The sequence below is a fragment of the Struthio camelus genome, chromosome 1 (assembly GCF_040807025.1).
Source record: "Struthio camelus isolate bStrCam1 chromosome 1, bStrCam1.hap1, whole genome shotgun sequence".
In the NCBI taxonomy this organism is placed as follows: Eukaryota; Metazoa; Chordata; class Aves; order Struthioniformes; family Struthionidae; genus Struthio; species Struthio camelus.
In genome coordinates this window covers 4545915-4687462 of record NC_090942.1, presented here as the reverse complement: position 1 = coordinate 4687462, position 141548 = coordinate 4545915, and the positions used below count along the sequence as shown (strand labels likewise).

At 47.6% G+C, this 141548-nt stretch overlaps 3 protein-coding genes and 2 long non-coding RNA genes across 33 annotated transcripts; 2 read left to right on the top strand and 3 right to left on the bottom strand.

The window, feature by feature from the left end:
- Positions 1 to 21767: 21767 nt before the first annotated feature.
- Positions 21768 to 67101, bottom strand: PFKFB3 (6-phosphofructo-2-kinase/fructose-2,6-biphosphatase 3). 6 transcript variants are annotated; one of them, XM_068956594.1, is made up of 17 exons: positions 66899 to 67101; positions 44084 to 44202; positions 38345 to 38470; positions 37818 to 37914; positions 37411 to 37477; positions 36739 to 36813; positions 36385 to 36441; positions 34652 to 34776; positions 34178 to 34385; positions 32724 to 32870; positions 32252 to 32356; positions 31056 to 31185; positions 30781 to 30843; positions 30547 to 30611; positions 28711 to 28881; positions 27422 to 27444; positions 24502 to 25399 (listed from the first exon to the last, which is right to left on the bottom strand). In XM_068956594.1, exons 2-17 carry the CDS (start codon positions 44160 to 44162, stop codon positions 25345 to 25347), a joined length of 1593 nt encoding a protein of 530 aa, XP_068812695.1. In that variant the 5' UTR covers positions 44163 to 44202; positions 66899 to 67101; the 3' UTR covers positions 24502 to 25344. The 6 variants fall into 6 exon arrangements, with proteins under 6 accessions (XP_068812849.1, XP_068812766.1, XP_068812990.1 ...); XM_068956748.1 differs by lacking the exons at positions 24502 to 25399; positions 66899 to 67101 and adding an exon at positions 21768 to 24485 and having other exon boundaries at positions 44084 to 44737; XM_068956820.1 differs by lacking the exon at positions 44084 to 44202 and having other exon boundaries at positions 66899 to 67100.
- Positions 46364 to 49065, top strand: LOC138068730 (uncharacterized). 2 transcript variants are annotated; one of them, XR_011143472.1, is made up of 4 exons: positions 46364 to 46980; positions 47383 to 47576; positions 48370 to 48743; positions 48918 to 49065. It is a non-coding gene; the product is annotated as an uncharacterized lncRNA (long non-coding RNA). The 2 variants fall into 2 exon arrangements; XR_011143467.1 differs by having other exon boundaries at positions 46369 to 46980; positions 48370 to 49065.
- Positions 67102 to 70877: 3776 nt separating the features above from the next.
- LOC138065721 (uncharacterized) lies at positions 70878 to 77500 on the bottom strand. Its single transcript, XR_011138819.1, has 3 exons — positions 77243 to 77500; positions 71968 to 72115; positions 70878 to 71309 (listed from the first exon to the last, which is right to left on the bottom strand). It is a non-coding gene; the product is annotated as an uncharacterized lncRNA (long non-coding RNA).
- Positions 77501 to 81442: 3942 nt separating this feature from the next.
- On the bottom strand, positions 81443 to 97070 carry RBM17 (RNA binding motif protein 17). 18 transcript variants are annotated; one of them, XM_068956336.1, is made up of 13 exons: positions 95614 to 95731; positions 94717 to 94813; positions 93814 to 93954; positions 92161 to 92277; positions 91091 to 91257; positions 89761 to 89855; positions 88859 to 88915; positions 86760 to 86901; positions 85060 to 85211; positions 84235 to 84308; positions 83718 to 83816; positions 83160 to 83232; positions 81443 to 83016 (listed from the first exon to the last, which is right to left on the bottom strand). In XM_068956336.1, exons 3-13 carry the CDS (start codon positions 93934 to 93936, stop codon positions 82913 to 82915), a joined length of 1203 nt encoding a protein of 400 aa, XP_068812437.1. In that variant the 5' UTR covers positions 93937 to 93954; positions 94717 to 94813; positions 95614 to 95731; the 3' UTR covers positions 81443 to 82912. The 18 variants fall into 18 exon arrangements, with proteins under 18 accessions (XP_068812437.1, XP_068812087.1, XP_068812511.1 ...); XM_068955986.1 differs by having other exon boundaries at positions 84235 to 84311; positions 94643 to 94738; positions 95614 to 95727; XM_068956410.1 differs by having other exon boundaries at positions 94643 to 94738; positions 95614 to 95727.
- A 17774-nt stretch (positions 97071 to 114844) lies between these two features.
- On the top strand, positions 114845 to 139162 carry LOC104147618 (interleukin-2 receptor subunit alpha). 6 transcript variants are annotated; one of them, XM_068957370.1, is made up of 10 exons: positions 114848 to 115080; positions 115446 to 116628; positions 117614 to 118970; positions 130834 to 131019; positions 131235 to 131357; positions 131689 to 131925; positions 133614 to 133655; positions 134576 to 134623; positions 135584 to 135647; positions 136698 to 139162. In XM_068957370.1, the coding sequence occupies exons 3-9, from the start codon at positions 118910 to 118912 to the stop codon at positions 135625 to 135627; spliced, it is 741 nt and encodes a 246-aa protein (XP_068813471.1). In that variant the 5' UTR covers positions 114848 to 115080; positions 115446 to 116628; positions 117614 to 118909; the 3' UTR covers positions 135628 to 135647; positions 136698 to 139162. The 6 variants fall into 6 exon arrangements, with proteins under 6 accessions (XP_068813408.1, XP_068813471.1, XP_009678675.2 ...); XM_068957307.1 differs by lacking the exon at positions 115446 to 116628 and having other exon boundaries at positions 114845 to 115080; XM_009680380.2 differs by lacking the exon at positions 115446 to 116628 and having other exon boundaries at positions 114859 to 115080; positions 118319 to 118970.
- The last annotated feature ends 2386 nt before the right edge of the window (positions 139163 to 141548 follow it).

The following is a 141548-nucleotide window of genomic DNA, read 5'->3' as shown; positions in this document are numbered from 1 at the left end:
GCTGGGACACACCAAAAGGTGCTTAAAGGTCATGTGCATTCTCCATTAAGAAAAGCTTTTCTCCCACGTGCCCTGTAACACCTCCACACTTTATGGCCTAATTCAGCGTATCAGTGGATGAAACATACTAGCATTCGCAGGTTCAACCAGGAACTTTTCCTCTATCATTAGTCATGCAAGGGCATTTCATTCTTCTATTTTTCTTAGCAGCCGCATCAAGATGATCAGGACAATGATATGCACAGAGATTCGTATAGATTTAACCAGATAAGACAGGTATATGCATTTTAATTAAACGATTTTATTGATGTATTCTCTGACAGAGACATTTAGTGCTGTGTGCTAACTTAACTCATCTCCACTCTCATACAAAAATATACTAATATTAAGAACAACTACATACCAGCATGTAACTATAACTAGACAAACTGAGAAATATACATTGATATACCTATAGAGAGGCAAATTTATATACGCGTGCTGCAAAGCTCAGAATGGCATCATGTGCAACGTTTTCACTTCTGCAAATATCAGACGTGTATCATTTATACCAAGGCATCCAGATTTTCATATCCAGCACTGTGCATTCATATGTAGGTGACTGTAGGTGGATAGGTGTAGATGTATGTAGGACTGCATATATACACACACTTGCATATACAGTTTCTGTGAGTGCATGAGGATAAACGAATGGATAAATATTTGGTTCAGAAAAACATTTAGGTGGAAGTTCAGATACCCAAATAGAAATATTCTTGTGCATCTAGACAACAAATAGCTAGATATTTTAGTATACTTATGCAAATCTTATAATAGGCTCTCTTTCCCTGCCTCTGCCGTACCAGACAGAAGCGTGCCCAGGTTCATTGCTAACAAAAGTGTCTGACATGCTGCATGAACGTGTGTGTCCATGAGACAAAGAGAAATAAATATTTGGATGCTGAGTGGAGATGAATAAATACTTGCCTGTGTTTATTCCACACCTCAGGGTGGGGCTGGCACTCAGACTGATCAAGTGAGCCTCTTTTTTTGTTTGTTTAGGCAGTCTCTGTGGTTTTTCCAGGCCTTTCCCAGTCCACCGGTGGGGCTTGGCTTGGAAGGTAGGTCCTGCTGGACACAGCCACCCTGTAAAACAATAAAGGCTGCAGAGGCGGGCTGGGTCCTGGCTAATCAGAGAGGATTAATGAGCAGTGTGGGGAGAGGGAAGGTATCTCTCTAAATATAGAATGAGTCAAACACACCTCTGGGGAAAGGAGAAGAAAACCTGAAGCAAAAAGGAAGCGTTGACAAGGTACCGTATGTGCTCTCAGTCACATCCTCTTGCTGTTTACTCAAGCTGCAGGGCTATGAGCACAAGCAAAACCTGATTTAGGTCACATAAGCTTTTCTCTCTGCTCAGTGCCAGAGTCAAAACATCCCTTGGGCAAGAGAAGGAGGAGACAAGAAGCTGGTGCATCGTCTGGGAGATCAGATCAGACTTGAGGCAGAGTCGTGGACGAGCGACAATGCCATTTCTCCCTGTTCGAGTGCTCCAGGCAGAGAGTGGTTTTTACATCTTTCTAAACACAGCCTCTTTGTGGACTTCACGACATACTATTTTGGATTATCTGAGATATTATTTTCATAATCATGCAGCCTTGCAGAGCTAATGAGTTCTGCTCTCAGCACGTTTTGCAAAGCAGGCACTAGCTGGCAAGGAGCTCCCTAGATTTATGCACCTCAAAGATGGGCATGGTGCAGTTCCTCACCACCTCCCCTTCAGCCCACACTACCTTCTCACTGCATAGTCTCTAGGATCGGCATAAAACCCTTTGGATTGTTAATCCAACACAGCGAAGACCCGTCTACATCTCCACTTTTGTACAAGGCCCAGCACAATAATGGTTCCACCCTGGTCAGCCTCTAGGCATTGCCCTCAAAGCTTAAATAGCCTCACCTTTAATTTACTGACTTAAGGACTTGAGTTTCCAATGGCAGCAGAGTCCTTGGAGGTGTCAGCAAAATCAAGGTGTTCAAAATGTCTGAAACCTGCCTGCCGAGAGGAGCTGGAAGCTAGCAGCTAGGATCCCACCACAGACAGCCCCAAGCACCTGAGCCATCTCCTGCCACTTAGGTGTGCAGAGCTGGTGGGGCAGAATCCAGGTCCAGGAACACAGAGGCACCTGTCCTCAAACATCTGGGGCCAAGCTACCTGCTCAGATTGACAGCTGAAGTGAATTAACTAGAACAAAAAAAAAAACTTTCCACCAGGATATTAAATTTAGAGATAGGTCATATAAGCAGTGTTGCTATTTGCCTGCACTGGGGCAAACAAAAAAAAGAAAAAAGAAAAAGAAAAGGAAAAGGAGACTTCCAGGCCCACGACCAAGCATTGGGAGACCTGTCCAAGTTTTACTTGGCCATAAATTAAATACGGACTTTGCCTTAAATTGATGCCTTTGCATGCATCAATTACCGGCAATGACTACCTGTGACATATAGTTACATCCTTCCCCTGGCCGATGCACTCACTGCTTCCCCTTCCTCCCCCGTGCTCAGAGCCGCAGATCTGCTGTTTCTGTTTGAGTCGCCGTGCTGCTTCTGGCCTCTTAGCCAGCGCCAGCGCAAAATGCAAATCTCAGTCACTTCTTCCACTCACCACATGTGAGAAAAGGACTCCATTTAGTGAAGGCAGCTACCCTCAGCTTTAAATACTGCTGCATTCAAAACCTATGTCTGCCTCCAGAGTTTCTTATTCAGGGGAGGAGTCAAGCCTTTTTGCAGACTGCTTTCTGCAGACTTTGTTGGAGAAGGATAGACAGAACCCACATAAAGTCAGTCAGCCTTATTGCTTAGGCTGACTGCTGAAAACGTTTTCCAGCCCAGCTGAGAAGTGAGCAATGCAACAATTAAACCCTGGTCACCTGCTTAAGGAGAAGCTGCAGGCTTTGGCCAGCTGCAGCACCTGCCAGACAAACCGCAGCTCATAAATCAAAGCATCAGCACTAATAAATGCAACATGGGAAATTTAAAGGTGGGGTAAATGCCCAGTTCAGGCCTCAGTTACAGGTTTCCCTATGCTTTGTGACTCCACCTGTCCATCCTCCGCCGTACTAGAGGATATGACTTCTGCTGCAATCCTCCATCCCCAGTAAATCTGATATTACGAGGTAGTGACTGGAGTGAGCAAGTGTGCTTCTGGATGGTGCACAAAGCTGATGAACCTCGTGGGAACTTTGTTTGCTCAGACCGATGAGTGCCAGGCCTGGAGATTGCAGAAAATTATCAATTCATAATTGGGATGCAGGGAGGAAGAGGGACCTGGGCTCCAGATGGCAGGGAGGTTGAGTTGCCATCCTGGCTCTCTTCTGAGACATGTCCTGGGGATATTTGAAAGCAGGATGGACTTCACATTTAAAGATTGCTTTTTGATGTCTTCCCAATACCAGTTCATCCACTGCTCAAACTACTGGACTTCCAGGCAGGCATGTGACGGTTGCTAAATACTATGACGGGACATTTTGTACAAAGGAAGTGAGATTCCCTCCAGGGATCAGTGAAGTATACACGGGGATCCCAGAAGAAGTGAAGTGAGACAATTAACCACCTCTCTTCCTGTGCCTTTGCTGGAAAAAAATAAGCCAAATTTAGACTTTGGACTCCAGCAGAATCATACTGAATCCACTATGTGACCTCGATCCGCTTCTGACTTCTTGGCTCCCAAGATGCTCTGAAGAGCATATCACAGAATCACAGAATCACAGAATCGTTTAGGTTGGAAGGGACCTCCGGAGATCATCTAGTCCAACCTCCCTGCTCAAGCAGGGTCCTCTAGAGCATATTGCCCAGGATCACGTCCAGACGGGTTTTGAATATCTCCAGGGAAGGAGACTCCACCACCTCTCTGGGCAACCTCTTCCTCTGTCACCCTCACAGGAGAGAAGTTTTTTCTCAGGTTCAGACGGAACTTCCTGTGTTGCAGTTTCTGCCCATTGCCTCTTGTCCTGTTGCTGGGCACCACGGAGAAGAGGCTGGCCTCATCCTCTTGACCCTCCCCTTTCAGATACTTGTACACATTCATGAGATCGCCTCTCAGTCTTCTCTTCTGCAGGCTGAACAGGCCAAGCTCTCGCAGCCTTTCTTCAGAGGAGAGGTGCTCCAGCCCTCTAATCATCTTGGTAGCCCTCCGCTGGACTCTCTCCAGTAGTGCCATGTCTCTCTTAATATGTCACTCCCAAACACAGTAATAATAATAATAAAAAAATAAGAATAGTAAAAATAAGAATGATTCAACTTTTCCATCAGCCAAGGCACCGACCTGTCCTGAGGACAGCGAAGGAGCTTTCTGAAACTCCCCCTGGCTCCAGCACACAGCTGCATGCCAGCTAGCCTCCGAAACGGTCATTCTCCACTCTGGTTCTTTGCAGGTACCAGAGGAGCAGGATGGGTGTCTGCACCCCACTGTTGCGTTTTCAAGTCTCCTGGTGCTTTGGGGGACAAGGCAGGCAGGATGCGACCATCTGTCTCTGACTTTGTTCAGGAGAGCAATGTCCTTAAGATAGGGGAGCTCCTTCACGGAGCTGTGCGAAATGCCAGCTGGAGAATGGGACGCTTCACCTGCCTTCCCAGCTCATCGGGGCCAGCATGCAGTCAGGCGCAAAACAGGTTTCCATCCGTGCCTTAAAATGCTGTGAAACAGGCAGTTACCCACAACCCTAGCTGTCCTCAGAGGCGGCTGTTGGGACTGTTTCACTCTGAGTGTCAGGACTTTCCCGGGGCCCCAGCTGCCCGGGTCCCAGTACTGACATATCCCAGAATCCTCCCGCAAACAGTTTAAATTTTTGATGAACTCACACTTTCAGCTGCAAAAAAATTTTGTCCCTAACTCACTTTGCCTGCTTCATTTAAAGGAGCAGATGTCTATCGGCAGCAGAAAGGGACCCACAGCCCTCGATACGCTCCGTTCCCGTTCAGATTAGCTACTCCGATTTCAAACAGCGTGGCTATAAATAATCATAGATAGCACAAGAAACCAGCTCCCTGACAGTTTTATTTTCTGCAGGCATGACCAATCCACAATAATTTAATTTGATCTTTGTGCATATTTGCTTTGACCTCTTGATTAATTACTTAAAATAAGATGCTACTGGCTTTCCGCTCTGCAATATATCTGCTTTGCATTGAATGTTTCACTGCCATGCTGTGTCTTGCCAGCCACAAGCAGAGGTGATGACAACCAAGAGCAGCTCGGTTGCAAGGACTGCAGCTAATGGCATCTCTCTAGAAGTAGAACAGACTTGATTCAGCAGAGGGGACAAGTGCTGGTTCTGCAATAGCTGTTAGGCCCAACCGCATCCTTCAGTGGACTTTTTCCTATTGGTACAGCCTTGTAGCAAATGTTGCTGATAGCGAGTCGATAGCAGATTCCTAATGGCAAAGCCATTACTCAGGCAGAGGGAGAAAAATTATCAGTGAACAAACAAAACAAACAATTTCTAGGTTAAAATCCGTGTAAGGGAGAACAACCTATTTCGACCCCAGCATTTGTGCACTCAGGTCTTTAATTAGATTTACCTGTAGTTAACATGGATCTCACAAGCAGCCCAAGTTTTGAAAACCTGCCTACAAAACCGGACTCAGACCACCCACGCAGCAGAGTCCCACAAATATTTAACTATAATCACCCATTCAAAGCAATAGATGGATGTACCAGTTGCTGAATATTTCACCTGATGTTTGCAGAGGGGCATATTCAGCTCTTTTTGAAATAGATATTCAATTATGCTCTTGCACATGAGCATTTTGAATACTGACTTCCTGGACAGTAGGTGTTTGCTTAGCTATTGCTTACATTTATTTTTGCACTAGCTTCAAGCCATAACCTGCAAGAGATACACAGACATGAGAGCTCCTGTTATCCCCCAGCCAGTGAATGGTCTGGACATTGTGAACGTGGGGGTCTCCTGCCTGGCTCCTCGCAGACACCGTGCTTTGCATCAACCCCAGCTGTGCTGCCAAAGACAAGCCATGAAGCCTGAGCCTCCCTCTCAGATTGGCACATCAACCCACCGACCCAACAAGAGGAAGAAATGTTGCGCAACACATTGCTTGCGCTGGCGTTGTGAAATACCAGAGGGCTTCAGACTCCCAAGTTGTGCGTGCAGAAGAAAAGCCTCCCAAAGAAGTCAGAAAACTCACATTGCAGGCTCAGACACACGACTGAGCTATTGCAACGGCACTCTGTCAGCCAAATCCCGGCTGCCCAACACGTGCGTGGTCTCATCCCGTGGCAAGCATGCACCAGCTCAGCTTAGCTTAACCCTCACATCACTGCTGAGTCAGCCTCTCTGCAAACAGATCAGCTTCACAGTCATGGTAAAGAGCCTTCCCCTAATGCCAAGCAGGCCGACATCCTCACAGCCCTTATGCATCCAGCTGTCGGCACCGATCTTGTCCTTGCTGGACCACAGAGCAGCCAGCACTTGCAGACAGCAGGAGCAGCTGCAATCAGACAGCTTCAGGAGAAAGCAACCAGCTGCAAACACGCTCAGATCAGCTTAGCAGATAGGATGGTAATTAATATCTGCATTAAAACTGCCAGGCGCAGGCAGGTGAGCTTTTTGTTTGAGCCTACCCTTCCCAACCCTTCGGCCTATCTGGGGCACGTCTGGACATCCATCTCAAGTAGTTTCAAGAGGTGATAGTAAGAGAGACACCAAAGCCACTGCGCTGAATCAGAGCAGCAATCCTGAACCCATATCTCCATCCTGCTGGGTCTCCCGGGAAGTGCCTCAGCATGACCTGTTGTGTGTGTAAGGCAGGGTTTGGGCCCGTGTGAGATAAAGGGACCAAACCCTCGTATCCTGCTTCATGAATGACAAAGGATAGGCCCCAATTCTCTGATAAGCTTTTGCTGCCTTATCCCCCAGCATTGCGGCAAATTAATCCGGCATGGTGTTTCTCCAGCAAAGGACTGTTTTACTGAAAAAAGGCCAACAGTCTGTTGAAACATCTTCAGGTCAGTGGCGTGAGGACTAAAAAAGAGAAGTCCTCATCACATTGCTGCAGGGCGAGGGATGCTTGAAGCTGCTCCAGGGCAGACGTGGTTGGCCAGCAATGTGTCCTTGTGGCCAAGAAGGCCAACGGTACACATCTGGAGTAGTGTCCAGTTCTGGGCTCCCCAGTACAAGAGAGACATGGCATGAGTGGAGAGAGTCTGGCAGAGGACTACAAAGATGATGAGGGGACTGGAGCATCTGTCCTATGAAGGAAGGCTGCGAGAGCTGGGCCTGTTCAGCCTGCAGAAGAGAAGACTGAGAAGTGACCTGATCAATAAGTACAAATATCTAAAGGCAGGATGTCAAGAGGATGGAGCCAGTTTTGAGTGGTGCCCAGCGACAGGACAAGAGGCAACGGGCAGAAACTGAACCACAGGAAGTTCCGTCTGAACCTGAGAAAAAACTTCTCTCCTGTGAGGGTGACAGAGCACTGGAAGAGGTTGCCCAGAGAGGCGGTGGAGTCTCCTTCCCTGGAGGTATTCAAAACCCGTCTGGACGCGATCCTGGGCAATGTGCTCTAGAGGTCCCTGCTGGAGCAGGGAGGTTGGACTAGATGACTTGCAGAGGTCTATTCCACCCTCAGCCATTCTGTGACTCTGTGATTCTGTGAAAATGGTGTCAGTTCACTGAGCTGCTCAAGGGTCCAGAGGAACTTTAACTTGCTAGAAATTTTGGAGAAAAAACTGTTTTCCACCCCATTTGGATAGGAACATATTTTTTTATTTAAATGTAGAAGAGAAAATCTCTGGTGAACCAAAAGCCTTGGTTTGCAGCCAGCTCTAACCATGAGTCTTGAAAACCCTTCATTACAAATCTTAAAATTTCATTCAATTTCTTCACAACCCTTATGTGTCTCCAGGGTTTGTCGACTCTTACGAACACTTTTATGTAATGGACGCAGATGGACTTTTCTCACCTCTGTGTAACAGATCCAGTCATGGGTGAAAATATGCCAGAGGAAGAGACTTGAAATTAGTCTCTGTGTAGTGTCCATCCTCAGAAATATTCACTATAAGCCTACGTGTTGGTTTAGCAAGTCTGGAAAGACATCTCTGTCATTATTACAAATTGATTATGGTGAATATCAGTGTGTTGTTATTTTATTATGCTTTATTTAGACAGCAGCCAGTCACTGCTAGGTGATGTATAGCCAAACAAGAAAATAACTTCTCTGTCTCAAGCAGCTTCTAAAAGGAGGGCTAGATTCTGATCGACTGATTCACACTGATGGGGTCTGGGTGTTAGCGTCGAGATGTTAGTCATGGGCAGAAACATAACTAAGAATGCATTCAAATAGATGGTATTCTCTTAGGAAAAACTTGGAAAGAACATTAAAAAGTTGAAGCAAAGTGCTACCTGGAAATGTTTTGGGATTTTTTGTGGAAATGATCCTGACACTGCAAACGGGTATATCTCAGCTAGTGGAATCCTCCTCCACCAGGAACCTGCCCCAGGGACAACTCCCAGATTCCTTTCTCTCGTAGGTTAATGCCACCAGTGCAGGCCTGAAAAAGCTGACATCTAACCCTTGTAGCCATATGCGAGAAGCTGGGCAAGGGGAGCTGATGGTGGTGATTGAGTAATTATGCAGTAGGCTAACAAGCAAGGTATCTGTAGCCTGTCAAAGGATAAAAGGATACTTGATGAACTGCACAAGGAGGATAGGCTTGGGAGCCAAAGTATGTCATGGTCCCTGGAGCACCGCCTGTGGGAAAGACTGCAAGGAAGTAAGCCATTAACACTTGTACCACACCATCACTCAGAAATCTAGGTCGATGGTGTAAATCACCTCTAGAGTCACCACTGAGGACAACACAAAGCAGATGGGATGATCGGATGGCCATATCAAAGCTGCGACTTCTTTCCCCTTCTTTCTTCCTCTGAAAAATCAGTGTCTTGGCATAATAAGTGGAGAAAGAGATGAACCAGGAACCAGAGATATGCATGGTGACATTTGCCTGTGCATATGGCCATACCCTAGGCTCCCTGCTCCCCGGGGAGGAGAAAAGTATTTTTAGGTACCCTTCACTGCCCCAGAACCAACACACCCCCTACCAGCCGGAAAGCATTCTCCACTCTTCATCTGAAAAAGGCAGCTCTGCCCACAGGTTGGCATCCAGCTTTGCTGGAGGCATCCAGCGCAGGCTAACACTCTCCAATCTGGTTTGGATGACATTTATCAAAATGCTGGGTTTTCTTTTTGTTGATGCTGACTCAGTTGTTTTGGTGGACAAAGGCAGTGAAAGGCAAGACCCAGCTCTAGAAATACCTTCTCATAATGACCAAAATCACAGTTTAATTGTGGGTTTTGAGCTGCAGCTACAGACATCTGGATTTGGGGCTGTGCTTATTCTCAAGCTTCCCTCCGACATGGTAATTATTCGTTAGGTCTTAATTACTGCTTCTCTTCATGGCTCAAATTCAGCCAAGCTTTTTGGTCATAACCTTTTTTGCCATTCCCTTCCAAATTTCTAACTTCTGGACCGGGTAACCAGATGGTATGAAGTTCTTCCAACATGTATTTCAGTATGAAGAGTACTCAGACACCTGTTGTGGTAAAAAAGACCATGTAACGTTTGCTATTGTCTGACTGTAGGAGCGAACCATTACAAGTTTCCCCAGCAAGAATCTGTACCTTATCCTGGAGGGAGATGCAAGTCACAAAGCCTGTATGACCTTGAACCTTCTCTCATCATGATCACTTCAGATCAGGCTAGCTCTGCAGCTGAGAAATGTGCATTGAGTCTTCTTAGACAGACAAGAAACGATCTTCTTACCCTGCCCACAGGTTGGATGGCCAAATGCATCAGTCGGGTTTTGTCTTGCTTCCCATGAAGTGTGCTGGAATCAGCAACCCCATATGTCATGCTCTTAGGCTGCAAATTAGTTTGCCCAGAGGATCATGGCAGATAACAGTAGAGAAGATCTGCCAAGGCATTTAGCCCATTATCAGTTGGTTTGGAGGTGCTGGGTCCTTGAGGCATAGTGGCAGCTCATGAGGGGAGAAACCAACAGGAGATCTGAGGCCTGGAAACACTCAGTATGCTAGTAACTGACTCCTAGGTATTCTGTTGCTCTGTGGACTCACAGAATCACAGAATCACAGAATCGTTTAGGTTGGAAGGGACCTCTGGAGATCATCTAGTCCAACCTCCCTGCTCAAGCAGGGTCACCTAGAGCATATTGCCCAGGATCACATCCAGACGGGTTTTGAATATCTCCAGCGAAGGAGACTCCACCACCCCTCTGGGCAACCTGTTCCAATGCTCTGTCACCCTCACAGTGAAGAAGTTTTTTCTCAGGTTCAGATGGAACTTCCTGTGGTTCAGTTTCTGCCCATTGCCTCTTGTCCTGTTGCTGGGCACCACGGAGAAGAGGCTGGCCTCATCCTCTTGACACTCCCCCTTCAGATACTTGTACACGTTGATGAGATCCCCTCTCAATCTTCTCTTCTCCAGGCTGAACAGGCCCAGCTCTTGCAGTCTTTCTTCATAGGAGAGATGCTCCAGCCCTCTAATCATCTTGGTAGCCCTCCGCTGGACTCTCTCCAGGAGTGCCATGTCTCTCTTGTACTGGGGAGCCCAGAACTGGACACAGTACTCCAGGTGAGGCCTCACCAGGGCTGAATAGAGGGGCAGGATCACCTCCCTCGACCTGCTGGCAACACTCTGCCTCATGCACCCCAGGAGACCATTGGCCTTCTTGGCCACAAGGGCACACTGCTGGCTCATGTTTAACTTGTTGTCCACCAGCACTCCCAGGTCCTTCTCGGCAGAGCTACTTTCCAACAGGTCAGTCCCCAGCCTGTACTGGTGCATGGGATTATTCCTGCCTAGGTGCAGGACCTTGCACTTGCCTTTGTTGAACTTCATGAGGTTCCTCTCCGCCCACCTCTCCAGCCTGTCCAGGTCCCTCTGAATGGCAGCACAGTCTTCTGGTGTGTCAGCCACTCCCCCTAGTTTAGTATCATCAACAAACTTGCTGAGGGTGCACTCTGTCCCTTCCTCCAGGTCATTGATGAATATATTGAACAAGACTGGGCCCAGGACTGACCCCTGGGGGACACCACTAGCCACAGGCCTCCAACTTGACTCTGCGCCATTCACCACAACCCTCTGAGCTCGGCCATCCAGCCAGTTCTCAAGCCACCTCACCGTCCACTCATCTAGCCCACACTTCCTGAGCTTACCTAGGAGGATGTGATGGGAGACAGTGTCAAAAGCCTTGCTGAAGTCCAGAAAGACAACATCCACTGCTCTGCCCTCATCTACCCAGCCAGTCATTCTGTCATAGAAGGCTATCAGATTGGTCAAGCATGATTTCCCTTTGGTGAATCCATGCTGACTACTCCTGATCACCTTCTTGTCCTCCAGATGCTTAGTGATGACCTCCAGGATGAGCTGTTCCATCACCTTTGCAGGGATGGAGGTGAGGCTGACAGGCCTGTAGTTTCCTGGCTCCTCCTTCTTGCCCTTTTGGAAGACTGGCGTGACATTGGCTTTCTTCCAGTCCTCAGGCACCTCTCCTGATCTCCAGGACCTTTCAAAGATGATGGAGAGAGGCCTAGCGATAACATCCGCCAGCTCCCTCAGCACTCGTGGGTGCATCCCATCGGGGCCCATGGATTTGTGGATGTCAAGTTTGGACAAAAGATCTCTAACCCGATCCTCCTCAACCAAGGGAGAGTCTTCCTTTCTCCAGCCTTCCTCTCTTGTCTCCAAGGTCTGGAATTCCTCAGGACTGGCCTTAGCAGTGAAGACAGAAGCAAAGAAGGCATTCAATAACTCTGCCTTCTCTGTATCCTTTGTCACCAGGGCACCCGCCCCTTTCAGCAGCGGGCCCACGTTTTCCCTAGTCTTCCTTTTGCTATTGATGTATTTGAAGAAGGCCTTCTTGTTGTCCTTGACATCCCTTGCCAGATTTAATTCCAACTGGGCCTTAGCCTTCCTTGTCGCATCCCTGCACGCTCTGACAACGTCCCTGTATTCCTCCCAAGTGGCCTGTCCCCTTTTCCACATTCTGTACACTTCCTTCTTCTGCTGGAGTTTGGCCAGGAGTTCCTTGCTCATCCATGCAGGTCTCCTGCCCGCTTTGCTGAACTTCTTCCTCAGAGGGATGCACTGATCCTGAGCCTGGAGGAAGTGACGCTTGAATATTAACCAGCTTTCTTGGACCCCTCTTCCTTCTAGGGCCCTACCCCAGGAGATTCCCCTAAGTAGGTCCCCGAAGAGGCCAAAGTCAGCTCTCCTGAAGTCCAGCGTTGCAATCCTACTCATTGCCCTGCTCCCTCCTCGCAGGATCCTGAACTCCACCATCTCATGGTCACTGCAGCCAAGGCTGCCCCCAACCTTCACATCTCCAACTAGACCTTCTTTGTTCGTTAGTACAAGGTCTAGCATTGCACCTCTCCTCGTTGGCGTCTCCACCACCTGGGTCAAGAAATTATCATCAATGCTCTGCAGGAACCTCTTTGACTGTTTGTGCCTAGCTGTGCTGTCTTCCCAACAGATGTCAGGGTGGTTGAAGTCTCCCATGAGAACCAGGGCCTGTGATCGTGAGGCTTCTTCCAGCTGTCTGTAGAAGGCCTCATCGACGACTTCCTCCTGATCAGGTGGCCTGTAGTAAACCCCCACAACAGTGTCACCCATGTTACCTTGCCCTTTAATCCTTACCCATAGGCTCTCAACTTGCTCTTCATCCACCCCGAGGCAGAGCTCCATACATTCTAGTTGCTCCCTCACATAAAGAGCAACTCCACCCCCTCGCCTTCCTGGCCTGTCTTTCCTAAAAAGCACATAGCCATCCATGATAGCATCCCAGTCATGTGAACTATCCCACCATGTCTCTGTCACTGCAATGAGATCATGGCCCTGCGACCGCACACAGATCTCTAACTCTTCCTGCTTATTCCCCATGCTGCGTGCATTGGTATACAGGCATTTGAGAGAGCCAGTCAAGCACACAGGCTTCCCAGAAGAGGTGCAAGAGGATCCTCCATAGCCATGTTGCATGCTGTCTCCCCTGGTTGTATGCACCCGCTGGAGGCATCCTGACTTGAACGGTGTTTTACTGACTCCCCTGCCACTATACCACTCCCCTTCCCCCATCTTGCCTAGTTTAAAGCCCTCCTTACCAGGCTGGCCAATCTGTTGGCAAAGACGCGCGTGCCCCGCTTGGTAAGGTGGATCCCGTCTCTCCCCATCAGCTGTTGATCTTCAAACAGGGTCCCATGGTCATAGAAACCAAAGCCCTGTTGCCAACACCAGCGGCGCAGCCAGCTGTTAACTTGGAAAATTCGTCTACTCCTCCTCCTGTCCTTTCCCCTCACAGGCAAGATTGAGGAGAAAACGACCTGGGCTCCCAGACCCTTCACCACCATTCCCAGAGCTCTGAAGTCCCGTTTGATGGTTTCCAGTTTGCCTTTCATGTCATTAGCACCCACATGGAAGATCAGCAGAGGGTAGTAGTCTGATGCATGGACAAGCCTTGGCAGTCTTTCCATGACATCTCTTATTCGAGCCCCTGGCAGGCAGCAAACCTCTCTGGACAAGAGATCAGGTCGGCAGATAGGTGCCTCTGTCCCCTGCAGCAGGGAGTCACCCACAACAATCACTCGCCGCTTCTTCCGGGGGTTCCTGCACGGCACAGGGTCTGCCAGGCCAGTTGCCTCCCTTGGAGCCATGCCCAGCTCCTCCTCGGCTTGGAGGGCGCTAAACTTGTTCTTCAAGGGTAAGTCTTGAGGAGGAGCAAGAGCCTTTCTCCTTCTGCGAGAGGTCACCAGCTTCCAGCCCTCTTCAACAGCGTTATGATGCACCTTTACACACGGTGCTGAGCCCTCTGACACCTCCGCTGCAGTCGGGGCAGGGGACTCCCGGAGCTGAACAATCTCCGAGAACACCCTGTCAATCTCCCGCTCATCCTCTCGGATGCTACGCAGCCTACTAACCTCCTCCTGTAACTCCTTTATCTGGTGACGCAATTGGTCAACCACAGCACACCTCACACAGGAGAGCTGACTGTCAGCCCAGGCCTCGCGGAGAGGCCCAAGGCACTCCCCGCAGCCTGACACCTGCAGAGCTGCATCTGCTGTCTGAGGGTCTGTCTGGGTTGAGGCCTCAGACACAGCCAATGCAGCACCTCCCGCAGCCACTGGGGAACGTGCTCTGCGGCGTGTCATGACCATGCCTGGGGAAGGACACACCACTGTGTAAAATGGAGAGATGCCTTCTTTGCCTTCTGGCGCCCTTCTGCGCGAACTGCTGCGCAAACTGCTGCGTCTGTTCGCTGCCTCTGTTGGCTGCGCTCTCTGTGCAGGAGCAGCTTCCCTGTGCGCTGCGTAGGATTGCCTAGTAGAGAGATCCCCAGAGGATCATCAACCTGATGAACTGAGACAGCAAGTTGATGTCAGTAAATGTTTTAGTTGTAGAGAAATGTTTTAGTTGTAGAGAGGAATTCAATCCTCTTCTGAAGTTAGACAGTGAAATTCAAATCTAGCCAGAAACAGAGGTCTACTTTTATCTATCAGCTGGATATTTGAAGGTTCCATCTCTGTTACTAATATCAGCGTCTCCGAGGAGCCACCCCTGGCCTCCAAAGTGGCTTGCCTCTGCACTGCCCTCGGCCAGCGCATTCCTCTAGGGCACTGCTGTGGCCCTGAGACAATGCACACCATTCAAAATATTATTTGTTTTCTGGTAAGGGAGTTTTTGATTCCTGTTTCTCAGAAAACACCCCGAGAGCTAGGGCTTACTGCAGCGCAGGGACTTTTCATAGCAGGATGCTAAGCCTGTGCTGCAACTCTTAGGTCTGCCATGAAGGTAGATGGAGTTTTTGAGGGCATAAGGCTGCTGTGGGAGAGTTTTGAAGAACACTGAAGGTGGAGGACATCAAACCCAGTGTAGTCTTAGTCGTACTGTCTGTAGGAAGCAGTCCCAAAATCCCCTTGGAAAGGCACAGAGGTGCCATCCTGAAGAGTGCAGATGTGAACAACTCCAACCACAGAGCTAAAGTGTAAGCTGTGACCCTTCCAGTGCAGTCTTCTTGGGTTAAAAACATCACAGACAGGCCTGGGAGAGACGCCAGAAGTCATCTAGATCATCTGCCTGCCCCTGCATGATGCCAACTCAATCTGGGTCATTCCCAAGCATCATTTGTGTTCCTGTGGGGATGTAAACTGCTCAGCCTCTGTAGGAAAACTATTCAAACAATTTTCCCGGGAAAGTGGAATGAAATTCTGTTTCAGTTTGTTCAAAGGGGACGTTCATCTGTAAGCAATTGCTTAGGGATGCTGTTCTGCAAAGGGAGGTGATCTAAGTCTAACAGAGGGTAGGCGGGGCCTCCAAAATACTTTGGATCCCCTCCATCATAAGAGGCTGTTCAGGGCATGAAGTGCTCTATAATTACTCTTGCAGAAAAGAGAAGGAACATTTTCCTACTAATGGTGTCTAAAGAAAGGCTATAAAGTGGTTTTCAGGGCAGGTAAAGAAGTAGAAAAGAAAAAGATTTGGTACCAAGCTGAACTTGGGGCTTATTGAGAAAAAAGCAGCCCCGTATGCTTCGAAGAGGGGTTTATGCATAGCACTGATGGTAATGGGGTCTCCAGAGGCTGAAGGGCTGCTAAGGAGGTGAGCTGTGGCCATCTGGCTGTAGACTGCTTGATGCGCTCTCCAAAACTCTGCCAGGCAGGGCAAAGGAGTGGGTCTGCACCCTGCCTGCACCCAGACCCTCCTCCCTGCACCCCACCAAGCATCTGTGCAGCAGCCCATGGCCTGATCTCTTCCTCGACCCAATTAGAGGCAGGTCGAGGCTGCCACCACCTCCCTGCAGCTGGAAGGACCTTTCTGCCCTTTCTTTCTGGGCATTTTTTCCCTCCCTTGTCACCAAGGTAACCCTTCAAACAGACAGACCCAGCCTGGTCCAGCCGTGGTGGCTGTAACCCTTTCCGTGCCATACAGCCGGGGCATGGAGCAGCTCTGGGTTTTTCCAGAGAAAGTCCCCATTCCTGGAGTATGAGAGGGTGGGGAAAAACTGGGACTGTCACCCCGCCTCTGCCAGACTACTCGCTTTTAACAAGTGTGTGTTTTACCAGTCCTGCAGGTCCCTGGGTTTCTTTGTGCAAGTGCATCGTATTGATTTCTCCACGTACTTGCACATCACCGTGTCTTCACAAAATCCCATTGGCGCGTGAGGCACAGACTCCTGCTTCACGCTCTGCAAAAAGTTCAAGGCCCCAGAAAGCCCTAACGATATTAAGGTTTTGCCTAAATTGAAGGTAAATCTGAGTTTACCCCCACCCAAAAGCTAGTATTCCCTGCAAGCTTCCTGAGAGCGCAGCAGGAGAAGGGAAGGGTTAAATCTAGACGGCGCTTGAGAAATCCCAGGGGAGGAGGGGAAACAAAGCAGCTTCCTTCCAGCTCGGTTGTTAGAAGGTGGCTGGGTCCAATTCATCCCTCTGCTGCTGGAGGTGCCCAGCCCCCAGCGCAAACCGCTGGGAGCAGACTCCCCTTTCCCTCTGGTGCGCCTCTGCTTCGGATAAAGCAGTCCCAGGACTCAGCCTTGCAGACAAGGCCCTGACATTGGCCTTTTTCTTTTTCTTTTCTTTTCTCTTTCCTTTTTTGCTAGACTGCTTTCCAAGTGGAGCTTTTGCAGCTTGCTGGTGGGGCAGCACCACCAGACAGCTGAGCCCAGCCAAGGGGAGCCCGCAGGTAGGGACACGTGGCCAAGGGCAGGTAGGGAGCGCAAAAGCCATTTTTCGAAGAAATACCCCAAAACCATATGCTGGCAGGACTGTGGGAGGAAGCCTCATCGCTGCTAGCCTTGGCTTTGCAAAACAAAGACGAAGCTCCAGGTGTCCTTTCTCCTGGCTGAAAGCTCTGAGTAACCACCTCAAGAGATGTCCACATGCTCTCAGTGACCATGTGCCTCAGGTGGAGTAGAAATGCTTCCAGGAAAAAAAAAAAAAAAACAACTGTTCAACGTGTTCAGCATCAGCCTGGTGGGCAGGCATCATCCTGCAGGCAGGACTTTGCAGAGTGACAAGCAGCTTCAGTTCAGGGAACACAAGGTGTCCCCATGGCTCGCGGTCACTACAGCCCAGCAGGGACAGCAGCAGCCCACTCTTTCTAGGAAAGCTGAGCAAGAAAGCTTTGTGCACCTCCAGTGGGAATGGATCTACACCAGGGACCTTAGGCAGGGAAACGCACTCAGAGAGCCAAGACCTGCTGCTGCAGGAGGCAGGGACAGTTTTGCAGAGCCGGGCACGTCTGGCGAATGTAGAAAGGCTCAGCCCACATTAGGGCAGATGCAGCACGCGGGCACAACGCCCTTCGGTCGTGCATCTCCTGTCGATGGTGGCCAGCAGAGAGCCTACAATGGAAACAAGCTGCTACAAGCCCACCTGGAGTCCCTCTCTGCTGTTATATCTTAAAGCATAAGCAGCTCTTGCTTTTATGGGGGCTTTATTTCCCCAAAGTGTGGATGTGCTCCTTTAGATTAATTTCCTGCTAATCCTGCTATCTCTTGGGTTTAGCCCTGTCTTGTAGAAATCTCCCGTGCAGGTGACTTGATGCAGAAAGGATATGGCAAGGCATTTTGTGTGCTAAGGCTGGAGGAGGACAAGGGATGTGATTCAGTACAGACCTGGTGTCCTAGCTCCCTGCAGGCTCCCTAGCCAGAAACCGAAGCTGCTATGCCTCGGTTTCTCCTGCTCCTCTACATGTGCAGTGCTGGTGCATGTTGGCCATGAGGAGAGCAAGGAGTGCACATTGCCATGAGGGTGTCGGGGAACAGATCCGGTGGCAGCAGGGACCGATCCCCTCACTGGGATCTCCCCCGGCTGGCACAGGGCATCCAGCATTGCTGATTGCTTAGGTTGCTTTTCCTACCTATTTTCCTCCCAGAAATGATCTCAGAAGGCTTAACCCAACCTTTAAGGTCCTGCCTGAGTCATCTTGTGCCTGCAGAGAACAACAGGTCTGGAAAGAGGGGGCAGATCCTCCACGGCGAACGGGTCACACCTCAAGAGGACGGAGATTTGAAAGGAAAAGTGCGTGACTGGGGGAATGAGACAGTCTGATTTCTCAAGCGACCTGTGATGTGGGGGGGGGGGGGGGGGAAGGAAAAAGTCATGCATATATTCAGGCAGCTGCAAGGGGCTGTCACAAAGTATCTGTCACTGGACAGCTATTTCCAAGCAACAGCTCGAAGGCAGGCGCATTCGTAGGCAGTGCAGACGATCTGCCCCTCTTCGCTATGCACGGTGGGGAGGAGCGGGGCTGCCGAGCCGGAAGGATGCTCTGCAACGGTCACGAGGACAATGCGGGTGCTGCAGAGAGACATCGCTCCAGCAGTGTTAACGTACAAGGCTTGGGAAGATTTGAGCAGGTCTGAATGCAAGCCAGATGCTGGAGTTGGGGCACAGCTACTGCCTGTCCCCTTTTTTTTTCCTTCCAGATGTGCCCTCTTTTATTTGACCATTAAATCTCTTCCGGAGGTTTTTCAAAATACATTTCATATCTTTGGGGTCTGGGGAAATAGAAGAACTGTGATGTGGTAGGGTGTCCCAACTACTCCGAATAAGACATCGCGTGGTGGGCAGTCAAGGTGCACGTCGCCAGGACAAGCACTGGTGAGCCTCCCGCTGCAGCACAGCTTAGTGTGAGCTGCAGGCTCTGCTCTAACACCTTCACCTGCCCTTCTGCTGCTCCAGCTACCACTGGTCACCTCCTGCCCCAGCCCAGATCAAAACATATTTTCTATATTTCGGTAGAAATATATGCACAGCCAGGATCTGTTTGGTGTTGAGAGAGTGCAGGAATGGATTTAGACACTGAGGACTGTTGCAAACCTAAATAATTCCCATTAAGTCCCTCAGGCATCAGTTTCCTCCTGCTATGCAGTCCCACAATACCCATTTCTTTTTATTTGTTTCTCTTTCGGGGCCAGGGCAGGGGGGTGGCACCTCAAGTCCCATGACGTGATGCCGGTCGCTCCCCAGCCGGAGGCAGGTGAGCCTGGTGCCGGCTGCGCTCCATACAACATGCTGCATTGTAAAGGTTTGCCCGCAGTTTATTTAATCCCTCGCACGTATCAGACACATTCCTGAGCCATCAATCAGAGCTGAGTCAGCCAGCGTGACTACTCTGCCTTTTTTTTTTTTTTTTTAAGCAATCACAAGTTCCCCAGCCTCGTTTGTTGGCGGTAGGGTTGGATTTATTTATTTATTTATTTATTTTAAATTAAAACAGGGCCTGATAAAACGACAAGGACTCATCCGTGAGCAGAGAAATGCTTGTGCTGTCAAGGGTAACCTTTAAAGCTGCCCTGCCTCAAGGAACGCCTCCTCTCCGCAATGGCACAAAATGTATCATGGAAAGAAAAAAAAAAAAAAAAAAAAAAGGAAAAAAATAAAAAGGATGGAAACTCGGCGGATAGGAGCTTGAATTCGCGGGGAGCAGGCGGGAGCGGATCTCCTGGATACTGGGTGAGCCTGCTCTTAGGGAGCAGAAAAAGATCCAACGCTCAAATCTGTGCCAGCCCTACCTGGGGGCTGAGGCTTCAGGAAAATCTGACCTACCAAAGGTGGTTCCCATGGGATGCAGCAGCCACTGTCCTCTAGCTCATGGAAGGAGGTTGCCCAGGATGGCGTTTTTCGGTGAGCGAGCTCCCAGCTAGGCAGCCGGACGTTGTCTATAAGCAGAAAATTGTATTTTGCATCGCATCCCCGTTCCGGCAGCGGGCCGCCCGGGCCTCCTGGCGCTAACGGAGACGGCAACCACGTGCCGCCCTTCCAGCCTCGCGGCGGGCAGCCTTCACCTCCAGCCTCGCGGTGGGCAGCAGCGAGCCGCTGCAGCTCCGGCCGCGCTCACCCTCCAGCCCTGGTGCCGAGCGATCTCCCACGCACGGCCCATCACGAGCCCCATCCCACCGTCCAGAAATAGCAGCAGAGGCTCTTCAGAGACGATGTTTTCCTCCGGAGCGGCCTTGAAAGCTCCCTGCCTGCCTCGCCGCCCCAGGAGGCCAAGGCTCTTCCCGGGCTCCCTCCCCGCAAGGTCGACGTTATCGAGATTTCCCGAACGGCCTCTGCTTGCAGCGGGAGCGGCGCGTGCCCGTGTTGTGGCTAGGGAGAAAGTCGGCCCTTCGGGAGAGCCGCCTGCTGTATCCAGCCGCGGAGCTGAGCGCCCGCCGCAGCAGCCCCACCGGGTGCAAAAGGCCCCAGCGTCCTTGCCCAAAGGTCTCTCATTCCCCGGATGAAGAAGGGGTTTCTCCATCTCTGGGCCCATTGTGGCTTGCATTGAGGAGCTGGTAGGGTCACGGCTGGTGCAAGAGAGGCAAAAAAAAGCTCTAGAGTTCATGGTTTGTGGCTTCTCCTGGAGAGCGCAGGTCCCCTTGCCCCCTGGGACCCTTGCCAGGATGCCCAACCGCGAGCATCTGAGGGTGCACCCAGAAAAAAGCGTAATTATTGCAAGTGTCTCCACTAGACAGAAAAGCAGGGAGAGGGGTCCTGTCGGACAGGGGAAATGGGATAAGGGGAGAATGGAGACGCCAGCTGACCCCTGCATATCCCAGCAGTATCGCAGAGAGCCTCGCGCCCAAGAAAGGTTCAACCTGCTCCGAAACCCAAGGGGAGCTCAAAGCGGGTCTGGGTAGGGGTTGCATTTTATCATCTGTCAGCAGCCAGCTTGAGCTGAGCCTGAATAGGCAGTGCTCCAGACTTAGAGGTATTTTTTTTTCCCCCCCCTTCCCTTTTTAGTCCTAACGAGCTTTCAGAGGCTCAGTTGCCTGAAGAGGATGTTTCTCCAGCCACATGGGGAACATCAATCCAAGAGAGCCAGCCCATGGCTCAAACCAGTGTGCCATGTTCAAGTGACATCTTCCCCCCTCCTCCTCTCACGCTATTTTCTCTAGAGCCCCAAAACAAAAAAAACCCTTCGCAGCAAATTTGACAACTTCCCTTCCGAGATGCGTCTGCCGTTTTCCTGCCTTCGGGACAAAGGCAACCATGATCTCAGGAGACAGCTCTGGTCCAGCCCTTCAGCTTTGTTTAACACTGAACTATTTTAAGCAAGTATTTGACTGCAAGAACTGTACCAGGTTTTAAGAAACGGTGAGTCCTGGCCAACTCACAGCCTTGATGAAGGTCTAGACAGGACATACATATCCCAGACCATCACCTTGGGCTTCCTTTGTACTCAGTGACCTGGTTCGTAGAGCTTGGGGCGTATTCAGTTTGCCCTAAGTAGATGTCTACATTAGGGGTGTGATTCATCAGACCAAAACTCTGCTAATGAGCACTTCATTGACCATAACTGAAGCTAATTATTTAGGCTTAGGTATATCCCTACACCACAGGCATCTGAGGTTAGGTGGCTGGACACTGCCGCCGTGGTAGGTGGCCCACCTCGGCGCAGAGCCTCGCTCAAGAAGTTTCCAGTGCTTGAGCCCCAAATACCCAATACCCAAACAGTAGATCCGCTAAATCCACAACACATGTTGCTAAAAAAACCCATAGTAACGCCCATTCTCTCTTTTTTAGGGCTGCCTACAACCTCTCGTCGCCACCGTTCAAGAAGGAAACGGCCTCTTGCTCTCCTTGAATGAATCCACTAGTTCTGCATCGTAGCAAGCCATGCTCCTACCTTAACATTGCTGCAACTCGGTAGGAAAAAGGGATCACCCCACTGGATTCAGAGAGCACGATTCCCAACGGTAAGGGAAGACCCAGGTCACATCTGTATTTCAACAAGATATTTTATTGGTCCAGCAACTGCAAAATATACAAATCTCTGAAAGGCATACCCTGTTTTTAAGCTGGCACAGCTTTATATCAGGCAATTATTCCAGATATATATACAGGACAGTTAATGTACCACAAGTCCAAAAAACCAAAAAAAAAAAAACCCAAACAACAAAAAAAAACCCCACCCAAGTAACTACTCTTCTCTCCAAGCTTTGCAGTGTACATTAAATAAATAAACAGCGCTTTGCTATCAAAAAAAAAAAAAAGAAAACATAAAAAAAAATAAATTCAAGTATCACAAAGGAAAACAAAACAAGAAAAGAAAAAGGAGAGAGGAAAACCAAAAAAAAAGTCATTGGTGTGGCTTGGCAAGTCCCCTCTCCCCACCCACCCGGGCTGCGGCATTGCTGCCCGCTCCTTGGCTCCATTTATCCAAAATCTGACGGGCAGCGAGTTTCCCGGACAGCGGGACGGCAGCCCGGTCCCGCTCAGCGTCCCCCACTTCCCCGCAGCACCGGAGGGCCGATTCACCGCTCGGAGCCCCATTTCCCTCTCGCCTGAGAAACCACTAGCTTCCAATTTCGCTTTTTTTTTTTTTTTTTTTTTTTTTTGGTAGGACCTACTGAGACTTAGATAATTCCCAGAGAAATAAATGACGTTTCGGGTCATTAGGGTTTGTTGTTGTTGGTTGATTTATATATATATATATCTTTATATATATATATGTATATATACACACACACAAATACACGTGAAAAAAAAAAACCGTCCGCAGAATTACATGTTTACAGGATCGACCACGGGGCAGCCAGATGTCATGTGCTTGCGGTCGCCGTCTTATCTCTTCGCGGCAGGAGGAGAAAGATAAGATTCCCCCGGGGAAACGGGCTGGAGAGACAAGCGACTTGCCCTCCCAAAACACGAGCCCGTCTCCAACACGCCAGGGAAACCAAAAGGGCCGGTGCCAACGGCACGCAGCGCGCCCAGAGGAGCCTGCCTTCAGGGCGGCTCTTAGAAAAGAAGGGGAAGAGGGGGGAAGAAAAAAAAAAAGAAGAAAGAAAAAAATTCTTTGCTTCATCTGTACAGGAAAATACACATACGAGCAGGCAAGGCGCCACCGAGACCACCTCGAACGGTCAGACCCGGCCCGAGAGCGCCCGCCGTGGATGGCCAGCGTGAGGCACTGCGGTTCCCCTTTTCCAAAAAAAAAAAAAAAAAAAAAAAAAGGGCTCCCCCACCAAAAAAAAAAATCCTAAAAAAAAACAAAAAACAAAAAAAAATCAGCGTCCACAGACTTTTGCACAAAACAGTAGTGGTTAATTGGCATTTTTAACCCCCTTAGCGTCTTGCAGCCTGGGATAAGCTGAGCGGGACTTTCCAGCTCAAAAGAAAGGTGGTGGCCAGGTTTCCCCTGTTCAAAGGGCAAGACTTGGGGAGAAAAAAATAAAATAAAATAGTTATGCTCCTGCCACACATAAAGTGCAAAAATCAAGCGCTTTCTAGGTGTACACATATACGCGCATATGTGTGTGCCTGTATATATATAATAAAAACAAAAAACACGGACAAGTGTCTCTTATTGTGGATTTTTCTACTCGCACGTGAACTTCTGCACCCTAGCAAGACCTCTGGTTCCCCCCCGCAAGAGACCTGCGCAGCTGCAAAACGCATCCGGCTTCGCCCGTCCTGCAAAGACGCCGGGGTCCGAACGCCCCCAAACCTCCACCCAAGAGGAAGGTGGAGGAGATGAAGCTCCAGCACAGAGCAGGTCTCACACATCACCTAAACCGGTGCTTGATCACCCCCAAAAACCAACCGCCCCTGAACTCGGAGCGCCCGCAGGGGCTCCCCGAAACGAGCCCTGGTGCCCCTCTGGGCACGCCGGTGCCTAAGGAGCAGCAGCGTCGCTCCCCTCCGCGCTACAGACAGCTCAAAGTGGGTTTCAAAAGTGGATTTTTATGTTCTCTGCAGATCCCTTAACGTGTATCAATAGGGGGTTTTTTTGGTTAAAACCAGCAGTTTTTGCTTTGAAGGACTTCATACAACGGCCTGGTGCCCTCTCGGCATGCAGCTCGCGCGCGTCGGCGAGACCAGACGCATGTATGTGTGTGCGCGCAACAGGCTGCAGGGTAAAGGACCGCAGCACAACGCACTGGGGCCTTCTTGGAAAATAATAGTAACAATAACAATAATAAAAATAATTAAAAGTCCCTTCGTCCCCCCAGCCCCATCTTTCTCTGCTAATCCCGCACCATTCGCATATATACACTCCACCAGGAGATGGATCAGTACCAGTCATCTATACAAAAGGAGATAAAAAATAATAATAATAATAATAATAGCCTACATGTGAAAATTAAATCTGGAAACCTCCCGTGCACGAGAAGCCACTTTACAGCTTGCTACAATAGACCAGCGCGCCGGAGAGGAGAGCAGCGTGAAGCAACGGCCTCAGGGTTCGGTGGTGAAACCGCCTTCTCCCCGGGAGCTCTTCCTTCTCCTCCCGTCGCTCCGTGGCCCCGCTCGACGGAGCGGCTCGCAGGTGAACGGGGTTCAGGGGTGGAAGCAGCCGAGGGCCGACCTCGCCGCGGGCGGAGGAGAGCGGGCTACAAGCAAGCTGCAGAAATGACGATGGGATGGGAGCCGGCGTCGCTGGTGGGCTCAGGACCGCGCCGACCGAGTCACGACGGCTTCTGTGAGTTGCTCATGTTCTGCAAGGAGACGAGAAGGGCCGGGTTGGGTGTCGCGCAGAAGGGATGCGGACGCCAGCCCAGCCGGGCACGCGGTCGCATCCTTCCTCATGCAAATAAAGAGGGAGAGGGTGACAGAAAGCCACAACACAGGGCACTACAAAAGCATCCACCACGGAGGGAGAGCACACCGTCCACCAAAGGCGAAAGACAGGGCAGTTTGGCCAACACGCTGGGCGCCGCCTCTGCTGGCTCCCTATGTACCGCCTAGGTTTAACTGCAGGACAGGGATCTGACGTGTCCCAAACTCCTAAAAAAAAATGAGCTAACAACAAAGTCCCCAGCTGTGCCAGGGAAGAGGTCACCATCTGCCCACTCTAGAGCATGCCCCCGGTGCCCTGCATCTACAGCGGCACAGGAAACCACCTGCTGTGGAGACCCCTGCACCCCTCCGCTACAGATTTCCGCAGCGTCAGGGCACCCAGACGGGACGTTCGCTAATGCACATCAAAGCTGCAAGCCTCAAAGACCACAAAAACGGAGACAACTAACTAAAAAGCAAGCGGGCACCACTGCAGAGAGCGGTGATCAGAAGGGGAGCGTCTACTAGAGGAGAAGTCCAAGGAGTCATCGTAACGGGGATATTTTCCAATTCACAAAGCTACAGGAAAAGGGGTGGAAAAAGGGCTAGGAAATGGTTAGGAAGGTTTCTCACTTTTTTTTTTTTTTTTTTTTTTAAATAAACTACCTAAATTGCCTCTTACAAGCAACAGGAATCGCAGCTGGACCCACAACACAGGCTACAAGGCAGAGGGCTGAGCTGCTCTCTCCGCATTGTCTACGGAGACAGTGTCAGGGAAGCCACATGCACCACAGCCATTTACCTTGGAAATATTAGTAAAGAGAAAACTTTGAGCAAGTGACAAACGGGTCGTCTTTAAGCATGAAAAGTGAAGGGGAGAAACTGTAAATTGGATCGTTGTCAAAAAAGCGCGCTCTGGATCGCAGACTAAGCACAAGGAAAAGAAACCGTCACGCCGCTTAGTCCCACGGCTCAGCCACCAGCCGCCCAGGGGCATGAGCCCCCACAGCCAGGAGGGCTTTCAGGTGCCCCCAGGCTCTGCAGGGGTTTCGCTACCCCTCCAGCAGCCTGCAGCTGGCTTACGCCGCACCGGCTGTGCCCGTCCTGCATCAAGACCCTTGCCGCCGGCAAAGCCGACGCAGCAAAACTGCAGCCTCCGATGCAGCTTTTGCAGTGCCGGAGATGCAACTGGGAAGGGAGGTAACTTGCACCTCCCTAGACCCCCTTTGGTTTGAGGATCTTCTTGGCTCCCTCAAAAGCAGCCTCTAAATCCAGTGGATAGGTAGGTTGAGCAGGCTCCCAGCAGCTGCAGATTTTAACTTGCTCCTCCAGGCCTGTACCTGGGATATGCAACCATCATTGCCTGGTCCTGCAGAGCAGTTCGTCTACCAAAACGTGACTGCAAGTACCTCCCAAAGACTGCAGACTCAACATTAGAGAGCGCTTTTGGTGCCCCAGCCAGCGCTGAGACATGCGGTGCTTTTTCTCACAGCATGAATGGGAAAAAAGGTAGGGATGGATAAAGGCACAAAAATACCTTCAAGGCAACCCGAGAAGACCAAGCACTTCATCATGGGTTTTGGTGCCTATGAGCAGCACAGGGAGGACAGTGGGCACGCATGCCGTGCTGAGCAACTCAACCTCTGCATTCGCCCCGCAGCAGTAGATTGCTCTTCCCCAACGTATCTGTGAGCAAAGCCCAGTCTGATATTTCTAACCTCCCTTTTCCCCCAAAACGTTTACTCTAAAAGAGGAAGAAATGTGAGGTTCATCAGCTGTTACGTGCAAGCAGGGTCAAATTCTCACCCACCTGGTCAACAGCAAATCTCCCCATTTTCAGCCCAAAACATTAACCAGGAAAGGAATGCACGTAGGCTGATGCAAACCGGACTATGGAGGGCAAACTGATCCCAAGGCACTGCCCCATCCTCAGCTCAACCCCAGCAGACTACTGACAAGCATCCTATTAACGTCCTTTGTAGTCTGTGACCAAACCAGGAGGAAAAAAACAAAACAAAACAACACAACAACAACGATCTCCCTGGCCTTTGGGCCCCTTTGAGCACAGCTTCCGAGGACTTCTGGTCTCTCCACTCAACGACATATCATGAATAAAGTCAGAAGGCTCCAAATTTATCCAGCTGTCCTGTCTCCATTTCCCAAGGATTTAACAGCACTGATCCAAACTGCTGAAGCCTTGGCTGTTCCTAACTTGCGCATTAAATGCTCAAGGCTTCTTGCCTCCTGGCTAGAGCTACAGGAGGATGACGTCCTTGTGTCCAGTCTGCCCAAGCCACCTCGAAAGACTATTTCCCAAACTCAGCTTTAGGGAACCACAGATGCAAGGAGCCAGAGTTAGCCCAACTCCAAAAATGCACTTCTGCTCCCACACAGGCAATAAAACCCTGCGAGGCGCTAAAGTAAGAGTATTTTCAGGAAATCTCTCTGGTGCAATCACTCATATACACAACCAGGAGCCCACAGGCAGGACAGACCATCTGGGTCCATCATCTACACTACAAAGTGCTGTGCAGAAGGGATAACTCAATGAAAAATCCACTAGCATCTCCCATGCATTAGCTGCCAAGAGAGGAGACAGGGAATTTAGACAGCATCGGTAGAGGGCACGTGATAATTTGCTTGATTTCCCAACGCAACTGGGACATTTTATCAAGCGAGGATACGGAGGTTGGACAGAGTCATAGGGTCATCTTTACCTTTCCTAATGCATATCCAAATTCCACACTCACACGCAGATATATTAATTCAAAGTCCATGCCCCAGCCCAGTTTCACAGCAACAACAAAATAACCAGTGGGAGGCAAGAGATAGGGAAAGCAGGTGGGAGGGGGATAAGACGCAAGAAGATACTTACAGGCATGCCTTCCCTAGTAAAGGCTGTAAAGAGACAGAGAGAATGGAAAGAGAGGTGTCAGTAACGCAGCGCGGGAAAGGGCAAAGGGCATTTGATGTCCGCGCGGGGCACCCGAGCAAAGAACAAAACCTAAGCTGGTGGAGGGTTAGTTAGAAGACTCCACCAGCCCAAGCAGAGCCCCCCAAAGCCGAGAGACAAATGAGCTGCCCCGTTTAGTGCTAGCCGGGATGGAAACGTTAAGGAGACTGCTACCGAGCAGAACGGGCGATGCTCATCGCAGGCTGGAGGAGCTCTAATGAACACGGCACCCTTCCTAACCTGCCCGGGGGCCTGGCCGAGGAGGGGGCAAGACGACACCAAACACCACAGACAACAGGGCACGCGAAGCGGGGACAGGCAAGACAGCAAGATCCAACAAGCAGCTAGTGGGAAGGGCAGCACAGCGATGGGTTTCCTATACCTAGGGCTGCTTGGAAGGCCTTTAGAGGTATCATCCCAGCTCCTCTACTAGGAGAGGGAAGGGTGTTTTGTTCCTGGAGAAATGGGCACCAAGCAAGGTTTATGGAAAGGCCGCATTCCTCCAAAAGTGGCCAGAAGAGGAAAGGACACTCAAGTGGACCCTGCAAGGAGCAGCTGGCTCCCACCAGGTTGGGTGGCAAACCCAGTGCTAGTCAAATCCATTTGGCGTAAACGGCAGCTACCCACGGAGGCTGCAGCTGGGGCCGCAGGAGGTGATAGGGCTCCCCGTGCCCAGCACTAGCAAAGACAGCTGCTGTTCACTTTTGGTTCATTTTGCCTAGCACTCCAGGAAGGAGGAGAGACCTCCAGGCAAAGATGGATCCTGGTGGCTCCTTCTCGAGGGAAGCGCAAGAACGTTTGTATTATTGGGATACCTAGGACTACACTGGGGTTGGAGCAGAGCCGGGGCAAATCCTTTGGTCTTGCCTGCTCCAGAGGAGCAATTCCCCAGGGACTGACACCTCAGAGGTCAGATGGGGATGCAGAAGGGCACGTTCAAATTGACGCAGCTGATGTGGCCCAGAGCTTCGGGGCTTTGCAACACTCTCCAAATCCAAGAGAGGATTAACAGCGCCAATTCACTAGGTGCTCCTGAACCCAGCCCAGCAGGGGGAACAGCAGCCATGGGAGAAACTGTGATCGATGCATCTCAGAAACAGCAGCACAGATGGAGACAAAGTGAAAGCTGTTCCCCAGATTCAGGAGCGACAGGAGGAAGACGACAAACAATAAACGACAAGAACAACAACGAAAAAAAGAGTTCAACTAACTTGTCCCGGCAGCTGCGTGGGCACTTCCTGAGGAACACAGCCTGGCAGGGCGGAAGAAACAGCCACATGCTCCTCAAAGCTGTTGATGCGAGGTTTTTTGGTGGGCTCTGGGCTTGCTAGAGGGGTAACGCTATTACGTCTCATGAGCGGGTTAGGTCCCTTCTTTGCTTCCTAAATTAGAGTGAGACAAAGAAAAAATAAATAAATAAAAAATAAAATAAAGAAAAGGGAAGAAGGCGACAGTTATAAAGGAAAAAAAAAGCAGCAGGTGGTTTTTTTTTTTTGGTTGTTTTCTCTTTAAAGCGGCCTCTACTTTCCCCCCACAATCACTGTCGACGTACAAAGGGCAACTTGGATGCACTGAAAGGCTCTGGACACGGTAAAAAAAAAAAAAATTGATGAAAAAGTTCAAGAATGCAGTGTGATTTCCCAATAAGGGGAGGGGAAAAAAAGGCCCTGCACTCACAATGACATGGATTTTCTCCTCTCCTGAGCCTCTGCTCACAAAAAAAAACAAAAAACCACATTACTAAAAAAATGTAGTAATAGTAAAAGGCCATGACTTAGCATGACAAGAGAGACTAGAGCAAGATGTGCCCATCGGTCTCCTCCTCCAAGCTGTTCCCTCCGACCCAGGGAGCGGTGTGAAAGCAAGAAGAGGAAAGATGAGCCAGCCTGGGCCAGCAAGGACTCGGGAAATCAGAAAGAGCAGCCAGTGAGGGTCGGTACCGCGAGAAGCTCAAACTCAAGCAATGGAGGATGGAGGAGCAGTGCCTTCAAAGCCAAGCAAGGAGCCAAAGCGCTTTGCATATGTCTAGCTCCATCCTAACCGCGCTGTGTGGGTCTCTTGCCTCCCTGAGCTCCAGCAGGGAAAGAAAGAGTCGATGGCCCAAATGACATGAGGGAGGACCAGCTTCCTCCACATGGAGGGAGAGGCGGCTGAGACGCTACCGTCCGCTGAGGTCGGCAAGCAAAGAAAAGAAGCTGCCCCAAAAGGGGACAGGTCTGACCATCCACCACCCAGCTGGGCGTGTCACCACCATGCACAAGCCAGAGAGGGCACCGCACCTCATCCCTGCTGCATCTTAGCCCGAGGGACACCAGCCCCACCAGCGCGGCCCCCAGAGCCACGTGCCTTCCCTCAGTTGCCGGCACCCTTCCTGCAGCAGAGCCGTGTCCTTGGTGGCCTCCTAGCCCAACCACCAAACAGGAGCCCCTCTGCTCCGGCTTCAGAGCTCACAGCAGTCACGCACAGTGCACGGACCCTACGTTACTGGGGGTTTAGTCCCCCTCCTCAGTGCTGTGGAAGCACGAGGGGTCTCCTTCCACCAGCATCCCTCAGCCCAGCATGTCTACCCCCACTCCAGAACGGCACTGAGGTCACCACGCAAAATCATGGGTGCGAGAGAGAAAAATGAGAAGACAGAAGTAGTTCAGCAGGCCGCTGGCCCCAGACTCTGCTAGTCTTGCTGGGAGACCTCAGAGAAGTCACTCTCTCCATCCATGGCTCCAGTCCCACTCAGAAGAGTGCATGACTGTACAGGCAAAAGTCAAAGACCAGGAAGGAACCTTCCACGGGATCTGGGCCAGCTTTAATCTGGGCAAACACACCCGGAAGCAGACACGGGCAACAGTCCTTTCCCCCTGTAAAACCCCTGATCAGCCACATCTTTGAAGGGCAAGAACTCATCTGATGCTCCAGTTCTCCAGTGGCACTTCTGAGCCTCTACCTAAGCAGTTCCCCCCACAGCCACCCCCAAGGAGTCCTCGCTGCTGTGTGACCATAGGGGAAAGAAGGAAGACCAAGGTATGGCTCTGAGGAAAAGCAACACTCACCTCTGACCGTTCCCTGTGGGTGTTCACAGCTTCAACATTCAGGGAGATGGACTCCACCCGGCAGCCTGCAGAAGGGAGCATACAGAGACAGAGAGGCTGTCAGCTACTCAACAGTCACCAGATGCTATGAGATGCTCAAACCCAGACCCCTGCCTATCTCCCAGAGGCAGCCTGGATTTGAGGACGAGGTGCAAGTCAAGTACCTCAACATGTCAAGGACAAAAGCCCACTTACCATAGGCTACCGGGGTCAGCTTCAACACTGTGTGAAGGGGACATTTCAGGTAGGGCATTTCATCTGCAGAGAAAGCAGAGCAGGTGGGTTATCCCCTCCCCTCTCCAACAGCAGTTTTAGACACCTCCTTCCTCAGCACCTGTGGCCACCCCGTACCAAAGAGAAAGGCATGCTCCAAGCCCTGCATGGACATGCACACATCTCATGTCCTCACAACTCTGTCTGTCACCTACCCACTAGTGGATCATCCTCCTGTCTGGGTAAAGGGAGCTCACCTGCACTCTTGTCCAGGAAGTAAGCCAGGAGACAGCGCATGACAGCCTGGTGACAGATCACAAGGACGTTTTCTTGTCTCTCCAGCTCCATGATGACCGGCTCTAGACGCTGCACTAGATCTTGGTAGGACTGAGAGAGAAGGGTAGGGAGATAGACATAAAAATCAGGAAAAGAAGAACCTTACAAGAAACAACAGCCATTATCCTGCTCCATCTACCAATTTCATGCTTCTGACTAAACCAACTAAACTAAACCAATGCAACTACTGCTAAAAATGAACAAAATTCAACAAAGTCTCAACTCTGGGACACCCTACTAGGAAGTAGCTACTTCCTCTAGTCAGGGGAAATAGAAGCTATTCATGTCTGAACCACAGTCCCAAAGTGTCTCTCAAGGTAGATAACAACTGCATCAAGGCTTCAAACATACTGTTTCTCTATAGTCTTGAAATTTGACTTCCTATAGAATTTATAAGCTCTGAAAAGTCTGGAACATTCTGGAGATCTCCGGTGTTTTGAAGGGCTAAATTCATGAGGAACCAAAACAGGCATCCAAAAGGAATCAGACGCCCAGAGTCAGTGTCAGACATCATCAGACTTTCTCCTGTTAGACACACGTCACTAGGATGTCTCCAAACATTCATTTTTCCCAAATGTCTAAGTACATGGCTTTTAATCTGAGGATAAAAAGTCCAATACACAGCCTAAGGTATCATCCAAAACTGACCCCAAACAACACCTCACTGATTCACACCCCAAAACCAGATTATGTTGCGCATGCCAGAAACAAAAGGAGATATCTCACAGAACGGCCACATCTCCATCAACCCTCAGTAGACGATACAGAGAGCAGGGCTAGAAATCACTCCTTTGGAATGAAAGAAAACAGAATCTGGGGCAACACAGCACTTTGAGCGGACTGGAAACCTCCACAGGCCCCTTTCAACTAGTCTTCTATGAAATCCATGGGATAGTTTCTGAAGTGATGCATTTCTTAGTGGGAGGTTCCCCTACCATGATCTCACACGAGCTGAAAGTGGAAGGCAAACGAGAGCCCTGACCCTTCTTGACTGTACCTTCTCAAAGCACCCGTTTTTCCTGTACTCCCCTAGTCTGGATGTAGAGGACAGTGTGAAGACAAGAAGGCCATGTTTTAAGTCAAAGTCACATCTCTGAGGGTCTCCTCGCAGACCTACCTCCCCAGAAGGATAGCGGTAATAGTATTTATCCTGATCACGTAAAGCAAATTCCTCCGGATGCTGCTCCTTGATCTCTTCATACGTCAATTCTTCGCACACACCCTGCCGGGAGAGGACATCTGTGAGATTACCGGCCACATTCAGATCAACTGATGCCAACCTACCCAGCATGCAACCCTTCTCTGAGGCAAACTGCCTTTAACCCTCGCAGTGCTCAGCAATAGAGCAGTGCCAAGCAGAAGTCATTATAATCTGTTCATTACAGCCAGCATTTTGGAGCATCTGCATAAGGTAGAGCTAAGACCAGAAGCCAATTGCAGGAACTAGAGCAGAAAAGGTTTCCTTCCCCTTTCCCTACACCCTTCCCAGGGGGTGAGATTTAGGGAAAAACGAGAAGACCAAAACTATCACCCTCTCTGCCAACCCCCAACCAGGATGATCTAGCCATTCCTACTGCAAAGGTGCTTACAGCATCTATTTCATTGAGTGCCTTCCACTGCTCGTAGGGCAGCTGGAGAGCTTCTGCCGTTTGTATTGTCCTCTTTAGTTGGCTGGTCCAGACTTTGAGGTCCTTCAGGTTCTGCTCCTCAACAAACTTGTTCAGTGCCAATGCAAACTGTGGGAGGCAAAGAAAAGGTTGATCCTTGATCCACAGCTTCCCACTGGGCCTTCCTCCCTCCTTCCTAGCAAATGTTTCCTTCTCCAGGTCCTTCTCGAGGACCTCTTACACTTTCCAAAGGCAGCTGTACTGGCCTCATGCTGCAAGGCGCATAGCAGCCTCACACACACCAGTCCCCAAGAGCCACACACCTTCTCGCTATCAACTGTCATTTGGGCTTAAACTGTTTGCACTATGCTAGGATCATCTGAGTTCAGGACAAATTCAGGTCGATTGGGTCAGAGATAGAGATTCCTCGTTTTTTGCAGCATGTCCTACTTCCGCACTTCCCAGAAGCGGCAGGAGGCACAGTTGTTCCAGCTGTACTGGTGCAATACCCAGCCAAACAAGTTGGTAAGCAAGAGACTGATGAGAAGTTGACCTTTCAACAAAGAACATGCTGCTTGCTTGAGCCTAATATACTGATAAAGTAGACTGAGGTAGTTTTGAAGATCACGGCAAGCAGAGGGATGCAAAGTGAGGGCTGAGTGTCCATGAAAGTTGTGATGAGGCCCTGGTCAGCCAGAAAAAGTAGATCTGCATAGCAGCTAAGAGCTTATAAGGAGCAACCACCAGGGTAGGAGATTAGAGAGAATGGAAGAAGAGATGGCATGAGGTGATGACGTTCAAGAACTGCATCAGGAACAAGAAGTAGCATCACAGCTCGGACTCTCTTATACTGATATGGAAGATCCCAGACCTCCTTCAACCACAGCTTTGCTTATTTCTCAGAGCAAATCTGATGTATCCTGCAGTACTTAATCGTTGTCACTCTATTTGGGCTTCAAAACAGTATGGGAAGCCAAAATAACTATTCACCTTTACCTGGAACAGCTCCCTTACCCATCTCCTTGAAGAACTGATTTGTGAGCAATCTGAAAGCATCATTTGAGCTAGCTAGCCCTACTGAAAAGTAGCGGCAGTCCTCAGGGGCATGCAACAGGGCTGCAATGCATCCCACCCAGCCTATGCTAGATCTGAACCACCGTCTGTGTCTAAACCCAAGCAGCAAAGATACTCCCACCTTTCTCTCCTAGAGAGGTCCGCAACCCAACCTTTGTCAACCCCAGTTACATGCAGGCATACAATCAATGGCTGGAGAGTCTCAGTCTGAGGCTAGGCTCAAGCCCAAATTTAGCCAGCCCCGTAGACAAACCCTCTGAGCACCTCAGATGGCATCAAAGATGCACTTTGCCCAACGCATGGCTTCTTCGGCAGCTAAATTCTTTCTAGGAGTCATAGGGAAATAGTCCCTTCCCCCTTACCTTCTTGCCCCTGTTAGAAAGCCCTGAGTCGCCTCCAATCTTCCCCTTGAGGTTGAAATCACTCTCGCCATGACGACAGAGATAAATTGTGCGGGGCTGGACGTGGATGTTCATTAGGTAGTAAACGATCCTGCTCTGGATGTGATCCTGAACCCTGTTGACCAGGAACCGCCGGCCAACATCGATGACTTTGATGAGAGAAAGCTCTCTAGAGAAAGCACAGCAAGGGTTAGGGAGATGTGAAAAGGGAAAGCAGAAAGAAGGAAATACCTTCTTCAAAAAAATAGCCTTGTGAGATATCTCAGCCAGGAGAAAGAAGCTGGAATTTACAGTGAGATTTGGCTCACACGTTATTCTAGCACAGTCATGTAATTGAATAGGAAGTGAAATATAGCTCCGTACTTCATTACTCCTTTCTCGGGAGACAAAAGGCCTTCAAAGCCAGCCTCTTTGGAAGTCAGCAAAGTTTCTTACCGATCATAGTCATCCGGGTCAAGTGGCTGGTAGCTGGCCTGGTAACAATTGATTCTCTTCATAAAGTCCTCCATGGCGTCGGTCGAATTACAGTCCCGGTAATCAGGGCTGGACAACTTCACTTCCTGTGGCAGGGGAGAAAGCACACCAAAAGGAGACATTAGGAAGATTTCCAAAATGGGCAGGGAAGGCTGCCGCCCCGTCTGCGGCTCATAACAATCCTACTGTGTGAATATCAGGTTTCATAGTCGCGCCAGGTCTCAGCTACTGGCTAAGTCGCTCTACATCATTTTTGGTGAGACGGAGAAGAAGCAAACTAGACCCAAGGCTAAGGACGAGATGAGCAAACCTGGTAAAAGTCATTGCATTTTTAGTATAGAGAATGGCGAGTGCATGCTTTTAGACACTTGTCCTCTGCCTCGTGAGGCAGTAGTTGCAGGACAACCTGGCAGGGCCTCAGTTTCCCATCCGAGGTAATGGGACAACAGCACTCAACCTCTTTCCGCAGATGATTTGCTTCAAGATAACTGGGGTGAAAGACACTAGAAATGAGCAGTGCAAACATTCAGAATCCTCCTAGACTAAGCTCTGCCTGAACTACTTTAACAGGTTGTTTTTGCTGAAGATTTGGGTTTGAGCAGCAACAACGCTACACATTAGTAACTTCATAAGCAGTCCCAAAGCCAATGGGATAACACAGCCAAGTGATGTGTGCAGCACTGCCCCAGGCCTACAGTGTATTTTCTGCAATGATCCCAGCACTAAAAACACCATTTGCAGTGCCCTTTGAAGCAGAAGCCTACACACAGCTAGTAATTCATTCTCTCCCCCTCAAGCGCTAGTTTCCGTCAGAGAAAGAGATTAAATCCTGCAAAAATCCAGCTTCAGGGTGTTTCAAATAAAGAAAAATAAAGATATCAAAACTGAGCTTTTTATTAGCATCACGAAGAGGATTTTGTGAATAAACCTCCAGCAAGCTGGTAGTTTGCCACAGGGCATCGGCTACCAGCAGAAACAAATGCCATGCCTTAACCCCCCACCCTGTTGCCCATGGAGGCTGTCCTGCAGCAGGAACAAACGCCAGCAAAACCCCTCTCGCAGGCTCTGGGGATCTTGCAATGCATTCCCAGACGCTGTAAAACAACTCCCAACGTTCAGATGTACAACTGGAGAAAAGGCTGGAACACAGCCCAACAGAGGAAAGGACTTTCATTAAGGTTTATCACTCCTAGGTAGACCAATTAGTTTCCATCTGCCCTAGTCAAGTCCACCAGGCAAAGGGGCATTGCTGATGGTGGGAGATCAAAGATCCAGCACCTCCCAACGGAGTCTGCAAAGCAATGTTTTACGTTGCTTTCCCAGACAAGTTTTCAGCTAGTGGCAAGAAACCTCTAAGCTTGGCTGCTATTCTTCTCCAAGCAGACACCAAATACATTTTGAAACACTAAGTCTGGTTGTTCTCCGACAGGATTTAAACCCCCTAACCACACTCATCATTTCCAAAAAATGGGACTTTGCGGTCACTGAAGCCTACTGAATGCATTTCTCTCCTTCATGTTAAGTTACACGTCCACATGTAACTTAACAGAGAGCATGGGAGGGCGCTGGGGAAAGGCTGAGACAACTTTCGGATTCATTACATCCGGGTGGCCCTGGGTCTAGGGAGATAAGAGCTCTTTTCTCATCCGAGCACACACAAAAAAAAAACAAACCAAAAACATTTCCACGCTTACCATAACGTTGGTAGCTACAACAGTGGGATCGTTGCAGACGGACTCAATGAAGAACACCTACAAAGCAAAGCAAAAACCACCTAAAGCCCAGAAATAAGGTTTATAGCAATTAGCCAGCAACTCACTCAACCCAGCCTCCTCCCTACTCGACCCGCAGAGCACTCCCTCGGCCCCACTCCCTTCCCTTTTCTTCTTCGGGGCTTCAGGCTGGGCAGGAGGGATTGATCACAGATGTAAAATGCTTCCAACAGGGAGACAGCACTCCCTCTTACACATCATGAGGACATCGTGTTACTGAGAAAGTATATACCAATGGGGGCTATGCAATATTGGTAGCAGCCTGATGGTACTAACCTTGAATCCATTTTCTTTGGCAAAGTTTAAGATCATCCCTCGCCTCTCTCTTGTTGTATTGGTGGCATCAAAAACCTTTAAAAATCACATATATTTGGATTAGCACCAAGAATGCCTGGTTTCCCACCAAGCCCTTCCTCAACCTAAATCCTGCCTATTTTCAGGAAACTCACAGGAACCACATCTCCTGGGGAACCCCACCTCTCTGTCTGGTGTGGCTAAAAAAGGCCAGCAGGCTCAGAAGCTATGGAGGAGACCAGTAGGCAGATGTGATGGCCTGAGCGCTCCTTCCTTTGAAACCCAGCCCAAAAACACAGAGGGAGAAGCAACAGAGACATTAAAATAGCCCCTGAGGAACGGACAGGAGGCACCAGAGCATTTGCTGATGAAGGCTGGGCTTCAGAAAAAAAGAGAATATTTTGTAGGATATATGGAGCAGGAAAAATGAAAAAACAGCTCATGCAAGATTCAACAGCTTCGCCTTCAGGCTTTAAAGCAAAATGCATGATGTCCATAGTGTGAGAGGAGGGTGCAGAAGGCCCAGGCCAGTCCGATGAAGCCCAGGTAACCCCTTTTTTCCAGGCAGCACAAATTGCTGGGGGTAGCACAAATTGTGTGGGAACCAGAAATACCTTTAACGCCAAATGCAGTGAAGCATTTATCCGAACTCACCGCAATCTGGCCAGCCTCCTCCGTCAGGTACAGCTTGACGTCCCGCAAGGCGGCTAGGGCGCATTGCCTGCAAAAGAGGCGACAGCCGCGTGTTCCCAATATCCTCCGAGATGCTCACGCCCGCTGGCATGCGGATCTTTCCCGCGCCTCCTCCCCTCCTTTCGGTCCCCCTTCTTAGACAAGTACAAGGACGATGTCTTCAGCCTGCCTAAAAACTGCAAGCCTTGCATGCCAAATTCAGAGGACCTGAGCGGGTGAGAGCTCAGTGGCGATTAGGCCCTTGCTGGGCAGGAAAGGAGATTTCGGGCCCGGTCTTTCCATCTGGCACGTCCATGGGGGAAACCCACTGCCGGCCCTGGGCTTTGCCACCCATTTGGACATGGGGCTGCTGCAGCACCTGCATTTACCTCCTGACTTTCATGGCCTCCTCGTTGTCGGGGCGGAAGAAGTCGTAGGAGCTGTAATGCTTCACTGCCTCGCGGCGATACTCTCCCACGTTGAAAACTGCAGGGGAAAAAAAAAACCCATCAAAACCAAGAAGAGGCGTCAGCCCAGTTCAGTCAGCTTCCCGCCAGGGGAAGAGGGCAGCTGGGAATCACCACCTCCCCTCAGTCAGCATGGCGGGCACCAACCCTGCAAACCTCACTAGTGCCCTGCCCACAGCCCAGAGCAATGTCCTGGAGAGGCCTTCAGACCCCAGGCATGGAAGAATGCGACACAGCTCAATTTTCAGCTGTGATGACTCCCACAGATGAAACTTTCCAGCAGCAGACTGAACAGACATCCGTGGAGCAAAAGGCCATCCCTTGGTCTCCAAATGAAGGAGAAACATCTGCTGCAGCAGATGGGGAATGATGACATGCACACCTGGCCACTGTGATCTTCGCAAGATCCCCCACGGCCACACAACCCCAAAGAACTCCAAAAGGCTCACCTTTTGTGGGGACACCGATCCAGTTGAGGTAGCGAGTCAGCTTCTTGGAGATGTAGGTCTTCCCACGGGCCGGGAGGCCAACCATCACTATCACAGTGGGTGAATTGGCAAGCTGTGGCCCGCAGGCTACGAGAGGAGGAGAAAACAACACAAATAGCCATTAATCCACAAATTCATCTTGCATCAATCCTGCGAAGCACTTGCTGTTGATCCAACCTCCCCCTAGTCCCTTGGCACCTGGAGGAAAACCAAGCGCTCCTGGTACACAACCTTCTCGCTGGTGCCTCTCCTGCCTCACCTTCCCGTGAGCCCAGATAACCGAGCTGGTGAACCCACCGATTCATTTTTGCGACGGGAGCTGATGAATGAACACGTCGGAGCAGGGACAGATGGCAACTGGCTCCGCAGCCGCCTATCAGTGAGGCACAACGGCACCAGCTAAGCCACGCTGACTCAAATTCACCCTGGTGCCACCCAGACCAGGGGTGGAAGTCGTTAACAGCTAAGGCAAGAGGATGACACCCTGATGGCTAAAACATAGGCAAGGAAGCAAGTGCCCTCCAATGACCTTTGTGCCTCAGTTTCCCCATTTGCAAAATAGAGGCGAACACAACCTCCCATTCCCGTAGTTTGGCCACTTCTACAAAAACCGAGAGGACGGCCAAGGATTTTGATACAGTTCTCAGCTTCTGCTGGAAGGACAGATCTAAACAGAGAAACACTCGCAGCCACAACCCCGAGGAAGGTTTGCCCAAGGATGCCCTGGCGGCACGGCACGCGGGAATGGCAGGCACCTAAGCGGAGCCAGCGCCTGGCAAGCGCTCACGGTGAATCGGCAGCTGGGGGAGACCAGGCTAAACAGCACTCAAGATAAAAACGCAGGGTCTGTTCACGTTTTCTGTATCTCCATCCTGCCCTGCAGAGCCTCCCTGCTCGTCGCAGGCCAGTTTGATGGAGAGAATTACAAACAAACAAAAAAAAATTCAAAGGCAGATTTCAGACGTGGCCACTGTGCTCAAAAAAAATCTTGCACTGCCCTGCAAGATTGAGATCTTAACCTCTGGAGAACAATTTCCAAAAACCTTTGCTAACTTTCGAGCTAATGCACAAGCAAACGCAACTAAACTCTTTTTCTGAAGGCACGCAGAGCCGTAACGCTATTAGTCAGCTGCAGAATCAAGAACATTGAAAAGTAAATATATATTGAGCCACTTATCCTTTTTTTCATAAATCTGTTTTAAGCTTCCCCCCTCATCCCTTCCTCTTCCCTGGTTTAAACAGGAGCCTTTGTCAAACTACTGGAAAAAAAAAAATCCAGAGCCATCAGTGCAATGATGACATGGCAAGTTGAGAAGAAGCTCCTCTCCTATTCGACCCAATTGCACGGCCAAAAAGCAGACAGATTAGCTTCCAGGTTGCCCAGGTGAATCGTTGCTACCCTCACCAATCCTTTAGGAAATGAATTCTCTGCTTCCATTCAAAGGAAATTGCTGAACGGAGCAATTTGGGAATTTTCTTACCCGCTCCCTTCCCCTGCCCGGTCCCAGCAGCACGTGTGCCATCTGGACCGGTCTAGGTAGCGTGTGGCCCGCGGCTTCGCGGGGGTGGTTTAACGGGGCAGCATCCCTCCCTCTTCCCTGCCCGCCGCGCTCCCATCCCTCTCCAGGATGTCGCCGGCAGCAGGGCCGGGATGTTCACATGGCGCTACATATGCGAAGGGCCGAGGGATGGGCACGGAGCCAAGCGCTTTAGATGCGGCGGCGGAAGATCTTAATAACGCCTAATGGCATTTGGATCAGAGAGCCGCCTTTCATGCTGCCCAGCATCACGCGCGAGGAATCCTTCCAGCCCTCCTGACAATGGGAGAAGAAGGGGGAAGAAAAAAAAAAAAAAAAGAGGAAAGAAAGGAAAAAAAGTGTTTAATATAGGAGCCCCTCCGGGGCATTTTGTGTCTGCCCTTCAAGCTGGCGCTTCTGCCGAGCAAGCCCCGAGACCTCACCGGACAGGAATGCAGGGAGCGAGCGGCTGCGGGTAAAGCCACAAAAACGCAGCTTAACGACAGGCTCAGCGGAGGAGAGCTTTACGCCCCGGGCGCGCGCCGGCCCCCGGTCCTCTCCCCGCTGCAGGTCCGGTGGGATGGGGCAACCTTCGGCGCCGCCGGCGAGACTGGGCGACGTAGGAGGAGGCCGGGTAGTGGGTCAGGGCGGACTTTTCTCAGCCGAGCTCTGGGAAGAGCAAACAAACTCGGAGGTGCGCAGGGAGCTTTCAAAGCACGGGCGTTTGGGGCAAAAGTTTTGCTTTTTTTTTTTTTTTTGCATTGAAAAGGGAGGAAAAAGTCCAGCAACAACTAAAGAAACCAAACTCGGGCTGCAAGAAGGAGTTACGGCACTGGTGTCCAGGAGAGCAGAGAAAAACCGCTCGTCATCTGCTCGGTTGCCGTGCCAAAGCCGTCTCAGCAGATGAGAGATGAGAAAACTATCCGAAAGGGGATTTTTTTTTTTTTTTAAAATACTCCGCATTCCTCAGGGTGCAGCTGCCCTCACGCTTGCTCCCTTTGTGCAACCTGTCTCGGCAGCGCCTCGCATCGAAAGCCCAGGGCAGCTCCCACCGATTTTGGGGACAAGCATCCGTTCTGCGCATCGGGCAACCACGGGGGCCGTGCGACACGTCCAGGGAGAAACTTTTTCCCCCTCTCTGCCTAAGAGTAGGCAACAACAAGCTTCACATCCTCAACCGATATCCAGCACGAGCCTTTTTTGAACCAAAGGACAACCACTTATTAAACGACGGGGGGGGGGGTGGAAAAAGGAGCGATACCTGCACGCAGGAGAGAAACTCCTCCTTCCCCTGCCTGCCAGCGGACAAAGGGTCTCTGAGATCGGAGCCAAGAGGATTAGGAGCCATTAAAGTCATCAGACCTCCACGGGGGGGGGGGACGAGGACAATGCGGTGCACTGTCCGCGCTCCCTTCGGCCCCAGACGGCTGATCACCACCGTCTCCGCGTGCTGGACCCAGGCACCTGCGCTGGCGCAATCCCCCTCCTCTCCGTCTGCCCTGCCAGGAAAGATGCAGGATCCACACGGACCGCTAAGCAGCGTCGGACCGGGGAAGCACTTCCCAGCAGGCCAGGTCGCCGCCGGGCATCGCGGGCGCCTTTTGATCCAGGACGGGGCGCCCGAGCCCAAGCAAACCACAAAGGCCTGCCCCTGAGCTCCAGCAAACTTCGCGGCAGGGATGAAACCGAAGCCGGTGTTTCGCTCCGAGCGCTTCACAAAGACCCGATTCATCGCTGCTTTTCGCCACGCTGGAAAGATGTCAGTGATTTCAACGCACGTTCATCGCCCGTTTATTGACGTCTATCGATGTTAAGTCAAGGTCAGGGAGGACTCGCAAAAGAGACTCGACCAGCGCGTTTGGAAGGAGCCCATCGCTCCTAGCTGCTGAAGACCAGCGCGTATCTGCTCCATCGGAGCGGGTGCAAGGAAAAAGAGCAGGAAATCTGCCTCTGTTAAACTAAGTTTGGCAAAATATCCGTTTTCCCACTCTCGGCATTTTTACCGTCTCCTGGCAGGACGCATTCGCCGTGTTGACCCCCCCCCCGCCGCCGCCCCGTCCCAAAGCCCACGCCGCATGTTCTCCGTTAGCCTGTTCAAACTCTCTTTTCCCAGCATCTTTCTATCGCTGCGCTAACGCCGGCCGTGCCTCGCGCGGAAAGGCGCTTGAGAGACGCGCCACCCTTCCCCGGGCGAAACCGCTCGCCGGCTGCGAGCGCGGGTCACCCCGCGAGCGGGCATCCCGCCGGCCGCCCTCTCGCCCGGCGGTCGTCCCCGCTTCCTTGCGCCGCGCGAGCCCCCTTCCCCTCGTGTCCCCACCCCGGGGGCGGACGGCTTTCTGGCAGCGGCTTGACTTCTCAGCCCCCCTACGTGAGCGACGTGCAGCCTGGCGGGAATTTAATGGACCGCCGTCAAGGAAAAGCCAGGCGAAGGCATCGTCCCGGGCTTCTGCGCCCCGTCGGGCTTAATCGCCACCCGCCCGCTGCCACCGGGGCCCCTCGCTTGTTAGCAAGTAGCCAAAAAAAAAAAACCACATCGCAAAGAGCTACGCTCAGGAGGGATTTCTTTCAAAGGTGTCCCTACGCAGAGCGGTCCTTCGGGGAAAGAGCTGGGGGGGGGGGAGAAAAAAACCCGGCTCCAACAGATACATCTGCAAAGCATTACGGCAGTTCCCCCAGCCAGGAGACGTTTTACCCCCCCGCTAAAAGCAAAGCCCTGCGGCCACCCAGATGTTCAGCCGGTTGCTGAAAGCCGTTTTTCCGGCAGCTCACGCTGCGTGCCGGACCTGGCCGCGCGCGGGGCTCGGGGATGCCGAGCGCAGGCGTCTGCCGCGGGGCTCGGGCCACCTCCGAGGGCGGCGCGCGTGACCCATAGCCGTAGGGCGACGAGCGCAACAGATCTCGCGCGTGGGCGAATTAACAGGGTTGACAGCCCGGCTAAATTTTTTTTTAAAAAGGGGGAACTCTTCTGGTCAAGGGAAACAAAGCGACTTTCAAATGCAGCCACCTGTTAAACAAGAACATCGGGAAGACTGACTCAAACTGCCCAAGCCACTGCCATCCTTTTCCAGACCGCCAGTCGCCATCCTTTGCCCCAAATCTGCAAGGAGCCCCGTGATGCTTTAATATAGAGTTGTCCAGAGTTGCACAACTGGCAGGCTGTCAGTTTTGATACTGGGCGAGTTAAAAGCGCCAACTCTCAAACTTTACAATCATATTATGATTCATGAGCTGTATTTCTGTCACACCTGGATGACCCAAGCATTTGCCTTTATTTAATTATTATTTTTTTTTTTTTAAGCGCAGAGCTCAGTTTTAAACACCAGGATGCTGCCTGCGCTTTCAAAAAAAACAAGAGGGAAATCACTGCAAGAGCTTCAGCCTGCATTTTTTTTTTTTTTAATTTTTGTTATTTTTTGCACCGACCGGCTCCCTTCCACCTGCCTCCTATCTCACCCCAAGTGCAGCATAGCCTGGGAGAGCGCCAGCAGCTGGCCACTTCTCAGGAGGCTTCGGCATCGCCTCCAGCCTACCCCCGCCAACACCCCAAAACTCACCGGCAAGCCCCAGAGCGAGGCGCCCGCCACCCCGAAAAAGCCCAGCTGAGCTGGTACGGTGAGGGCCGAGGTTAACAACCTGCCTCCCGCCCCTTTAATCCCAGCTGCACGAGGCAGGGTTGGAAAAGCGGGGGTGGAATTAGGTCAGGCCCTGTCTCTGCGGCTTGGCATCCTCCGGCAGGCGGGCGGGCGGGCGGCTGGCCCCCGCGGTCCAAGCCGAGCTCAGGGCAGGCATGCGATATGTGCACGGTGCGGGCAGCAGCGGCAGCAGCCGCCGCCACGGACCTTCCTTCCTCCACGCTGCCCGGGCTGGCAGCGAGTCATGCGGCCGCGGCGGGTCGGATGCGGCGGCGGGCAGGATGCTGGGGCAGGATGCTTGGGGGGGGGGGCAACGGCGCTGATAATAATCTATTATTTTTCCAAGTAAGGAGGGGGGGGGATGAGGGGGAAATTAGGAAGAGAGCACCGAGCTCTGGGAGGGGCCGCTGCCAGGAGCTTCCGTCCGGTGCCCAAATGCGCGCAGACTTCCCCCCCCCCCCCGCCCCGCCCCGCGGAGGCTCCGCAGCAGCCCGCGCCGTGCAGCGCCGAGCAGCCCCGATCCACCCCCCCCAGCCCGGGGCCCTACTCACAGCGGCGGGGCAGAGCCGGCCGGTTGTCATTGGGAAGCCAAATCTTCTGGATGCGGCTTTGCGTCAGCTCCATGGGCATTTTTAAAACAAAGGTCTTTTTGCGCGCCGAGTCCACCTTGCTGCGTGTGCACGGGAGAGGGAGGAGGAAAAGAGGAGAGGAGGGAGGGGAAGGAGAGGGGAGGAAAAAAAAGAGAGAAGGGGTGGAAAAAAAAAGAAAAGGGAAGAAAAAAACAAATGCCTTTTTGTTGCGGTCGCTGCAGGGCGGCTTTGAGGGGTGGTTGGGGGGTGGGGGGGGACTTATTTGCCCAAGCGGCCGCGGCGGCTGCAAAGCGCTTTCTGCAGCTTCTGGGCGGCTCTTTTCAGGCTTTATTGCGGCGGAGCCCGGCGGGAGGAGGGCAGCTTTCAGGACACAAAGCCGGCAACGGCAATGAATAAATCAATAACGCCGCTCCCTGCTTGTCCCGGGGGCGGGGTGGGGAAAGGAAAGAAGAGAGAAGGCGAGTCCTGCCGCTAATGCTTTATATGTGGATGCAAAAAAAAAAAAATATAATAATAATAGGGAAAAAATCGGAAGGGAAAAGCAGCCGGGGAAAGGGAGGAGAAACGGGCTCGGCAAGGAGGCTCGGCGCTGCCGGCTCTCTCGCTCGCAATGAGCCGGCAGCTGGCGGCTCACGTCTATTTCTAGGCGGCCGGGCCGGCCGGCAGCCGGCGGCTCCCCGCCCTCCGGGGGGGGACGGGGGGGGGACGGACGGCGGGGCCGCGCTGCCGCCTGCCGCCGGCCCCCCGCACTGCAGCGCGGACAAAGGAGGCTCCTTTGTCTGTGCGTGTGCGCGCGTGTTAAAAAAATAATAATAATACTAGTGCTGGTGATTGGGGGGGGGGGGGGATGCAAAGGCGGCTTTCCCACCTCCTGCGCGCTGCGCCCAGCCCCGCTTGTACCGCGGGGTTTTTTTTTTTTTTTCCTTTTCTTTTTTTTTCTTTCCGGCGAAAGGAGGGGGCTCCCAAGCGAGGAGGAGGAGGAGGAAAAGGAGGAGGAGGAGGAGGGTGGGCAGCGCTCCGGCACGTCGCTCACGTCGCACATGGCTGGGGCCTCCTCCCCCCGGCGGGGATGCCCTGGCGGCGGCAGCCACCGCCCCGCCTCCGCGCCGCTCCGCGGCCGCGCAAGCCGGCGGCAGCGCTGCCCCCCCCCCCCCCGCCCCGCCGCGGGGGTGGGAAAGGGCTGCGGGTGCAGCCTTGCGCCGAGGGGCTGGGAGCTCCCTCCTCACGCGGGCATGTTCTTATTTTATGTATCTATCCATTTATGTATCTATCCATTTATGTATCTATCCATTTATGTATCTATCCATTTATTTATGTATCTATCCATTTATTTATCTATCCATTTATTTATCTATCCATTTATTTATGTATCTATCCATTTATTTATCTATCCATTTATTTATCTATCTATCTATTTATCTATCTATCTATTTATTTAAATTGAATCCGGTAGCCGGCTTGCGGCAGGTGACCTTTCCGGCTTCAAAGAAGCTATTAAAAGCGGCCCCGCGGTAACAATAAGCCGGCTGCGCAGCAGAAGGAAGAAACGGGTGTTTGCGACCCAAGGGGGTGGGAGAGAAATCGGCGACTCATCCAGAAAAACGCGCTTGCCCCCGGATTTGTGGCCGGCTGGATGCCCCTTAGCCCCCCCAAACCCCCTTGAAGGCAGAGCAATGGGGTAGATCCCTGCTTGGCATAAGGACGACTCCTCCGTAAAGGCCTGGCCCGCTGCGAAAGCTGCGCTGCTGCAGGACGTGCCGCGGTCCTTTGGCTCTGCGGGCGGGATGCGAGGTGGCAGACACGCCGCTGGGATAAAGTGGGGAAATGCATAAATGTTTCAGAGCTGGAAAGAGCTGGAAACGTAGGAGCTGTGCCACTGCTTAGGTAGGTCTGAGCAGAGCAAGTTCAGCTCGAGAATTAAACTGCTGCTAAGTAGTCTTTGAGACACTTAAAATATTCGCTAGCCTCTTGCAGCAGGGATCTCCCACCTCTACAAGCAAAGGCTTCTATTTTTATAACAGACCTAGAGAGATCGTGTATTTGGCTATATCCTTATATGGAGCCCACACTGATGGAGTAAAAAAATACACAATCCTTCCTTCTCCTACACAGGAAAAACTATATTCACAGGCAGAAAGGAGGGAGCTGGGAAGGATTCACGGGAGACGGAAAGGAAGCGGGTGAGAGCGGAGCTGCAGCTCGCGGAGGTGCCGCGGGGCGGGGGGGGGGGGGGGTCAGTCCGCCAGACACCAAATACAGGTCCTAGACCCCACGACGATGCCTGCCGAATATATCCTCAGGAGAGAGCGGTAGATAGATTTTGGCCGTCAGTTTTTTTCCGCGGGACCCAAACCCATTTCAGGAGCTGCTTTCGACGCCATCTCCGAGGGAGGCCGCGATCGCTGCTAATAAATCAGCCCCGGACCTGTTCCCACTGAGGTCGACAAAAATTGGGTTCCCACCTTAAAATGCAAGGCAGAGGAGGAAAGAAAGTTCACATGATGTGGCAGGGCCATTTCCCCTTCCTCCTCTAACAACTCAGCCCTTGTCTCTGCCGGTTTTCTCAGAAGGCTGCTGGGAAGATTAGCGCCCCGAGAATATGAAAGTGAAACTGCCTGAAATAAAAATCACAGTCACTCTGAATTAGATGCAGCTAGTAACTCTTGGCTAAAAACTCCTAAATAACTGGAGCGTAAAGCTAGACCATACTTAAACTCCTCAATAAATGGCCTGATTTGCAAAAGCGTGAGCGCGCAGCTGCTTCGAGGGAGGTCAGCTGGAAGAAGCCTTCATTACTATTTATAAGGCACTTTCACTACGGCGGCGAGAGAATTGCCTCGTGGGCAGGACAGCACTAGGTGCAGTAAGGCTTTTTTTTTTTTTTTAATCCCCCCCCCACCCAAATCCCTCTCCGTAAAAACCCGGTTCCCTACAAATAGAGCACCCTCGCACCGATGAGTAAGCCATTGGCTCACAGTTGCCGTGAAAGGAGCCCACGGGGTGCTTAGCTCAGCTCCGTTTTCGAGAAACCGAGGCAGGAAGCAGCGGAGCAAGGGCCGCTTTCTATTAGTCAGAGCCGTGTCAGGCTGCCAAAAGCCTGCGTGAGCTTTTGGCAACTTTCCCGTTGCGGGGGGGAAAAGGGGAGGAAGCATCCTCTGCTCGGCCGTCCCACGACGGGAAGCGGTTTGGGGGGGGGGGTGAAGAAAGGCGCGGAGGGAGGAATAACCTAACGCAGGAATTTCTGCCCGCCGCTTTTCCAGGCCGCTTGGCTAGCGAGGACGTACGGCTTCGAACAGGCACAGTCGCCTGGCAGCCCCGGGGCCACATCCAGACTAGTGCTCAAGCAACCTGGGGAGCGGGTGCCGGCAGCCCCGGGGTGCCTGCACGGGGACGAGCGAAGCCTGCCAGGCGCGGGAATTTGCTCACCGCCAGCGCGAAAGCTGCCCTGCTCCAGGTATTTTTGCCCATCCGGTAACAGTTCCTCATCTCGCTCTACCTCGCTGTGGGCTGGCTCGGGCATCTGCTAAATGGGCATTCACGATGGAGTTATTAGGAGGCTTTACGGGTTTGGAAAGTCCCGTCCTCTTTAAAGGGAGCGGTTTTCAGACGCTGCGATACCTCGCTGGGGATGCTCCGCCGCTTTCCAGGTGGAGATACGTGGAAGCAGGGTGGTGGGAGAGACCCCGAGCATCACCCAGGGCACGGACTGCCTCACCACCCCCCTCCCAGGACCTGCTGCCTTTCCTTAAGTGCAGGGGGACGGGGACAAAATTGCAAGGCCGGGGTTGGAAATCCCAAGGCCTGGCCTTAGGCAGGGAGCAAACAGCCCAGCGGGTCCGAGGGAGGGAGGCGCAGAGGAGCGGAGACCAGCCGAAAAAGGTGAAGAGCCCCAGTTGAGCGAGAAGGGGACGCCCACCTCCTCCGGGGTTTACAGACCGTGGACTTCTCTGAAACGCAGAGCCACGCGTTCAACTCGGCCCCCTGCTACTGAAACACCAAAAAAAAAAAACGGGCAACCAGTTGCCAACTGTGGATTTAGGCTCCGGACGTGGAGCAAAAGCCTCGAATAAAAGTCCCCAGCCCCTTTGGGAGGACCAGGTGATGATGCCAGCGGGAACCAGCCGGCCTCCCCGGCTTGAATCGCCCTGGCGTCGAAATGCAGGGGGCGACAGCAAGCGCTCTGGGGAGCCCCGGCTCCAGATGAGCCCCGACTCATGATTTTTCGCTTTTTTCCCCCCTCTTTAAAGGAAGCTTAGTAGCAAAGCACAAGTCACGCACGTGACTTCGTTCTGACATCCGGAGGGGGAAACCTGCGGTCCTTTCCTTACGACGTGGCATCAGAAGCCGTGTGAAAAAGCCATCCCAGCTCCCTTCCCCAGAAAAACACGCCGCCTCTGCTCAGCTCGGAGAGGGCTTGCCCTCTTTTATCATCACCAGCGCGTGAAGCAAACGCCAAAGCCTATTGGACTAGTACGCAAAAGAGGTCCAAAGCTCTCCGGCCAGGACCAGGTTGCTTTCCCTGCTTGACGTGCTTCAGTCACTGCAGAAATGCAGCTCTTCGTGGGACCACCCTCTGTTACCGATGGGGCAGCTCGACCACCCTTTGGCTACCCAAAGTCTGGTTCGTGCGCTAACTGTATTGCAACATGCGCTGTATGCACTAGCTGTATTGCAACAGAGCGAGCTAGTTGCGTGGGGTGGCGGAGGGGAATTTATGTGCATTTTTGAAAAGCCGTTCATCTCCTTGCGCGTCCAAAAAGTAAAATAAATAAAATAAAATAACCCACCCCAACAGGGCCCTGGGGAAGCCGAGGAAATTATCTGCAGCATCTCAGGCGGAGCCAGGACTTCCGACAGGTCAGCGAGGAAACCGAGCGGTCGCCTGCGGGATGCCCAACCGTTTCGGCTGCTGCCGGCGCGCTCGCAAAAGCGGAGCGGCGCCTTTTGCAAACGCCGAGGAAACATTTCGGCTTGGGGAAAAAAAAAAAAAAAAAAAACGGCGGCGGTTCACGATCCTTTGTGCGCGCACGTTAAACCGGCCCTGTGCCGCTCGCCCCGCGCAGGTTTTTGCAGACAGGATGAATAAACGAGGAGCTTAGCGGGGAGCAGCTCTGGCAGCCGGGCTGGCAGCGCGCGAGGGTGAGTTTAGGGTGTATAAACCGTACGTGTCGGCCACCGAGCTGTCCCGACTTCTCGTCTTACCCTCTCTGGTTTCTCTCCCACCGTGCCCCGCTGGGACAGGGTGCAAACGCAGGAGGAATCCCCCCCCCTCCCCGGCCCCGGCCCCGTTCCCAGCGCCGGGCACAGGCCGTCCGGTTTTGTAACCGTTACGCGCTGTAATCCGACCTGATGTGCTAATCCGACGTCTTCCTTCCCCACCGTAGGAAAGTCAGCGAGCGGCAAACACCACCCAGGCGGTGAAACACCAGCAGGGCAAGCGCCCGGGGCCGCAGCGCCGGCGCCCTTCGGTGCAGGCGGCAGCTTTGCTTGCAAACAGCTGCACGCAGAGACGGGGAAAATTCAGAGGGGTCCAGTTTGCAAAAATGAGGAACCGGTGCTGCCGGTACAGAGCGAACTTGGTTGGGGGGGGGGGGGGGGAAATCCCCGGGGCAGGGTGGGCACAACGCATTGCTCATCGCTGCTTTATCAGCTCCCGTCAAATACCACGCCGGGAAGCCGACCTCGCCGTTCCCGATAGCCGCTCGGCAGCTGCGAGGCAGCAAAAAGCCACCGAGCACGTAGCAGCTGCAAAAACGCGCGGGGCCGCTTCTCCCGAGCGCGCCGAGCCGCGGTGCAAACCGGCTCGCGCGCGCGCGGCCTCGCGTGCCACCTTGGGCGCTGCCCGCCGTGGGAAAAACTCAGTTCGCCACCCCGCAGCAACCAAGAGACAATCTGTAATTGTCTTTACATGACGTTTCTTGCCGCAGCACACTCAACCTGCAGTCCGTACCCGCACGCTTTCCCGCGACGCCCCGGCTCTGAGCCCGGCTGCATGCTGCAGCCGGCGGGCTACGCTGCAGCTATTTCAGGGACGGTAAATTCTGCCAAAAATCAGCTCTCCGAGCTCATTCTTGCTACACCATCAGCCTTTGCTAAAAGCAATCATTTTTTTTCATTTAGAAGCCCGTCAGGCAGGAGGACGTGGGGTTTAAGCCTAGTTAGCGCCTGATTTACTGCAACAGGCTTTGCAAAGCCTCGGGAGGAAAGCATCCCTACGGACAGGGATAGCGTTGGTTTGAGGACTCGGGCTGATGTTGCTATAAGGCAAGAGACGCACAAAAAGGGTATTGACTTCAGCACTGTTAGAAAAGGAAAAGGCAGCCCTGGAGTGCACAACGTGCAGCAGATGAAACCTATCCTTCAGCAGCGTAGGAGAAAGTTAACTCAGCGGCTCGAAGGAGCTGCTAAAAATGGAGAAGAAAGCATGTAGAAAAATATTTTGAGCTGTCAAATTTGTGTCTTAACGAAAGACCTTTGGTTATACTTGAGTGACAGCGTGAAAGGCGGATAGGAGGAGCGGGGGAGACAAGATGCATTGTCTGAGTGTCTGGCCATGACGAATATGTGGAAGAGGGAAGGACGAGCACCTGGATTTAACCTCGATTCCACCTTAGGAGCAAAATTGCCCAAGGATCCCTCAGGGGTCCCTGGAGAGCAGTGGGCACTGCAGACCGTGGTCAGATCTTGGAGGGGGCTCACCGATAGCTAGGAAGACCCAGGCCATACGGTCCAAAGGCAGAGATGTGAGATGTAAGATGGACCTTCCAGCAGAAAGAGCTGATGGCCCCGAAGGAGCCTCCCAGACCTTCGTTCCTAATTAAAATCCCAGGCAAACAGGTAGGAAGGTCTCCCTGTGGCTGCCGAAGGAGGCAGTATCATCAGCATCATCCAGCTGTGGCTAGTAACCTTCAGAGAGCTCCAGAAGCAGACTGGTCAGGGAAATACTGGTGTCACTGAAGTGACTGTGAGTTTTACCATTGATTTCAAGGTGCAGAGTTTGGCCTTGTGACCTCTCAGCACCCCCGAGGAGCAGAGAGTAGTATTGTCTGGTCCGAAGGAGATGGAAAGAAATGCAAACCTCTGAAAGCCAAGCACTGCACTTGCACATGCATCCATCGCTCTTCAAACGTGATTCAAGTTGCACCTCTGATGCATGCATCAGGCTTGCCTAACCTGAAAATCAGAAATGCGACCCATTCGCTGGTGCTCTTCCAACTTCACCTGATACGCTGCCCTGGTCCCACAGAGAGGACGTCCCTATGAGCCACGTCTTGTGAGCCGCCAGCCAAGAAGCTCAAAGCTACGCTCCGAATCTTTCCTGTCACTCTTGAGAAGAAAAGTCAGAAATAATGCTCTGAGCCTGCAACGTCCATTAGAACGGGGACGTTTCTCAACACGGGCTGGTCTGCGAGGACCTGTGTGTGACAGGCTTGCGCAACGGCCTCCAAAAATTCCTGCCCTTACAAGACCAATGCAAAACGTGAATCACTCAACACACTGCCATGCCATAAAGATACCCAGCTCCATGGGTTGGAGAGGCAAATAATGGGTTTTTAAAAGTGGTTAGATGGCAAATACGTGGCAAAAATTTGGGAATATTCCAGTTTCAGGAATCTCATACCATTTCTCCTTGAAGTCAGATCTGGTTGCAAAGTTTCAGGCTCAATCCCAACAGAAAGGGTCAAGGGGTGTGGATTGGTGAGCCTATGACAGAGAGCTAAAATTCAGATTTGGGCACTGTCAGGGACTCCAAGAAGCCATTATTCATATTAGCCTGACACTCTGTTGTGCCTCCTATTCCCAGGCACTTTTAGTTATATCCAAGTGAACTTCTCGCATGTTTTGCGAGTTCAGGTCCCAAAATCTCCAAGGGACTTTCATTTTCTTCACTAATAGGAACAAAACACCCTTACTCACCTGCTACCCTCCATCCCCAAAGCCTCTGGACCTTTCATCCAGTCGTGTTTGCCCTGTGATTTTACACCTGGAGCGAAAAACCCCACAGAAGTCCTGAGATTGATACGGGGTGTAATTCCCCAAGATGATGAATTTGAGTTTAGGTTACCTCGTCCCTAATCGAGATGCTACAACCACCTGACCCAATTCACTGATCCGGTAAAAAATCCCGCTGGTTTGAAAACAAACAAACAAACAAACAAAAACATATTTGCAGGGTTACTCTGTCCCAACAGTCTGTGCCAGATCAGATATTACCTGTCTTTCTGTTGCCAGCACAAAACTGGCGTGTGTTAGCATACTGCCTTCTCCAGACAGAGCTGCAGATACACAGGCCAGGTCCTCGCACCTGATCCAGATCCAATTTGCCATGCAGAAAGTCAGATATCCAGCACTAAAAAAATAAAATCTCAGCCCTCCTCTGACCGCAGTGGCAAATAGAGCATAGAGTATTTGAGTCATTTTAATGGTGGTGCCCAACCTTTCAGGGCTGGATTTCCCCCAACCCCCCACCCCGGGCCACTGGTGCATTTGGGAGCCCTCCTGTCCTGCATGGCCTGGGGACGTAGATGAAGCACCCCATGGAATAAATCTCTTTGATTCATTTAAGGTGGACCCGGAAATCACAGCCTGTCATTATCCCATGGACTTGGCTACTGAGATATTTCCTAATGCCTTATTTATACCTACCTCTCATTAAGTGCCTGGATCGTTATCTCATCATTGCAGGGTATTAAATCAAACAATGGCAAAGGCTGAGGCCTCTCCTGCTGGGACTGATTCACCCTATGATGTAACAAGGCCAGGCCAGTGACAACCTCGGCGTTACCGCGGTGATCGCTACGCACCTAAACAGTGCGATGATGTCATTAAGCCAGTTGCCCAGGAGATGCAGGAGACTCTTCAAAGCAATGAAAGGACCCAGGACAACGCGAAGCTCTCAGCAAATGTCTCAAGTGAGCCTGCAGGCAGCTGGGGTTAGGGATGAAGAGGAGCAAGAGGGAGAAGATAGACTGGTTTGCATTACTGCTGACCGAGAGAGGAGGCGCTCGTAGGCAGCACAGATTAATCCCAGACAAGGAAAAAGTATATTTTTTTATCCCTGCTATCAACCCCGACTAATATCAGTACGGCTCCTGCCAGTGGCACGTTTGATCAGGAGGTGGTAAAACCTACAGCAGCCTGGGACGATGTGCACTGTTTGGGAGGATGGGCTCCTCCGGAGTGCTGAGCAGTCACAAAACCTCCATTTCAGTGTCTTCATGTGGTCTTCACCTTTGACCTACGATCCATGGAGAGAAACCAGACACTTCCAGGGGGATTCACCTGTGCTGTGATGGATGACGGCTGTAGGTCAGTGTCTGGGAGGTGTTTCTAGGCTGGCGTGGAGGGAGACCTCGGTGCTGTCCATGTCCAAAGCTGCGTGACGCAAATCTCAGTGCACTCCAGCCACAAGGCAAACCAAAACACTATCCCTTGCCCCTGAAAACATCACCCAATCGAAGGAGGAAGAGGAAATCTTTGATGAGGGGTTGCATTTCGAAACCCCGCACGCACTGACACAACGTACTGGTGATCTTTCCACGTGCTCGTGAGCACGTCTGCTGCATTGACAATCTGCTTGTCTCTGGTTCCTTGCGGGGCTGGGATAACATGGGCAGTGGCAGATGAGGATTGCCCAACGCTGTCCCACACACCTCCTCAACCCGGGCTGGGAAGAGCCACTCCTAGGCACAACGCCACTTCTCAGGTTGAGCTGTTTCCTTCATTGGCCTCTCGGAGGATTCATCTCTCCATCCCGCTGATGGAAATCATAAGGCATCAAGAAGTGAGGTCCAAGTGTCCTAATTCTGCAGCAACACGGTTTTAAACCTGAGAGCTGCAACGTCTGCTTTTAAGACATTTGTGAAAGGTAACTAAAAGAGAAAGCTTTCGGTCAATAGGTTGAAATTTGGAATAAGAAGGTCCACAACTCCACTGAAAAAAGACCTGCCCTTCACACAGCAGATATCTCAAGCAGGTTTTTTTTAGATATAGGAGTCAGTCTGAGTTTCCATATGTCTTGCTGGAACTCCCTACAGTCAAAGCCTTCCCCAGGTAACCTTTCAGATCTTCTGTTTTTCCTAACAACTCTTCTAACCAAGTTTTGGAGCCAAATTGCTGGAACCAGATCACACAGGTTGCTGGAATGCAGAAGTTAAATAACCAGCTTTCCTTATCAGGGTTCTCTTAAAATGTTTCTGCAGACGGGGCAAAGATTTCCATTTATCTAATCCCTAGCAGATGTTCTTAATTTGTGCATTTCATTTAATCTTTTCCATACAGTGGGGACCTGGCTGGAGAGGAAAAAAGGCTAAAATTGTGCAAAAATGTCAACAGAATTTTTTTTCTTTTTTTTTTTCCACCAATATTTTCCAATCAGACATGAAATATTAATGGGAAATTTATCTGGAATTCTGAGACAAGCTGTAAGAATACGGGGAGCATGCTGCCAACATATTTTCTCAAATGCATTTACATTTTCCAGCCCACAATGACAAGCTGTTAACAGCTCTTTGGAAAAAAGACATCACAAATGTTTATATTTCTGCCCTGGGGTTTAACATATAGTAGCAAACCAGCGCTTTGGCAGTACGTGGCGCTTGGGTAGGTATCACGAGGGAAGACATCATGCTTCATAGCACCAGGGAGTATCCCAGTTTCTTCCCAAAACAACTGCTGTCACTTGAGCTGAGAACGAAAGCCGAGTCAATGACACCGATGCAACTATTCATTGGCCAGTTGACCATGGTTAGGCCCCACCTAATACGATGGAGAAGGGGGAAAAACAATCTTTCTGCTTCTGCTTCTCTCTGGCAGTGCCACTAATCGAGGAATCACAGCACAAACTCTTTGCCCCAAGGAGGCTGCGAATTTCTCTTCCCACTCCTCGAAAATCAAAGACAGCTCCAAGGGACGTGGGCTCAGCCCACGCACCCACCTCCGTGGTGCCCACACGTCCATCTCCACCGCATCCGGGTCCTCGCTCCTCCACTCCCACCTACCCCAGCTGACGCCCGTGCCGCTGGCGAGGTTGAGCGCTGGTTTTGCATTTCCTAGCCACGTCGTTGCCGCTGCTCGGCTTGCTACGCCTCGCGATTCGGACAGACGGGGGACAGCAATCTGTCTTCACCCGGCTGGCGAGACCCACGGGGGTTCGCGCAGCCCAGAGCATTTCCCGTTGCTACAAACCTGCCTCCTCCCCTTCTTGCACGCTTCCTTCCAAAGGTGACCGGCGAAGACGCCCTGATAACCCCCCTCACCCAAGCTCGAATCCGAGCCCGAATGAGAGCACGGCTCCCTCGGGCTGCGGGACGCGTGCTGGGTCGCACGCGAGCGCCTCAGTCCCTGGCAGCCCGCACCGCCGCCGACTTCTAATGTTATTCAAAAGTCTGGTCATTTTGCATTCAGACAGAGTCAGTCATTGAAAAAAAATAGGGTGACTAACGCTCCACGCTGGCAGGCATTGGCAACATCCCACGTTGCCTTGTCTTGTCTTGTCTGCAACGAGGCCATTAGCCACTAGGGCCACTACACTAAATTAACCCCATCATGGCAAACGCGCCGCGGCCTTTGCGGTAGGACGGTGGCAGCACAAGCCAGGAAAGGCAACCGCAGATTTTCCAAAATCTGGCAGTCAGGCTGTAAAGTATATCTAAAAAAGACTTCCTTGCACCGCCATGCATCCGCCACCCATCCGCTGCTCAGATTGCTGCAGTTACAACAACCGCTTGTGGACCATCCTCCACCTTATTTATTAACATATTTACAGAGCCAATGTGTTTGACTCGGATTCGTTGCTGAGTGGCTCAGCTGCATCCAAACCACATTCTCCACTCCAAAAAAAAAAAAAAAAAATAGAAAGAAAGAAAAGAAAAGAAAAAAGGAGGGAGGGAAGCAGCAGCAACCAGAGGCAACTGCATGTATTGCAACCAGACTGAGCTGTGTTCCCCCACAGGTGAGGGTAGGTGTTATTCGCAGCTGCTACAAGGTGGAAAACCATTCCCTGCCTTTGGCAAACTAAACCTTGGAGAAACAAAACAAAACAAAACAAAAAACCACTGCTGGCAGGTGCCTCTCCTGTCTCGCCTCGCTCTGCTCGGGTCCGCGGCTCAGCAGCACGGAGCTTTCGCTGGCAAAGCCACTTCCAAGTCCCTGCTCCCACCCCCGAGCATCCTCCTTGGCTGTGAGCTGGATCCACCCCTGGGAATCGGATCCTGATTTGAAAAAAACATACATATATCTTTTTGTTGTTTTTTTTTGTTTTTGCAACGGGATTGTTGTTTCTCGAGCGTGGATCATACCCCGAGCAGCAGTGTCAGCATGACGCGAGGTGGCATCCCGCAGCGCTTGGGGTTGCCAAAGCCCCCAGGTCTCAGCTTTGGCCATGTCCTACTGCCAGAAGTCCCTCGCTAATCTGGGGGTTTCCTACCAAAATAGCCACAGCAGGGAGTGAAACCAAATCAAAGACTCAAATTTCTGTCCCGGCGTCACCCATTGGCGTCGAGGTCAACTGCTCGGCTGAGTCAAACCCTGGGCTGAAAGCACAAGCTTGTTTTTAATGGATTTAGCCGGGTTGACACCTCAGTGGCTTAGCGCTTGGGTCCCTTGGATGGGACAACCCAGCGGTGCCCGCTTGCGTTTTTAGGGGCAGAATAATTCAGTGCCTGGGGCCATGGCCCTGTGGCTGCCCAGGCTTCCTTGGACACCAAAATCAAAGACCCGGCCCTCTGCTTTCAAGCCCATGAGCAAGGCCCGAGAAGTGCACGTCATCTGCCCGTTTATCCCTCCGGCTCAAGGGCCCAGGCTCCGGAGAGACCAGGAGGGAAACGGGTGGGAAGCCGCGACCCCATTTGATGGGAACGACCCCGTCCAGCGAGCGCCCGCTGCTAAACCGCCCCGACCGAGGGCCGGGCTGTGCCGTCGTCCCTCGGCTGCCGGCCCTGCGCTTGCCCCGTTGCACGCCGGCGTTGGCACCGAAGCGCCCGGGGAGGCGTCGCTTTGCAAAACGGGGGGTCGCTCCAAGCGGGGGGGACACGTTCCCTCCACCGCCGAGACACCTGCCCGAGCGTGCGCTCCCGCCGGACCGCTTGCAAAAAAAAAAAAAAAAAAAAAAAAAAACCAAAACACCTCCCGCCCTCCAAAGTTAGCCCATCGCCCTTGTTTACGGGCTCAGCTGTTCCCGACCTTTCCTGGAAACATCTCCTCGGCGGAGGGAGCGCAGCGGCGCCCGGGGAAGCAGCGGCAAGAGCTGTGCATGCCCCTTGCACGTGCCGGCGGAGGAGACGGAGGCCCGCGGGATGTCAGCGGCGCCGGGTGACGCCGAGGTCAGCGGGAGCCGAAGAGCGGGTCCTCCCGGCGCGGCATGTGAACGGGGCATGCACAGCCCGCGCCGCCGGCCCGGCTCTCACGTGCTCGCCGGGAGCTCGGCTCGGCGGCCGCGGCGGGGCCGGGGGGGGAAACACACGTAACTGGAAGGGTTTCGCGTTTCGGGGGACCCCCCCCCCCGCCCCGCGCGCAGAGCCGTTTAACCCCATCCTTGCCACGTCCACCCCGAAAACAGCCGCTGTCGAGGGCTCCCTTCCCTGCGAAGCGGGCTGATGCCGGGGCCGGAGGCTTTGCAGGAGCCTGGCCAGCACCTCCTTCCTCCCCCTCCCACAATGGGATTTATTGTCCCCTTCCCCAGCCGGCGGCGTTTCTGGCAGACGTTCGTCCAACCTGCTCTTAAGGCAGAGTCACCACCCTGTCCTTGAATCACCTCTCCCAAAGACTGACGAAGCTTTCCCTGACTTGCGACCCAACTCTCTCCTTCTCCTGGGTTTTTAACAGCCTGGTCCTACCCCGCGGGGGCTACGGCTTGATTTTGAAGCGACGCGTTGCATCACTTTAAGGTCAGCGAAGGCCTCTGGGCACGGGGACACGCTGCGGGATGCTCCAGCACGGACGGACGGCTTGGCAAGAAGCCGGATTCCCGACAAGCCAGCTCGTCCTTTCATCAGCTGCAGGGGGTTGCCCGCGTGTTTTTCGGCTGACGTCCCCTACGCCGCCGCTGTCGGCAACGTCCCGTGGCCAGGACACCCTGGCGCGACCCGCAGGTACGGCGCGTCCCACCGGCGGGATCGAATCGCCGGCTTTGCTGCCGGGCCTAGAAACAAGCCGGGCTCACCCCGGCCAGAGCGACCCCTCGCCGAGCTGGCCCCGGGCCAGGAATCGCGGCCAAGAGAGAGTTGGCACCAGCCCCGAGGCCACCGGCGCCGGCCACCGGCGCCGGAGAGCAGCACATGCTGCAGAGGTCGGGACGGCCAGGCTACTCCTGCAGCTGCCCGCGATCCGGCGGGCTGACGAGGACTGCTAATGAACGGGGCGCTTAAGGGGAGGGAAAGCTTGCAGCTTTGAGCTTTCGCTGGGCAGGGAAGAGGGCTGGCTGCAGGAAAAGCTGGTTTTCCTTGCAAGCCCTCTCCGGAGGTGAGCGTGGGGCGAGCTGGGCCGGGAAGGGGACAAGGCAGCGAGGCCGGAGCAGCAGCATCCCCGGCGGGGACGCGCAAGAGCCCGCGGGAAGGGAGGGAGGGGACCTTGGGGACGGCGAGGCTGGAACGGCCGTGCACGGAGGAAGGAGAAACCTTATGCCAGGACACAGGGGATGTTTCCGTCCCAGCCACGTGCACGACCCACGTGGGATGCCGGGCTGTGCCGTGAGCTCCGGCCACACGCGGCCCAGCCATACGGCGCTCTCCCGGGCTGTCCCCGCGGGGCGTTCCCCAGACGCACGTGGACGTGGCCACCTGGATTTGGGGTTGAGAGGGCTCCGCACGGGCAGAAGCAAGCTGCGCTCGTCGGCTGGCCACGGGGGATGCTCGCGAAGGACAGAGGTGGGCTGAGGTTTAGGGTGGGAGCTGCAAGAGGAAAGCAGAGCATTGCAAACCCCGAACCCGGATCCTTTAGGATCCTTTAGCAGTACCTAAAACGCAGGAGGTCAGGTTTTCTGGCCCAGCCGGTGCTGGTTGCTCAGCACTGAGGAAGGACATGCCTCACTCTGGGCCCCACACTTTTCGGAAGAGCTCGAACCGGGGACAGTCCAGAGGAAAGTAACAACAGAGATGTTTCCAGGCTGGGATTTAGGGGAAAGCACAGAATAAGGCCGGGAGAGAAGTTTAAAACTGCTTGGATGGGCTTGATCTTGCCTCGCATCCCCAGTTACGTTTTCCAGCCTTTCTGCTGATAAAACGCGGCTATTTTGGAAAAGAAAGGGGTGCTCGGCGGAGGCTGGGGGCAGAGCCTGCGTGTTGCGAGGGATGGGTGGGTGCGTAGGTGTGCGTGTGTGCACACACGCACGCACACACCAGGCGAACAGCGCGCACACCTTGCCAGCTGCCGGTTTTGAAATCCTCCCACGTACCTCCACGAAAATCCCGTGGTCACCTGATTTTGTGCCAATACCTCCGGAGTTGGGCTCCTCCAGAGGAGACGCGCTGGTGTTTCCCTTCTCAAGGCTCCTTTAAGCCTGTGTATTTTGGGCTTGCGGGGCCATGGTGTATCCGAGGTGAATTGATTATCCGCCTGGAGGGGCAGGGGTGGGATTTCTACCTGCTCCTCTCTGCTGCAGCAAGGTCTCTCACGGAGAAGAAACCTGTTGCTTCTGGGTCTGCATTTTGCTTCCACGTAGGCCAAATGATGACAATTTCAGCAAGTTCCTTCTCCAAGAGAAGTAACAGGGACAAAACTCCAAGAGCACCAAATCAAAGCAGGGCAAACAGGAAGGAGGTTGAGAGAATAGGTCCAAGCTGGAGAACCAGAAAGACTTTGGAGTTGTTTTATGAGGTTGTTGTATGAGTTGTTTTAAGGTTAATTTCTCAATAGTCCCGGGTGTGTTAGCAAAGGGTGAGGCATGCCAGACACCTTGGCAACATGGGCTGCTGATGGGGTGAGAAGATGATCTGGGGGAGGCACCTGAGATGTGCCAGGCTGAGAAGTGACCTGCAGTAAGTCAATGGTGGGATCTGAGCACTGGTCTGAGGCTCAGGCTCATGCTAAGCTCCTGAGCACCCTGGAGGGGTGACCTGACCCATCTCGCATGCACCAAGCGCAGCCAGCTCGGTTCTTCCTAAGTAACATGGACGTGAGCATGAGCTTGGTCTTCAGCCAGTAGCGTGGAGAGAAAATAGCCAGGTTGTGCTCATGCCTGCTCGCTGTGTAAACATGGCACATGAGAGTCCTCCAGCCATGCAGGGGAAAGGCAAGAACCCAAAGGGGGGTTTTTCCAAACCAGTTGCCAGCTCCTTGGGGTCGCTTGCTAGCACATTGAATTGTCTGGTGGGTTGCCGGCTTGGAAATGCAGGTGACCGACATGTTTGCCTACTTTTAGGTTAGGAAATGAAGAGCTGCTATCAGGAAGTGCATCTGTAAGTGCATCTGTAAGTGCTTTCAATTCCCAGACTCAGGAAGTCTGAGAAGCTTTAACCATCCATCTCTGCCACTGCAGCTGGTTTCTGCAGTGTAACCTGGGTGCAATAGACCCAATAAACCCGGCACTGAACAGCTGAACCCTTCAACCTTATGGCTCACTCCTAACAGTGCACCACCCTTTCTAAGACCATGACAACCCACATCCCTCCTCGACAGCTGCCAGACATAGGGGCTCCTTAAACCCATTAAAAAACTCTGAAAGAATGCCAATAAGCGCTAAAGAAACTGCAACGTCAAAGAGGCAGCAGGGAGGCCGTGCTCCCTGAACACATCCTTGAAGCCAAGGAGGGCAGGAATGTGCCTGGAGTTGGTGAGATGGGGGGGGGGGGGTGGACACCTGCTCATTTGGGTCATTTACTCCTGTTCCACACAGCAGTCCCTCAAGAAGCAGCCGAGGCAAAAGGTGATGATACGAAACCAAGAGCTTCAAACAAATACCCTGGTAGGAAACGTAGATCAGGAGAGGAGCGGGACGTAAGAGAGTTTCCAGTCTTAGGAAAGCTGTTCATTGAAAATGAGATGGTACGAGCCAGTGATTCAAGCGAGCTGGAGTGGCTTTGAGCAAACACGTCCAGGGTCCCGGCCACCAAGCTGGACCCGGAATGGAGCTACAGTGGGCAGATGCCCCCTGGCAGCTCCCTGCTCCCCACTTTGGTTTTCCCTATCCAGCAGACATGTGCGTCTCAGGCTTAATGCATTAGCACTCAGGAATCCCCCTGTGCTCCTTTGACAGGAAATGCTCAAAACAAGACTGTCAGGAAAGCATGAAATCCAAAGCAACAGATGACCTGTCTAGTAAACACAGCAGCAATAAATCTGCGAGGCTTTCTCAGCAAGCCAGAAAACAGCCAAAAGTGACAAACTTCTCCCTTTCAGTACTGAAAATCCACAGAAAGGCAATTCTCTGCCTTTAGCCTGAGTCACCCTGAAAAAGTAGGTAGTTTCCCAACAGGGAATGTTATAATCTGATTTTATCCAGGAGTTATGGATTCAAGGAAGTACTTGATAGAGAAGAGAATATGCAGCAGAAAAAACAACACCAGGACATGGCATTGCCATGCCCCTTCTCCTCATACTCACGTGCAAAAGGCACCTGCTCCTGCTAACAAATAGAAAACCACCTTGATTTCAGCAGGCAGAAATGGGGCCAGAAGACATCACAACTTCTGCTAACAGAGGGTGAAAAGGTCTAATAATGAGCAGCGTTGTTGTAACGGCAGGTCTGTTTACCTGCTCCTCCCTGCACGCGGCTTGAAGTCGGAGCAGTTGGTGCCAGAAATCACCTCCGCAACGTTATTCATGCCAGGGCATTTCTTACAGGTGCCTGACCTATGGAGCTGCCAGGCTCCAGACCTGCCAGAGCAGCTCCTCAGGGGATTGCTCTGATAGCACCTGGCAGAGAGGAGCCAGAGGAGGTTGGAGGTCAGCAGGGCTTTGTGCACATCCATTGGGTGCTGTCCTCCCCCACCAGCGTTACAGGACCCCGATGGGATCCTGCAAACCAGAGGTTCTCTGTGCAGACAAGCACCCATGGCGGCTGGGAACTCACGCTCAAGGGACATCTAACACAATGGGTCTGCAGCACAGAGGGGTCAATGACGCAACACACCATGCAGACATCTTTTTGCAGACCATCTCTGCCCTGCAGGCATCCTGAGAGCTGGTTTTAGGAGCTGCCATTACAGTGTCAGAGATCTCCAATTTGGCTGACAGTAAGTGAACCAGTCCTTGTAGCACTTCCGCATGGTAGATGTGATGCGGGGAAAAAAGATCCTGGGAAGAGTATGGCTGGTCTTTCCAAGGAGCTTAGGGGAGCTTGGCACCACTGGTTTCCCCTGCGTGGTGAGTGCCCAGGTCCTCTAGCTCCTTGCCAAGTCCATCATTTGTACTCATGCTTCAGCTGAGCACAGCTAGCTTGAAGAAAACTGTCACCTGGTTTACACTAGACACTTTGTTGCAGAGGGCTAACAAAGGTGAAAGCCATCTCACCTCGTTTGATCTACCTCTTGTGCAGCAACCACCAGGCAATGCTTCCTTTCCCACTGCCAACCGGGAAGATAAAGGACAAAGCTCAGGTTTCAGCTACATGCAGTAGTGCAGACCCATCCAGGAAGCCCCAGACCACCGTGCTTTTTCCAGTGTCCCTTCTTCCTCTTTTGCCTCTGCAAGCTGTGGCTGTTCCTCCAGATGCTACACAGAAACCCAAGCGCCTTGCATTGCAGGATGGTGACATACAGCACTCACTCTGCGTAGCACAGGGTACGCTTCCTCAGCGGCTTCCCAGAAACACCTCCAGCAATGCTGTCTGGGGAAGGAGCGACAAAGCAAATGGTGCAGGTAAGCAAGTCCACCATGCCCATGGCTTTTCTCATCTCCACCTCGTTATGAGCTCCTCTTGTTTATCGTGCAAAGACACCATGCCCAGCGCAGCCAGCTGCAGCGAGGCTCTGCCTGGGGTTATGCTAGTGTCACAACAACCCTGCTGATTTGCATGTCAGCAGAGCCCCTTTGCAGGGACATGGCAGCCACCATCATCTCTCCAAACCGCAGCCTGTGTCCTTCCAGGCCCACCTCTCCCACTAGCACTCCAAGGACCTTGATTCTGTTTAGCTGTCCCAGAGAAGACCATCAATAGACAAAATCAACACCAGCCATTCCAGAATCTACCCCCCTTACCAAGCAGGTCCTGGAGGCCCCTTTCTTGACCAACTCAAGGCATGCATCACCATGCAGCTTCCTTTGCTCAGACCCATCTTGCAGTAACAGACCCTGATAATCCAAACAGCACCCAGCAAGGGTCCACCTACCCAATAGCTCAAATCCAACCTACGCCTTTACATACACTCGGGTCCTTATTCATGTGATCATGCCTTTTTTTCAACGAGGAAGCACCTTGATCATGCATTTACCATGCCGTTTCTAACTGGATAATTACTGTATCCATACTCTTGGGAACCAATCACCATGGGCATCATGCGTTCAGTCTTTGCTCTGTGGCTTTCAGTGTTATCTCCAGGTCCTTCCCAGCCCACAATACTATGAACGGTTGGTATATATTATCATTTGTTCTTTGACAGATGACAAACATCCTGCTCTTTGCCAAACATATTTTGGCTGCTTATCACCTGTAATCTCCCAGTCTTCCTCATGTCAGCTGCTTCACTACAGTAATTAAACTCCGTATTTTTCAGGCTGGGCGAAGGGCGTTTTAGGTGCAAAGCTGACAACATTTCCCATCAGCAGAGCTGCAGCCATGGCTGAGACTTCGCCAGAGTAATGGCGCTGCTCAAAGAACGGGACTTTCTTCCAGCTGATGCAGTGATGCAGCAAGAAATTAATTCTTGTCTGGAGCCCAGTAGTTGTGGCTGCCCTGGAGCATCCCTGCTAGAAATACTTTTGTTTAATGTCTTGAACTGCAAAATGCACTTGAGGTTGGCTAAATGGCAAGTATGTTACAGAAGTGAAGTTCAGATCCTGGGGCAATGCAGCTGGCTTCAACGCCCGGAGAGAAAGCAGGCAGAACAGAGCCACGATACTGAAGATTTAGTGCAGGTTTGTCAGGGACACGTGGGACAGTGATGCCAAAGCAACAAACAGTGAGAAGCCAGCAGACCTAGCACAGAAGAGGTTGTCTGCCCCCAGGGCAGACAGAGGATTTACCCCCCCAGGATACTCTGTTTCCACCCACAGGGCTGTGCAAAGACAGCTCAGGGCTTCCAGAAATGCACGTCCCCAAATCCCCTCGTGCCTCAGGCTACCTGGGGTTTGCAGTGCAGCAGCCTTTAGGCAGAGCCTCCTCCTCATACCCCACGTCTGGATTGTGCTGAGAAAGCACTGGGGCAAGATGCTGCTCCAGGAGCACCATTTCTTGGAGCAGCGTAGCCTGAAGGTGACACCACGGGAGGATTGGGCTGTTCAGGGCCAGGCCTTACAGAGACCCTCTACAGGCACTGTCATGGCCAAGCTCACAGAGGTCTATTCTAGTTCTTTCTCTAAGTCAGTCTTACACTCTCTGTCTTCAGGAAGGGATCCTTGGGGGGGTCTCCCACATGAGCACACAGGTTATGGGCAAAACCCATTTACACTGGCCACTGTCCCATGTTAGACCTTCCAAAGGTCTCCCTGGAGGAGCTGCAAGTTGATGCAGAGAGCTCCTGGCAGCTGCTCCCTCCTACGAATGCTCTGGCTTTTCAGGTTGACCTCTAGAGGAGGTTCACAGCCTGTTAGGTATCTCTGGGCCAGCAAGCCAACAGTTGCAGAACTGAATTGCTGGTAGCATGGCCATGAGGATCTGGCCCCAGGTATCTGGAGCTAATGCCAGACAGAGCGTGGTCCTATGCCAGAACAAATAGGTCCTCCCAGATTCAGCGGTGCTGCGCAGAACTACACAGAGATACATCCTCATTACTGCAAACCCATCCCGTTGTCCCAAGTGATGGAGACCTGCCAATCATTTCTGTCATTTGGGATCACTGCTGAGGCTGCAGTGTGGCCGTGACAGCTGCCATTCGACACAGGAGGCTCTCCCCTTGCTCTCCATGGCCAGTGCCAAGGGTTTAGTATTTTTAAAGCACGGCACTTTCTGCTTTCCTCCTACTCCCTCACCTCCTAGTATCTCTCCTTCTGCTCTAAATGAATCTATTTATCTCCTAAAATTAAATCAAGACCTGAAGTCAGCAATGTTGTCAAGACGCGAGGGTGCGAATTGCATCACGCTTCATTGAGCCTTAAAGGCAATCTCCTTGCTGACATCATGGGATCTGTGAAAATAACTCCAGGCAGAATGGCACACACCCAGAGGTCCTCCCCAGAACAGGGAAAGGTGAGAACAACAAATCCAGCCCCTCTCTCCCACATTTCTGTTCTCTCCCAGCTGCCCTTTCTCACCATCCCAACCTCAGTGTCTTAACATCTCCGCAGTGGTACCCCCAAGCACATCACCGCCAGCCCCCGGCAAGACACTGCTGCCAACTGGCTCAGGAACGCCGCTCTGCCTCAGCAAAGCGCTTTGAGTGGCTGACCAGCATCCTCCCCCTGTGTCCTTACACACCCCAACTTCTCGTGGCTCCTCATGCTTGTTTGTCTCCCTTTGGCCCTCTGCAACCAGCCTCATCCCTGGAAAACCCAGCGGGGCCCACTTCACGGCCAGGGCTCTTAGGCACACAGTCAGATCCAAGAGGTAACATGGCCCACTGCAAATCTCAGCGGCACAAAGACACATGAAAGCAGCTCGTGTCCGATGCCTCAGAGAAGACTTCTTCCCTCAGGCATGTTTTTTCTCTCCCGGTGTAGCTCCTGAGACAACATGCCCACCTCCTCTCCACCTTGCTTCAACACCATGAGCATCCCGCTCTGCTCCCCACCGCACTGTGATATCCTGCTGGGACTCAGAGCCATCAGGATGAGGAGGTAACACAACTCTGCTTCTCAATGGCCCAGGGAGGATGGGCAACATTTCCGCCTGCCCAGGGGGTATTACAGGATCCGGGCAGGTCAGGGCGTTAGGTCTTGTAGGCTGTGACCCTCTTGCCCCATACCGACCTGCCCCACCAGAAAGAAGGCAAGGGCTGCTTTTTGCCAGTTGCTAGGATGGAAAGGAGGCTTTCACGGGAAAGGAAGATGGTTTGGAGGCTCTGCCGTAGATCAGAGAGCACCAGGGAGTGAAAGGAGGGCTGCCCCAGAGAGATACACCTTCTTGAAAGCCCCTTTTTCCTCCCTTGGTCTCTCCTCACAGGCCCCTGATCTCGACTGTCTGAGCTCCTCCAGCCACAGCTGAGCATCTCCCCACTCAGCGGGCAAAGACCAACACAAATGCACGCAGGTTGCCAGTTCTCAGCCTGCAGCGCCCAGGAACAACCCGCCAGCACAGAAACGCCCTGCTTTCCATCTTGTCTTTAGTCTTACCTCACCCAGAACAGCTCATCTCCCCCGTAGCTCAGGGAAGCTAAAATTTTTAACCCACCGCCAAGGGAAGATGGAGAGGAGAAAGCTGCACTTTGCAGGTGCGTCTGGGCCCGGCACAGAAGCCCGGCTGCATTTCTGGCCATCACCCCCGCCAGCATCGTGGGGTCCTGCTCGGCGTCCCCGCACGTCCTTCCTCTTCCTCCCCAGGGAGCGTGAGGCTGCAGGGCAGAGCCAAGGTGCCCGCATCTCCCACCACCACCACCACCGCCGCCGCCGCCGCCAGCAGACACCAGTACGGGGGACACGGACACCCCCAGCCTGCCCGAGCAGGAGGCGAGGGGTTGCCCCAGCTTGGCCCCCTGCGAGGGCATCCCCCGGGCTGCCCCCCAACCCTGGGGGCCCCGAGCCTCCTACCTTTGCGGAACGGCATTGCGGGGGGGCAAGGCTGCGCTCGGACGCCTGGGCCCCGCAGTCGCGCTCTCCCCTCCAGGGGCCGATTTCTTGCTCTTCGCTTTTTTGGTTGTTTTCTTTTTTGCTTTTTACCTCCGTCCTCCTCCGTCTTCTTTAGGAGGAAACGGACGTATTTGGGCAAAGCCCGGCAGAAATCGGCGTCATTTGGAGGCAGGCGTTGCCGAAAGGAGGAAGTTCTTGTAATTTCGGCAGGTTTTAACCCTTCGCCTCCCGATGGCAGCAGAGCTGGCAGGGAGGTGGAAGGGGGCCAGGACAGGGAGCTGATGGCCTTAGCGAGGGAGATGTGGCACTGGGGACTCTGGTTTGCTTTGTTTTTTCCTGGTAGGAGCAGTAAAGAGCTGGGTGTAATGGGGTGGATGGGGGTGGGATAAGGGGATAAGGGCGCAGGTCCCCCACTTTGCATCTGCCAGCTGCCCATGCACAGCCACACAGCTGCCCACGGCCAAGGCAATCAGAGATTCGGATCTTGCTGTGCCAACCTGCATGCTGAGGAAGTGCAAATCCCCCCTGCAAGGATCGCGGCGGGGAGGCAGGACAGCCCGCACAGGGCTGGGGCAAGCTGGGTCCAGAGTTTTGAAGTGCTATTGGGCTTGTGCAGCTTAATCGCTAAGATTCAACCTGCAGCTCAGGTTGCTGCGTGAAGTGAAGGTCGAGCATTACTGGCTGGGAGAGCTGTTTATTTTTATTGTGGTTCCTTTACTGCTCTGTCTGGAGGTATAGAGAGATACTGGCTTGGAGGTGGTTCAAGAGAAACCCTCTAAGCTATGCAGAACTGGACCTTGTCCTTCCATCTCAGGGGTAAGAGCGATATTGTGAGCTCTCTGCTGTGTCTGCCTTTGGCCAAAAGGCAGCAGAACCGCTCCTGCCTCCTAAAGCCACCGAGCCCTTCAGCAAACCATCACTGTGCAAGTGGCCATGGGGGTACGAGGCCTTCTTGCCCATTTTCTGCGGGCTCCAGCCCATCAGGACGACTGAGATGGGCCGTGTGAGTGCTCCTTATCCTTATCAGTGCAGAGTCTGCTAGGCTGGCTTAACTCCCCTGATGAAACCTATTTAAGTCAGTGGCTTAGGAGCACTCCCACAAATTGCTCCCCAGCTCTCTTATGGGGTGCTGTAACCTCAGCTGGATCCTGGTCATTGGGATGTCCCTAAAAGCTCCCTCTTTGGAGGACTTAAGTAGTCTTGGCTTCGAATCAGCCCACATAGAGCAAAGACCCTTTAGGAGTCCCAGGGATCCTTCTAGCAACTGGGACTAGCAATGAGTTTCTGCCCATTTCTGGGCTGGAGGCAGGACACGTTGAAGCTGAGACCAGAAGATCTCTGCACCGGCTAATTGGACAGGTGACCATTTTATTGGGGCAAACTATCAAAAACTGGAATTGTCCTGATTTTACGAAGCTTTTTGGTAACCCTAAAGGGCCTTAGGTTGGGAAGGTTCAAGCCACCAGTGCTAGACATCCACGTGCCACCAACAGACATGGCCTAGCAAGTAAAGAACAGTCCTTGTTTGCTGCACGCAGCCTACCACCAGTGCGCAGGAGAGGGACATTCAGGCAGTGCCTGAGGCCGGGGCAGCATGGCAGCAGCCTGGCTTTCACGCTGCTTTGCAGCAAAAGCACCCGAAGCTTTCTGGAGGCAGTTCAGCAAGCCCCAATGCCAACTCTGCTGCCTGCAAACCCTCTTATGCGTCCTTCAGGCTCCTTCCACCTCTTGCTTTATCCAGCTGGAAGCTCCCAATCCCCAGACCATGCCCAAGCTCTTGCATCGCATGGGCCTGGCTTCTCCTTGCAGCCACCCAAGCTGTGCTGCGGTGTTGAAAGGGGCTGCCACATGTCAGGCATTTCGGCACACCAAGCTGGGTTGCAGCATGCAATGGGGAGCAATTAAAGGGAGAGGAAGAAGAGCCAGGTGCTGCCTCGACTTGCTTTGGGAGCCAGACAGGGCAGAGCTGCATTTAGGTGCCAGGAACAACCTGTGAGTGTCCCACCATTGGCACCTTCCTTGAGGGTTGGCAAAATGCCCCAGCCAAATGTCAGATATAGGCAGTCGCATTTGCCGATGGCTCCCGGGAAGGTAGCTGGGTCTGTGCAGAGCTGGGAGCATGCGCTGGGACGAGGGACCAGAGTTTGACCTAATGTCGCGTCTCCAGGGATCTTGGGTCCTCAAGGCATCAAATGGGGCACTGGGAGGAAATGTAATGTCATCATGCTGATAAAGCAATTTTTTCCCCCGATCGTTGGCCTTGTTCCCTCTGTCTAACACACAAGTTCTGTTTATTCACCCCAGGCAAGAATGGGAGCCTTGGTCTAAGTCACTGCTGTATTTAGTGTGACGGATGCTGTTCATTGAAATGATGAGTCCAAATCTCTATATAAGCCTCAAAAGGGATTTTTACAGTTGTATTGCCCAGGATTAAAGACGTTCAGCAATTCAACTCTTGAAGCGTGTTTCTAGCGTGTGCTGCCAGAGCTTGACAAAAGGCATATAATGGGATATACTTAGGGTTAGAGCCAATAAGGAATCTGGGCATCACGTCCATCAAAATCGACATTTGGATGCTAACTTCCCGCTCGGTGTCTGCGCGGCCTGGAGGACGCTTAACTCATCAGCTGCTTTTTTCTTTGACCTTACTCTCTGCAGGACACCAGCGGTTCGGCTCCAGAAACATCCCAGTAGGAGCATCTCAGAGCTCACCTACGACAGCTGGGGCTGACATTAGGTCCTATATTAGAGGTTAAGGTTTCCCAAAAAACCTTAATCTGGGGTTCAGACCTCTCATGGACATTGGATTCAGACGCCCATCTCCACCTTGCAGGAGGGCTGGCGAAGCAGAGAGGTTTTGCGACCACCTTCACCAACACAGTGCAAAGGCTAATTAAGCCCGGAAGAGCATCCAGCCCCATGGGAGTGAAGCAGATGGGGGGCTGCTCCAGCACCACTTCAGGATTTAAGAGGCTCCTGCTCAGCAACGGTGCAGGCTGAAGCACCTGTGTCCCACTCACCCAGGACCCAGCTGCTATTCTAGGGGAGAGGCTTACAACTAAGTCCTTTATTGGATCTGGTCCCTAGGAAATCATCCTAAAATATGAGAGCATCTGCTTGGTAATAGGGGTTTGTTCCTGTTGCTCTGTGCTTTTGGGCTAGAAGGATCTCAGAAGAAAATGACCCATTTCTTCCCCTGTGGGCCTTTTTGTAGGCCACTCCATGCTGGACTTGTTGAAAGAAAAACCCGTGACTGTGGGCTGCTGCCACCTACGTAAGCAGAGAGCCCTCGGGAAGGCAGTTTACTCTCACCGCGACATGCTTTGCCCTCATTTCTGAACTGGCCCTGCTGCCAGGGGCAGTAGAAGATCAACAGCCAGGTTTCAGGATGTTTTGAATGGGTTTTGCTCTCATCTATTAATGGGATGCCACTTGGGATGCCTTTACTGACTTGGACTTTTGTTGTCCAACTCGCCTCTGCAGGCAGTAGAAGCCAGAGCTGGCATGGAGCAGCTGGGAGGCACTGGGACATACTCCATGAGCATGAGCTGAGCAGAGATACCACCCTTGTGGGGCTGGCGAGCCCTCAGAACCTCCCACCCCAGTGCACAGGGGCATCCACGGCATGCATGTGCCTGGGGGTGCGTCCAGGCACCATCCCTGACCTCCAAGCATCTGCTCCCCAGCACTGCCGCACCCCGGGGAGAGCTCTCCTTCTTGAGACACCTTGACGCCCAGCAGACTGCTCTGTTCCTCTTCCCCCCCCCCCCCACCAGAGGCAATACCTAGAAGTGGCTTACAAGCAGCAGCCAAGGCCATCATAGGAGATGGATCATCTCATTGGGTAGTTCCCTATATTAGACGCTAATATTTGCCCACACAAAGTGCCTCTGGCATCTGAGTGGTGCCAGTTAAAACAAAGAGGGGAGACTGAAAACATAGTGTGGGGATTTCCTCTGCACTAAAATTTTAATCTCTCATTCACTGTTCAACGACACGTCTATCTGGGATCGAGAAAGAACAGCATTAAAATAATAATAGACCCCCCACCCATAAGCAAGCTGCTCCCTGGAATGGATTTAGGTTAAACTAAATGAAATACAGTTCAGACCAGGAAGGCCCTCCTGGCTGAGCACCAAGCCAAGCCACGCTGCCTAGGCAGAGGGAGGCAGGTGGATCAACATCACTCAGGGTTTTTAGGAACAGGTTAGACAAAGGCGTTGGGAATGGCTTATCCAGAGCTGATCCTGCTTTGGGGCTGAGGGATGGTCTAGATGGTTTCTTGAGCTCTTTCCAAGCGCTGGTTTCCATGCCATGCAATGCCCATGGAGCAGTGATGTTGGCTAGCACCAGAGCCTATAGGAAGCTGTCCCTGAAAGAATCAACAAAATGATTTTAATGACTATTAATATTTGGGAGGGGGATTGTTTAGTTAAAATTAACCCAGTGAGCAGGCAGTGGCCTTTTATCCTTGCACTAGGTTTAAAACCTGGTTTTAGCTAAGAGCCTGTGCTAGGAGCCAGGTGAGGGAAGGGCTGTGGTACAGGAAGTCTGTACAGGCACAGGAAACGGGGCTGGAGATGCAGCCTGGGCTTCCTAGGACTCATGCTGAGAACAGAAACTGTTGAAAGCTTTTCACACTGAAAACCAGCGGAGATTTCGCCAGCAACAGGACATCGGGCTGTGGCCTTTAACAGCTTGCAAAGTTTCATCCGTCTTCAAAAGTGACGTCCAGGAAAGGCACTGTGTGCTAAACCCCAGTGAAGGAATGGCATGCCAAGCCATGACCTCCATGGCCTTGCACAAGAAAATGAGCTGAGCTTCATCCTTAACCCCAGAAAAGTCTTTGCCCAACATGGAGCTGTAACTTGCCTTTCCCATCTTGCACTGAATCAATATGTTTCCACCACCACGCTTTCTATCAGAGGGCATCGAGAAGTAGAGAAGTCTTCCCCTCTTCCCTATCTATACAAGGGGGAATGGATTTTATATCAGCAACTGCTCAGCCAGGAAATCATTACTGAACTGACCTCACTTACAGCCAGGTGCACGGTAAGATGACGCAGGGTAACGGCCTGTAGGCCAGAGATGGTAGAGCTTTTCTTGGGCTGGAGCCAAGCAGACACTTCAGCCTGAGACACCAGACATGGGAATCGCCTTCACTCTGAGGCCTGTACCCTACAAACAAATAATAATGCAAGCAACCCCTTTAAAATATATGTAACATTTCAAACTGCTTGTGTAGCACAAAACCAAAAGAGATGTGTGTGCTCATAGTTGCTCGTGCTGGATGTGTCATGGGACGTGCTTACATGATGGATTATGCTTACATATTCCTATTTTATCCTTTGATAGGATGTTTGAGTCTCTAGGCAGGTTCTTAGTTGCTGGCCTCTGCTCCTTGGATTACCTGTTGCTCGAGGGTGCTGCTTTCCCAGACCAGGTCAGGCACCTTATCCCATTGCTCAGCTATTTTCTTGCTTAGCTGCTGTTGTGCTTAAACCAATCTCTCCCAGCTCTCAAGGCTGCATTTCTTCAGTGACCAGCAGCTGACCATCAGGGAGTTGTTTATAGACCCAAAGCCTCTGTTTGCAGCCTGTGCCCACATTTCCAAGGCCTTTGCTAATTATCCCACGCTTAAACTCCACATGATAACCAGAGACACCTGGTATCCAGCTCCGCTTCACACAGCAAGCTCTCCCAACATGCTGATAATAAGCCTAATGCTTTAGCCTTGCAAAGTTAGCATAAGGCAAAGTTGGAATGATGCCTGCGGCCTTTCACTAGAAATAGCAATACTGTTTCTGCTGGGACACCAGGAAACACAACGGGGTCATCACAGCTTAAGATGAAGCACGGATTGGAAACAATCAGCTTTTGGAAACTTTCCAGCCAGCCCTCATAGGCACTGCAACCTGACCTAGACAGATTACTTTCGCTAACCTCTAGTATTAGAACCGGCATCTTCATATCACAAAGATTAAGTGCTCTATAAAGGCATCGAGACAGAACTGGATTAGAGAGATGCAGGTCAAAGACTTCGGACCAGGTGCTCCGGGTCCTTGCACAGCTTGGGGTCCTGGTCTCGTTTCATTCACCACGATCAGCTGTTAGGTTTTGGAGAGAAAGGCCCAGGAGCAGCGTGCAGAGCCTGACAGCATTTCCCGTGAGCGATCTGCGGACAGTAGTCATTGCAGCAGCACCACCTTCTGTCGATTACCTTAGCAGCTTTTCTCTCGCCTCTGCAGCTGCCCACATGAGCAGGTTTCTGAATGTGTTTTTGCACCTCCCATGCAGCTAGCTCATCCTCTGGTCTGTGAGCACCTTCCTCTTCATTTCCGTCTTGTTGAACTGCCACAACGCACACCGCTGGCACTGAAGTGTCGCATTCAGCGAAACATCTCCGTCCTTCTTCCAATGCATCACGGATGACAAGTAATTGGAAATCAATTCTGTTTCCTATTACATAGTCCAGGCTTGGTGATTCTGCAAAGTGGATTCTTGCCATGGAGTTAACTTTTTTTTTTTTTTTTTAAATCAGAAAAAAAAAAGTCTTGATTTTATTGATGCCAAAGTCATAATTTTTTAATATAAAAAGCTTCCTGGCTTTTAGACTCCCTGAGCTTTGCCTGTAGAAGCACAGCAGCAAAAACAAAGACCATAGGGCTTTGCTCATAAATAAAACAGTCTGCTGGATAGAAATAAAACTAAGCAAAACATTTTGACATGATCAGATAGAAAGCCAAATGAAGAATGGGAGGAAAAAAAATATGAATAGCACTGTGATGGCTGGCCAAATTTTCAGGACTTTCGTTTCATTATTAACTCTAAGTTCCTGACTTGCTGAGGCCTTCGAAGAGCTGAGCCCTTGCAGGTGAACTCGATACTTTGGGGCCTGTATCCGCAAAAGCAACTGTGTCATGTTACACGGGATGACGTGCAGAGCTTTAACTGGTGTGCTGCAGGGAGACAGACTGCACGCTCCCAAGCCTTCCTCTTAAATTTGTGCTCAAAGCAAACACCTGAATCCTGGTTTGGGATCATTTCCACGTGATTACTTCCCCAGCAAGGCCTTTCTCTGTATATTGCTGAGTGACAGTATCATTGCCTCCTACAAAGAGGGAAGAATAGTTATCGGGAATTGTTCTAGCCCGTACTCTCTCCTAGTGATGACCCTGTGCCCATTGCGATTACACAACCTCAGCACTGTCCTGAAGCGCCTCAAATGACACAAAATCCACCCATTTTCTGTTCCACTCCTCGCAGAAGAAGCGTGTGTTGGAGCAGTTTTGCATGTTTTGCTAGAGTATCATTTGAGTTTTGGCTCACAGCTGCTATGCAAGTTTTATAAGTCTGAGGCAGCAAAGCCCAAAAAAGCTACCCAGCTATCTGCCCACGGCAAAAGGTGGAGAAACCTGCGATGAGTTGAAGACCTTTGTCTTGGCAGGATCACATGGATTCCTGAGTTGTTGACTTGCTATTAACTCTCAAATGGAGGCTGGAGATCACATCTTAGAGACTCGAAGAGTGAAAACAACTGAAGGGTTACAAAGTGGTAAGATGCTTTAAAAACTGCTTTGGAAAGAACAAAGTGTTCCTACCCTGAGGAACGAGGAGCAGAAGAGATGAGATAGAGAGGCCAAGACCTTTTCAAGAGCAGCAAGAAAGGGTTAGTTTTCTTTCCGGGAAAGAGCTCACTCTTTATAGATCTGAGGTATTTTATCAGCAAGAAAAGCACGTGCCATTTAAAGCATCCTTGCAAAATCTCTGGTGCCTGCTTTAGCCATCACCGACATCAGCTGGTTTGCACTGTAAACCAGATGCAGTGCTGTGGAGAGCACGCTACCATTGCAGGAGACAGGCAGGCAAGCGCCAGCCTTCAGGCCTACCAAAGTGGGGCAGCAAGGCATCCCATGCAAGGAGCCCGGCCTTGCAGGAGCCCAGCTTCAACCCTTGTCCCCAGCTACTCATGCCTAAGGGGTCGAAGTTTAGGGTGTCTTAAAGCTGTTTGGTGACAAGCAGCAGAGGGAACGAACAAAGCCAGGACTTTGGCGGCTGAGGACTTTTGCTTTGCTCTCACGATCCTGCACTGACAGGATAGAAACATGGTACAAAGCCATGTGCTTTGGGATTTCCCTATTTCCCAATGCTCAGAAGAAAAAGACAATAAAGGAAATGCTACAAAGCCACAATCATGACCTCAGCAGGGAGCAAAAAAAAGGAGACAGCAGATACGAGAGGAAAAACTTGCAGAAAAGTGCATGCTATCCCTTCTGCAATTAACCACTTTGGTTTTTTGGTTTTCATCTACTCTGATCTTGCTTGTGTTTCAGCTTTTCCACCTCAATGTCCATTTTTCTCCCTGTTCTTAGTAACTTTTCTTACTGATATGGAAAGCTGTATTTTTGCTCTTGCCTACAATAAAACCATGAGCAATGCCCAATCCCAACTGGCACAGACAGCTAGCAAAATCACTAAGGGAGCACAACAGGATCACAACTGGCATCGCATTTATTGTGAGCTACTGATGGATTTAGGGCAATCCATTAAGTCTCAGGGACTGTGTCATCTGTATATATCTCTTGAGGGCAGAACAGTGGACAACTCTGAACTTCGCCCACTGTTTTTTCAGCAGTCAAAAGCCCTGCAGACATTACTCTCTTTTCTCTGCCCCTCCACAAACTTGCTGAGTCGCAGCTTGAGTAACTCAAAAGAATTTTGCAATAAATGGCCCAGAAAAGTCACTCTGAACATTCAAGACAGAGTGCATCTAACACAGTGGCCTGCAGAAAAGAAAAAGGGATCTCACCAGCATAAATGCTTGTTTAATGACAGAGTTCACAGATCCTTTAGTGGTGAGGGGAAAAAAAAAAAAAAAAAAAAAGAGTAGCAGCTAATCATTGATTGTTCCTGATAGAGACATAACATAAATATCCATGAGAAAGTCTAGAGTTCTCCACGGTTTAAGGCTATCAGGCCCTGGCGCTGGTTAACATTATAAGGAACTAATATGATTGCCAATTTTTGCATCCTTGAACCTTCCCTCTATGATATATAAAATGTCACAACAGTCATTTGAGGAAAGGGTTGATTTTTAAACTCATTCTGCAAATGCACAATAGGCATTTGCCTGTCTCACACACACAAAGATCAGTTAATCAACCAACCCCTCAAAATACCCACAAATGTCTCATCCATTACTCTGAGAGCACTCTTTCCTCCTCAGGTCAAACTGTTGTTTCTCCAGAATACTGCAGCAGGCCAACATCCAGAAAAACAAACACCAGATGTATTTATCCACTAAACTACATCACGGGTGATTTCAGGCACCAGTGCCCGAGATGCAATTCTGAGACAAAGGGCAGCAGAGATGTGGTTCACATATCAAACACCCAGTCAGGTATCGTGCAGTCCTCCAAGAGATGCCTTACCAACTCCAGCTGGACTTCACAAAAGTCACTTTAAAATTGACAACCAGAACCTGGTACTGCTGCAGGAGCAACGTCCTGCAGAAATTACTTTTTTGTTCTACTGTTACACAGCACCAGGCAGACCTGTGACTGGGTCCTGGCACTACCGCAGTATGAACCAACACGGAATAAAGTATTTACACTTTAAGATGAGCTCCCAAAACATCTGGATCTGGTGGACAGGATTTGAGGAAAGCAAGCACCAGAGTCCTGGAGAGCAGTGTCCTTTACTCTGTCTCTGTTGTACTTTGGAGGAACATAGTCTAAGAAGGGAGAGACAGGAATTATGTTGCTTCTCTTTAAAGAGCTCTCTACTGAGCCCTGTATGTTGAGCTAGAACCATCATTTCAGTTTTTAGGAAAGCATATGGGTGAGTGACACAAGCAGGCTAGTGGAGAGACCAGAATACCACCAACGGAGAATTTCAAACAGGAGAAAACAGGTGAAATATGCAGTAAGACCTGTTGTTTCATGAGGTTGAGCAGTCAGTACCTGCTGCTCACTGTTGATAGTTTTAGTCTAGCGCTAACCTCAAAGCCTCTGCATTTCTGGAAGCCCATATAAGGTTTAAAAGGAGAGGGCAGCCTGTGAGTCACAGAGGGCAGGCCCTGAGGAAGTGAGAAAAATAATGTTTCACATAAGCCAAACTGATCAGGTGATAAAGGCTCTGCAGTGGCACTTTAACTGCTGTGCAACTAGAATAAAACCTTCAGCATCACAGAAAAAGAAAGAAGTCATTTATTAGAAATATTAGAAGAATTGCCTATATGACACACCAAGAAACACCCTCCCCCCCCCCCCAAAAAAAAAAAAAAAAAGTCTATGAAAAACCTACCTCTTCTGCAGCCTAGCGCAAGAGAAAGCCAGATCTCCTGGCTGACAGATCCAAGATATAGCACAAGCTAAATTCTTTTCTCTGACACAGCGGAGAAGGCCAAATTCAGATGTGACTGCTACTGGGCAGTAGCTGGAGTTTGACCAGCGGGTGAATCTAGAAGTGATGGTGTGACCGTCTGTTGCGATGTCTCTCCCAAAAGAGGTTCCCCTTCCATGTGGAAATGCAAACATGAGGTTTCGAAATCCAACCACTACCTGAAAAAACATGGGAGTTCTCAAAGAAGTCAGTAAGCCAGTTGCAAACAGGCCATTGCTGAGCTAATGCCAAATTAACAGACAGGGTGCAATGCTGATGCTATCAATCCCCATTCCTCTTTTAAGCACAAGTGCCTCATCACCTGAAGGTATAAACTCTCAGAGTCCAATCCGTTACCACACGTCCTGCAGTTACTAGTACAATAGGTGCCTGTAAGCAACAAATCTGTGCTCTGCAATTGTAAGCAGCTTTCGCTGCTATCAGGGAAAGAGCAGGGATACAGCGTTGAACCTGGCAGGGGAAAGGTTCCTGGGGGAAGTTTGGCCCATTAATATGTTATCAGTGTTGGATGCCTCTGTAAGCAGCCCTCAGCTGTATGCACACTCTTGCTTTCTTCCGATTTTAAGAGAATTTTCATTTATTTTTAAGGTTTTGGAAATTAAAAGTAATGAAAGGCCTGGTCTGACAGACCAATAATATTAAGACTATGATTTTCCATATCCCAAAGGAAAGTATAAACTCGTCAGATACAGATGGTACCTTGCTCTTCACAGTGAACTCAAGCTGTGCCTCTGTTGGTACTTCCAGTAGTGGCAAAAACGTGAACTATTTTAAGCACTATACTCATAAAAGTCAACCTCTTATTACTGCATCTAGCAGAAAGAAAGGCAGCAAAACCGTTATTGTTTCCACCTTATAAAAAAAAAAAATCATTAATGAATTTCCAATTTGACGCAAGCTGCAACTCACCCGTTCACAGAGATAGGCATCACATGCAGGCAAAATTACTCACAGAATGGAGTTGAAGAACCAGAATCTGGAATTCCAGCCTCCTGTTCCTGTGGTCTACATTCCCACCGCAGCTGCCACGACCCTGCTGGTGCATGGCTTATCTCAGTTTCCTTCTCTGTAAAATCAACAACTATTTACGTATCATGGCTCTGCCTCAGAGGTAACCTGCTTCAGAAGTACAAAGCATCTTATTTTGATGAACTGTGTGTAATTAGGGAAATAGCTCATCAGAAAGTCTAACTTGTTTCTAGTGGGCTTGGGAAATGATTTAGTGCCCTCATTTAACATGGGATGAATGTTAAGTCTTGTTAGGGGACTATTCTTGTACTAACAGCACTAACAGTGCTGTAAGGACTGAAAGTCCTTCATTAGACTCCTGCTTGTAGGGAAATAATTATCTTTAAGAACTTTGCTGAAGCCTCCCATATTTTCATCCATCTTCGTGAAAATTATGCTAGTTTACACAGCCTATTTCCTTCTACACAGAAGGGTAACATACTGCAGACACGCTCAGATAGACCTACAAGGAGCTTGAGTTTCAGTTAAGTAACTCAAAAGGCAAGCACTTGCACAGACTGCAGCACACAAATTACATCTCCTCTTAGCTGAATCCAGTGCAGTTTAAAGTTCAGGGCTGAGAGTGCTTAGCATTTTGTCATTACAATAAAAAGCAACTGCTCCAGCAGGAATTTGGGTTTTGGTTGCATAGTTGCAAGTATAGGGCAACAGGGTATAACCCCGACACTGTTACCAATCTTCTGCATGGGTTTCGGTAAATCACTTTCCTCTACCTGTCTTCCTCTGCCCTTATATGGCTATTTAGACAGCAAGTTCTTTGAGGCAACAAGTCTCACCTTTCACATGTTAGCCCAGCAAGCTTAGATTTTGACAATAACGCTAAGAAAAGGACTGCCCACGTTTCTTGTGAGCTCCAGCTTATCACATTTCTTGAGCCTGGGAGAGAGCAGGCAAGTGATAAAACTGGCAGCTAATTCAATATAGGTAAGTATAAGAGAAAAATAAGAGAAAAATTTAAAAAAAATCATAACCTATGTACATAAAGCTCTGAAATAGGTGTTACCACTCAGGAATGAGACCTTGGGGTTATAACAGCTACGAAAAGATCAAGTCGCTACTTCCCTACTTTTAAAAAAGAAACCAGAGTGTTATCGGTGAGGAAAAGAACACGACAGCAAACAGTTATACGCTACTGTACAAATCCATGTTCTTAAGACTTCAGGCTTGGTAATGCACTAAGGACACCTCTTTCAGCTCCAGGCTGACATGTCCTGCACGCACCTCTCAGCTTATTGTTAGCTTCAGGACACTGCTAAATCTCCCTTAAGTAGGTATCTAATCTAGATTCCCAGAAGTAATAAAAAGTTCATATTTAGCCTGAGAAGAGAGTCAGCTATTCCGCACATCAAAAATCAGAGTATTTACAAGGGTACATACAAACACGGAATTAAAGCTTAACGTTAGGAAATCAAGCCTGAAAAACACTGAATACCAATACTGTACTTAAATGAAGATATGTAAGGCAAGCAGATATCTTAATCTTGACAGGCCATCATCCTCTTCATTTTCTGTAATCACGAGCTTTTAAGGCATCGCCCAAAAAGAGAAACAAAAAATTATTGCTTCAGACCGGAGTTATGAAGCTGTCTGTTTACAACATACCTTACAAAGAGGTGGGTGCGTAACTTCAACTACGCAAAGACAAACCAGTGCAAGTAGAACTCCGTAGCTATAGTTAAGAATTCAACCTAAGGGCTGCCGAGCCTTCTGAGAGGGTGCTGATGAACGAGGGAAGGAAATAATGCATGTTTAAGCAGTAGCAGCTGGAGGTGTTAGGTAAAAGCTAATTTGAGAAATTACAAGAAATAGAAAAAAAAGTCAGTAATAACAGTTTCCAGTGAAAGTAGGAAATACAGTAGTGAATTTGGAGCCCGATTTTTAAAGGCCTGCAAGATACAACCTTACCCGAGAAAGTTTGTGCCAACAGGTCAACACAGGTAAAGTGAAAGAATGGGCATTTGCCAAAAAAAGAAAAAAAATACAAAAAACCAAACCCAAAACACATCCAACACCTTGCTACTAACAGGCTAAGGACCGTATACGTGTTTAGAACGCTTACTGTGGCAGCACCTAGAGGACAACTGCTTATAAACCAGGCTCCAACATAACGTGCTTGCACAGCACCCACCAGAATGAGTACCGACAAGGAGATGAAGCTAAGGCAATTTATGCCTGCTGAGCTTTAGGAGGAGGTAAACCATTTTAGTGACTGCATGGTACAAATAAATACTTTGTTTACAGAATCAGTCTTTCTCCTACACAAAATACCAAATCAACATGTCATCTCGCCGACGTTTCCAGGGTAAACTTTGCCCACAAATAGTCAACCACAATGAGGAGTATTTTTAGAACTAAATGGTACAAAAGTTGCCAGTAAAGCAGTTCTCAGCAACTGGAAGACCCATGGATGAAATAAGATTTCAAGAGAAATTTAAATGGAACGGACACAGACAAAAGCCTGAAGGAGGCAAGAAGCATACTAAGCCGAGCCGATTCCTGCAGCCGATGAATGACAAATTCAAGCTTCCAAGTCATCAAATCAGAAGCTCAGAAGCTGCTATTACAAAGAAAAAGGCAGGAGAACAGCTAGTTAGAAGATATAAAAAACAGTCTGTATCCCTCAGGAAACACTTACCGCTAGTAACTCAGAACACCAACGTTTGCTGAAATAAGAGTCAGAAATAAAACGTCTTGCCTAAAGCCAAGGCACATTTCACGCTAAATTCAAGTCGTACTAAATCAATTATCAGTGCATTTTCATAGCGTTTCATTTGAATTACCTACTTCTATAACTAAATGCATGCTGATTCATATTAGATGAATTTCTTTGTTTTGTTATATGAAGTAGGCCTTAAAGTGTTGCTCAAGGTCACACAGAAAATTAACAACAAAGTCCAGATTCTGTTATTGGCTCTGCTATTGCCCCAAACCCTGTGGTTTTAGTATTAGTTAGGCTGGGTGTACTGGTGGATTCCAGCTATTGCCATCATCAGCACACACAACGTTGACGCGAACGACTTGAAGGGAAGGTCTTGTACAACAGAGGAGGACAGTAAGGAAGCAGACACGCAGTAGGTAAAATACAAGTTTTTTTTAAAAATTGTTTTGTTTTACAAGCGAATGTTTGTACAGAGGTTGTTGGAACACAAGCAGACAAAATAAAAAAGACCAAGAATTTGTCATATAGATCTGCAGCCAAAAGTTAAAAAAGGGCAAGAACTGGAGATACTCACAGCATTGATCAACTACAGGTCTATACCCCACCCCCCAATACATGTGTACAACAGGAAAAAGACAGCCAGCATCAACTTCCAACCAGCTAAAATGCCCTCAAAGCTCTCTTCCATTTTAATATTTGTACAATTTCAGCGGCCATTCAAAGTATCACAGAGCACAGAGACAACTGCCATCATTGCATGGCCACCTCTTGCCAGCTCTTGGTCACATACTGTTTCCAAACAAAAACTGAACATAAGACCAGGAACAGAGTGCCATATATTATTTCATATCAGACAGGGAAAAAAAGAGAAGAGTTGGAGTGTTTAGTTGGTCAACTCTTCAGATTTTCATTTGAATTTTCTTCCATTGCCTATCATTTTGAAAACTCCAACTGGCCTGCCTTCTTAGAGTCACCCTGCAGTGTTACTTGACTGCAAATACAGAAATATAGAGAGAGCGCACATGCCAGGTTTGACTCAATTAAAAAGTTAGGTAACTAAGTGCGATGTTAGAGGAAGTGAGAATCACACAGTCAGCCAGATGCAAGAATGAGTGTCCCTCAGCTCTACCTATAGCACTTCAGTACTGACCTGAAATCAGATAACCCTTGATATTTCTAGCTAAGACTGTCTGACAGCGTAGAGCTTCTGCTGACAGTCCACTCATTCCGATTTACATGGCTAGGCATTTAAAACTCCTTCCATTTCCCTGGGTTAAGCGTGTATTTTCTTTGGATACGGGAAGAAACTCAGGCTCATTCCTTGTTACTTTACTCTCCAATTCTGGTATGGAAAGCATTGTCCTGGAGTCAGAAGAGAATAAACTAGCTGCCAATCGTCCAGTGACCCCAAATCACTCTGGAGTGCAGAGACTGAGGACTTACGAGCAAGGCTGGAATTCTGGGAGATATCGTCAGGAAAGAGAGGCATGATAGCACACAGTCCTTTTCCAAAGCTTCCCACTTATTGTGGATGCAGCACAGCGGACTCCATGATGAAGCACCAGAACAAGGAAAGCAGGAATACAGACAAAGCATCTCCTCAGCAGTGGGTTTCAAAAGAACGAAGTCCTTTGAAAGCTCCAAAAAAATCAGGATTCCCAGAGCAATAAGCAGAATTGTGCAATTCAAAAACACACAGACGTGAATTTTACTTTCAAAGGGCTTTATATTACAAAAGTGTAAGTCACAACGAATGCGAAAAATCCATTCAATGAGGCTTGTTTCCAGTTTGCTAGGAAAGCTACGTTTCTCTTCTTTATTCCCAGCCTACTGCTGAAAACATGATTGCCAAAACAGTGACACCTCGAGCTAGATTTTAAAAATCACACTTGCTCTGCCAGATCCAATACTCTGAACTTGTCCAGGTTGTAGAAACAAGCCTTCACCACTCGGCCACCAAAGTACCTTCCATTTAGATCCACCACAGCTGGAATGAAAATGAAAACCAGGTCAGCAAGCAGAAATTCAGTAAAATAAAAAATTATGTAGCTAAACAGTCTAATGAGTGAGGCTGTTTAATCTCTAAACAAGTTCACACCGAAATTAACATGAAACAACGTAGCATTCTACCTTTGATAGCAGATTCAACCCGTTCAAACTCTAAAAATATTCTTACAGCTTCATCATCAGGTGCACCAGGAATCTGAGGAAAAACAGAATCAATTAGAGCATTACCAAGATACTGTTTTAAAGTGTTGCTCTTCACAGAAGTAGTGAAGACAACAAAAAATACAGGCATTGTATTTTCAGTATTCAGTATTTCACAGTGCGGTCCAGGTGCCAAAGGGAGATTTAAAACTGCCACAATGGAACCTGTTTCTTTAAGGGAACCTTTCAAATAAATGGGAGTGAGACATTTCTCTACAAACGATTCAATGTAAAAGACTAATTCTAGCAGGAGGAACTAAAGGCAGCTCCAAAAGTAAAATACCCCCAGTTTTTGCTCAGTTTCTGACTTGAAAAGTTTGTACTTTCACCGATAATGGAAAACACAGAAACATAAGGCTTCTAGGGACCCTGAGAAATCCTCAGCTCTGCCCCTTCTTTAAGGGGGTATCAAGTCAGTCCTGAGACACAAATGCCCAATTTGCTTTCAGAGCAGCCACCAAGAGACAGATTATCTCTTACCTCAAAGATGACACATTTCCCAACCTTGCCATATTTTTCACATTCTTCCTTAGTTTCAACTTCCAGATCTTCGTCTACCTCCCCAGCACCTACCATGTTCTACAAGTTGAGAGGAAATCCAATTCACTGGATGTAGCCCAAGTAGATAATTACGTAGACAAATCATGAATGCATGCAATTGTGACTGTATTTTAAGCTTCTGTTTACCAAGCCGAGCGCCATTTCAAGCATCACAGTGCTAGACAAATCCTTAGACTAAAACACTGTGACACGGTCACTGTGTAATCTAAATCAGCATTGCTTTACAGTCATAACTTATTTCAGGGGGGGCACCTATTTTCTCCACAACACATAAAGCGCTGTGCTTTTGAGACATTTTGAAAGGGGACAGAAATGGTATAAGGTTTAGGCCAGAACTGTCTATATAGTTGCATTGTAATAGAAATACAGGTTTATGCACTCGAAACAGACACGCATGCTGAAAGCACCAAGATGCGTCCCCTTACTTTCAACTTACCCTTAATAAGACCACTTTAGTTGGACATTTCAGTATCTCAGTTAACGGGTTAGAATCTGTTTTCTTGGCTGCATCTACTATAACAAGAGAAAAGTGATTCACGGAATAATTTAAGATTAAAGCTCATTTAAAGCTCACAGTGGGGGCTTTTATCACAATCTTATTGTTATAAAACAATGGCATAAAAGCCACTAACTCTAGTTTCATATTGGTAAGGAATAGCCTTTCAGAACTCCTAGCTACTTGGATAGATAATAAGCAGACAAACCACTGCTAGGGCACATAAATTAAGCCAAAACATAGACAACTGACTATTTCTTTGAAGGAAATCACTCAGAAGTTCGAAACTGTACTAGATCCACTAAGAAAAAAAATCAGATCTTCTCACTCCTAACACATGTGAGCTCAGGCAGAGGTGCTGTTCTAGTAAGCCTAGATGTTGTCTCTAGACCAGACAACCCCAGGGCAATTAGGGCAATATCTAATGCATGTGCCAGGGAGCAAGCCAGCAGGAATTGAGCAGGATCACATCCTGAAGAGAAGGTACAGACAGAGGCTTCCGAACACTAAAGGAAGACAACCTAACAGGTAAGAGGAGGATGAACTCAAATAACGAAGAGAACCACTTTTAAAAAAAGATGGAACTAGGAACGTGTTCCTTCCACAAGAAGGAAGGTGTCATTTTCCTAACCTTAATATTCTGTACAAGGATAGAAGGGAGGATGGAAAAAACAAAAAATGTCCAGGAGCTCCCACTGACACATAATTTCTCCTGACCATTAGCCACAGAAACTTCCCTCTTCCTTTTGGGCAGGACAAAATTACCTTTATCTGCAGCATCACCAACAATGATCTTGCCACCTCTCTTGCTTGTTTTCTCTACTGACAGTGCTGTGCTCAGTCCCTGTTCATGCTTCCCCAGACCCTGGCCCTCTCTGAAACCATACTTCTGCATGATTTTATGAGCTACTGTCCCTCTGCAAAGAGAAAAAGGACCAGTTAGTAAAGGTTTCTTACACAAAACACTATCAAAATATTGTTAAAACACTGCTTTTCCTGACTAATCAGACATTCTACCTCCTAAAAATCTCATTGCATGGTGAAAACGTACGGCTTAGGCTCCAGAATAGCTAGCTTACCTAGCAGAATACCTAGCTTTACTGCCCCTTCCTGTAACAAGTCTGGATATTCTTAATAGCCATTTTAAACATATCCCATCTTTATGAATTTTCAATAACTTTTGGAGGCAGCAAATTCCCCAATCTATTTACAGAGCAAACGCAAAAACCCACCCCGCTGACTGATTTTGCAATTCCCATTGAAAGAATCTCTAGAATCAAAATACCTACACAGGCTAACGTTTCTTTGCATACCGTGACTAGACAGGCGGAGGAACAAAAAAAATATGCCATGGTACAATAGTTTCCACCGCAGCCAGTATTCTACACTCGGTCATTTCTGTTTCACTAACAGGCATTACAGGAAAAAAAAAAACGTAGGCTCAGTGACTACATGACTATTTTTCTAAGCATACAACATAAAACACATAAATGCACGTTAAAAAGGTCTGGCTACATAGCGTTCAAAGGTTAAAACATTAAGCCACAGAATAAGCAGTAGCCAATGTCGGGTAAAAATAAGGTAGGTCAGGTAGTATTTTTAGCACTTTTCTCAATGAAGTGTGGGTCCTAGGATATTGTTAACTAGTAGCGGTAACAACACAAACTGGTCCAACAGTACTGATTTTGGCTATCCTTTTTCCGGACTATGTAAAAAAGTGTGTTTATATCAAAAACCTGCATGAAAGCAAGAATGGAAAATGCATTGTAATAACATTATAAACTACACTTTTAGGGCCATATTCTTCCTGGATATAATTTTCATTACACTGAGGCTGCACTTACGCAACACCCGATATGACTAAAGTCCAAGATGGTCATAGCTAAACACTACACCTTCCAAATGATGTCTCTAAGCTGTTCATAATTATAAATTCAACTTCACTTTGTCATCTCACTAGTAATACAAGCATTGCACACAACGCTAATCCAAAGCAGAAAAGCAAATGGACGGATTTGCAGCCACAGCTGCTGCCACTTTCATACAAACATGCTTTGCATCTTTGAAGAAACAAACAAACAAGGGCTCAAATTACTTGCCCACTGGTACACAGCAAATTCAGGGCAAAGCTGAAAGAGGAACCTGGAGGCACTCACACGTCATCTGTGTTCTCCTGCAGATTACGCTAGCTTGGCTTGTACAAGCCATAAACACTTTATACCGGAATGGGGCTTCAGAACTTGCTTAAAGGCACAGCCTTGAATACAGTCATCTCAAAAGAATAAATCATTCGAAGAAATTTGCTGCTGTTTTCGTATCTTCCTAGTTAGGACCACATGCACTTAGAACAACCATATACATGCAAAGTTGTGTTCCTCTTCTTACTGACAAGCTGTTTTAACTTTTGGCTTCCACCACCTTCTAATGCTTTTTTCAAAAATTGTTAATGTGTCAAACATATTTACCCCATGTTAGCAAGGAAAGAGTTACTAGGTCCTGTGGGGGAACGAGGTCTTTCTGGCTCATCATACACCGGAGGAGGAATAGCTGCTTTAGAGGATGGTGCCCGAGGTCTTGACTCTTCTTCAAATGGAAAGGATGCTACAGCTGGAAGGGAACGGAGACATTTGCTTTTTCACTAAAATACTTTGCATGAACTATGTATTTGTCATGAACACTGAAGTACTCTGTCTTCAGTCTAACTCATTTACAGAAAGATCTTCCTCTGCGAGTTGTCCTTTTTTGTCCTTCAGTATTCACGTTAATAAAAAAGGTCTTTCATGTAAATCCAAATCAGAAGACTGTTTCCCTGCACATGCTTTCTTAACATCCTCTCATCTCTCTCTCATATACAAGATTTAAGCTTTGAGATCTGCTGTAATTTCCTCATAGCATACATTATTTGAGTTTGTTTCCACACGCCTATAATGCTTTTATTAACCTCTAACTCATCAACTGGAGAAAAGAAACATTAGGAGGCTACTGCATCACAACGAGTTTATCCAGGCAGACTGCAAGGAAACTTAAAGCACCGTTCATCAGCAACAGGATTATGAAAATAATGGATGAATGCACAAAGGTGGGGCCTAAAGACTGTAAAGAAAAGTACGCCGTACATTTATACGAAGGAGAAATCAGTCCTCCTTTAAAAAAAATACAAATTTAGAACTGTTTTCTGCACAACCGATTTCCTCTTCTCCATAGAGATCACTGGCAAAGACTTCTTAAAGTAAAACATTTATACAACCTGAAGAGATCTTGCTCACTATTTCTCAACTAAGCCCTTTCCTGGGAGATATGTATATCATATTGATTAGATTATTATACCATTTTCCACTGACAAGTCAAACTACCAAGTTAAAAAAAGAAAGGCAACCAAATACAACACACTAGCGAAACTCTATGAAGAACACGCTCGTGAATGCATTTAAATACTTTTAGATGGACTTCACTTTAGAGTATTTTCTTGTGTTAATCAGCTTTTGTATCTTACCAAACAAAACGGCAGACGTGAAGTTTGGGGACACAGTATGAGGAAAAAAAAAATTCCCGTTCAGGCAGCAGATGGAAGAGATTAATGAATTTTGCTAGAGTAATATTTTCTGAGGTTTGTCCAGCCTAGCTTTGAGCATCAAGTAACAAGTCATACAGAGATTCCCTTGTGAGATCATCTCAATTTTAAAAGCTCTCCCCCCCCCAGGATATTTCTACCATTTCCAGCCTGTATTTACTTTTCATTGACATTGCTCAATTGCTTTTAATTATTTACATAAAACATTTCCTTTCTTAGTGTTTTACACACGTCAAATGCCTTCACTGTTATGTCATTCACTTACTCCATCAAGCTACACTTTTTTTGATTTGAATCTACTCCTAAATTAAATCAGGACTTCCAAAGGAAAGTTTGTTATGCGTATAATACTCAAATTTTTTATTCATAATGACATACACAATACACTGCTTATTATTTTAATTTCAAAATTTAAGACAATCAGACATGCAAAAAAAACTGAATACTTTTGTTCTTACAGCAAGATTATGCCATCTAGTGGACAACTCCAATCTCTTTCTCAAGCTATCACTGAAAGGACAGGAAACCCCATCTTGTGAGCATCTTTTAGCTGATACTTTATCCCTCGTAAAAAATTACAAAATCCTGTCCTTAATGTACAACCCCTTCAGAAAAGGCATTCATAAAGATACCTTCTAACACAAAAGGTAGTGAAAAAAATTCTCTCTGCACTGTGGAAGTTAATTTCTAGTCTACCTAGAAAAAACAGTTTGCAACGTTTCTTCTTCTTTCACATCATAAATGAGTGACTGAACACAGCTATCACAGACCATACTGCTAAATCACTTCTCTAGCAATACAGAATAGAAATGTGAATCACAGTAATATCGCAGGTTCCCCAAAGCCTCCACCGTCAACAAAGAACAAGTACGGGCCCTTTTGCCACTAGGAACCGTATGGGAGAAGCGACAGGACTTCTTAACTGAAGAAAAGGTTGGATGAGAATTGAAAAACATTTCTAGGTGTTAGAGAACAGGGTTTTGGTGTACTTACGTTCTTTGTCCTTCTCAACAAGAGATGTTGGTGGTGCTATAGCAGCTCCTCCCATACCTATGAACAAAATGGAAGACAACACATTCTTATGACCAGGTCCTGCATCTAGGAAGAGCTTCAGCGAAGTTTAACACAGCTGCTGGCTCCTTACCAGCCAATTCTTAACCTATCTCACCGCCAATAGAAAGGTAAAGACAACAGACAAGAGGAGGACTCTGAGAACCTTCAGTGACTGAGAAGCGTATCACTGCAGTGACATACTTCGTACGCATCGTCTGAAATATTTCATTGTGCAACACATTTGCCTCAAATTGGTACGCATTATTTTGGGGATTTCAAAAATTAAAGACTGCAATAAAACCTATCTTCAGTTCTAAAACTGCTCAACGAAGCGAAATGAAATCTGTTCAAGATTAACTATACTTTAAGGGTACAATGCAAGCCCTATTTTAATGAACAAAATTCTAAGATAGTCCCAGACCTCCAAAGCAGAGCAAATACATTTTAAATGTCTCCTCTCCTTCATTTCTGAAAGGAAATGAAATCTGAATTATCTGTTGTGACTTTGTTACCGAAAGAGAACACAGTTTAATTTTGTTTAAACAAAGACATAGCTAATGACAGATATATATCAGATACCTACTAGGGAACGTAAAAAGGATTTTACACAAACAGGTAACTGCTATCTCCCTCCATGGAAAAAAATAATTTTCTGTGCTACAATAGTTATGTCATAATAAAATACTGGGTTTATTCTAAAGGCTCAGAAATAACAGGATACATATCAGCTGAGAAAACAGGAATACAGAATCCACGAAAAGAATAACAGGACTGCAGATTTTTTTTTTTGTTAACTTTTCTCCTTTTTTCCCCCCTACCAAAAGAATAAATAGCTCCCTTACTTCTTTTTCTTCTCTCCCTTTCATAATCTTCATCTTCATCAGAATCTGGATCTGGTCTTCTCGAAAACCCACTGGCTTCATGTCTGTCTTTACGTCTTCTAGGAAACACAATATATTAGGATAAGAAATACCAAGTCTACCTGGCTTATCACAAAGCATACATCTGATGCATGTTTGGGTGACAGATTGTTTCCCCAACTTGAAAATCAAAGTTTGTTATGTATTTTCAACTTCCTCCCTTGAGTTTTACACACATACACATATCTATAACTGTATCTACGGACTACACTCAAATCTCTTGGCCTGTATGCAACAAGCCACAAGCGCAACTAAACGGCAAGCAATGGTGAAGCTAGGGAACTGTCAACCGAGATTTCTGAGATCTTGCATGCCAGTTAAAGAGAACTATGAGAGGGCCTCGGGCATTCCTCCTCCTCTACAGCAATGAAGATCATAACTGAGAGAAGACAGAGAAGCCCAAGTGACTAGAAATATTAGCTCCTTCAGCCTGAACAGAGCAATAGCATCTCTTTATTGATTCCATGGACTTCAGAGGATTCATACGAAGATGAAATTGGCTTATTCATTTCTCTTATTAAGAGAATGTAATTTTACTGGCTAATAGATGTTTTACCACCTATTTCCATAACACACTGAATCGACATTCAACTTCTTTAATAAGATTAAAGAGATTTGTTATTCCAGGAAAAGATCACTGAGATAATTAAAAGCAAGTAGTACTTTCTTTTATCCTGAGACAGAAGAGTAATAAATATGCAATTAACTTGCTTAAACTAACAAAGAGCATTAATAAAGAAAGAAAAAGAAAAGGAACCGTGCCTCTCAGAGGCAGAGCTAGTTAGAGCTGTAAAACCGAAACGCTTTCACAAGGCAGTTTGGAATATGTAAAAGGGAAACAGACGGTTTATCACCAACTGTGGAAAGGTATTTCTGAAGTCAGATTATACTGAAATCAAATACTCTGAAATCTCTGCAAGGTCAAGGTCTGATAATGATGCATTAAGTACCCAAATATTGCTGCCACTGTTAAAATAAAGACAGTAAGATTTGATAAATGTTGTCCAGCTTGTCCATTAAAAACCAAACAGTCTGTAAATACGATAAATCAAATGATTTTGCATTGTTAGATGATTTCAGCAAGAGCATTAAAATCTGCACTGTTTGCTTCTGCAAGCATACAATATTCCTCACAATAGCGTTAAGAAGTTCCCTGAAACTGCTTAGAGGTAAAAAACTAAGAGAACAGATATTTAAATAACTAATCTTTCTCTAACAGTCAACATGTCACGAGTTAAAACAAAAACCTCACTTTTCTCTTTCTTCAATCTCCTTTTGCCTCTCCAGTTCACGCTGCCTCTGTCGTTCCTCTCTTTGACGTTTTACCACTTTCTCATAATCATTTGGAAACATGGGATCATATTCATCCGCCAAAGGAATCAACACATCTCCTGCAGAAAAGCCACTAGGTACAGGATCCTTAGAAAAGGAAAGGAAAATGATTGGTATTTTCCTCCTGAGATCTGCAAAAAACTCCCAACAGATAAACACGCCCTCCTCACTCCAAGTATCACTAAACCCCATTTCCGACTTCTACAGCGGCAGGCAATACCCTCATCCAGCTGATATAAAGAGAAAGCTTTGCTTTACTTCAAAGCTAAGGTTTCATGTAGTCCCTCACCACCTCCAATAACTCCATGAAGAGCAGAATCCACGCCCACCAAACACAAAGTAGCAGCAAATCAACGTAGACAAGAATATTTTAATGCCCATTCGTTTACTATTATTAGAAAATGCATCTTGATGTTGCAACCATCTGCCAGGGTCATCCCATGCAATCTCATGAGTCTTTTTCATCAACTGCTATTAACACAGAACCTGACAGAGGCAGACCCAGTGTTCTTCTCTAATCTGAAAGAACTACTTCAAAATTTTCATCTTCCAAAAAGTTTCAGAGAGAAAGTTTTTTTTGATTGCTTACCATGGGAAAAGCATTTAAAAATTAGGTGACTTTTACTTCATTTTTAATTCAACTGTTAACACAGGTCCAGTTCCAACACTGGTGCAATCACAGTTACCATCACTATTTACCTAACCAAACTGCTGTTTCGCAAAGTGCTTTGAAGCTTTCCAGGAGAAAGACGCTAGGACCATTGATTTAGTTTAATTGCACGCTGATCTTGGCACTTCCACGTTATATCATATGGAAGCCTGTATAAAGCTGAAACCTTCACCAATTTAAAAATCTCTGAACAAACCAAATCAACTTCAAAGATCACTACTTCGACTGGTAGGAAGAGGTGATGAAAAAATAAAATACAGACTACCGTCAAAGAATTCCAATTCAGAAACACTTAGACTGCCTGACTACCTTTATCTTACCTTTAACCCAGCTGCTACATGAGGTGGCGTGTCCACAATCTGTCTCTCATCAGAAGAGCTGCCTCGTTTCAGGTCAATCACTGGTGCAAGGACTGTTGTTTGTTTTGTTCTCTGACTCTGGAGAGGAAAAAAAAAAAAAAAAGGTTTAAAAAGGTAAGAAAATAGTTTTCTAAAAAGCAGCTTTTTAAAAATACTCTTCAAGTGGATTTCTCTCTCAGTCAAGCTCTGGATCAAAATCTTCACTGCTCAAAGCTCAATATGCAATTTCTCGTAAATTTACCACAACACAGTAATTCTCAATATTTCTAATGAACCTTGATGTGGATAAATCCGTTTATTTCATGTTTAGTGGTGGCAAAGGCAAACTCTGCTCTGAGCCAGAGGCTTGCCAACTACAGTTAAAGAACTGCTACAAAAAATAAAGATCTGATGCAATAATTCAAAGCAAGCCTCAGTGAAAACAGTGTAAATTCTCCTGCTTTTAAGACAGCAATATCAGACTTTCTTATGCATGCACTAGAACAAAGAGTGATAGGTGAAAGGTTTGGAACTAAGGCCAAAGACGGGTATTAAAAATTCAGATGATATCTTCAGATAGAGTTTGAATTTAAGATTTTTTTTTTGATCCAGTAGGGGTTTAGACTTTTCCTAAAGACAAATTCTATTGTTCTTCATATTTTATCATCTGATAAAATGTATTAATCCAGTTTTGAACTTTGAATTTTCCAGTCTTATTCTATTTTTCTATTATAGCCTGTACACATACAGCATATCAGATACATACGGAAAGAACATATACAATATATACGCCACTTCAGATTTCATTCATACAAGTGTTCCAAATTCTGTGCTCAATTTCAGCAGTATAAACCAGGAATAATTCCCGTGATAAAATGTTATGCCTGGTAAAGTATCCTACATAATTAATTGCAGTTATTCTTCTATTTTTAATCAAATATTCTCATTGTAAAACACACAGACTGCAAACAACACATGTCCTGCTTGAACTTAAAACATCTACAGCGCTTAAGGAAACAGGGTGAAATACCGTAGCAATAAAACAAAGAGAAAATGGCACTGTCACAGTTTAGGCTCTAACAATTAGCTTTCACATCTTTTCCTTTTCAGGTATACTGGCAATACTTTCCATGCAAATTTCTAACATACAAGGATGTGCACTTCAGCACCTAAAGCCTTTTTAAATAGGAAGCATAAAACGATGCAAACATGTAAGTGACAACTGATGCAAAATGCCAGGAATGACCAACAGCTGATACTGCCAAACTATCAAGGGCAGCATGACTGTTACCTACTTTAAAAAAAAAAAAAAAAAAGAAGGAAATGCTTAATCTCATTATCTTTGAGGTTAAATACAAAGATCAGCTTTTAGCTCTATTATTAAAAAAGTTTTAGGCCGACAGGGCACATGTCAAGTCTTCATTTGATTTTTAACTTTACAAGACCTCCTATAACAGATTTCTGAATCTTGGTCCCCATGCCCAATGCCTTTTCCGTAGGCTCCACCCTACAAACTTACAGACAGATCATAACAAAAGGATCCCAAATCTGCATTCCAAAGTCACAAACTTTCCTCAGTGTTCCTAACACAGAAGTACTATCAACAACAGAAAGTAAAATTACTAAAGATCATACCTTTGCTTGTGTAAGAGCTGCTTTCTTCACCTGCAGTTGAGACTGCAGTAGTTTGAAATTTTTGGACCAGCCTTCTGTTTTGGAATCGCTGGTCTCAACTCCCAAGTCATCGTAAAGTGACATTTTCTCCTCAATTTAGAACTAGAGGACAAAAAAAAAAAAACCTATAATAAGTCATATGTCCAGTGCTTATTTGCTACTAGCTCGGTTATGTTTGTGCATCATATTTTTAATTAATTAATTTATTTATTTATTAAAGTCGGAGAGAAATCCCAGCAGTGACATTTTTCTGGTTAACGGCAGATATGCATGACTGCTCTGAGGCTGTATATAAACAATTATTTAAAAGGTAATAAAACGCTTCCATGAATACTGTTCAAGTGTCAATGGGTTTTGGAAACTTCCTAAAATTATTTTTGTAACATTAGGTTTGTAAAACTGTGGTTGTAACATCATCACTTCAAGCTTTTAAAAAGTTACACTGTGGTCCACAAAAATATTTCGAGGGTCACAAAGAAATTCTGAAGTATGACATAAACCTCAAGAGCTCCAAATCAGAGCATGTAAGAAGTTTTGTCTCCCTGACCTTAAAGTCTGCACAAATATATCAACATTCCAATCAGCTGCTTAAACTTCAGGATTTTTTGCAACATCATTGGGCTGAAAAGAAATATCTTTCTTAGAGTAATTACACTTGCTGGAGCACAGCCTGCCAGAGCATGATTAAGCAAATGTTTTCACACACTTAAAGCCCTCTCAAATAAACGGAATACGTAAACACACACATATAAAATTGGCTAGGTAACAACATCAATAACAGATAACATACATCACTGTCCACGTGATACATCATCTGACACGAAAGTAAGGAGAAAAAGCGTGCACGAATGAGAGGTCTATCACCTGCAGCAGCCTGTAGAATAACCTGCAAGCACATTATTTAGCCTCAGTTAGGCCTGGATTACAGTATCTGTGACCACCGCTTTAACTTCTTAATTTCCTGCAGGAGAAAACATCCGTAACGGAGTCAAGGACTACCGATAAACTGTCTGCAGTGAAACTGTACAGACATACAAGACTCGCTACGGAGCCCGCGCTCCCACAGATTTGACGGGTGCCTGTATTTGAAGGCACCTGCTGACACAGAGGAGCTGTCTGCTTATGTAGAGTTTTAAGGATTTAAGCAAATCTCAGATGGAGCAGGCAGCAACTGCATTACGATCTCCAGACATGGGGCTGTAGGAAATAATACAGCAAATATAAACACCTATATATTACTTCTAAGGTAAAATAAGTAAAAATAATAAAGAATAGGTGATTTCAGCCTGCAGAGGAACATAAACAACCGACGCTAGTTTACTGCATGAATATGGGGGGGGAGAGGTGGGTTTCGGTGGGGATTATTACCTAAATGGGCGTGGGGGGGGGGACAGGGAGGGATATCGCAAAGCACAGGGGAAGGCGACGGGGAGGGGGCACCACACGAACCCGCGTGCGCCACGGCAGACGAAGTTTGGGCAGCGAAAGGCGATTTTAGCCCCTCCAACCGCCGCGGCCCCCAGGGGCAGCGGCTCCGCGCCTCGGGGGACACCGCGGGCGGCGGGGCCGGGAGGCGGCGGCGGCGGCCCCCGCCGCGGGCCGAGGCCGGGCGCTGCGGGGCGGGGCGGAGGCGTTAGGGGCCCGGCCCCATCCCCGTTCCCCGCCCACCACCGCCGCGTTGAGGCGCAGAGCCGCCCGCTCGGCTCGGCTTAGTCGCCGGTCTGCGGGAGCCGCCGCCGCCGCCGCCCGCCCGCCGCTCACCCGTCACCGCGCCGCCGCCGCCGCCATTAGCCGGCCGCTGAGGCAGCCGGGAAGGGCCGCCCTCCACCAGCCAGCGCCCCCACCCCCTTCCGCGCCTGCGCACACGCCGCCCGCGCCTGCCTCCCCGCCGCGACGGCGCAAGCGCGCGGCTCGGCCAATGGGCGCGCGGCGCGGGCGCCGCCGTTGTACCGCCCTCTGGCGGGCGCGGCGCGGCACCGCCCCTTTCCCCGCCGCCCTCCGCGGCCGGGCGCGGCCCAGTCCGCGCCAGTTCGGCACTGGGAAGGGGCGGGGGGGGCCCTCCCCTCCCACTTCCTCCCCCCCCTCGCCCCTCATTTTTCGGGTCCTGTGACGCCCCGTGCGGAGGTGGCAGGCGACGGGCGGCTCTGCAACAGCCTGTGCGATCACCCTTATTTAAATAAAGCGCACGGAAATAAGAGAGAGACCTACAAACGACGTTAAACTTCGTGTTGGCGGGGGCGGTTTGGGCGCTGGCGGGTGGGCCGTGTAGCCCACGTTAAAAACAAACAAAAAAAAGACCTTAAAATCCCAGTGGACCTTAAAAGAGACCTTAAAATCCCGAGCTGGGCCTGCGTTCGCCACGTCGTCATTGGGGAAAAAACGAGCGATCGCTCAAGGAAGTTGCCCGAAAAATACGGCGGGGGGGGGGGGGGAGAAGCGAGATAACCTTCTGGTGGGGCTACGTTGGGGTTTGGGGCGGATTTAGCAGTTCCATCAGCAAGGGGGCAGGACGGTATCGGCGTCCCGGCCATCGCCCTGCGTTTTGCCTTCATGCCGCGTTTCGCTATACTGTGTTTTTGGCGCCTTGAGAAGTCTACGTCAGCCCGGCGGACGAGGTAACGCGCCTGCCGGCGTGTCTCCTTGGGCCTTCGGCGCCTCGACCTCATCTTCATTCCCGCCAAAACCAAAAACAAAACAAAACAAAACAAAAAAACAACAAAAAAAAGAATAATATGAGACTCTTCCGAGTTTGACGGCACAGTTGTGAAGCAGCTAGGAGGAGAGAAAGCTGACGCTCGTTTTGCTTCAAGCGTATTTCAGACGCCCCCGAATCATGTATCGCTCAGGCACGCTGGTTAGCGCCTGGCTCTGCCGCGGCTCCCGCTAACGCCGAGGTGGCTGGGTGGTGGTGTTACTGCAGGGTATTTGGCCGTTGAAAGTACCTGTAGTATGAGAGCATCGTTTGGGCCTGAAGTGGGCTGGATCGGTTGATTCCGCTGATCGTCTCGCTGCAGAAATCATTTCTGCTTTCCAAAACAGTCCCTGAAATGGCGTTATCTGTCCTCGCCGGGAGTTTATTCAGCTACGGTGATTTCTCCGCCTCTCCAGAGAGCTCATTTCGAGGTAATTCGGTAATTATTGCTCTCTGTGACAGTGGCAAGATCTCGTTTTTGTTGTTAATGGGCAGCTGTGTCCCTGACTTAAAGCCGGCAGAGAGTGAATTCAGACGCGTTGAGATTTCTAAGAATTATGGCCACTTGCACCACGTGATAAACGCTGTGGAAATAAACATTCAACCCTCTCTGCAAAACACAGCAAAACCTCCAACCCCAAAGCAGATAGCGTTGTCACTTCAACCTCAAAACTACAGCCTTATCTCTTTGTTGATCAAAAAGTCCTTATCTCCAGCATTACTTTTGACTTTGCTACTATGCAATTAATTCCCCATGCTTAAAATTAAAAAAAAAAAAAAAAAGAGGTACCAGTGAGCAAAGCTACTACTTAAAAAAGTGGTAGTTTATTTTAAGTTCTGGCCTGTTCTCGGCTCTTCCCATCCTACTTAAGCTGGTGTCTGCTAAGGGGATCTTTGTAGGCAGTGTGTTTCCAGATGAATCTATTTTAATAATAATAGTGAAAACTTCTTAAATGTAAGAAGAATTTTTCTTCGCTTTATTCAGGGAGGATCATCCAAGCAGGCTTTTGTTCCTTGCTCTAGAAATGCCTGCATTTTTAAAGGAAGAGATTGATATGATACACATTTCTCTAACTTTGTGCAAGAAAGAAAATCAGCAGGATACTTGAATACCAATTTCATAGTGACAGAATCACATTGAGCAAGGACTGGTGTTAAAGAAAGGAATCAAATAGTTAATTGCATTAAAATGTACTGCAAAAATCACTGTGGTTTGAAATTCAGCACCTAACAGCACAGAGCAGTATCACAGCATGATAGTCACTGGGAAAAACTCAAGAGATCAGAGTCTGCAAAGGCAGAAAACATGATAATCATCAGAGATTTCAGTTACTCCTGGGAAGACTGGGAAAATGCACAACAGGAAGGGCAAAGGCTAAATTATTAGACCCGTAAATAGCTACCTATTAAAGCAATTAGTCAGATAATTCGCGAGTGGGGAAGCAGCTCTTGATTAAGTCCTGGAAAGTGCATTAGGCGTGGTTCAAAATGTGTCTGTCATCATCTGTGGCAATAACCACCATAGACTGCTATAAGACACTTAAAAGAGCAAAGAGGCCAACAACATCCATTGCATTAATTTTGGCAGAATTCTGGCTGACGGCATGGAGACCGTTCGAAGGCGTGATCTCAAGTCTGCGTTGGCGAAACCATCCAAAAGAAGGGCCCTTGCACAAACTGAGCCCCTGCAGACAGCACATTTGATGTCGCGCGCCATCGTGCCGTGCCTACATCTTGCACGAAAGGCTGCGTCTCTCTGCTGAGGATTGCTGCTGGGCCACACGCGTCCTCCGGAGAAAGTATGAACCAGCTGCGAGCAGGTGGAGAAGTCGCACCACGCTGCAAAGTCTGAAGTCCCTGGACAGTCTGGGAATGGAGGACACCCTTGCCAGGGTCATCCCCAGTCCTTCATATTGGGGAGGTGGATGATAGCTTGGACAGACGCCTCTTTTTCAGCTTTATCTGCAAAGGCAGAGAGGGTGAAGGACATCCTGATGTATGCCAGTGGGGACACTGTGCTGCAGCTCCCGGCCACTTTTCTGAGACATCTGCACCCTGAGGTCAAACCCTGCAACTTTCTATAAGCTGTTTAGGCTAAATTAACTCCATGGCAGAGTATTTCCTTGGCAGACTATGTGCCAGGAGGGTGGCGTGGAGAAGAGCTCCAGATGGGCTCTCCCTCTAGTTGTAAGTGTCCCAAAGCCCAGAGAATGGCAAGCCCATGAGGTCCTTTCTGATGAAGAGGGGATCCATACCCCACAGCCTGTGGAAAGGTCTCTGGGGGTGAAGGCTGGGAAGAGTATCAAGGATTCAGGGCTGCTCCCGGTGGTGCCTGAGGAGCAGATGTGACCTGGTTTGTGCCATCCCCACTGTTGTGAAATTATTTGAAGTGCCTGCTACAGGGGAACCATCGCTGGGTCATCTTGGGCAACTTTCACCGTGCATGAACGGGCTATGCAAGCCAGACATACACAGCTGAAAGAGTACAATGCACATCTTTGCTGATTGACACACACAATAGATGGACAGGATTTAATGAGGTAGTGGGCCAAGCATTAGCGTGTTCATGGCTTCAGTGAGATACCTGAAGAGCCTTTGCTGGCGAGTCAGAGCCAGCTGGGGCAGCATCAGCCCTCTGCTGCCTCCAACAGACCCTCGACAGGGCTGAGTTGCCCCCTTCCAGCTACCTGTTTTTTCCTTCAGGATTTTAAACCTTTCCATGTTCATGTTTTTTCTCTTGAATCCCGCTAATGATCTCCACCTCAGCAGTCCCACCTGCCCTTCTTATCTCGCCTGGTTCCACTCTACGCCTTTTCACACAGCTCTTTCTCACAATATGGCAATTTTCTCAGCAGTCTGAAACGAGGTCATGCGGTTGGGCCATACCAGAGCTGGGTCCAGGATGCTGAACTCCTGGCAGAGGAAAGAAAAGGGTATGGAAGGGTTATGGACAGCAGATTGCAGCAGATTGCAGACAGGACCAAAAGGCTACGAACAAATTCTGTGTTTTCCCCGTTGTGGGCAGTGAGTGGCAGAGTGCCAGGGGCCTGGGTTAGGCCCCCGCAGCATAATGATAAGCAGCCTGGAAAAGGTCTCAGCAAAGGTGGTTATATTTGCCGTGGATTCAAAATTATTCGGAGTAATCAGCCAAAAGCTGAATGCAAGAAGTTGCAGAAGGATGGCATAATGCTGGCTGGGTGATGAGATGGCAGATGGGACCCAATGTTAATGAATGCAAAGCAGTGCACGCAAGAGAAAATAACACTAGCAATACACACACAGCAGCAGGCTCTCAATCAGCTGTTACCATTAAGGGAAGAGATGCTGGATTCACTGTGGATGGTTTTCTAGAAAGGCCAACTCAGTGCTCTGAAGGAGGCAAGAAAGCAAACAGGCTGCTAAGAAGTATTAAAAGAAGAGAGAGAGAGAGAGAGAGAGAGAGAGAGAAAAACAGAAAACATACTTGATATAAATCCACAATGCACATGCAAAGGTGCCTCCTGGGTACCTCATCACTTCCAAGTAGATGCAATGCAATGCAAAAATGTACAATGAAGGACGACAGAGATGTCATTCTAAACTGAAGGAATTAAGATGTATCAGCTGAAAAGAGACAGCTGAAAGGTGCTATGGGAGCATCCAACATCACAAGTGGTACAGAAACGGTAAAAAGGGAGTTCTCATTTTTCTCCCTAGACGTGATCTCCAAGAAGGTACAAAACAAACAGAGGTGTAAACTGTGGATCTCGGTGCCAGGGGGCACTCTGGAGGATAAAGGGATCCAAAAAAAGATAGGAGACGGTCCTAAGGAACAGGGCCATTCGGGCTGGTAAACACAGTGGTCAAAGTACAGTCTGTGTCTCAAAAATCCCACTAACCCACTGATTGCTGGAAGCAGGGCAGAGTTACTAGAGAAAAAAAAAAAAGCAGTCCATAAATTCCATGTTTCTTACAAATTCCCTTAAGCTTAAGCCATTTTTACCAGACTTAGATTATTTGCACTGTATTTTACAGATAGACCTTCTGAGGATGAGGCTTGCATGCTTAAAGCCGGGTTGCTAATATGCCAAAATGGCATTAGAGGGCAGTGCATCTCAGTCTACGGGGAGACCTTTGAGGTGGCAAGGGATGGCTGCAGTAAACCCCCCAAAACCATCCACAAGGCCCCCGGGGAACAGAAGAGCAGAGTGGTTCCCACCCACAGAGGTGGGGGCGAGATGCGAATCGCAGCGGGGCACACGCGAAAGAAAGCTGAGCTTGGTCAGAGGAACGTCAGTCAGGTTAGAATAAAGATGCTTAAATCACGTGGGATGGAGGGATGATTTCCAGCTAACGGTGCGGGTCCTAAGCAGAGAGCAGACCCACCCCACTGCACACCTGCTTTTTGTTAATGGTCCTGGCAGCACCTTCAAAACTTTATGAACTTTTTTTCTTTTTCAGAAAATACCCACTTGATTATCACTGCCAGCTTCACAGTGACCTTCAGTATGGCCCGCGTGGCAAAATGAAATATGAAAATGACGCTGCCAGAGGGAAAGCTCATTCATTCATCCTGGCTTGGGAAGATCGGCTCGAGTTTGTTGGATCCTAAACCAACATGTTGGATCCTAAACCAAACACAATGTGTGATGCCATGGTTTTGCTGAAAGGTACCACCCTAACCCAGTATGCCTTCAGATCTGCTTCATGATCTCTAAAATACTCTGATAACTCTAAAATAAATCAGAAAGGAACTGTGCTGTAATTCTTCTTTTGTAAAACTCACCAATGAATAACCATCATAAAGAGCTGAAAACAGTTAGAAAGGCATTTGGAATATCCTTACTTCTGCAGAGAGAACAGCTGCAAACGCAATGAAGAAAGCCGTCTATTTTTGCCATATATAGAGTGACCCAAAAACCCAGAGGAGCGTGGCTTTTTTACCTAGTTTTTACCTACTTCACATTTTTTACCTAGTTTCACATTTTGGCTCAGTTCCACAATGAGAATGACTGAGACAACATCCAGTAATATTTTGGCACAGATTAAAGTTTCCGAGACCCATATTTAAATACTTTTTAGTCACAAGTAATGAAAGCTTTATTGCTACTGACACTGCACAGTGGAGTATTTTGATTTGGGCAATGACAGGGAAAAATAATATAAATGAGGAAGTGACCATTTTGTTCTACCATCAGTGTCTCAAGCTTGTTTGAAGAACTGAGAAAACATGTTGAAAATCTAAGAGAAAATGTGACGCTTGACTAGACTCAGTACAGATGGGACGTCTGCCGTAACTGCAGGAAAAAAATGGTTCTGCTGCTCAGCCAGAGAAAGGTTTTGTGTAGAAAGTTATTCAGATTCCCCCTGTGTTAGCCATAAAGAGAATTTTGTGCCAAAGATGCAGGTTTCTTACAAGCTTCAAATCCCACTGTCTGGTGCACTGATCAAATTGGAGGGATTCCAGGAGTTTTGTGTTTGCTTTTATGAAAATGAAGAACGAGAAAAAAAAAAAAGAGTTAAAGCTCCATTGCATTGATCATCGATTTTAAAATGAAAAGCCTTGGGAAAGATTTTGGAAGCTAAGGTAGACAATGCTGGAGCATTTGGAAGACGATGAAAAAAAAATTAACATTACAGGCTAACTTGCGTTCCATCCCAACCATTTCTGTGCCTGCTTGCAGTGAAAGGTTTTTCTCTCTAGTGTTACCTTCTTTCTTTTAGTGTTCTCTTCTCTCAGAGTCAAAACTTTGGCTGAACTATTGCTTTTTCAGAAATCTAAAGAGCTTCCACTCTTTTTTAAAGATGAAATAATGGAAAGTACTCCTTCACTATTAGGTTTATATGACTCCAAGTTTGAAGATTTTATGCCAGGAAAGGCCCTGGTGGTTAAATTGGCTGATCCGCTTGCCGTGGAAGTGCTGGTTCCTGTTTAGAACCATTTAGCTCTTTCAGCTTTCCGTCCTAAAATATTACCTGAATCTACTGCAGATTTAATGATGGCACTAATGCATAACCTATGGTTTTGAGTGCTCACGTTGAGACCATTTGAAAGATTCTGGGCATCTATTCTCTGCAAATTAAGGTATCTCAAGTTGAGTACTCGAAAAACGGAAGGAGTTTCAAACAGCTATTTTCAACCTCAGTTGCAAAGTCTGAATGAAAGTTCCCTCTAAATTTATAGGTACATTTACTTCTCTTTGAACTCAAGTATAATTCTGGATTTGAGAATAAATTCTAAGAACCATGGGTTGTTATGGAAATGCATCCGTGCTGAGGATGTACAGGTAGGCAAGGTTACCGTTCTTCTGGCTACAGATTTATATCAGATTCTGTGAACAATCATTTCCAGTTCAAAACAGCTGGATCCAAGAACTTAAGGTTCAAAGAAAATAATCTGAAGCCCCAGTAGAATGCTGTCATCATGCTTTCAACATGCCCAGGATTATTTGGTGTTTAAAGCACATTGATAGGGTAGTAGGACAATCATGCATTGTAGCAGGTTGCCCAGCGAGGCTGTGCAGTCTCCATCCTTGGAGGTTTTCAAGATCTGACCAGACAGAGACATGAGCAACCAGGTCAGATCCTATAAACAACCCTGCTTTGAGCAGCAGGTTGGACTAGTCCCTTGCACCCAGAATTATTCAAGGATTCTGCAGGTATTTCCATGGCTTTGTTACTTGCTGTAATGCTCCAGAGAAGTGGGACCAAGGTGAGGTATTAGCATCTAGGCTTGTCCTGGGTTCTTGAGCAAGTGCTCTGATCACTGGGAAGATGTGCAGAAGGAGGTCTTCTCCTCTTCCACCCCTAGTTATTTAGCTCAGAAATGGCATGAGTTCTTTGAAGTCCAAGCAGATGGTGGCACTTACTGCGTTTTCTGAATCAGCCACCTGCTCAGACTCACCCTAATGAATTTCCTGTTGCCTGATTTCAGGTTATTCCTTGTTCTCCACAGCAGAGCATCACGTCAGACATGCCAAGGAGCCTTGTCCGTTCAACGGAGAGAGTTGGCTATTTCCCTTGAGCCAGCTGAATTGCTCTAGGAATGCCCTGGATTCTCAGCAGTGACTACATGGACATCTAAAACACTTAAGATGGGTGCAGTAAAATATCCTGCCAGGCTCTCTTACCTAAGCATGTAAAAGGTATAGGTCATGCGAATCGATCTTCCAGGTCTGGCCCTCAGCCTACATCCAGTATAACCATAATGGTCCTACACATGTTCCCACCCAGCTTTTGTGTGGTTCTTCCTGTATGGGGAATGTGCTGTATCTTTGGCCCCAAAGTGTGTCCAAGTGAGCAGCACTGATACTCTGGGTCGATTTTTGAAGATAAGATGAAGCTGTGACATTCAGAACCTGTTGAATGAAGGACTACTGGTTTAGAGCAAGAAATGCTGGGGAATCCTGTCTGTTTTCTTGCCACGTTTGCAAGCAAGGAGTGGAGTGAGTCATCTTCTGGGATAGATCCACCCTCCCACTGCCAATCAGCATCACTAGAGAGCGGCCTGAAACGACTGGGCTAGGTGGCAGAATTACTGGAGGACTGACATGTCACTACCCGAAACCCTTCTGGATCGTCTTTGCCACAGAGGATGCCCGAGGCAGACAGGGACTCGTTTTTTTGGAATATCCTCATCCTTGGTGCTGGGAAAGAACGGAGTCCAATCGAAATGGTAAGACTCTGCAGACCTTCAGCAAGCCAGGCAACGTTTCTCAGCTAGTTAACGATGACATGCTAGGGCAGGAGCGTGTACGTGGGATACTTCTATTGTACGGTTATCTAAGATGTCTTATGTAATTATAATGTAATTCATCAAGCCAATTTTAGCCAGCTAAACCTGAGATGCCCAGTCTCAGCTATTTTTTTTAGTTTTCAAGCATGGGCAATAGACAGGAGGCGAGTCCTCTCTGGAAGACAAATACGTCCATGGAGCAGCACTTTTTGCTTTTACTGGAGCAGTTTCCATTTTCCATTTTATGTTCCAGAAATTATTTTTGTTCTTACTTTTCATCTCATCAAAAAGTTTGTGCCTTGGGAGTTTTTGCTAACTACAATTCACAAACATACTGCTGTAGCAAGAGAAAAGGTCTCTGTGTTTATGCAGAGCAGGCAGTCTCATACAAGAGAGGAAAAACTCTTTTGAATATATGATATAAGACAACCTGATGACTGGAAATTAAGATAAGATTAAGCATGAGGGCAGATTATCCTGCATTTTCCTAAGTGGGATTCTTGCTTCTTTCTAAGATATTATCCCGACTAATGGAAAATGGCCTGATACTGAATTACGTTGATGGGGTATCTAGCCCAACCTAGTAACTCCTATGTGATTCTTAAGAAAAGGCACTGTAGCTGGAGACAGGGTACCCTAAAGTACTTAATGATCTGGACTCATGGTATCATGGAAGGCAAATAAGAAAATTGAAAGCTGAACTTTCATCTGTTTAAATATGAAAATGTTCACCGTTTCTCTTGTTTTTCCTCTTATACCCTTCCCAATTTATATAAAACCAAGACGTAGGGCATAAGTGAGCAATGGCCACGCGTGAACATCATCCATCCTTCTGTTCCTGAAAAACAAGGAAGACCTCAGAAAAAAAAAAAACCCGCTTTTCAGGTAACAGCCTTGTAAACAGCATTATCTCCACCGTCAGAGCAGACCACATGCACGTAAAAGGATGTGTTATCAAAAATATCTATAATGGTGACCTTAAAAAAGCACAAGACGTGCTAATGAATTTCTTGTTATTTTAGAAAGGGACTTTCTTCTCTGTTTGGTGCAGAGAGCTTCCTGAAGCAAAAACAAATGAAGATTTTCTCTCTCTTTCTTTCTAAATATAAGTAAGAAAACTTTTACACTAAGTCTCTGCTCAGTTCTCTTCTGTTAGAATTAGGAGATGATTCTCCGAACAAAGGCTTTTAAAGTGCACTCGTTGCTCAAACCTTGCATGACATTAAGGAGGAGAATGTATAAATATCCCTGCAGTCACAGTCAAGATTGTTATCGACTATTTACAGGTGTTGGGGAGGGGGGAGGCAGAGAAGTGACTTCCCCAGGCCACATCTGGAGCTAGTGGAGGAGCCAAAACTAAGATGAAGAGCTGTTAGCCATCTCCTCTGGGCTCATCCCTCTGAAGCTTGTTGCCTTCAGTGGCAGGAGCAACAGGTCCTTCTCGTGAAGCTGTCTCCTCTTAACCCATCCTGTTTCTCAGTTACGTTTGTGGGTTACGATTTCTCATTTTCAAACACCCTGTTGAAGCTGGTCCTTGGTTGGATGGAGCCTTCCAAGGGCAGAGCCGGGCTCTCATGCCACGGGGAGCTCATAGCAATGCTCATGACTGTGAGTCGGTACCAGTGGCTCTGCTGCTGACAATGTCATCTTTCGGGGCGTGTGAGAAGCTAAAGTCTGGCTGTGCACGGCTGTTGGCAATGCCACAGCAACAAGAGTGAAAACCCCAGGATCCCAACTGAACTGCAATGGATGCAGTTACCTCCTGCCTCCTGAAACCCCTGCACTGAGACCTGAAGAAGAAATTTTTTTCTGAATTCCTCGTGCTAAAATTACACTGTACATGAACAGCTGACTTGCACCGCCTGCCTCCTCGAGTCACAGTGGGAAGAAAGTGCTGTTTTCATGCAGAGCTGAAGCCTCGTGGATTAAATGCACGAGACAATCATAACATGCCCCAGTAAGCTAAATCCTTGGTACTTGTCTGGTTTCACCGGGTTTTCTTCTCTCCCCTTCCTCTAGAGTTGATTTAGCAAAGCTCTAGGGCAGTGCCCATCGAAGACAGAGCAGAAGGACTGCAAGTCCGGGATCAATCACACTGTGAAACTCAGTAAGGAGAAAAAGGATCAAGCAGTACATATCAGTGACTGGGAAAGAAGGGAAAGAAACCATTCATCTTAATCTGTTCGCGCAAATCTTAATTCCATTTAGGAGAGATGATACAGATATGCTCTGGCATCATCTTGGTGGACATATTATGAACACTGAACAGCCAAGCAAGCAGATACAATCATTCTATTATATTCTTAATATAATATGATATAACTTAATATAATAAAATAATGTCATTGATAGAATATAATATATCTTTTCTTTATATTCTCATATTGTCCTCTGTCTATTCTTTTTGTAGTTTCTGAACTGCACATATCTTGCATGGCATCTGGAGTATTTTCCTCTTCTAACTTTAAATAAGCTGACAAAACACTCCAAATCGAGGCGGCCTGGTCTCTGTGGTTTTTATTAGTCACATGAAGTATTTTGGGTTTTCCACTTGCTCACTGTGATAACAGCTAATGAGATTTTTTTTTGAGGGCTATTGTTTGTATCATGCAGATAACACAGATATAACAAAAATGGTCCTCAGGGCCATCTTAGTGAGGGTCAGTTAAGGTCTGACTGAAATGAACTAAATCAGCCGTGGAAAATCTTGTCCTCTACTACGCAAACACAAGTGACATCAGACCCTCTGTAACATGACGCTATGTGAACTCCCAGCAAATCCTCATTTTCAAAGACTTCTCTCATCTACTTAAAAAAAAAACCATTTCTTGTCAAGCTGGGAAATGCAACCAATTTAGAAGCCAATTGCACTTGCTGTCTGAGGCTGGACCCTTGGGTGAGGATCCTTTCCTCAGGACTGAATGTGCTGTAGTAGCTTTGTCCTGGCATTGGGGACAAAGCATGAGGACATTTGTTATGCACGAGTGAGTCCTCTGATTTAGAAGCTGTGCTAGCAACCTCCAGAAGCAGCCACCGGGCAGTTCCCCTGATCAGATGGATAAATGTGGTAAAATAGGGTCTGGCTGTGAAGTGCTGGAACATTACATTCATGAAGGTCAGAGGAGAACTTTCTTGGGGTAAGCTGAGTTCTGTTGAACAGCCTGATAAATAGCTGCTGTTTCTTTTTGAGGAACAGCTACAGGGCATGATATATGAACAGCTTTATGGAAATGCTTCTGCACTTCATTAGTGCGTTTCACACTCCTGCTAGGTCACCTTTCTCCTTCCTTCCCCTCCCAGTTCTCAGAGAGGCACTGACCATCACATGCCCTGCACAACATCAGTATAGTGACTGATGTGGACATCTTGGACCTTTCAATACTATAGATTTGCCAACCACACAGTTTAGCGCTTCAAACCTAATTGCAATCACTGCAATGCAGTGAAGTTGCCCAGAGCTCAGCTCCAAAACCTACTCTGCTCCACTATTTATAACCTGTGCACAACATCACGAGAACCAGAGAGATGTCCAAGCCTATGCTAGGATCTGGATCCAGGGCTCTTCACGAGCATGCTAGCTCATCTGAGTGAAGGGGTAAATCTGATGGTAGGGAGGTTATTTTTGCCAAGGCCTCTAAACGCTGGGACATGCAGTTGCAGACACCAAGGCAACACAGGGCATGTTCACTGCTAATTATGGCAAAAGGCGTTTGCTAATCACATGTAAAAGCCAAGTGGGAAGGTTTGGTAGGAATCCTTGGGCCAAATGTGACTCTGCCACGTGAGACCGTTTGGTCCATTTGTAGTCAGCGCAGAGAAACAGACACTTCTGCAGGGCAGTTCTTCTCACCCTAATGCAGATATCTGAAATAGGTCAGCTGAGCTGAGCACTTACTCCCCTCCACTGACTGCAAAGAGAGGTGGGTGACTAGCTCAGAAGTCAGTGTCTGCACCAAGTTCTAACAGTAAACGAGAAAAGGTAAAAGCACCTTATTTATCCCAGAGTGGTTTGTTTGTTTGTTTGTTTTTGCCTAGCAGCCTTGTTTCCCTCTGGACAAAGAGGTGAAGAGCTCTGAAATCCCCAGCAGGCCCTTCAGGTCACTCCAAAGCTTTGCGCCTCAAACATCCATTGTCTCATGGTCATTTGCTAGTCTGAAGTTCTCCATCTCAACCCCACACCTTCTCCACTGCACTAACAGTCCATGAAAACAAGGCTAGGGAAACAGTAATGAAATGGGGTCATAGGAATTTAACCCAATGCAAAATACATCAACTGGTTAATTATATATTTAGTATCTCACCCATAAGTTCCTCTCTTGAGATGTATAACTTCATCTACTAACATCAGTGCTCCCCCTCATTAGCCAGAGACAGCAATGCTTAAGTGCCCCACTTTAGATTGCCTTCCTCTACAACCTGTTGAATGCTGATGTCGGTATTTGAGAACAGCTAAGTCTGCATTAGAAAAAACACCTGAAAGAGAAAATCCTAAAGAAACTATAGGAAACTGGGATTTTAAAATGATCTCCCTAACCATGAGCTCTGACTTCTGTAACATGGGCTCAGCTGGGTTGCTCTGGCAATAATTTGAAGGATGGTTCTTGACACTGTTAAGAAGTGGCTTAGGGAATCATTGAAGGGCTGTTGCTATAAAAGATAGCTGCGCATCATCAGGAGCAATAAACAAGAGTCCTTAAACTGCAGTGAATGAAAGGGTCAACTTTAATAATTTATGTGCAAAAAAGAATTACTCATATTCCTTCTATTTCTTTAACCTGGCCAATGCAAAATGTGTTCTGACCTTTCTACCGTCAGCTTTTCTCATTGTATACTTCCTTTCTCAGGACTACACAGGTTTTCTCACATATAGTCTAACATTTCTTGGTTAGTGGTTCGATTTAGAAACCTCCAACTCACTCTAGCTGAAAACTTTTCTAAATATTTCCCACCACTGGTATTTACCTCTGGAAATTCCTTTTTTTTTTTTTGTATTTCTGTAAGGAATCCTCAAAGTCTATGCAGTTCAAAAGTTTTTGCCCTGCCAAACAAAAGGCAATGGATTATGAACATCTAGGAACTGAAATGCAACTTGTTATATCTATTGATAACACAGTTTTTAGGATGTTTGCGTGACTAGGCCCAGTTCTTGGAACACTTGCAACAGCTTCTTATTAGGTGGTGAATTCAGAGCTGACTCAACAAAATTCATATAGCTGAAATTAACTGTGCCTTCACCAAACCAGTTTATAAACCGAAACACTTACCCCACTCGAAAAACAAAAGAGGATGTAGAAAGCTGCCTTGATCACAAGCAGCAGAAAGATTTAAAATGGTGGTCTTCAACCAGGAGAAGTTCACTGGGTGTTGTGGCAATGTAAGGACCAAAGGTGTTAACATTCGCTGGAGGTCAGATTCATCTGCCCTGATTTCAGATGCCTAGGATATAGGGTACCTATGTATGAGCTTGTCATCTAGATTGTTTTTATTTTCAATTGGAAGAAACAGATACTTACAGGTCGTGTTCCATCTGACCTACTTAAAACTTTTTAAGACACAGTCTTGCCCTAGATGAGACTACTTGTCTTCCTCGACTATAAAGGGAGTCTAGACAGCCAGCTCAGATGTTGATGCATCCTGTGTGGGTCTCTAAAGGTGAGATGAATCCCACCTTTGGTGTGTACTTACTGGATATGGAATGAAGTCTTTTTCTTGGTTAGAAGAGGGCAGATATGACATATCCAGTGTTCAAAGACAGGTTTCTGGCTGACTTCTACAGCAGCACACGATGTATACCATTATGTTATATAAGATGTGAATTTTTTAGCTTAGTCCTAGATCCCGGTACAGTCACAGACTCTACTAAAACCGAAGGTGGGCCAAACATTTTCATGGGCTAAGGAATGTATAATTGGATTTCTTTATCTAGTTGAAAAATCACGCAGACTCTGGGAGACTGCTCAGAGAGGTAGGTGACACGGCAAGTGAGAGCTAATGGTAGTGCAGAAGGACTTTCTCCGGCTATAAATTATAAGAATGGGCCACTGGTTGCAGTTTTCTGCACTGCAGGACCAGAAAGCAAGGAGGCAGAGCACGATCCTTAACAGATCATAGACTCCAGTGCTGGAAGAGAACTTAAGGGCTAATGTAGTATGTGCCCAGGCAGAATCTGCTCCCCCTCTGTCACTGCTGAAGTCTGTTATTCTGTCCCCTTCTCCATCATCTTTCCTCAGACGATGTCGAGTTATTCAGTCTTTCCTTTTAGGTCATGTTTTCTAGACCTCTTAACGCTCTCATTACTTTCCTCTCAGCTGTCTTCAGATTCTCCCTTTTTCTCCTGATGTGGCCGATCTGTGGCTTTATTGTCACAATGTAAAGCAAGGGGATTGCTTTGCACATTTTGTACATTTCAGAATGGCATTTATATTTTTCGCAAGTGTGACATTGCTGATTGATGTTCTGCATGTGAGCCCTAGTTTGTTTTCTGAAGAACATTTATCTAATTACTGATGTAAGCACTCCGTCTCATAGGTAGGCAGATTAATTCTGCACACGTAAAGTACTCGCACTTATTCTTTACACTGTGTCCTCATTTTCCTTCCAGTGCATTGAGGTCACGGTGAATTCCCTTCCTGCCCTCTAATCTATTCATTGTCTGTCCTGGCTTAGTATCTTTTGCAAACATAGTAAGCATGGTCTGCATTCATCATCCAGACAACTGCTGAAAACACCAGATGGCCTAAGACTCAAGATACAACCTGGGGAACATCTTTCAATACCTCCTTCTCTTCTGACAGTTAATTGGTGCCACTCAATGTGCTCTCCCATTTGGACCAAACCATTTAGAGACACTTTCTTTTTAGGTGTTTAGAGACACTTTCTTTTTAGGTGTTTTCTGACCAATTTTGCCCTATAATTCACTTTATAATTCAGCTAGAGTATATTTCCCTAACTTGACAGATAGTGTAAAAATTCTTACTAAAGTCAAGCAAAAAGACAAGGCATCCTGAGTAGGGAGCTCAGCAGAGAGACTGTCTTAGGATCTGTGTGCTCTTTACAGGATTTGTCATATTAATTTGGTGGCAGTAAAGAGAAGAAAGGAAGAAACAAATATGTTCACACAAAAATATACTTCCTTTATCAATTTGTTGTAAGGTTCTGGAGTTTGTATGCTTGGGCCAGAGGAGTGATTATTGCAAATTAGAACATCTGTAGAAGAAAGTTATCTATGCTGTGCAGCTTTATTTTACACTAGGAAATATTAAGGAGCCCAGTCTTGCATTGCTGTGTTAATGGTGCTGAGACAATACTCAGTATTTGAAAACAAAATATATCTAAAGAGTTTTTCAGATAAGCCAGAAGCTCAGGAAAACACTAAGTCTGAGGATAATAAATTTAAAAACTAAATTGCCTCCAGATCTGCTCATTAGATAGAGGTTTTTTGTAATAGTAATGTGCTCAGTGTTTGACTGCCACAGAGAAGTAATAAGGGATCTTTATTTGTTGACTTTTCATGAAAGTTTCTAACAGCTCTAACTCCAAAGAAATAATTCCTTGCTCTCTCTCTCTCTCTCAGTCTCTCTCTCTCTTTTTTTTTTTTTTTTTAAAGTCTATACTTGAAGAAAGAAAAATGTCCAACTTGTTTTATCCATAAGAAAACATTACCGGGATGTTAGTAACATATGTCAAACACACTGGCCTCTGGTCTGGCCAGCCAAGTTTCCTCTGAAGTGCGGTTGCATGCTGCACTGGCGCACAATGCACCTATCCCTAGGCTGCAAGGCCCTAAGCAAGCAAATCCTCCTGGCCCAGCACAGTCCCAGCCCCCTCAGCACCATAACCATGTTACTGAACTGGTAGCTCAGCTGCGGAATGAGCTCCTGTAGTCATCTTTGACTTTTCTCCACAATCACCAGGTTAGTATGCTGGAAGAGCCAAAAGAACCAACAAAATGTCGGGCATTGTCACTGAGAATGAGACAGAGAACAAAATTTGGCTGCTAGATAAGATCTTGGTGGGCCAACATTGGGGATAACGTGTGCACTTCTGGCCTCTGCATTTCAGAAGGACATAGTGGAATTGAAGAAGGTCCAGAGAAAGGCAACTCAAATGATCAAGGGGATTGCCTTACAATGAGAGACAACAGACATCTGGGACTCTTCAGAACAGAGAGAGGGAGGATGTCGGGGGAGATGCTGGAGTTTAGCAGTATCATGGAGATGAGGGGTATGATAAACGTGGAACCATTAGCTACCATCTCCCACAACAGCAGAACCCTACAGGAGACACTTAGAGGAGATCAGTTTAAAACAGATAAAAGGAAGCTCTTCTTTGCACGGTGGGTAGTGAACGCCTGCAACTTGTTGCCAGAGGTGGCTGTGGACACCTACAGCATCAAGAGGTTCAAATGGGAATGACTCAACTGATGGACAGCATGTCCATAAACAAACCCAACAGGCATAGGCAGAGATGTAGCCTTTAACTTCCCTAATGCACATTCCAAGTCATGTATGCTAGGAGAATACGAGGGGATTGGACGTAGCTCGGTTCAAGTGCTTACCTTGACTGACACCTCCTACTGCCTTTGCTGGAGACAAAAAAGTGCTCTAGAGGCACCGATCCAGCTGGGCAGTTCTTGTGTTTCTTATACTCATTTATATAATTTGGAGCTTAGCAGCTTGCACACGCTGGCCTGTGAGGGCAGCTGTTTTATTCCAGCTGGTTTTTCTGTTTCTCACAGAGCAATTTGCAGGGACCCTACATTGCATTGAGGTCTTAGTACTAATTTTTAAGATCAGGTCTTGCATACACAGCTCACAGAGCTGTTTGTCCAACAGAGATAAGTGTGATTCAAAGTGCTTTGTGTTCCAATGAAAATAGAGAATTTCCTATTTCTCTGTGGACATGAAAAAAAGCCCACATTCTAGATTTGTCAACAGTGAGCCATGGTATAATAAATATTCATGGAGCCAGCCATGGTAGCAAGTATGCTGAATACACAGGCAGGGGAGATGTAGATTCTTGCTCCCTACTTTGCATTGGATGATGAAATACTCCTGGTACCTGCTGAGAGGTAGGAACATACCAGGTACCTTTGAATGCACACACAGATCTCCTCCAACTTTTGAGATGAAGCATAATAAAGGGGCTCATAAAGGACATTAAGTGACTTGGCTGATGAATTTAGTCAGACACTGAATCCTGGACCACCGAGGTCCCTTTGAGTTTTATGGTCCTTCTTTATTTATGACAGAACACAATTTCTGTGAACGGAATCCTTAATACGAGTTTAGTGAACTGCATCCAGGATATTTGACAAGGAGGACTGTATTCAGTAAGCATTTTAAATTCCCTTGTGAAATTCAGTACAGATTTTCAGGATGGATTCATCTCATCCTTCTGTGGCCATCTAAAAGGCCTGTGTTTAGCTTAAATAAGTCATGCTACTTTAATAGAGATGGGAGCGAGAGAAGTTCTAGTGGATGATTCATCTCATATTGATGTAGATGTCCAAAAGAGGAGGTGAATCACTCTCTAGATGCACTGGTTGACTGTCTCCATTGACTCAATGGGGAACTTTGGCAGCTCTTTGACCATACAACCCCTCCTGAGTTTAAGCTGAATCCTTATTGACCTTGTCAAGTATGCTCCATTTAAGGTATGTGCTACGTGTCTGCTCTGTCTCATTTTTATGGGGGAAAAGCAACAGCTGAAACAGTTTGGCCACTGTAAATAACCAGGTCGGGGAAAAAATTCTGATTTCTAGCACATGGCAGAACCAGGGTTTTCGTGGACCTCTGCTTTGGAGCAGAGCTAGAGGCTCTGTTGTGGAAAAGGAGAAGGGCCTTATGTCCCAGATACACCTTTTGTCGTCCTTGTGAACATCTCCCCGTGTCTAGCCGAGTTCCACAATTTTGAAACAGCTCCCAGAAGATATTTTTTAGATTGCTTTATATGTTCTCTAAAAATTCTGTCTGCACTGAGCATCCTCCAGACCGGGGAGAGAAAATGTTCATCCCTCAGGACGGTGGTGGAGGAGAAACATATATCTGTGTAAAAGCTATGGCAAGGCAGAACCAGCAAGGACACATAAAGGGGAAGAAGCATGATGCTGCTGCAAAGGCCGAGCAACCTCCAAGAAGGGGCAACAGCTACTAATGAAAAAGAGAAGACTGGAAAAGAGTAGGCCAGAAAATAAGAGTAGCTGAAAGAAAGAAGAAATTGGAGCTGATTTAGGCTTCACTATAGGGCCACCCCCAAGAAAGGGAATGGAGCCATGGCCACTCAATGCTATCATGGCACCTTTAATGACTGTTCTTGACAATACTAACCACAGTAGCCTGAGTACTCTGTAAAAGAAGCCGAGAACAGTCTATTTAAGTGCAAACCCCAGCTATCTGAATTTCAGCTGTTCAGCACAGAATAGCACCACATGACCTGCCTACAGCAGAGTTCCCCATACATTTCCTTCCAAGTCAAACAATAAATAATGTGAGTTAATAACTACCATTACTGAAATTTCAAGGCCATATAAGCAAGGTACTCATTAACAGCATTCAGTTAGCTATTGGAGCCCCCCCCCAAGGTCTTCATGAAGTGGCATTCCCTTGAATAGAGGGCTCGTGTAAGAGTAATTCACAGCAGAGAAATGAAATAAGGAAAGACAGCACAAAGCCTGCTTATTTTAGTGAGTTATATGGATATTTTCTACTGCTTTAAACAGGTCAGGGGTACAGTGTGATCATACGGCTGTGCTTTCTATCAGCTGGCTTGTTTTCGCTTGCAACATCACGCATCAAACATCTCTTGGAAGACGTGGATACAGGTCTGTATGAATTTCTGTTTTCTCCCCAGCTTCTGTATGATTCTGCTTTTTTCCACCAGATAAAACTGCATCAGATGCACTGAGGAATGAGCTTACAGCCTTCATTCCTGAGAGCTCTAGACTGCAGGAGTCAGTGTGCAATAACATTTGCAAAAGCATCCGCGGGCTTTTGAAAGGCCCTTGTTGATGTGCGCCTATGTAAGACTAGCCGAGTTGCTGTTTTATTCTCTGGCAATTCCTTTTCTGTATTTTGCTTGGTCTTGTGGCATTGTTTAAAAATAAAAATAATCTTCAAAATCTTAGTTTGCCTTTCTCGCTTGTCTGTGGTGATCCGGACCATGTGACAGTCTAGTCTTTGCTCCTAGTCTTCTGCTGAAAGAAAATACTGCTCGGCACAGCAAAACTCCAGTTCTTCAAAGAATGATTATTGGAAGAAAAGTCAACAAGCAACAGGGACATCAGCACCTTTTTCGCCACCTTGCACCTTGTTAGACACTCAGATATTCATATTCCCCTCTACCACTTTCTAGTTTTCCGTCACTTTCTAGTTTTCACAGCACCTCCCCTCCTTTATTGCCACACACTTCTTTTGATAATAAGCTAAATCAGCTTTTAGCTAATCAGCTAAATCATAATGCTAACTGTGTTTTTCCTCTGCTCTTTCTGTGTTTGGATAACTTTCCCCCTAGCCTGGTCCCTCTGTTCTCATCCTTCCCCTTTCTCTACCTAGCTCTGCTTTGGGTCAGGTGAATATTTTTTTTGCTTGCAGCACCCAGAAGTACTCTTTTTTTTTTTAATTTTCTTTTTTTTCTTTCCTGGAATCGTTCTGCAAGCTGACCTGTTTCACCACGTAAACTAACTAATCGCTCTCACAAGCGGTAACTGCTTTTCTGACCTTTGGAAAGGCCGAACGCCAGAGTTACGAGTCGTCCTTATGCAAACTGTGCTTGTAGCGACTAGCCACCTGGGGTCACCGTTCCTTCCAACATAACCAGCGAGAGAACATTGCATGCTCTTAGCAGGGTAAACATTCGCCGCTTTTAGTAAGATGCTCGTGGCTATTATCCCTCTGCACTGAGTTTTCCTGCTTGAAAGCGAATGGCTGCATGAAAGAGGGAGCGTGTCTCCGCTCACCCGCCAAAATCGACCTCTCTGCACAACGGGGCTGCTGACCCTGACACAGCAAAGCAGTAAGGAAAATACGGCTCGTTCCAAATCTGTGTCTGCAGTCCAATCTGCTGCCCTCTGCTTAGAGTTTGCAACCATTAATTGGTCTGCAGGACTTCAGAGAGCTAGGGAAGGCAGACGGAGCTGAAGAAGGACTACGGAAAAGTTCCCCCGTCTCTGCCTCCACCATGCAAATAGCCGCAGGATTCAATAGTTTGTCCAAGCGATAAACAGAAGTAGACACTGGTGTAAACCCCCGCACGTGCGATGAACACACCACGCATTTAATAGAGGAAGAACAAATCATGAGAAACCAGTCTCTGCTTTCTCTTTATGTAAATACATTTTCCTGGCCAAGGCGGTCGCAGTTCTGCATATGCAGTTGAGTATCTGCGGGCATCTCAGAAACTTTGCAGGTGAAAACCATGGGGCTTAGGTCTTTCAGACAGATATCTTAAGGGCTAATCTCTCCAAGTGCTTTTGTGGGCTCTGGTAGGAGCCTACATCTCCTATGATCCTACTAAATATGGAAAATGATGGGGTAAAAATGTCCTTGGTACTAATGCAGTGGTAGTAAATGTCCGTGGAGCATGAACAGACAGCAGGGACCGTAGCATCGCCTGTCTCTGTCCCATGCTCTCGTTAGCACTGCCTAAGGTGTTTGCACCTTTCCACATGCCAGGGGAGAAGACGCACCTTTGTGCAAACTCCCATGAGTATGGCACTTTCGTTCACCTGTGAAAAAGGTCTATTTTGTGTCTCGCTCAAAAGAGCTCCCTCGTGGCAGCTGCTGTTCACAGGAGTATCAACTGTGTGGGTGTGAAGACAGGAGAGTCTCTGACTGTAAGCAACAGTGGACACTAACAGCATCTTCTGTGTTTGTAGCTACTACTGATGAATACAGCTGTAGCTGTATTTGAAATGCATCAGTTATATTTCTTAGTCATACTTGATATGAAGATTTCATTTGTTAAGGATTTATATAGGGGAAGTAAATGTATGGCATGTAATCATAATGTTGCAGTAATAAGTAGTATATTTTATGGATTGTCTAAGCACATCATTAGAAAATAGCATAGATAGATAGTTTTAATCTGTTTTTATGTAGTCTACCCCAACTAATTCTCTAGATATTAAAGGATAATAATTTATGTGGAAATGACTGTAGCAAAACTACATAAAGCGCAATACTTTCTCGGTCATTTTTAGTCTCTTGGTGAAGGGGGAATCATACCTCCTTTTTCCACGGACATTTGGAAGTACCAGTTTCGCTGAAGCATGACACATCCAGACAACTTAGGAATAAGAGAGGCCCTTTCCAAACCTGCCAGCCTCAATCTAATATATTTTTTCTTCAAACTTGCAGTCTTTCAGAAGTGCATTTGTCACTCGCAGAAACAGTATACATCAAAAAACAAATGGAGCGTGTGTCTCTGATCAGCAGATAAAGATCTCCGAGAAGTCCAAGCGAATCATCAGTAGGTAGAAATCTCCGAAAAACCCAAGTAATCCGTCCTGTGCCCACCTGGGAGGTGGGGCACATTGATGGTGCCTGAGGTCCAGTGTCATTCACCAGACAGCTACCCTACAGTTAAGGTCCCCATCAAACTCCTGTTCAGCCACAGATTTGGAGTCGAGCGACTTGCACAAACCTGTTAAAATTTTACCCCCTTCTACTGACCACAGTTGTAGTGGAATCACAGAATCACAGAATCACAGAACGGTTGAGGTTGGAAGGGACCTCTGGAGATCATCTAGTCCAACCTCCCTGCTCACGCAGGGTCCTCTAGAGCACATTGCACAGGATCACGTCCAGACGGGTTTTGAATACCTCCAGGGAAGGAGACTCCACCGCCTCTCTGGGCAACCTCTTCCAGTGCTCTGTCACCCTCACAGGAGAGAAGTTTTTTCTCAGGTTCAGATGGAACTTCCTGTGGTTCAGTTTCTGCCCGTTGCCTCTTGTCCTGTTGCTGGACACCACGGAGAAGAGGCTGGCCCCGTCCTCTTGACACCCCCCCTTCAGATACTTGTACACGTTGATGAGATCGCCTCTCAGTCTTCTCTTCTCCAGGCTGAACAGGCCAAGCTCTCGCAGCCTTTCTTCAGAGGAGAGGTGCTCCAGCCCTCTAATCATCTTGGTAGCCCTCCGCTGGACTCTCTCCAGGAGTGCCATGTCTCTCTTGCACTGGGGAGCCCAGAACTGGACACAGGACTCCAGGTGAGGCCTCCCCAGGGCTGAGGAGAGGGGCAGGATCACCTCCCTCGCCCTGCTGGCAACACTCTGCCTCATGCACCCCAGGATACCATTGGCCTTCTTGGCCACAAGGGCACAGCTGGAACAGCTCCAGAGTTGGTAACTGATGTGTCAAACCACTTCCTATATACGACGGCACGCTATGCGACACAGCATTAAGTATGATTTCCTGGATAAAAGCTACTAATACCTGAACAGAGAGCAGCTTTTATTTGCGCTAGCCGAGCCAGCCAGTGAAGCAATGCTTTGCTGACCAGCGAGCACGGTCCCTGCCACGCACACAGGGAGATCTTCCCCACAGGGCTAACCATGCGGTAGAAGCCTTGCCGGCTCGCCTGGCACGACCCCTTCGCTTCTGAGAAACTTCATCATCCTCAGCGCTGCGGAGAAAAGATGTGAACAAGTTCCATGGAGCTCAAGTGCCTTTTGATGTGGCTCGTGTTTGGATCCGTCAGGGTGAACGGAACAGGTAAAAGACTATTTCTGCCTTTTGGGGAGGGAAAATACGATTTGCTTTTTTGTGGTGGCTCCTGGAGGAGGTTCACAACATGCTGACTCCTTTCAGGTAAGGAAAGATGTTAAGAGCTTAAGGAATTTATTATTCTAAGGAAATGAGAGAAATGGGTTTTGTGCCCACAAACCATCAACTGGAGACAATCCAGAGCAGTACATGAATTTTTTTTTTGTCTGAGTAATGTATGTATCCTGCAACCCATCACTGGAACAGTGGGCAGATCAAAGCAGCCTTGTGCACCTTAGGTAGCTCTTTGAATTTGTTTTTCCATTTTGCATGTAACTTTAGAAAATGTAAAAATAGACATTGAAATGTCAGTACCTCTGTACGTAAATTGATGCCAATGCTAATAGCTAAAAGATATCACCCAAGTATGATACAGGTACTAGAGATACCAAATATTCTTTCAGACACACTTCCAACCAACATTACCTATAAACTGTTAAAGGAAGTAGCTAATTCATTCAGCATTCAGTGTAGATTTATACTGTGATAAATTGTAATACTGTTTATATTTGGATTACTTATTATGACAAGTGTGTGTTAAGAAATGATATGGTGATATGTAAGTGTATTTGAAATTACAGAGGAAAAATTCTGCTTTGTTTGGCAGCAAAAATCTTATATTGTCTATGCTCCATAAATGCAATATTTCCTTGTGTATCTGCTGGTGATGTCCGGATTCGGAGGTATGAGCAGCTGTAGCCTAAATACACTGATACCGTTACTGCTAATTGATTATCTTTAGCAGGGGTGCTGATTTTACGAAGGTCAAGGTATCTCCCGAGAAGATTGGATTGCCTATAACCAAACAACTGTACTATTACCCAGGAAATACCTTGGCAACTATTTGACCCCTGCAGATGATTTTATTCTCATTAAAGAATTTTGCCCATGAACAGTGTATCTTTTCATTCACTTGGCATTTTCACGGCCAAATGAAGTCCTAGCGCCCACGGCAAGTTTTTAAGCGCTGCATGTGAGAGCATCGCTGTGAGATGTTCAGCCAGCGATATGTAAATAGGAGCAGTTCTGGGATGAGTCAGGTCCCCTATATCATGCTCTCTGTATTACTGTGCCTGGGACACGTTGTGAGAATTCTTGCTGGCAAGTCTCGTTTATCAGAAATCTTTCTGTTTTTTGGAAAAATTGAGAGGTGTTAAGCAGTTGCATGCCATGCTGTTTGATGTGATTTAATTCTCTGATGAATGAATAAATGCATACCGTTGCATTCTTCATTGTACCACCAAGTTCTTCTTTGCTCAGCTTCCTGTATTTATTTTGAATGTCTCTTCCAGTATTTAAAAGTAACATTAATATTATTTAATATTAATTAAACCAAACTTTAAACTTAACTAAATGTTAAATTCAATATTACTTGATGTTAATTAAAATTACTTAATTGTTAATATTAAAATACATATATTTGATTTCTCTCTGCAAATAATAGACTGAGATACAAATACCACCAAAACCAATTTACAATTTATTATTTTAGAGGTGCCTAAAGTGTTGTTTCTGCAAGACATGTTGTTTGTGTTCCCTAGAAAGGACGCCGAAAAGACACGGAGGAGTCCTCTCCTTGTTGAAAGGAGAGACGCCAGGTCAAACTCTGGTCAAAAATTAGCTACACCTCTCTGTAATCCCAATAGGTACAATGCTATTCATGTTATTTTTCCTTAGCCTTTTCAACTCTTCCCAGTACTGGAAGGTCAGTTTTGTAAATAGAGCCTGCCATAGAGGTTGTTTGGGAGATGGTTTCTGAGTAAAACACACTCTGAGGAATAAATATCAGGAGTGGAGGAAGAAAATAAAAAGCCTTTGTTTTTCGACTGAGGGCAAAGTCTTCTACTGTGCATCTGAGGAAACTAAGGCACAGGGTGATCATTCATTTAGTAAAAATTAAACTGCACCACTAGTGCTAGAGAGGACAAGAGAAACTCCGATTTTATCCTGAGTGGCACCAGGTTATCATCTCATTTATTCTCTGCACAGTAGCGATGCCTAGAAGTTTCAGGCATGGACCAGGATTCACATATACTACGTGAGGGGCATATACAATCTTACTGTTCATCTTAGAGGAATACACTGAATAGATTTGCAGCTCAAACCCAGAAAGGATTAAAACTCACAAAGGAAAGAATTTCACTCAGTTGAATTTCATTCACACAGGTGGGCACCAGATCATTTAAATGAGAACGATTTCTTTCCCATTATTCTTGCGTATTAGAGCTCGCTCCCATGGATTTGAAATGCAAGTCAGAACGTATTCAAGTTGGGAAACACATACATATGCTTCTTGTAAGGTCAACCAGAGAGCAAATATCTTTATAAATGCTCGAGCTATAGTGGCTTCAGCAGCAAAGTGCCCAACACACAGATACAACTAAAAAAATTACCAAAAGTGTGATCCTGCTGAGAAAAAGCAGGGAGAAGTTATGGACAGAGACCCTGCCATATCTGCTTTCACCTTGAGATGGAGAAATCTCATCAGGCACCGAGGATAGTCCGTTGTCTAGTTTTCTCTCCTAATTTCATTATTGCTTTTCCCCTAGTACCACCAGCAATTGCAAAGGCTGTCTTCCAGTCTTGTCTTCACGTTCCTGCCCAGGCGCTCACTAAAGTGTGTTATGTCCTTTCCTTGTATCTTGTTAAAAAAATTCACTCTTTAGCCACTCCTGGAAAGCCACTATCTTTGACTTTGGTCACTACTGCTTTCATAATGTTGCACTTTTGGCCTCCCTGCTTTCTTCCCTGATATCCTTCTGAAACCTTTGCCTCTCCTTTTACCCTAATTATGTCTTCAAATCCCAGCTTTTGAATGTTTTCCTCTCCATCTCCCTCCAGTGCTTCTCCAGAACTCAAACTTCCAAAGTCCTTCCATGACCCTCTTTGCTCGTCCCCCTGTTCCTCAGCCCCACCACGTTAGCAGCGCTCTGTCATCTTTGCTGCCTTTTCTTTATGTTCTCCATTTGTAAGGTGTGAGCCTCCAAGATAAAGAATATACATCTCCATTTGTTTGGTAGCATGCTACGTGCAGAAACATCATCAACACTTAGGAACAATTTCCATCCCATTCTTGAGAGCTCTCACAAAGAGCTCGGTGATCAGCCTCATGCTAAGTCAAATGGGATAAATCCTAAAGCTGAAGACACTGGGGTTTCTTGTTTGCTTGCTTGCTTGCTTGCTTGCTTGCTTGCTTAGACCATTTGAAATCAAGAGTAACACCAAGCCTTTTTTCACTGTTATCCAAGGCTGGAATGCATGGTTTTCAACCAGTTCAATTCTTCTCAGGAAGGATATTCTCTACTGCTCTTCCTACCCGACAAAAGATGAGGCTGAGAAACTTCAAATCAAAGAAAAAGATTTGAATGTCTCTGCTGCTGCTTAAAAAGCTGATTTTCTTTCATAATAATGTGCCTTTCCCTTTCAATGGAAATACTGAAGAGGCAAGTGTTACTGAAATCACAGATGTAAGCAAAATATAGTTAGCCCTATTCAAAACTCAAATGTCACACACCAAAACAAGGCTCTTCAAATATGATATTTTCAAAGCCAGAAACTGTGTATTCTGCTGCCGTATTATGTGCAGTGGTTGCCTTAAAGGAGTTCAAGCTCGGTGGCTTTACCACAGAACCAAGAAAGTGATAAACACTCAAAAAAAACAGAGTAAGAAAAACAATGTTCCCCATCCTCTGCTTTATACCTTCTCTACACTATGCCCGGGCTAGTTTTCATCCCTTTCCCTCTCTCATGAAACACTCTCCCTCTTTCCTAACATTTGCTCTTTCAATTCCACATGTGCAGTCCAAGTCCCCAGCCTGGTTTCCCTATCCAGGATAGGCGCAAGACTCATCTTGTTTAACTTCAGCCGCCTACACTGTCAAGTCAGATGCCCTTCGGAGCCAGTGGAGAGAAGGCAGCATTTTTAGGGCGCAGATCATCTACCAGATTGCAGATAGCCCCTTTAGGATGAGATGAGTCGTGTCTTAGAAGTCCCTTTCTAGTAACTACACAGAGAATTTAAACAACTAGTCTGCCTGTAGAGGACTGCTATTGGCCAGACGAATCTCAGCTGGTTGGCACTCCTTTAGCCTAAGCCTTAAAATGGGGGTGAGCTGGTGATGAAGGAGGATGGTTGCATTTAGGAGGAGGGAAGACAGATGCTCAGTCAAGAAACAGTAGGGTCAGCAGAAGATGCAGCCTCTTAGGGCTGCTAGGCTGTGAACTCACAGCAAAGTGAGCTTAAAATTAAATCAGTGCATTAGCTAAACTGCACTGATTCCCAATGTGGGCATATAGGGCTATTCTCCCACGGCTGCCACTGTAGCCACTAAAGAGGGAAGTGCCTATAGGCTGCGCTTCGGAGAACGTAAGTTTGGTGTCCACTGTCCTCTAGAGAGGTCTGTTCAGCTCCACTCTTTACAGGGGAAGCAAAAAAGACTGGTTCCTAGGGCTAGACTTATGCTTGGGAATTATCCCTTAGAGCAAGAAAGCTTAGTCCACTCTCAAACCAACCCCAGCCTTGCTGTTTATATAAACATTTAGAAGGAAAACATATTTCACTTCCTTTTGCATTAGATTCCACAGCAAAGGTCAATTACAAACAGCTGGTCAGCATGACTGAGCCAAGAGATAAGAGAGGTGCATCTCTTCCAACCCTAATTTTCTATGATCCTACAAAGAGCTAGCAGAGGGCTCCTCCCAGTTCGTATTCCAGATTGTTTTATACTGTCTTTGCAATAGAGACAATTTCTAGTACCAGCAAATTCACTAAACATTGATCTGCCGATCATCGATCTGCTAAGACTAGTCTTTAGAATAGGGCATGCCTCTTCTCCACCACTAGGAATATTAAAACCCATCTCCTGCCTCTTAGAGCTGATCCCTTCTCTGTTGCTGTTGGCATGAATTCCTGTGCCTGGTGATTTCATTTGCACTGTATCAGTTAAATTGCAAACCCATTACTGCTAAGATGGCTTTGCAAAATAGTCTATGTGTGGCCTACAGAATAACCAAAATCTCACAGGCAAATTATCATAAACTTCTGATCTGCACCTTAGCTTCACAGCTCAGGTCTATTTTAGGCTTACAAATCCACATAGACAACAAATGGCATTAATCAAGACAAGTCTAGGAAGCAGGATGGGACAGGAAAGAAGCAGGCAGAGATACAGATAGCTTGTTAACATACCCTTTTGGAAAAAGTTTTGAAGTTAGAATAAGTGTGTTACCATTTCAGTCCAGTTGCTGGTATCGATTCCTTCTCCTCATGCATATCAGTTTTGTCTTCAAGATACATGATCTATTTGGAGAGCACATAGTTTCCGACAGCATATGAACCCCCAGGGTGCAATTAGCTTTTCAGGTACATCGGAGGAAATCTCTTCATTTTGAGACGGTTTGGTTTCTTGGTATCTCTGGGGAATGGTTATCTTCATTTCTGAACTAGGCAGGTGTGTGAACTGCTTATTTCTTCCACTGCTTCTAACCAGTTCTTCAGAACTACCAGTTTCCTACTGATCCTTTCATACCAGCTTTGTATTTAGGAAAAATTGTCCTATTTTTGCACCTTAGAGTTTTAACTTTACATCAGAACAGTGTCAAAGCCGGTGACACAAAGTCACCAGACAGAGGAAATTCTGAGTTTGGGCTACCATGGCATGACTCATTGCCTGTTTTTACCTAATACTAAAAATACCTGTTAGAAATTTCCCCATTTACTTCTTCTGGACGAAAGGTGTCCTGATACCTTATCTAAAACTAGTCTTCCAGCTCAGAGACTAAAGAGAAACACACAGGTGATCTTCAAAAATCCTAATACTGCCAGTACATCTACTACGACCAAAGTTTCATATCGGCTTAGTGATGTATTTGAATGGGAAACCTTAGGGAGAAACCTGAGGATTGAAAGAACTGATGGTGATTTAGCTAGTGGTTTCCTTTCCTCTGAGCTTATGCAATGACATCAGGTGCTGAGGACAGCCAAAAGCCTTGTGCCCAGCCTGTGGGGACAGAAAGTGGTGGCAAGTTCAAGGGGATTCAGCGGGATAAAACAGAGATGCAGCAAGTAATTTTCTGGTTTTCAGAATTGGTCAGGGCATTGAAACAAAGACCTTTGTCATAAGTATTGTGGGATTTTTAGTGGCCATTTTGCATTTTGTTGAAAAGCTCTTCATTTCTGTAGCTCAGTGAGCTTCATTTTCCCTAAATTTGGTTAGAAACACAGTCTTACCATGTTGTCTAAGTTCCGCCTACCATGACTGCAGGGAGACAGGCATGTCCAGAGAGCAGGGCTTTCCTGCTGTCTTTGCCACCTCTCCGAGGATGGCATGACCCACTCCCTAGAGGTGATTGCTTAAAGGAGGGTAAGAGTCCTTTTATATTGTATAATCATTATTTCAAGAAAAAGGTTGCATAGATACTGTTATGATCCTCTTATGTGATTCCCCAAACTTCCAGACATTATTAATAAACGAAATAACCCATAGGCAGATATGCTTCGGTTAAATAGAAATTATTGAACTCCATACAAAAGTAGCTGAGTAAAATTCAGTGGTCTGTTTTACTCATGAAATCATGTAGCAAGTGATCTAAAGCTTCTGACCGTCAAATCTATGAACAAGTGTGGCTGTACAGGAATTAGAAGGGAGCGCAGCACAAACTAGAATTTCAATTCTAGAAGCTTGGTAAAATATAAACACATTTTCCTTTTTATTGTGCACACACTTTCATTTCCCAGTTCTGATGGAGGATGAGGGAGCAACGCCTGATGAGGTGGTCTTTCTTAGAAACATAAAAATCCCCTAGATATTACCCTCATAAAATAGCTGGTAGACTGAATATCAGGTTAAAGATTACAGAAGTATATCACAGAACTGAAGATGACTGAATCGCCATTTAACTTTCTACCATGCATCAGCCACCAAAGGCAGTTAAACTTTATGTAATACCTGGGAATGAACTCGCACAAGGCAGGGCATGACTCGTGCGCCCAAAGGTAGGCGTATCTGGCACTGGCCTTCCCTAACTCCTACACCGTTATCTGACAGCTTATGTGGATGTCCTAGGTGCCCTAAGACATCTGAAATGGCGTCAGACACCTATGCTTAAGCAGTAAACCCACTTCTCTGGTGGCTCAGACAAAAAGTAGCAGCTTGCAGGTCTCTGAAAGCCTATCAATCAGACTTAATTTTGGGAGCACAGCAAAAGATGCAATAACTACTGTTGATACAAAACTGAGAGGAGTGGCCGACACACCAGAAGACTGTGCTGCCATTCGGAGGGACTTGGACAGGCTGGAGAGGTGGGTGGAGAGGAACCTCCTGAAGTTCAACAAAGGCAAGTGCAGGGTCCTGCACCTAGGGAGGAACAACTCCAGGCACCAGTACAGGCTGGAAAGCAGCTCTGCAGAGAAGGACCTGGGAGTGCTGGTGGACAACAAGTTAAGCATGAGGCAGCAATGTGCCCTTGTGGCCAAGAAGGCCAATGGTATCCTGGGGTGCATGAGGCAGAGTGTTGCCAGCAGGGCGAGGGAGGTGATCCTGCCCCTCTCCTCAGCCCTGGGGAGGCCTCACCTGGAGTCCTGTGTCCACTTCTGGGCTCCCCAGTCCAAGAGAGACATGGCACTCCTGGAGAGAGTCCAGCGGAGGGCCACAAAGGTGGTGAGGGGACTGGAGCACCTCTCCTCTGAAGAAAGGTTGCGAGAGCTGGGCCTGTTCAGCCTGCAGAAGAGAAGACTGAGAGGCGATCTCATCAACATGTACAAGTATCTGAAGGGGGGGTGTCAAGAGGACGAGGCCAGCCTCTTCTCCGTGGTGCCCAGCGACAGGACAAGAGGCAACGGGCAGAAACTGCAACAGAGGAAGTTCCGTCTGAACCTGAGGAAAAACTTCTCTCCTGTGAGGGTGACAGAGCACTGGAAGAGGTTGCCCAGAGAGGCGGTGGAGTCTCCTTCCCTGGAGATATTCAAAACCCGTCTGGACATGATCCTGTGCAATGTGCTCTAGAGGACCCTGCGTGAGCAGGGAGGTTGGACTAGATGATCTCCAGAGGTCCCTTCCAACCTCGGCTGTTCTGTGATTCTGTGATTCTGTGACACTTTTATGTTATATGTTTCACAGATGTTGATTGTCTGAGTTTACAAGTCTCCTCCTAATTTCAAGGGTATGTCTCCATCCACTATATGATAATATTTGAAAAACAATTCCGAAAGTTCTGGGAATGCTCTAGGGACCGAAATCCACTGATAAAGGGAGAAATGAGAATATCAAAAGGAAGAATCCCGGGAGTCTTTGTTAGAAAAGCTACAGATGCTAGCAGTTCTGCAACCAGCTGGTAGTAATGCTAAACCACTTGAATGTAATTGCACCAACCTCTCTGCTTAGCCCATTTCAGCACAACAAGGTAGTACTTGCAAGGAAACAGGAATGGATTCCCAGGGCACTTTTGGTGGGAAGGGCATAAGAATGGGAAACGGGGGCTGATGAAGCTTGTGAATGAGGCAGAGGGAGGACAGGGGACGTCAGGATCGAAAGAGAAGGATATACAGCACCTTGTCATGGGGATGGAGAATTAAAGGATGTGGGGAAGGAAAACAAGGAGGCAAACAAAGCCTCAGTAGGGCTGGGGGGCCCTACAGAAACATAGGATCCAAACATAAGACAAGAAAGTCTTATGACAAGTAGTGTGGATCAGCATGTTGGGCACCTACTCATTCTTGAAAGGTGGGTAAAAGACCACTTTAAGAGAGACACCTTTGAATATATATAAGCTACTTAAAGACAGTTAAGAGGCATAATGACACTGGATATCTTGAAATGCCAATATTCATTCAAGGCTCCTCTTAGTGTGAGGGGCACCATGCCAGTAAGCCCAAAAGCTGACGACTCCAATACCAAATGTGTGGGTGATGAAGTCGAGCATCCGAAGAGAAGCCAGTGTTTTGAGAAGATATGAGAGTCGATAAGTTGAGAAAGTCCTTGAAAATGAGAACAAAACGTTTGATGCAGCAGTGAAGCGGTAGAAGCTAAAACAGGGAAGCAAACAGAAGGACATGATGGTCATGATAAAGCCTAGGAAATTCATCTTTCCAGATGGTTCCCGGATCGGTCAGGAATGTGATTGTGAAGGCCAAAGAAGAAGCTATTGCTGTGGTTTACTTGTGAGAAGACAAGACTTTGAGTGATGTGGAAAGCTAGATCCAGGAGTTTTGCACGAGATCCGCCTGCAGCGTGAATCAAGGCAGAATACTAGTTTGACTGGTGTGGAAGTCTGGTATTGTTCACAATCACCCATGTACATTGTTTCTCTGCATTCCTTATCTGACATGTGTAAGTTCAGAAGAACCCTAACTTCATTTGATCATTGATTAAAACAACAGTTGCCCTTTATGATGAGTAGGCTAAATGCTGTGGGTTTTCTTAAGAAGAGAGTAAAGAGTTATAGGTTTGAATGCCTCTTGCTGAGATTCAGATCTGCAGTCTGCTTCAAAGAAGCTTTTGAAGTCTTGAGGGAAACATAGCTTTAGCTTTTTTTTTAGCTTTAGCTTAGGGAAAGTGAGAGTACGTGCTCACAGCCTGCTGCTAATCTGATAACTCTTTAATTTTAATCACCCTGACAGTCTGTGGTAAACCATGTGGTTAACTATTTCGGGTACAGTAGCTTCTGTCAAAGCCACAGTCTGATATAGTTTAAGAGGCGAATCCTTTGATAACACAAAGATACAAGGGGATCGAAATGGTCCTTAAGCAGCTTAACTGTTGAGCAGCTCACAATACTTTTCGTTGGTGCCCTCTTTGAACTCTATGGCTTTTACTAAGTGGCAAGATAATAAAAAGGAAAAAGGGCAGAAAATATCAAAGCAAGAAAATGATGGGTGGCTCTGAAAGAAAAGGGCATTGCTGCACTGCGTCTGGAAATCACTGATTGCGTTGCTGGCAGCAAGGCATGGCTTTGTTTCAGAGAGAAGGCAGCTTGGGAGTCAAGGGCAGATGCCACAAGATGAACAGCTCTCAGGAATTCAAGGGCCTTTCACAGTCATTCCTGATGGTTGCCAAGGCTGCATTAATTATGGTTACAGAAAATGTGAAGACACAAGCACTAAGAAATGTTATTCATAATAGCTGTGACTATGATGCATAAGCATTAAGGGCCATGGATCATGCACCCAAAGCTCCTGAATGTCAGTCCTGATGCAACCAGAATGTTTTCTCTTTGAATTCCTCAGCCTTTAGGCCTTACATAATCATTAAATAGTGCTTTCATCAACTTCTGTGTCTCCAGCTTAGCTTCTGCTGGCTCTTCGAGTGCACTGAAATCAGCTAACTTAATTCATTCCAACTGATTAAGAAGTATATTTAGATGTGATTTGCTGATGGCACAACGCTTAACGACCTTGTTTTGGGACAAGTTATATTTAGGTTTGCAAACTTGTTTCACAGTAAGCTCCTCTTTGGCGTGCTGAGACTGAACTGCGAATCGACTCATCTTGTCAGTGTTTGCTTACGGAAGAGTGCAACTTTTAATGACCTAGTTTTCCTTACTATGTTTCACTCCATAGAATCAGGGCTGTACACTCTGATGCAGAGTCTTTACAATATGATATTGTATAGCTTCATTAAGAAAATGTTGGTAGTGTTGCATGTTGCCCAGCTGCTGGGTGCAGAAAGAGAGGGCTCAACAACCACCTCAAGACAGCCGGGGCAGGAGCAGGCAAATACACCTTGGTGCCTCCAACCACCGTGCCCAGCTGCTGCCGCATCTCCATGCTGCAGCATCCTTTCTCCTCTAGAAGAAACAAGAGCGAGTGGAATTATCCCCTCTTAACTAAACAGCTATAGACAAATGCAGATCCCACTTCATTCAGTGCAGAAACTCCCAAGGCTTGGACTTTTTCCCAGTATTTTCTTTTCCTCTTGCACAAACTTATACTCACAAAATCAATGATGGGAAGCGCTAACTCTGATGTTAAGAAGGCTTTGGAGGGAGAGTTTGCTCTAAAATTAAAATAAAAAAATGTAGGCTTAAAATAACCAATAGTTTCACCAAGCACTCAAAGCATCTCCTTGGCTTAGAGAGAATCAGAGAAGCAAAGCTCTGCTACCTTCATGTGACATCCAGATTGACCCCTCTGAGGGTGTGAGCACCCTCTATTAGGAGGAAGAGGAGGAAGCAGCTGGATTTGTACTGCATGTTAGCTTGACTGACCCCAAATTTTCCTCCATCTCAACCAGGCAGAGTTGCAGACAGACCCAGGTGTTCAGAGCACATGGTGTTGTTGCCTCATGGCTATGCATTTGCACTGCACTTGGATGCCTTACAGATACACCACAAGGCCTCTTTCTTCTACAGGAGTGCTGTCATGTCTCACCTTGAGTCTGACACTAGCCCAACAGCTAGCTCTAGAAGCTATGCACTTTGAGAGCTCTTTTTGGAGAAGCTTGCAAGATGGAATCATGACTCATCCAACTTCAATGTTATGAAGCTCTCAGATATAAACTCTTTAAAGCAGAACTCGCTGTGGCTGACAGGTTGAATTGCATTTCTCCCAGATGATTTTCCTCCAGGCCTGAATTTAAACTCCCTTAGGCAGCTTAAGTGAATCTCTTCAAATCTCTTTCTTCTGCGTCTATAACTTCATCACCATTTATGAGACTGCTATGATCGCAAAGCTGTGGTTGGGAGCAGACTTAGGTCTCAGACACTTAACTGACCTCTGGGTATGAACTGGTACTGATGAGACAGAAAAACGTGAGAAGTCCTCGGCGAATAAGGTGGATGCACAGGCTGTCCTGATTCATAGGCTTTTTGTTTGCAGAAAAATGCCCACCTCTTCAGAGAATTGAATTTGCTGATGTTGTTGCTGAAACGTATCCGTTGGGGAGCAAGCTCTATTACAAATGCGACGATGGCTATGAGAGAAGAAGTGGGCAGTACTTGGGAATTCACTGTGAGAATACAGAGAAGTTTGCTGATTGGCGCTACGGGGAATTTGAATGCATTGGTAAGTAATTATTGTACTTTTTCTGCACTTGTAGTAGTGTTTTTCCAATGCAGTCATTATAAGATGCATCTGGACATTGCCATAACAAATGAACTTTTGTGTTTACCTCTGCGTAATAAAACTCATGGCAGTTCTATCCTGTAAAAGTTTGGGTGCTCTGACTTTGCTTTGCTGTTTGTTCTGCTGTAATTCAGCAAATAAAACTTCTCTCACAGACAAGAACATTTTGTTGTCAATGGCTTCCACCAAGGAGTTAGAATTCAGGCAGAAGCCAGAAAACAAAACACAGAGCCATGCACCCGAGAAACGAGAAAACGTTCCAGAGTTTGACCGGACAGGTAAGCTGGAGCCCATTTATTATTGTTACGCTTATCCTGCTGATTTCCATGGATGCAGCATAAGAATGATGCTGAGCATTTTGGGAAATCACACCTTTCCAGTTTTGTTTTTGTAGTCATAAAGAAAGAAAATATTGCTATAATATCTGTTTGGTTGAACAAGTGATCTGGTGTAAGCAAATGACTGCTTTATATCCTCACAAAGAATTAGGAAAGTTTGGTATTCCTTGCTTGTCTATACGTTGCACTAATACAAAACTTGTTGTTTCAAAAATGCAAACAGTGAGTTAAAGCTATCTGCCTAACTGCGTGCTGCCTTCTGATTTCACAGCTTATTGTGGTACGCCCAAGAGTGTTCCACATGCCTCTTTAAGACTGAAGAAAACGTATAGCGTGGGACAAGTACTACATTTCAAGTGTCAGAAGGGTTATGACAAGCGACCTCCTACCTCAGGCACCTGCACGTGCAAGAAGGTAAACGGCAAAATCATCTGGACCCCCCTTGACATGCAGTGTACCAACGACAGCAGCCATAAGGAGGGGTGGTCATCACCGATTATTGAGTCAGGTAAGATGATTGCTTTGGCATCACGTCGGCGTCACTGCCTGTTCATGCGGGGGACAGACCCCTCCAACTCAGCACATTGGTCCCAGGGAACAGCCTGGCTGGGGTACAGGATGGCCAGATCAGCAACCACAGAACTGGGACATGGATAAAGATGATCTCTCTGGGGAGGACATACGCTGCGTCCTACTTGGTCTTGGGTGTCCTTTCATACTAACTGCAATATTGCAAAAGCAAGCATGAATCTGGGAGCAGGTGGGGCCACAATGTCTTATATTGGGAAGAAAATAGCAGAATAAGCCTTTCTCTTCCATCCTCACTCCTGACATCCACTCTCACTTCACAGTGAGGTGCTTGGAAAGGTGTATCTAAGCATCCTTCATGATTGCTCAGGTTTGCAGGATTCAGAGTCAGGCTAGCCTACAGCTAAACCTAGCTATGAGTGACGTGCCTTGGTTCTTAATTTAACAGTCCGGGATGCTGTTTTGGACAAAGAGACACCAAAAATGCCCATCACCATTGCACTATAGTGCATAGGGTCCCAGGTTCAGCAGTGTCCTTAAGCACCTCGGTTCAGATTCACTTATGCCTTCCTATAGCCCTACATCTGGAGCTTCTGAGAAGTCGCCGAAGGCAGGAGCCCCCTAACAGGAAACATCAGGTGCAGGAAATGGTGGGGGGAAGTGTGGTCACGTGAACCTGAGCCTACACGCTGACAGAGGTGCTTACATTTCCGTGTGATTGTCGAAACTAGACACCTTTGTGCTCAAGCAGCTTGAGTTTCACTGCTCAGGGAGCCAATAGCACTCTCAGATGAGGCTGCAGAACCTTTCTCTTGCTTTCATGCCCTTAGGTGTGTTAGTGACAAAAAGAAAGAGCTCCCTGGCCTCTCTTCCGGTAAAATTACCTGCCTTCTCTGATGGCGTCTCCCCTAACTCTACGTTGCACCAGGTCAATACGGATCACTGAAAGCCAAGTGGAGAGAGCATAGAGTCTCTTTCCCGAGCATCTATGATAGCATCGAAGTCCTCTGGGTTGCAGGCAGAGCTATTGCAGCTGGTAGGACCCAACCGTCCCTCACCTCTACACTTCTCAGCCTTTCATTACTCCCCCAACTTCCTGTGAGGTAGAGGAGGGCTGTGTACCCCATCTCATGCAGGTGGAAGCCAAGCCTGAGGGCCCACATCAATGGAAGCTATTTAAGTGACTATATCCTACCAAATGAGAGTGAAAAAACTGTGTCAGCAGGACTTAGGACTTTGAGGGGGAATTCATCTTGCAACACTGTAGACATCTATTGCACAGATGCCTGCACCTGAGCCAGACTGCCTGGATAATCAACAGAGAAAAACAGGTGTGAAAGGTGCTGTGTTAGCAGCCCTGTTTTAGAGGTCTGGTTTAGGATGAGCAGAATTGCACCTTATAAGGGCCTGTTTCTCCCCAGTGATTATAACAGAGCCCGGAGGACCATCTTGGAGGCCACATTCTAGGTGAAACGAATGCCAGTCGTTATGACTCATACCAGACAACGCTGTGGTGGAGCGGCGGTAGTTTGAGCAGGCCCGTTTGCCTGCAGGTACCACTTGGCCGTCTTTGCCTCTAGTTGCCGTTCTGACTGTAGAAATGAATCACCTTTCTCACAGAGCACATTAAATCAGCATTAACCTGATAATTTATCCCCTTCTTTGTAGATCCATCTGTTTCTCTGTGGTTTCCGGTTCAGAGTGTTTCAGGTACGGAAATCACAATTTGTTGTTTGGTCTTTCTTCCTCCTTCAGGACAGTCATTTCTTGCCATTGCTAATGCCAGTAAGTACTATCAGGATGCGACCTACTAAGCAGTAAGAGATTATAAATAGCTGACATTTTAAAATTAAAATTATGAAAAACAAACGAGAATGGATGATGAAATAAGCCATTTTTGACTTTGAATTCTGAAGAAGAATAATTCCAGTCTCCTGCAAAAACACACTCAAACCTGAGCAAACTCGTTCTTTGTAATTAGCGCATCAAGAGTTTATTCCATCAAAGTGTTGCCTTCACCTTCATTACAATGTGAGGTCTTTAATGAGGATAAAGATAAGCATTTAGATAAGGAACGGATTCTCCCATTTCTCAGTCCCGCCGTGAGCATCCAGCACAAAAGGATTTATCAAGACACCATTCCTATGGGACCTTTTGTTAAGACCTGCCGATATTTTATATTGGCTCAAGCGCAGAGCTTCCTTTTCAGGTTGAGGGAGAAATTCAGTGAATTTCTTGCACTGTGAAAGTTTTAGTTTGCATTTCTGGGGAAAGAGATCAGTTTGAAGCCGTATTTCCAAACCCTAGCCTGGCCCTTGAAAATCATTCTTCCCTCCCCAGTCTCATGCATAATAAAGATCCTAGCTCAATCCCATTCCCTGGAAGATATAGTTCACTTGATGTCCACCATTAGCAGATTTCAGATCAGCAGATACGTTTGTATCCAGGCTGGAAATGTCTATTGATGGCCAAGAGACAAACGTGGCCGTCACTAAGACTGCCGTGCAGAGAGAGACCTCTCAGACCCAGCCTGGCTCTACCCTCATCCCTGCTTTGATTCTAAAATGAGCAAGCTCTTCTGCCAGAAGGAGTAAATCGATACAAAATCATGAATTTCTCTCTCTTTGTAGGTACAATTCATCCATCCTTTTCCTCATCTATGATACTACCCGTGACAGGTATACCACTTTGTTAATTGGACTCAGGCTTCACCCCCTCCCTCAGATCAGTTACTTTGTCCTTCAGTGTGCCGTGCTACTGAAGAGATCCAGCTCTGTTATAAAAGCTAATAAATATACTGCAAGACACATCTATGTTGACATAGTGGGTGAAAAGTCAGTGGAGAAAGTGTAAACAGAGACTATTTAAACGCTTAAGCTTTTTATAAAGAGATTTTTCGAAGGCACAAAAGGGATGTAAGAGTCTTTGTTTCAGAAGGTTGATCAATAGATCAAAAATGTAGTTTTTTTTTTTTTTTTTTAACTGGAGTGCTTCTCAAATTCTCTCTCTGAAATTTTCTGCGAGTTCAGTGAATAATATCAACTGGAAAAAAAGGGTGAAATGTAAAAATTTAAGTAAGTGATGTGTTTCTTTCACCTTTTCAAACGAGTTGAAGAGGATGAGCAAATAAAATATTTCCTCACAGATAAACTGATGCATTTAGATCAATCTGAGATGATTTTCTTCTCCCCCTTCCCCATCTTCAATTCAACCTTTAGCGGCTAAAATAGAAATTGTCTCTTGCTCTGCGTATGTTCAAGATTTCGTACAAGGGCTCTTGATTCCAGCTGGAGCCAGGTGACATTTGTAGCGCACATTATAATATGCAGGAATAACGGAGCGAAATAAAGGAGGGGCAGGAGTATTGCAAGATCTGCCAGATGCTGCTCCTGACCATTTGGCCGTGCTTGCTCTCTAATTGCCCAGAGCCCTGATCTTTTCTGGCTATGTCCTGGTTGCCCCAAGGAGCACAGCAATGGGGCATTATGGAAGAGCGATTACCTCTTGGTGTAGGGGCAAGGTGCACTCTTTCCCCTGTCCTCACCTCTGTTTTTCCCAGTTGGGGTAACTGCCGTAATTCCTATGGAGCGTTACAGATAATGCCAGATGCTAACTGTGCTGATTTTGTGTTTTAACAGCTATCTTTTCTGTTCTGCTTATCATTCCTGCCATCTTTGTGTGACTCACCAAACAGAGAATACGGTAAGCGGGAAGGAACCAGGAAAATGTTAAATTTAAACAAAATCCCAAGCTAGCAACTGGATCAGGCATTTCAGTATTGCACTGCCTGGATTTCTTACTACCTTCTTTGATATTAAATGAATATTCCTAGATTTTGGCTTGTTTGATTCAGCTACCAAATGCTGGCATAAGAAAAGGAGGAATTGGAGCTTTTGAAATTGAAAAGCACCCGTAAAAATGCTTTGTCCCTGCCATTGTGGAACTGAGAAAGGCAGTTCAAATAATGGGTGGAAAATGAATCCAGTGAGGAAGTTAAGGTTAATTATGCAAATATGTTGGTTTCAGATAGGTTACACAACCAATCTTTTTCTTTCTGGCTAATCTGTGGGAAGTCTGGTGGAGCATCTGCCACCACAACCACATAATTGTTCTTCCTTCATCCTCCGGATTTCTCAGTCATGTCATGACTGCTTTCTGCTTCGGACTTATTTTAGTCTGGACTCTTTTCTGCTACTACACTGAGATGCTCCACGACCGTTCCTGTTCACAGACTTCACAACCTACTTAATTCGAGATGTCCCTATTTCTCACGGCGTCGTTGTTGTTCTTTCCTCCTCTCTCTTTGCTAATCCTCATCCATTTCTCTTCAAGTTCTCTTACTAATTACCAATAGGCTCTGCTTCTCCACTAAATGGGGATTTTCGTCAAAAAAGGAGGAGGGAAGGACTTTGTGGAACCACAACAGCAAGGCGTTTTGCCACTTCTCAATAGGGTAAAGTGGTAGAAAGCGTAGATGCCACTTTGAAACACATTTTAGTGATGGTCAGTCATGGTGCAGATTGCCTGGGCCGTTGTGGAATTTCTGAGAATATGACAAACCAAAAGTTGTCAGGGATGATCAATATTTCACTGACCCTCAGGTGGAACAAGTGACGAAACAGCTGATTCCAGAGGTCCCTTTCAGCCTTAATGTAACAGACCCTAAGTGACGTCTTCTGCGGAAAGCGCTGTGAGTTCTCTCACAGTAAATGCAGAAAAACTCATAGAAAATCTGTCTTTTCTTTTCTGCAGTAAAGACCTTTCAGTGAATTTCTGCGTTGAGATCTAAGCTTGTGAAATCAATGCCTTGCCACAGGTAAGGCGGGGATCACCAGTGAATCAAGTATCAAGAGAAACCAGATTGAACCAGCAGCTCCAAGACCAGCAGCAGCAAACAAGGAGGAAGCCCAGAGGCTCAAATCGAATATGTGAAGGAGGCAGAAAATATTCCAGCCTCACGCTAATGGGGGAAGAATAACTTTCCACCTACAGAGTATGAGTAGAGGGTGTGCACACAGTCATTGACAGACAAGGAAAGACCCCAGCTTCCCAGAAACACTTATGTGCCTCCTGTCTTATAGCAGATGTGTTGCTAATATAACTGCAACCTCTCCGAAGCTACCAGGCGTACATATGCACCACTCTCCCAGGCACATGCAAGCCCACCCTCCTTAGACACTGTCACCATCGCTACAAGTCTTAGCCCATGCGCCACCTTCCCCACGGCAAGAGAAGCTGGATACTGGTTTCCTTCATCCCTTCTCTATCTCTACAGGTCAAATCCAGCCACACTTTTCTCCTCTTCATGCTGTTTCTCTTGGAAAAGGAGATTAAGCCCATTTACCATCTGCACATAAGCTGAAAATCTTTATAGGCTCCCTCATGGTTCAGTATACAGACACATCAGTCTTCACCCCGCCCCCCCCCCCCCCCCAAAATATTTTGAACTATCCCCTTCCACAGCAGAGTTACTGCATCTAGCATAAGGAAGGCTGTGACAGCTGATCAGTTTGAAAGCTCCTTTCAGAGCTGCAGAGCACCGAAGAGCGTAGCACAAGGGTGTTTAAGAACAGAGTTAAGCATGACTTCAATACGCACAATATTTGATATGTACCTATATTCCTGGAAGTTATGAACTTTGAGTAGGTACCTGCATCTCTAGCCGGGTCCAGCAGGTAGGATGGGATCATCTGACAAAATGCAGACATCTAATCAGAGGCAGACAATGGGAAGAAATAAGTCCCTTCAGAGAGCAGTTCATCTCACCCTATATATATATATATATATATATGTATACGTATATATTTATCTCTGTGTTTATATGTACGTATATTTTTATATATATATGTACATATATGTGTGTGTGTGTACATATATATATGTGCATATATATATATGTGCATATATAAATATGTACATATGTACATATGTGTGTGTGTATATATATATGTGTGTGTATATATATGTAGGCCCAGTGACTCATGGTCTAAAGGTACCTATTTCTCTCCCTCTCCTCCGACTCTAAATGGTTCCCAGATTGACCAAATTAGCTATAAGATGCTTACATGGCATATATCTAAAGCCAGATGGGATGAATCCTTTCCTTATAACTCAGGCGGCATGAGTTGTTAGTATAGTTTTCTATTTTGTGATAGAGTGTGTGTGTGTGTACCATTAGTTTTTACTGGTTTGTATTCCTGTTGAGTTATTCTTACTCCATAGCCTCGATATTTATACGTTCCATGGCTTCTTTATTCCTCTTGGAATAGGACTAATTTGTAATACATATCTTTATAGCGATGGATGTGTAATGGTCTATTATACGCTGTTATTTTGTATAGGAACAGAAGACAATCTGTATTTATGGTTGTCTTCTGTATTTATGGAATAGATAAGTTTTCACACCTGTCAGCTGCTCTGAAACCTATACGCAGCGGCACTAAGCTCTTCTGCTTTGACTGTTCGATGTGTGTTACTTATTGCTAACGTACCTCCATTAAGCACTGTGGTTAGCCCGACATGGCTTGTCCTGCTCGGGGCATTTCACTAGAGAAGGCAAATACTTCACCTGCTTATAGCATGCACATTTTTATCCAGAGTTATCCAGATAACCAAGGCAGAGTTGTATGTCTCCCACTGCTTCAGTGTTGTATCCTCCTTTCCCTAGCTGGGTTGGCTCACGAGCTCTCTCTCCACATTTTGCCTTTGTTTCTTGGAATTCCTTCTATTAAGGAAGATATGCTGCTGGTAAAGGGACTTGCAAGCCATGGTGGGCTTGCAAGAGGTATTGTGGGGAGCTATTATGGGGTTTAATTTTCCAAGCTATTAAAGTCTACATAGAGAGTTTGAACCCAGGATACCAGCAGCCCAGGAGCTGTAGACACACTCTATTAGGAAGCTGTAACTCTCAGTTAAGCTGTGCTTTACCTCTCAGCAGGGCTTGTTGGCCCTTTGGGGAAAGGACTGTATGTGAGGGCTGATCTTTCAACATGTTGCACAGAGAGTGCATTGAAATCACTAGGACCCTGTCTAGGAGCAAAACCCCACTTTGGGAGAGGTCGTGGTCACTCCACGGTCACTGCTGTGCTGCCTCCTTGGCCGCGCTCCCTGGTTTTACATAAGGTGTAGTGTTCGGTGTCTTTATTTTGCAAACTTTGATTTTCTCGGTATGGAATGACTAAGAAACTATCATAATAAATAGTTCTGGGTGTTTGGAAGACAGCTTGTCCTTCTTGTTATTGATCCATACTTCAGAAAATGGAAGATTTATTCTCCATTACCCTCTCATTTTAATGAAAGGGATGAAAAACTCAAGAATGTGTTGCAGGAAGGTCTATTTTAGAGGCCTGTGCTAAAGCTCACATCACACATTCAAAAATCACAATTAACCTTCGAAGTACCGGAGGAAACTAAAAATATTTGGGCAAGAGGAACTCTGGCAACAATGTCTCCAATGTACATAATAGGAAACAATAGATGTTACAGTCCAAGGCCAACAGAGCTCCTGAAAGAGGCCTGTCCTCTGCACTGATAGCTGGAAGTCAAGTGACGTAGCACACTTTCGTCCATCCTGCAGTATTAGCTCCCATATGTAGATGCCTTCTGTAAGATGTCCTAAGCAGCAAGCCAAATCCCAGCCCCGGAGATCATCAAGTTTTGCACAGTCTATGACTCACCTCTGCAAATGCATCACTGAAGACAGCAGATAAAGCTATTTCCTACCACTGTAAGAAGAAACAATTCCTTAAATTTAAATTAAAACCTATTTTTGGTTGCAGCGACAAATGAGAAACAGTTGTAGATGGGGACCTCATGCACAGGTACTGTTCAATGGCCAAAAATGGCCTCTGTCTTAGACAACTTACAGTGTAGATATAAGGCTGAGAAAAGAGTGCAAGGGGCCAGTACAGCTCTGCTTAACGGTCACAGTCTTAACATTTCAGCTATCTACCCATTTTCTAGATTTTTTTTCCCCCTTTTTCTATAGGAATCACAGGGCCTGGCGGGGCTAAGGTCTGCTCACCTGGGGAATATGAAGGCCTGTGAGCAAAGACTTAAGGGCTCCAGGAAGCGCGAGCAGCCACAGTCATTTCCACCATCCTATTTTTAATAGTTCTCCAATTATTTTCTCCACTAGTCTTTCTGTAGAAGGAAGTCGGGGAAGACGTTCCCTAACCAGATTTTGCTTTTCAAGCTGCGCATTCATACACACACAAAATACGACCCTTTCGATGGCCAGGCTCCAGAGCTGTGCTCCCAACTGTGGGTAAGTCACTCCGGGAGGAGGGATGACGGAGCAGCCTATTGCAAGAAACGAAACTGGGTCTCCACCTGCAGCAATGCTCAGGGCTCTGCGGTCCTCGGAGCGGCTCCCGGGGAGACGGCGTCACAGATGTCCCCAAGAAGCCTCCCACCGGCTCAGGGAAGCCGATGGCGGCAGCGCTGCACGCTGACAAGAACTTGGCGGGCCTGGGGCAGGAGCTGCATATCAGAAACGTCCTGCTTCAGCATTTCCAAACCAAAATTCTCAGAATTTCCATTTCAAGGGGAATTTGGAAACTTTTGGGGTTTTGTTCTGATTCAGAGCGAAACCACATTTTGAAATGACAAAATTTCCTGTGCACAAGTAGCCCTGTTTTCCAGCTCACTCTGCTTAAAACTAAAGGCTTACCTCTCCTCTAATTTTTATGGGTTTTATGCTGCTGAAACTCCCTCAGTCCTCAATAAAGCTCTGAATTAGGGCAGTGCAAGAGCAAAATAATAAAACTGAAAATTTCTATACTATCCCTTTTAGCTGTAAGTCACAGAGCAGACTGAAGTGCTCCGTGACTGACAGCACACTACCTCCATTTTATGGACTGGAAAAAGTAGCATTGAGACGATGTAAACCAGTCTCAGTCCCAGTCCAGTGCTACGTACATTCAGAATGAGATCTCAAAGCCTCAGAAGTAAATTACGTATGAGCTATTTATGCACGCAGTAATTTCTTAAATACAAGTCTTCAATTCACCAAACTAAGATAATGTGAGTAGGTTATTCAGGAAGAGATTAGATTCAGGTAACAGAACTGCTGAACGAGTTGCTGTTGTGCAATTTGTCAGAAACATAGCACAAATTCACATTGTAAATACTTTACAGAAGCCAACGTTACACTTGGAGAGCAAATGTTAGCTCGCAGCAGGAGACCTATCTGAAAAAAACAGACCCATTGCTATCATTGAGGCATGTGAAAAAAAGCATTCCCAGCAAATATCCTCAGCGTTATATGAAATCCTATAGACACAGCGAAACACCCTGCAGCACATGCAGTGTTAACTCAGCACGTTTTTCCCTCCTTTCTCTTCCCCAGTTTAAGCTGTTACTGATTTCTTCACAACTCTGAGATGTCCCTTTTCCTTCCTGCTACAGCTTTACTCCAAGCCCAGTTTATACCTAGTCTAGCAGGCAGAAGTTTTTCTCTTTGATCCTAGCTACGACTATTTGACCACTTTCATGTAAATGTATTCAACGACCCAATCATTTTGATTGTGTCACTTCCCTTTTACAAGCTCTCCACTGACTTTTCTTTCCTGCTATCTCAAGCTTTTAGTCCTTACATTCAGG

Excerpts from the sequence above, each read along its gene's own strand:
- PFKFB3 (XM_068956594.1), bottom strand. The coding sequence starts at position 44,162 with ATGCCCATGGAGCTGACGCAAAGCCGCATCCAGAAGATTTGGCTTCCC. Across the intron at positions 36,814-37,410 it reads AGGAGGCTGGCCAGATTGCG|GTTTTTGATGCCACCAATAC; the intron begins GTGAGTTCGGAT and ends TGATTTTTAAAG. Across the intron at positions 34,386-34,651 it reads GACCCGGATGACTATGATCG|AGAGCTTTCTCTCATCAAAG; the intron begins GTAAGAAACTTT and ends TGCTTTCTCTAG.
- LOC104147618 (XM_068957307.1), top strand. The coding sequence starts at position 118,910 with ATGGAGCTCAAGTGCCTTTTGATGTGGCTCGTGTTTGGATCCGTCAGG. Across the intron at positions 118,971-130,833 it reads CGTCAGGGTGAACGGAACAG|AAAAATGCCCACCTCTTCAG; the intron begins GTAAAAGACTAT and ends TTTTGTTTGCAG. Across the intron at positions 134,624-135,583 it reads TATGATACTACCCGTGACAG|CTATCTTTTCTGTTCTGCTT; the intron begins GTATACCACTTT and ends GTGTTTTAACAG.
- RBM17 (XM_009680376.2), bottom strand. The coding sequence starts at position 93,936 with ATGTCACTTTACGATGACTTGGGAGTTGAGACCAGCGATTCCAAAACA. Across the intron at positions 92,278-93,813 it reads CAGCTCTTACACAAGCAAAG|AGTCAGAGAACAAAACAAAC; the intron begins GTATGATCTTTA and ends TTTCCTCTCCAG. Across the intron at positions 88,916-89,760 it reads AAGGGAGAGAAGAAAAAGAA|GTATGGGAGGAGCTGCTATA; the intron begins GTAAGGGAGCTA and ends TTTTGTTCATAG.